This window comes from Misgurnus anguillicaudatus, unplaced genomic scaffold (assembly GCF_027580225.2).
Source record: "Misgurnus anguillicaudatus unplaced genomic scaffold, ASM2758022v2 HiC_scaffold_32, whole genome shotgun sequence".
Taxonomy (NCBI): Eukaryota; Metazoa; Chordata; class Actinopteri; order Cypriniformes; family Cobitidae; genus Misgurnus; species Misgurnus anguillicaudatus.
The window spans coordinates 4,021,014-4,131,397 of NW_027395282.1; the positions used below are offsets into that span (position 1 = coordinate 4,021,014).

A 110,384-nucleotide genomic window follows, 5' to 3' on the forward strand; every position below is an offset into this window, starting at 1 on the left:
GCCCTATTGGCCGCTGGGGACTGAGAAATACGGCGGCCATCTTAAACCGGTCGTACTCCTAGTTTCGTTGCATGGCAGCAGATAAGATGCCAGCTAGCACTGTGGAGCACTGTTCTAATCAGCAGACCATCGCAAATAGAGCCCGGAGGATTATTTTCACAAGTACTTTTTAACATTGCGGCACCATTGGTTGTATTTTGTGAATAGAATATTACCAGAAAATTGAGAAAGAGCCAGGATTATTGATTTTACTGTACTGAAATCGTAGCCATCATCTGCCAAGGGAAATTCCCTTCTCAATATTTAAAAACACATCATTAGTCATCATAGAAAAATATTAAAGGACTATAGGCTTCCTTGTCACTTATTATACCTGAAAATTTTGCCCAATCTTTACCTGAATAAATCTTCCTAACAAAATTTCAAAAATAATATTTCTATCAAAATCTAATCAGTTTCCCTTCAACTTCTGCTTTTCTCAATTAAAGCAACACCAAAGATTTTTTTACCTTAAAAAATAAATAAAATATTTACCAAAAAATACTGCCACTATTAGTCTTAGCTCTTTGTATTTAATGTTCCAAACATGTAGTCAGACTTTTATATGTATACATTAACTAACAATGTAAAAAATTCTTTGCTGCCTTAAATTTTAGATGAAATTGCAACAATACAAGACACTTTTCACAGTAAAAAGTGTTCACCCGTTGTTTATCTACAGCAAAAATACAGTCATTAACAATTTAAAAAATATATAATGTTTGGTCATATTATGTTCATTTGAAAATTTTATATTTTGACTATTGTGGGTGTTGCATTCATGCACAGAATAATAAATGAAAAAAGTCAAAAAGAAGGTTATTGCTGTCGTCTAAAGATCTCAATGCTTCAAATAGTATTAAAAAATCTAGAATTGTGTTGTAAACATTTTATGAGAGGTTTTAATTATACACGAAATTTTCTATGTGCCATATTTGGTGAAATTGGTTGCAGTGACTTTGTTTTGGAAGAATATGTTATTTCCAGATAATATCATTTTTGACAATAATAACAATCGCCAATGCAGCCTCCAAGCAACACGTGGTGTTATTGAATGAATCAGAATTCAAATGAATCGGGTGAATTGATCGAACTTCCTCGTTGAGACAGCGACTTACCGCCACCTTGTGGCTATTTTAGTTTGATATTAAACATATAATTTCAGTGATTCCATCATTTCTATTTTTTAAATGATATTATAATTAAAGCATTAATCTCATGTTTTTATATGCTATAATTGCACTCCCTGCTAAAAAAGCAACATACACCTTCACAGAAATTCTATTGGATTTATTGGTTTTAATGGAAATTTGATTGGTTGTATTGGAAACTATTAAAGTCTCTATGGGTCTCTGTTTGTCTGTACTGGTATGTGTTGGGTTCTATTGGTGGGGCCATTAAATCCTGGAATATGTCCCAAAACACACTACAAAAAGGAATTTCGTGATGGTTTTTATGGTAAAAGCTAATGGTGGGTATTTTAATGGAAACCATTAGGAATTTCTGTAATGGTTTTATTGCTTTTTTCAGCAGGGTTGAAGGGCAATTTCCTATGCAGTAGCCTTGTAAAAATAGGCTATGCATTATATTATATGCCACGAGACAGCTTTCTGTAGGCTTATGTCTTGACATAAGCTATATATTGTGATGCATATAAAGTTTATCTATTTATATGGAGAAATATAACCGCAATAGAAAGGTTTGTTTCTGTTGCTGTCAACGTTGTCTTTTGGACGTTTCATTAAAAAAAATCAGTAAACTCAAAATCTGACGAGGGTTTGAAAGAACATGATGCTTCTGCGCAGCAACAGTACCATGGGATCTTATAATAATCATTACTTCATTTTCAGTCTATCGTCTGCTTTTCTAAGCAGCTCAGTCACGCGTCACCTCGCCATGATTTGGATCACCTGCATGCCGTTATGCGTGTCTCGCTGTGTTTGCACGATCACCCTTTGTTAGATTTAATCCCGCTCAGCTGATTCCACTTGATGACTTGTGATTAAGAGGCACATTAAGCATTCAAATTGTCACATGTTGTGCATTGCTAAATTAGCAAACGCCAATGTAAAGTGTTTGCAGCCGCGTTTCAAACGAGGCATTGATCAATATTCTTGCGTGTGCTGGTTTCTCTCCGCGTTCTGTGCTGCTGGTGGGCGAGCCTCAAACTCTGATCAGCCCCCATCCAGGGCATTAAATGTTATTAATAGTGCATAATTTCACGCGTTTCCATATTAAAGTGTCCACTTCCAAGGGTCTGTCATCAGATCTGTTGATAACGTGCATTTTGATAATGATGTGTGCCAATACATTTTAGAAATCATGACCGGATGGCGATTTACTGGGTACAGTGCGTATGCTATGTATAGTGACCCTATATATACACTAGGTGTCACTGTGGCCTCAAAGCTTCAGCACTGGCACTCAGAGATCGATTGCTAAGTCTGAGGTAAAACACGCCCCCCTCATTAGCATACAGACGAATAAAAGAAGAAATAAATAAATGTATAAATAAACAAATGTGGAAATAAATATATATAGAAATATATAAATGTATAAATAAATACGTGTAGACATAAATACATTTATACATAAATAAATGTGAAAATAAATAAAAGTAAAAATAAATAAATGTATAAATAAATGAATAAATAAATAAATAATAGTGTGAAAAAATACAATTATACATAAATAAAGAAATACAGGTATAAATACAAATTTATTTTTGCTTTTTTACATTTCCATGTATATATATTTCTTTATTTATTTCTGTATTTTTGTTTTTTTACATTTCCTTGTATATTTATTTATGTATTTATTTATTTATGAATATGGCAGAATTGGCTCTCCATACTATGTGTGGTTACATCATTAAAAAAACCCTCATGTGTTCAACAGAATAAAAAACTCATACAGGTTTAGATCAACATAAGGGTGAAGGAATGATGACAGCACTTTTATGATTAAATAAACTATCCTGTTAAAATAGTAAATGACCAATCAAAATCAACTTTTATATTTACTTTTATTTCATCTTTATTTAACTAAGTCTCCCAACTCTTTTTGAGTGAAACCTTGCAGAGAAGACACATTATTACACAAAGATGAATTTAAAAACAATATAAATAGAGAACAAAGTTGAAATTCACATATATAAAGGACGTTTAATACTATTTGTAAATACTGAAATGTTATGTAAATGTATTTATACAAAATCCAGCCTGAGAATAGCAATAACACACTCTTATAACAGAAGAACGTCTTTATAAGCTTCAAACTTTTAATAAGCGCTTTAAACTTTCCCATGATAATAAAATGATCAAGCTGTTGTTATATTCTGAAGAAAAATTCATGACCAGAGTGCAGAATAAGCAAAAGATTTTCTACTGAGTCCTGAATGAAACCTAAATACACTGAAGAGTCGACATCTAGAAGAGACAAAATCATAGCAACTATTTGTAAGTGAAAGAAGATTACCCAAAAAAAGCCTTAATAACCTAAAAAAAAAAAACTTAAAAACAAATGCTTTCCTAACTGCAAGATTAAAGCCAGCCCTGTAATAAAATCTTAAACTAACTAAAAACAGCATTGAGTTTAATAAAAGACTGACTTATAGTGAAGATGAAAGTAGATCACATATCATCTACATAAAGATGCACTATAGCAAAGTTTTTACAGGATTTATGTATTGTGATGTTACAGTTGATCTGACACTGACACAAGACTGTTGAATGATAAACTCAATACTTCAATGAATAATTCATCTATTTGAACATTAGATTATTTACACTGAGCTGTCATTAATATGTCACTGTATATGACATCACTGCATCACTGATGTCACTGCTGAGAGACTGTTGCTAGGTGATGATGTCATAAAGAGAGTTGTGACATCACTCCAGTAGTTCTGATGGACAGACAGCTGATCTACTCACAGACCTGCAACATCTAACAATGACAAACACACAGAAAGAGATCATGTTATAAAATCTGACCATTAGTTTATTGTATTACAGAAAATTATAAAGTATTTCTCATCTCTTTTTGTTTTTTTTTTCATCAGTTTTGTTTTTAGATGAACTCAGTTTATTCATGCTGATGACAAAGTTGTGGTATCAAAATTCATACTCTTGAAATCTGAATTCATATCAGAATATTCACTGTATGTTATGCAGTTTTCAGTTTTACTTGATATTTTTCTTACCACATCCACAGAGCTTCAATGATGAGAAACTGAGGCAGAAACACCAACAGAGAGAGAAACACTGAGCTGTCCACTGCTTCATTTGTTTTGTCCATTGTATCTGAAAAAGACACAAACTCAGTTATATTCAGAAAAGGCAGAACATTCAGAATTTGACTTTTCTGTGATTCTCAGATTTCCATCATGACAGCTGTGTGCAAATTTTCAAAATAACACAAAAGTTCTTAGTGATGTGCTATGACGTTCAGTGCCACTGGCAGCGCTAAAACACTTTCACTTTTGGTTGTGTTAGCACATTTAAAGTACATCTAATAATAATTCCACCTTGATTGTGTTTCCTTATCTTCCCCAGTAATGATGATACACAAAACAACACGCACACCGGCACCTGACTTTGAAACCTGCAGAAGCTGCACCAGTGACTTATTGGACTTATTAGGCAATAACTAACCAAGATGTGTTCTTGTACTTGTAATTTTGACAGACCTGCTCGCTTGAACATTTCTGTAATTTTGTAGCATCTCGCTGCGTCTGTGGCCAGGGCTTTTTTACCTTCTCTCCTCATCCATGTGTTTGTGCTCCCTTTTTATTGCACAATTGTTAGATATAGCCAAAGAGGCAGTGCGTGGCTGACGTTGGCAAATGTAGCATTTTGAAGAAGACTCTGTCTGACTAAGCTTGCGCTATTTAACCTGCACATTCGGTGTGTAATACCTGCGAGTTGTCCTACACGGGTCGCAATGCATAAGAACATGTTAAACAATCATAACACAAGCGCACCGTATCTTTTTTATAACATTTATTTAACCACAACAATGAAGGGAAAACTGTATATTGATAAATAGATCGCAATTATACATGTTGCATGTTAAACACATGAAATTAAATGTCTTTTAAATGTTTTAATACAAAAAAGAACAATTTCAATACAAATAAAATCAACCCAATTTTTTTACATCAATGTTTAACTGGTGGTCTTTTTCTTTCTCGTAGTTTTTCAGTTTACAAATTCCATCATCAAATTAGGAAATCAGCATGTCGCCAGCGCAACTGGCTTTTAAAGGGGATGAGAGCTGAGACTCTCACTGGTTTATTGCACGTTACGCCTAAAACACACCCGTTACTCATTATGTGAAAAGGAACGACCCTTTTATACTGTGTGCTTGGCGCACAAACCACTTTTCCCATCGTTAAATTAGCAAAATTGGATTTGGAGTCGCCTTTTAAACTGTGTGCTTTAGGCAAGATATTTATAAAGGCTAGATGTGTTAACATCATCTAACATCATCACCTGGCGGCCATCTTACCACAGGCAGCTCGCTCATTTGTAGCATTGAGTTTTAATGGTGCATGTACTCAGGGCAGGACTTACCAGGGTGGAGGCTCCTGGGGTTGAATAAATGTTGGGCCCTACACTCTCAGAACAAAAGGTACAAAAGCTGTCACTAGGATGGTACCCTTTAAATGGGTCCTAATATTTACCATTTAGGTACAGATATAGGTACATTTGTACCCATTACATGCACTCTTTAGGTACAAAGGTGTACTATTTAAAAGGGTACCACCCCAGTGACAGTTTGTGTAAATTATCATCTGAGAGTGCACATACAGTAAACAACCTAAAATAAATAATATATCATAGAACTATATTTTAGGGAAGTTTCCCCACAGGGTTTAGATTAATCCAGCACTAGGCCTATTGCTAGGTTATATTAGGGCATTCAAGTAGTATACAAACAAACCTTACAAAAAACATTACTGGTGTGCGTCTTGAGACAATGTTAAGATATATCAGTGCAAGATGTGTTTAAATTAAGACAGATCAAACATGCATTTTAGTCTGGGACTAGGATAAAACCTGACTAGGAAACTGCCCCTATATCTCTAAAGCAGAACATAAGCCCAGTCTAAAATTAAATCATGTATTTTTAGGGCTGTCACACATTCAAATTAATCATGCACATTAAAAAATACCCCATAACAACATTTAAAATCATTGTGTTAGACTTAGCTTAAGAAAAGAAAAATTAGTCTTGATAAACATTCACCTTATTACACACCATTTAATGGTATAAACATAATCAACAAGTGTATTTTTTTGCAAATAGCGGACAAGGGGTGCAGTGTTTAAGAATGAAAAAGTAAAGATTTTAGGATGTTACTTAATAATTATGACAAGACCATCATGCAATATTAGACACCAAAAACCAAAGTGGAGAAGATGATCATTCATTAATTTTTGCGTCTGATATGAACGTAATACATTAAAACCAAGAAAGTAAATATAAAATGAACACTTTTCAGAAGTTTAAACTGTGATTCTGTTAAGCACAAGCAAACATGCTGAAAGAGAAACTACAGTGGATTATATCAAAAACCATCAGGACATCAACATGGCCATAATTTAGTGAATCCTCACCTCCAGATGAAGTAATAAACTGGAATGATGATTTAAATGTTGACATAGTCATATGTGCGTTGTTAACTCTCCGGATTTTGTTATGTTTCATAGCTCTGCTTCACTCGTTTATTTCTCCACAGAAACTGTTTGGATATAGTGTCGCGTGAAATGCAGACTGCGAGCAGATTGGATTTCATTTGGCGCTACAAAGACCGTTTGGTGATGTCAAAGTACCGCGAGAGCGATTAGAAAGCAGACTTCTCTGTGTGATTTCCCGAATCGCTCTTGCGGTACTCTGATGTCATTCTTTTGGCTGTTGTTGAACCACATGAATACACCCGTCTGCTTTACAATCACTTTTGCGCCGTGATAATTTGATTTCATATGATTATCGGATCGCGCAGTGCTGCATGAAGTCAAATGCACCAAATACCAAATAGCCGACTGTAAACCCGCCAAAGTAGCAAGTGGAGCATGCAAATGGTGAGTGATTCAGATGTCAATTTATGAATTAAAGTGTCAAAGGTTTGTCACACACTGTTAACTATCCTCACGCTTTTTTAAATGGGTATACGGAAATCCTTGACCATTACTAGTGGATATACTGCATATAGCCTACCGGCGTATCAGTTACAAGACCATAGCTTACTCTAGTAATCTTTTTCATACGGAGCGCTTCATTTTCGCATTGCTCTTTCTCGTTATCTGTAAAGCTCATTCATGACTCCCATTTCGCATTTTCACTATTGTACTAACATCTATGGGTTTCAAAAGCAGTAAACTGACATATATATTAACGAATTAAATGCAGCACCAAACAATTCTGCACCAACCAATAGGCTGTAAAATAAAAAATGAAAACGACTGAACAAATCAAACGAACGCAAGCATGGAGGCCCCTATTGGCCGGGGCCCCTGGGCTCAAGCCCAAAGGGCGATTTATAGTCGTGCTTAGGTTCTACGCCGTAGCTATCCGTAGCCTGTGCGTAGCTCTGCGTAGCCTGACGTGCACCTCGCAAAATTTTTAACAGCGCGTCAGTTCTACGCGGACCACAAGCGCTGTGATTGGTCCACCAGAACCCCTCCCGTCAGGTAAAAAAACTGCGTCATAGGTATTTCCGCTTGTGACGGTGAAAACAAAGATGAGCCAAGTTGAGGAGTGATTTAACTCAAACTGCATCAAAAGTCGCTGTTTATTTACTTCCATCTAGAGGTCTACACGGGTCCAAAAATTCCTACCCGAACCCGATCAGACCCGTAAATGTGCTACACTGAACCGACCCGGACCCGTCTGTTGTTTTGAAAGCTGGACCCGGAACCGACCCGGACCCGTCTATTATTTAAAAGCTGGACCCGGATCCGACGCGGACCCGTCTATTATTTAAAAGCTGGACCCGAACCCGTCCGGGAAGAAACAGACCCGACCGGCAAATATTCTTTAGCTAAATGTTATTAATAAGTCAATAAACAAGTAGCGAAAATTAAACTTTTTGTCTTACCCATAACGTTAGAAGTTAGTCTTCTCCCTCCTTGTACCTGACTGTGTGTGATGCACAATCCTTATTTCCAAGAAAGTTCCATCCATGTTATTCCTCTCTTGACGATTGAAATGTTTAATGCTTATTCCAGCTTTAAAAGTCCACTTTGTTGTGTATCGGGTCAACTTGCTTAATAATGTTTGCCCATTTGGATTATAATAACGATTGCTCGTTCGGTGTCATAGCTGCTTTCGTTAGCTTTACTTTGCTATCATCTCTGTGCTCTTTGAGCAGAGTCGCGAAAACTTTAGATATAACAGCAAGACGGTCAATTTATAATATTATTATAAAAATTATAGAAGTCACGTCAGTGCAAAATGCGCGGTATGGTGGAATAGGTCCCGCCTTCTAAATAAAATAGCCAATTGTCAAAGGTAAAGTCATTGCGTCTCACTGCAGAAGCTCCTGACTGGTAGCCAGAGAAACATTACAAGAGCGCATGCGCGTTAGCTGCCTGGTTGGAGCAACCAAATATAAACTTTTTAACGCAACTTTAGCGTCATAGAAAAAATGTATGCGACAGTTCATCTAAGTTTTTGTTGCTGGATAAATATTTTATTTAAATGTGAGTGTGTGTTCTCCGAGTCCGATCGACCTCGGGTATTACCCACAATGTTAAACAGACCCGGACCCGAAGTAATAGATTGAGACCCGACCCGGACCCGGCTGATCATTTAAAATATAGACCCGAACCCGTACGGGTCCCGGGTCGGGTCCCGGGTCTTCGGGTCTCGGGTCGGGTCCCGGGTCTTCGGGTCTCGGGTCTTCCGTGTAGACCTCTACTTCCATCATTACTTCCATCAGCCCTTAAGTAGGGTGACCACCCGTCCCACGTAGCGCGTGAACGCACAGCGTTTGAAGCCCAATTCATGTGTCACGCACAGCGTTTGAAGCCCAATTCATGTGTCACGCATAATCAATGATTGCTTAAAGAGTAACTAAACCCTAAACCAACTTTTTTTAGTTAATGATCTGTAAGAATGATGCTTTATTAGCGCTGTTCATTGATTTTAGTAAGTTTTTTGACATTTGGATATAAAGTGTTTCAATACTATAATATATGGTGTAAAAACGTCTGAGTGCTGCCCTCCTCAGGTTGAACGGTGGCTACTGCAGTTGAATTTTCCTATTGGATGTTGGGTCCAAAAAAGAACTCGTGACGTAAGCAGGTTCAGGCTCACCACGCCCTTGTTACGATCTCACCACACACTTGGTACGAGCTTAGTTCGTCCCCTCTATCTCCGTTGGGATCTGCCCACTTTTCTTGCATTTTTCAAATATTGCCAGTGGGTGGAGTCAGGCTCTGACCAGGGGTTTAGTTATGCTTTAAAAGAAAGTTGGTCGCTCTATATCCTTGAGCCCCAGGTAGCCAAACAAACAGTACTAGACAGTTCAGGCTCGCTCGCCACTCGCTACTCGCACGCTACTGTTGCCCCTCAGCTGAACTGCTGACTAGGTTGTTGTCAACTTTTCGTTGTTGTCATGACAGCGCAGTCCGCACGGAGCCACGCACGTGCATCCCTTTTAGATGTGCGCTTTCCAATTCGAAAAATGGAGAAGACTGAGTCTGACCCTGCACCGCCATCATCAATTAAAAAGAGAAGGTGTGGGTACAAGAAAGACTGGGAAAATAAATATTTGTGGCTGAAAGTCCTAAAGATGTTACCAGAACACTGAACAGTTTTTTTTCCTGCGCCTGCCTTTACTAACATGCAAGTTCACCATCCTTCCTCCCTCTTCTCGTTCCGTGAACCCCTGGAGTTGTGAGTTAAGACTTTTTTTTAACTGTTTCTGTGTTGTTGAGCAACTTCAATTCCTGTTAATTCTATGATTTTATATTATAATGTATTTAAAGTGAATAAATTATAATGAAAAATAAATTAAATAGCTAAAGTAAATCGTAAGTGAAAGTGCATCTGTCAATCATTGAAATGTTCAAAATATTATGAATCTTTATTTTAAAAAAAAATACACATTGGTTGGCCTATTCATGAGCATACATAATGTTTAGAGGAATAGGGCATTATTAATATGCCATGTACACTGCAAAAAAATGATTTTCAAGAAAAAATGGTATCTTGTTATTTTTGTCTTGTTTTCAGTAAAAATATCTAAAAATTCTTAAATTAAGATGATTTTTCTCAAAGAGCAAAACGACCCAAGAAAATAAGTCTAGTTTTTAAACCAAAAATATCAAATTTAAGTGATTTTGTGCATAAAACAAGGGAAAAATCTTGAATTTAGTGTTTTAGAAAAATGTTCAAGATTTTTTTTGCTTACCCCATTTGCAGATTTTTTTGTTTTGTGCACAAAATCAATTAAATCAGATTTTTTTTGTCTACAAACTAGACTTATTTTCTTGGGTCGTTTTGCTCATCAAGAAAAAGCATCTTCATTTAAGAACTTTTAGATATTTTTACTGAACACAAGACAAAAATACAAGATTTTTTTCTAGAAAATAAGTTTTTTGCAGTGTAAGGTGGTATGTGCTAGAAATGGGTAAACCACTATCAAAAGTCGGCCCGAGTGTCCCACATTGTCCCTCAGAAACACACCCTTGTCCCCCCTTGGGCTTATTAGCAGGTGGTCACCCTAATGGTAAGTCCGTCCATGCATGTACTTTTAAATGACCATTACTTGCTCAATTTTCTACCAATTTTCAAATGGTTTGGTTTCTTACAAACATTATTAACGTGGCTATAATTCTGGATTCTTTAACATGTTTCATGATTTTTTTTTTTTTTTTTTTTGCAGTGTCATAGGTACATCTTTGACGTTTATATAAACTAAGCAAATTAAGCAAGTTATGGCCATTTAAAGGGCGTGTTGCAGGTTAAATTCTTCAACGAATTTGTGCAATTTGCTTGTTGATAATAAACATTTAAACTGTTATCCATTGTATTTTATGTTGTTGGGTATCACAAAACCCGAAAAAGTATGAAAAAGTACAGCGGTTTGCAATGATTCTCCTTTCCCCCACAACGCACTGTATGACGTCACGCTGGGGAGAGAATTTACCAAAGCCGCCTTGAGAGCATTGAGAATGACTATAGAAAGATGAGTAAAGTACAGTTCTGATAGCCCAGATGATAGATAAATACATTAGATAGATAGATAGATAGATAGATGGATAGATAGATAGATAGATAGATAGATAGATAGATAGATAGATAGATAGATAGATAGATAGATAGATAGATAGACAGATAGACAGATAGACAGATAGGCTTGAATAGAGAGATAGGCAGACAGCCAGATAGCATAACGTTAGCATATCTTCGTGTAGAAAGTAAACAAACAATTAACATACTCGTGCATGCTGGCTTGAGGGGGTCCTGAAGTAGTTTGTTTTAATCCGAATATCAAATACTTTACCATTGTGTTTTTATGTTTTTCTACATGTTTATGTTTTTCTATATGGATATAACCAGTTATATGTATCACGTAGTGAACCATTGTGTTTGTAGGAAAAATACCAGCATGCATTGCAGTTTGTTCAAAAAGTACATGCTGAAGGTCGCTGCATGGCGTAGGTAGGAACAAAGGACCTACAGTCCCGGGAATGAGATCACCATGTTTTTCTATATGATATAAACCATATGTTGCTTCATGTTACAAACCCTTGTGTATAGAAGCATATGCTAAGGTCAATGTAAAGGTCATGGATTGCGTGCGAAGACAGCCTTAAATACTGTGGTACAGGGAAAAGTTTTTCAGTGAGTCTTGGCGTTTGTGCCGCGGACTGCTCGGCTTTTATTTAATCTCTTGAAATCAAAACCTAAGACTGAAGATGGTTTCATTTGAGGAAAAGGAAAACCACAACAGTCCATGATCCTGCCTGAAATGGGTGTAACTTTATGCGATCTTCAGCACAAACGGATTTAGGTAGCATGTCTCAAATCATGGAAGCTGAGTGAGGCACTTCACATCTGTTCGCGGCGTCGACCAGCCACCCAAACGCACTCACTTTCTTGCGGAGTGGCAATCGGGAGAGTCGGGACTTTCCCGGTGGGCCGCTCTGATAATAGTTATACATTTCGAGTTATATTAGCAACACCGTCTGGCGGCGTGATGTGCGGCCTGTTCCCGCAGCCCGCTGGTCAAACTGTGCAGCCTCTCTGATCAACAAAGTATATAAAAGTGCTCAACCTGTTCGGCAGGTCCAAACATGTACAGGATTTATAAAAATACGGTGATCAATGAGCGGTTCCTCCTCAAATGGCATAGTCTGTCGTGATGTAAAAAGCCGCCGAACGCCTGTTTATTATGTATGTATGCGGTCGGATCCGAGTGTGCCGTAGCTGCTGACTGCTGCTTCTGCGTATAAAATGATTGTGTGATTCGTTATAATCGCATAAACAATATAACAAACATCCTTTTATTTCACAAAACAATATATTGCCTGGTGGTCAGGACATGAATGGATCAAATCAGCAGATTTGCAAAGTTTTATTTATCTCCACATAAATAATAATTAGCAGTGTAACTTTGCAGTATAACACATTATATATTTCCTACGATGTATATATGATTTCCAAATTATATACGTAAGTATTAAACAGCAATAAATGTCTCATCTATCTCTATGGCTCTGGCTGAGTCTTTCTCCACTTCTCCCCAACGTGACGTCATTGCAGAATTGCGTTAAAAAAAAACGTTAATACCAAAAACATAAAAAAGTGGTCTTTAAGATCATTTTTGAGACATTTTATACACATATCTTGAGTGATTTATGTACCCATTAATCGACAGTGGTGGTTAACCTGCAACACGCCCTTTAAGTACATGCACAATAAAAACTCAATGCTACGAGTGAGCCAGCCTGTGGTAAGATGGCCGACCAATGGAAGACGTTCTACTCAATTGGCCAGCATCACGGGCAACATCTAGCCTTTATACACATCTATGAATTAGATCAGTGCTTCCCAATCCTGGTCCTCGAGGCCCCCCTGCCAGAAAGTTTTAGATGTCTCCTTATTTAAAACACCTGATTCAACTTATCAGACTCTTTCCAAAATGGCAAACATGTCTCCCTAACAAGCCGATGAGTTAAATCAGGTGTGTTAAATAAGGAGACATCTAAAACTTCCTGGGAGGGGGGCCTCGAGGACCAGGATTGGGAAGCACTGAATTAGATCATTAAAATATTTTTAGATTATTAAAACAGGGCCCTGGATATCATTATGACTATTGCAATATTAATCTCAGCAGTGCTCTCACATCAAGTTTACACAGTAAAACATATTTAACTTTAAGCTACATGCTGTGTTGATCAATACATTGTCATGGTCCTGTCGTCAGGTCATACCCTGTGTCTCAATCTGTTCCCTAGCTCCGGATGTCGTGAATCAGTATATCGTGTATGTCAGTTCGGGATCTGGTAAGGGCTCACTTGACATTGAGACACTGTTCACTTAATATCCTGTGATGTTGCTGTTTAAGCGCGTTGTGATCATTCGGAGCTATTACTCATCAACAACATGCAAAACCTCTCGGACTTAATGGGACACTCCACTTTAGAAATAAAAATTTGATTTGTACCTTTTTGGAATCCATTCAGCTAATCTCCGGGTTTGGCGGGACCACTTTTAGCATAACTTAGCCAAAAATAACCAAAGACTTTCAATATTTTTCCTATTTAAATCTTGACTCTTCTGTAGTTAAATTAAAAGTTGTGATTTTCTAGGCAGATATGGCTAGGACTATACTCTCATTCTGGAGTAATAATCAAGAACTTTGCTGCTGTAACATGGCTGCATCAGGCGTAGTGATATATTACACAGCAGCTGAAAATAGTCTCGTGCTATTGAAAGTTAATAAGGGGACTATGTTCTGGCACTGCGTAATATTATTGTGCCTCCTGCAGTCATGTTACATTAAAGTGTTTCCTATAACTTACACAATATTAATGATCAGCTATGAGTGCTGCACAATGAGACTGAAAGTAGCTCAGTGATGATGTCATAGCTGTAAATAAACCAATCAGCATCAAGAACTGAAACTATATCTTATATAATTTCATCAGATGTATGATGAGATGTTGTGTTACCTCTTACAGTACAGGAATACTCTTGTAGCTCCTCACTGTTGATTGAGTCCAGGTACAGCTTGTTTAATAATGTCAATCCATCTGTTACCTGTTGTCCATTCTTATACCAGATGTAAGTATGTTTGTTATCCAGAGTGCATCTTGTTGAACAGCTTAATATCACTTTTTCTCCATCTATCACAGGGTCTGGACTGCTTATCACTCGTGTACCTGAGATTTTATAAAACACAGTTCATGTCAACTACTTTTCAAAGCCTCATATTTTTGATATAGCTCAATTGGTAAAGTATTACCTAAACCTCTTATCGCAGTCGTATTGATATCAGACTCCTACTCGAGCTATAATGCTTCAGTATAATGAGTGCTGCACTACAGAGAGTTTATTATGAGCAGTTACCTGTAACAGTAAGATAGACTCCAGGATAACCAGAAACTACATCTGATGTGTTAGTGATGAACCTGAACTGATATGATCCAGTGTCACTCGTGTTGACGTCTTTGATTATCAGTGTGTTTCCCACAAACTCCACACGACCAGCAAACTGATGAACCTCACGCAGATCTCTGAATTCCCTCTCATAACGGTAATCCCAGGATGTTTTCTCTACTGTATCTTCAGTGGGATGTGAGTATGAAGAGTGAATATTTACTGTTGATCCCACTAAAGCACAAACTCTTCTAGAGGTGTAAGTCACACCCCAACAGCTACTGTTAGAAAGACCTGAAAGAGTCACAAAATACTGCTGTAACATTCACAATCAATTACAAACACACTCATACTGTATATGAATCAACAAGAAAACTGCAAAGTTTGATCTTCCATTTTAATTTAAATATTGTGTAAATATCAGACTCACACACAGATGAAGAGGGCTCTGAAACAAACTCAGAGCAGTAATAACTGTCAGTGTTTTCACTGGATGACACAAATATGCTTTGGTCAAATGATAAAAATTGTCCATTCTTGTACCAGCGGTAATTATATTTAGATGTTTTTGGGCAGGAGGAATCACAGCTCAGTTTTACTCGCTGTCCTGTAGATTCAGGAGTCATCTTTACCTGTACACCTAAATAATCAAAACCTTACATTAGATGAGAAATGAAAAGAGTTTAACTGGACTGATGAGAATGTAAATGTACCTGAAACTGTTAGATTGACTGTGACTGAGCTGAGATGTTTAACTCCATCCTTCATAATGATCATGAGCTGATATTCTCCACTGTCTCTCTTTCTCGGATCTCTTATTGTGAGTCGTGAGTTGTTTTTAGTGATCTCTTGATTCACTCGTCCTGAGTAATCTGAATCTAAAGTCAAATCTTCAGGTTCATCTTTGTTTCTCCAGTTTGTTCTCTGTTTCGGACTGAACCAGAACACAGTTTTGATGTTGATGTTTGAGTAATCGCACCTCACTCTCACCACTCCTCCCTTCACAGCACAAATATTCTGTTTATTACAGGTTACATTAAAGATATCCAATGTAAGGAACCCTGAAAAGAAACCATAACATTATTAATATTTGTAGTTTACTGTATGTAACGTCATTAAAATTACAGAGTGAGATGAGAGATTCAGACAGTCCTGTAAGGATATTAACTCAGATTCATCAGTTTTGTTCTCAAATACAAATCTCTAAGTTCAGTTTTAAATATACAAACTCACTTTAAACATTTTAGAGACTGATCCAAATGGAGAATCCAGCCTTTGGAGTACAGTGATGTAAATTAAATTAGACTAAGTCAGGGGCGGAGCCAGACATTGTAGACATTGGGGGCTTAGCCCAAATCTAGGGGTTTCAAAGCTTGGTCCCCTGTTGATATTTGTTCTCCATTTACGGCAGCTTTATAAACTATTTTTTAATCTAAGTGTTCTCTGTATTGTCCAGTGTTGGGTGTAACTAGTTACTAAGTAATTTGTTACTGTAATTTAATTACTTGAAAAAGTAATGTAAGGGATTACTCTTATTTTTCTTGTAATCGAATTACAGTTACTTCTGATGTAACTAAATACTGTCAATGGACTGTAGAACAATTATGTATACTATAATAAATAGTGGATTAAACATGGTTTTAGTTTACAATTCTCACTATTAACTGGTTGATTATTAGCATTAATATTACTGATATGCTGACTGTTTTTTAGTAGGCCTACTTAAATAACACATATTAATGCCTGATTCTGCAAAACCTTATTCTACATCCTTAACCCTCCCCATTTATACAAATACTTAAAATTAACAACTACTTTAGTATTAATAAGCAGTAGTTGGAGTATATTGAGACAAAAATAGTTAATAGTTAATTAATAGAGAGAAATGAACCCTAAAGTGGGACCAGAATAATTGATGTACTTTTATATATTGTTTCTTCAAGCCATTTCAAGCCTATCCTTGTATCATGTACTAAATAGGATTTAGAAAGTAATTAGTAATAATTACATACTTTTTGGAGAGAGTAATTTGTAAAGTAATTTAATTACATGATTGAAGATGTAATTAGTTACTAGTAATTAATTACTTTTTGAGTAACTTACCCAACACTGGTATTGTCATTTTGAAACTGCAACATAACAAATTTTGACAATGATACTTTAACTTCTCTTATCCAAAAATAGGCAAACATGTTTGCTGAAGGCTAATCCAGTAACTATAAAACTACATAATAATAAAAAAATTGACTTCATTGACAGAACAATTTCTCACCAGCTTATGAAAGCGTTTCTCTCTCTTTCTGTCTATCTGTCTGTCTGTGATCTCTCTCCATCCTCCTCTCTTCCTATTTGCACTGACAGTTATCACACATAAGGATATTTTAATGTAAGAGATTGGGGATTCACATTTTATAACGGTCTATCAATGTATTTCTGAGGTAAAATCATTGCGAATTTCAAATGCATATGGACAAAACATAAGCTACCTAACTAACTATATACGTTCTCACCTTCTTTTCTGACGTCTTTAAAAATATAAATCGTATATCCATCTATAATAAAGTATATATGCAACAATGTATATGTTTTAAAGTTATTAAATGTACTTTAAATACAACGTTACCAATGACCAATGAGGCAGACTAGACCAGAGCACCACAGTAAGTTAGACGTTAGCCTTGCAGATAATATATCAGTTGACGCTATTTAACAGTATTTACATCACATAACTATAAATATGCACTTACAGTAATAAAGAAGGCACTGTAATAATAAAGACACTTTGAAAATGCGTTAACTGTGGGGAGATTCAGCATATTATTTTGCCTTCAACACGCATCTTTTATTCATTTTCAGTTGAGTGGGGGACCGGAGAATTAAAGCTGAGTGCCGCCACCTAGCGTCCTGGATGAATTCATTTTACAGATCTGAAAAGATTCGAGGCTTTTGACAAAACATTCGGGGCTTGAGCCCCATAAACCACCCCCCCCCCCGCTCCGCCCCTGGGAACTAGCTTAAAATCTGACATGCTTTTAACAAATATATAATAAATTGAAGTATTTCAGTATAATAACAAAACTGTGTTTCATACCTTGAATGTGTAACAGCAGGATCAGTGATGAGAGTCTGAAGTTCATGATTTCTCTTTGTAGAAACTCACATATACCAGCTACAAAACATTAAACAAGAACTTTTCTTATTGATAAAAAACACAATGTTAGTTTGACTGTGACTTTCTCAATCGGATGCAAAAATACGTTGTGCACATGCGCAGAACATTTGCGCTCCAAGTTCATGTATTATATTTATGAATCTCGTCACAGAAACACGCAACAACAACAGCATTAATGGGGTCACACGCTGTACTAAATTCTGCAGCGTTTGTGTTTACTTTTAAAACATTAGGCTACTTAAAGCAATAAAATAGCGTTGTGACTTTTGAAAAGTGTGTTTTTATCACCTATATCGGAAAACTTCTTAAAAACAACTCCAACTCAGTTTTGACTTTTATACAGAGTAACCCCCCAGTCACATTAGTTACAAGCGACAGAGACAGAGCGACAGGCTACCATTCATTTTCAATGGAAGTGGCCGTTTGCCAGCGACAAGCGACGAGCTCGCCGCTGAGCGAGCAAGGTGGGGCCAAAATAGACAAGCAGGCTATTTTATGCAAATGCTGAGCGATGCGACAGATTTAGTCAGATTTACAAATTTTTGTGCATGTCAACATAGCCATTGTGAAAAAAAATATCTAGCACTAGCAACCTCCCCAAATATATCTAGTTATCAGTAAATGGTCAGTGAGCTAAACCTTTAGGAAAATTTTAATTGTCAACTTCAGCTTAATTGTCAAACTAAACATTATAAAAGCTGTTTTAATTTTACCTTAGTAACTCTTAACAAAAGTCTAGATGGTGGATGATCACGAGATGGTGCCTGCAGGGTCAGTGGAAAATCTGAGCTGGGTTCATCCCCGTTGCACAACGTTTATTAAACAGAAACAGATGATGTGTTGAACTGTGAACACCCTGTTGTGATGACGCAAGAGTTGCAACTACGGTAGCTGAGAGGCCATTCTTTGTCTTCTTTTTAAAATCTGAAGCCTGATGAAATCATTAAATGTGTGTTTAATACTGTAAAATACCCTCAATGTTACAGTCACTGACCTTACCGTCCAGAATGAAAGACAACATTCCAATTTGAACCCATTGAGCGATCTGTCTCTTTACTACGGCGTGGTTTTATACATCTTGTCACTGATTGGGCCGACATTAGTAATGATTTCACTCAGTCATTAATTAAGTCACATGACATCTCGCAGTGTGACTGGGTTGCCTGTCCCAAACAGAGAAAATGTCCTGTGGATATGCTGGGATGTACAGCGCGTTTCTCAGCATCGCTTTGACGCGTCGTCCCGTGTAGTCAATCAAATATACCTCCGCATCTCCTCTTTGCTTTGCGACCCCGTTACACCGAGTGCCGTCAGCCAATTCCAAGCAATGTGTGTTGGCCTGAAAACTGCTGTCAAACCTCTGAAACTTCTCGATGTCCGTGATGATGTGGGAAGTTGCACCTGCATCCACCATTAGGCCTTTCCTCTTGGTAGTTTGTACCCGCATCTCAGCGTCGCTTGCCCGAAAAGCATACTCCTTGTCACTTGGCTCTGCGGAAACTTTTTGTGGATTGTCCCGCTGCCTTCCCCGTCTGCACGTTGCGTCGCGGTGACTGTTACTTTTACACTGACTGCACCACTGTTTAAGCTGACATGTTCTTGCTTTGTGGCCTCTTGTACCACACTTGAAACAAACAATGTTTGTACCAGCACCACAAACAGCTGTACCCACAAAATCGTTTTTTCTTTCATAACATTGTCCTCGGATACGGTTGTCCGCATATTTTCCATGTCTTCATAACTTCGAAGCCTCGTCTTAAATTCTGCAAAACTCAATTTATCATCTCTCTGGCTAACATGAATGGCAAATGGCTTAAATGTCTCTGGAAGTCCTTTCAGAACCATTGCTATTAAAAGTCCATGACTCAGATTCTCACCTGCGTTCCTCAAAGCGGTGATTGAGGTCTCAGCCCTGATGACATAATCAGTAACACACTCACTGGGCGACTTTTGCAATGACGTTAGCTCTGTGTATAAGCTAATCACTCTGGGCTTTCCTTTGCCAGCATAATATTCCCGAAGAATCTTCAATGCTGCTCTTCCATCGTCTGCTGCTTCCCTCATAACCAGCGACAAACTTTTGTCATCCAGGAACTGTATTAGCTCTGCATAGGCTTCGGCGTTTTTCGCCGTATCTTCCTCGTCTTCCTCAAAAGACTCGCTTAAAATAGTCTCTTTCAGTCCTTGTAAATAAAGATGACCCAAAAACTTTGTCTCCCGTAGCTCGTAGTTTTTCTCATCTCCGTCAAAGACTAATCGAGACCAGCGGCTCGTCGCGTTTCTTTTTCTCTTCTTTTCATGTTAAAAGAATCAGGTACACGCTATCCGTCGCGACTTTTACCCGGCGTCTTAACACTCAAACGTTTCTACTTTAACTCCGCTCTGGGCCCATAACCTGTTAACAGATACGTTCAAATAAGACAAGAAGATACGTTTCACTATCAGCCATGCAGTCGTTCTGACTGGCGCATTTTTATTAAAACAAAAGAAACACCTGATTTCACTCAGTCATTAATTAGGTCACATGACATCTCGCAGTGTGACTGGGTTGCCTGTCCCAAACAGAGAAAATAAACAAAAATACAAATACATATACAAATACAAATGAGAGCATACAATTTATAGATCTCAACACTGACACACCCACCAAACAAGAGAAAACGCTTCTAAAACCTGTTGCACGCCGTTGCACGCCGTTGCACACCGTTTCTAGGAAACATGTTGTTCAACCCGGAAAACGCAGCAAAACGTTGCGCACCTGTGTGAGCTTGAACGTGCCCCTGGGTATCTCCCATCCATTCCATATCCGTTTTAAAATGAAAAAAACGGAAAACGATCAACCAGTTGTATTTTCATTTATCATTTCCATTTATAAAATGAAAAAAGAAAACCAGGAATTGGCTACATTTTTCTATTTTGTTTCTCAGTTCTTACTGAGAAAAGTCTTAGGCACGTTCACATTATAACTATATAGGCTACATTTACTATAACTGTATGCTAATTATCTCACGCGTGTATGTATTACATATTTCCTGTAATAAAAACTTTTGTTTAAATGTCATTGAATGTGTAAATATGCTGTTCTTGAGGCATTTACACAGCGGGTAACAGCAGATGTCCTCAATGCTGCACTTCACGTAACTCTAAACAGTGAATCTAGTAATTTGTGTATCTAATATCTTATCTTTTGGCGTAGTCAATGTAATAGAATAAAAAAACTGAAAGTTTTTAGCAGCTATAGTGTCATAGAAAGAGGAGCTGGAAGGCAGGTGAAGTTCTGCACACCCTTCAAACAGAAGGGGATAGAGTGACCTCTGCTGGTTGAGCTTCCACAAAGCAAGAAGGGCTATAAATAATGTTACAAAACTAAAATGTGAATTAAATAATAGAAACTTATAAATAAATTCTCTACCTGCTATCCTAAACTATATAAAATTAGTTCACTTGTCTTAATCTGAAGTTACAGGTCACCAATGCTCTTACAAATGTTTAATTTTTATTTCAGTTAACTAAAGTGTTTTTTTAACACCCGGTAATAACATATTTTAATATTGAAAATGAGTAGACTATTCCTTTAAACTTTCCCATGATAATAAAATGATCAAGCTTGTTATATTCTGAAGAGTAATTCATGATCAGAGTGCAGAATAAACAAAAGATTTTCTACTGAGTCCTGAATGAAACCTAAATACACTGAAGAGTCGACATCTAGAAGAGACAAAATCATAGCAACTATTTGTAAGTGAAAGAAGATTATCTAAAAAACCCTTAATAACCTAAAAAATACCCTTAAAAACAAATGCTTTTCTAACTGCAAGATTAAAGCACAGCCCTGTAATAAAATCCTAACTTAACTAAAAACAGCATTGAGTTTAATAACAGCCTGACTTATAGTGAAGATGAAAGTAGATCACAGTATCATCTACATAAAGATGCACTATAGCAAAGTTTTTACAGGATTTATGTATTGTGATGTTACAGTTGATCTGAAACTGACACAAGACTGTTTAATGATAAACTCAATACTTCAATGAATAATTCATCTATTTCAGCATTAGATTATTTACACTGAACTGTCATTAATATGTCACTGTATATGACATCACTGCATCACTGATGTCACTGCTGAGAGACTGTTGCTAGGTGATGATGTCATAAAGAGAGTTGTGACATCACTCCAGTAGTTCTGATGGCCAGACAGCTGATCTACTCACAGACCTGCAACATCTAACAATGACAAACACACAGAAAGAGATAATGTTATAAAATCTGACTATTAGTTTATTTAACATACAGATATACAGATATTTTCTCACCTCTATTTGTTTGTCATCAGTTTTGTTTTTAGGGTTCAATTTATTCATTCTGATGAAAAACCTGAAGAGTCAAAATTCACACTCTTACAATCTGAATTCATATCAGAATATTCACTGTATGTTATGCAGTTTTGAGTTTTACTTGATATTTTTACTTACCAGATCCATACAGCTCCTATAATGAGAAACTGAGCCAGAAACACCAACAGAGGAACAAACACTGAACGGTCAGTTGTTTCTGAAATAGAAAATAACTTTACTCTTTATCTTAAATAACAAAAGACTCGTGATGTTAAAATCAATACAGTAAATCTATCAGATAGATCACCTGAATTCAGGTATGAGGTGCTGTGCTACATTATGAATATCATCACAACTGAAGAGCAATGAGCTTTAACCCGTGACTTACAAACTAACACAGAGAAAAATGAGTGAAATATTTTAATAAATCGTTACTTTAACATGAAAATAATAATGACACAAATGTTTCTTTCATTATGAGATATACTGAAGTAGGGGTGTCACGATTCTCCAAATCCTCGATTCGATTACATTTTCGATTCTAAGGTCACGATTCGATCCAATTCTCGATTTTTACATATTTTTTATATGGCATATAATTTAGACAAAAATGATATGCCATTATTTATTATTATTATTATAATACTTTAACATTAACATGCACATTGCACAACTCGCATGGGGGTTTGTGGGCTTCACTTAACGCGAGAGCTTGTAGAGAGAGGATTCCTTCTTGCACGAACATGGACTATGCGCGGTTGGCTTAATGGATCGGGCGGACGACGTGAAGAAAAATAATATTTTAATTAAATTCGGGCGGGTGCCGGATCGACTGCTTGTTATTAGCTCTGTCCTTCTAAGCATGCGACATCTCTGTCTTTCATAGTAGCAGCCTCAGAAGTTCAAGAAAAGAACTGAAATGAGACGGTCTAGCCTTCTGAGGACCCAAAATTTGCGTCACCTGCTGCACACGCCCCCAGTAGCCCCCACCGCGCCTGTCTTCAGAAAACAGCGGAGACATTTCTGACTTATTAAAATAAATGTGTAAGCAGAAAAATATTAATTTATTTTAGAACATATGACACATTGATGTAGATTAATCTATTCAACAGCATATCAAATAATCAACCTAGAAATATACGCAACATAAACAGAATAATATTAACACAAAACATAACTTATAATACTAAAACAGTGACAAGAAAAAGTTTTCTAATAAATACACACTTTTATTTAATAAAGCTTTTAATTGTTTGGGATATCCTCGGCTGTTAAGGATCCATTCGTTCTATCATTAACAGCGCGGAGAAATGAGGACGCATTTTGACACAGCTCTTATCAACGCTGGCGAAGGAGGAACGTGGCAAACTCAAAAAATGAGAATTAAAAACAAAGGAAATAGAATGTCAGAAAGGGTTGCCTGGAATAAGTTTTACAACGTGGTAAATCAGGATGACACCAGTGCAGGCTATGTAATTCTGCGTTTAATTTAGGCTATTTATTTATTTATTTTTGTCCCTGTGCGCCGATCGGAGACGGAGTTCACTGCTGATATTCAAGAGGTTTCTAGTCTCGCGGCTGTCATCAGCAGAGCCTTGCATCGCCCAGTCAGCTGATGGCGGGCGGGTGCAGTTTTGAAAACTGGTCAGAAACGTTGGTGCGCATGGATGGTGGACGGATGATGAGTTTTTTATGCGGTTGCGGATGAAATAATAGTCCATCCGCGCATCTGAAGTCTGAACATAAACTAAAGTAGTGTATTTGTTCAGTTTTATTCGTTTCATGCAAGCTGAGGCAAACTATCCTTTTGTTTAAAATATAAGTTAACCCGCTGCATCTTTGCGCCTCCCTCACTATCGCGCACGTGCAGAGAGCTGCACTCTGTCCAAAGTCAGATCACTGGTAATCCTGTTTATGATATGCATTTCAAGAAGTTGTAGCATCCCTCGTGTTTAAAATATGATTGCGTTCCGCTGGACAGATGTTTTTAAAAGGCATCTCTGAGAGTTTTTTCCTCGCTTGGCAAGCCGACCGGACGTGAAATGGGGGAGTGGCAGCATCGACGATCCCATTTTTTAATTCGAAGTTCGAAGCTGTGAATTAATTTCGATCGATTTCGATTTAAAATCGAAATCGTGACACCCTTATACTGAAGTGTATGTCATATAAACTTTAACTACTACAATATTAATGATCAGCTACGAGTGCTACACAGTGAGACTAGGGCTTGGTACCGAAAGTCGATACTTTTATGGTATTGAACGAAAAACTCTGATACTTTGAGTATTGAAAAATGATATATCTTTCGGTGCCAAATTTAGATTCCAAAAGCCAAGCGGCTGTGTCTGTGTGAGCCTGTACTTGCGTGTAAGGACCTAAAGTGCCGGCGATTGGCTGTCCACCACCACGTGACAGAGAGGATTTCTGAAAATACTCGCAGTCACCCAACACAAGTGTAGAAAGGATGTAATATGAGAAATATACAGAAAGGCTTTGTGACAGTTGTCTAACCAATAGAGTTAGCGCAAGTATGGCCGTGTTGTCTCTGTGAAAGGCACAACAACCAAAATGGCGCTTCTTTAAAGCAACACTATGTAGTTTCCATGTAAAAATGACTTACAGCTCCCCCATGTGGTTGAAAAGCACAACAGTGCCTGGAGCTGTGTTTCCTACCCTCCACCGCCACTTTCAGAACGTGCTTGTAGCAGCTAGGAGGCTGCTCAGGTTGCAGCAACAGTACAATTTGTCCAGTTAAAAGTTGTTCTATCACTGAAATAATTTTAGAGACATTATTTAAAGGAAAAAACCTACATAGTGTTGCTTTAAAGTGACGAGGGGTTTCAATTTAAAGCACGCGCGCAGTCTGTGTCTCTGCTTGTTTAACTCACGCCTGGTTCCGCATTTTAAGACTTCGCGCGGCGTCTCCCACAACAAGACTCGACAAGGTGTTTAAACTTGACCCACGTGTGCAGCTTGTGTCTCTCAATGCTTATCAAATACTCGCGCCTGTCTCTCCGCATCGCAAAGCCTTCATGCCCTCATCTCCCAAAATGGACGATGCGGTTTATGGTTAAAACTTGACACTTTTACATTTCATAAAATAAAGCAGTGTTAATTATATTCTTCATTAGGGGTCAAGCCCCGAAGGGGCGTAGAACCCTATTGTATTTGTTAGTTTTCTTAATTTTATTATTAGGGGTCAAGCCCCGAAGGGGCGTAGAACCCTATTGTATTTGTTAGTTTTCTTAATTTTATTATTAGGGGTCAAGCCCCGAAGGGGCGTAGAACCCTATTGTATTTGTTAGTTTTCTTATTATTAGGGGTCAAGCCCCGAAGGGGCGTAGAACCCTATTGTATTTGTTAGTTTTCTTATTATTGTTATTCTGGTTCTTCTTCCGCCATTGCGGTCTATGGCAGCCCATAGAACCGTACGTAGGAAAGTTATGAAATTTGGCACACTTATAAAGGACACTACAATGTGTCCCCACAGCAAATTTGGAGTCTCTATGTCTAACCCGCTAGCGCCACCAACAGTCCAAATTTGCACTTATATTTTTACTTATAACTTCTGATCCGTAAGTCCTAGAAACAAAATTCTTGCTTCCTCTGATTCCTTGGCTCAAGGCGATTCGAAGTGACCCTATGACTTCATTTTCCGTCATGAAAAATTTCCCACCATTTTGAATTATTCGTAAAACCTACTTTTTCGAACTCGTTCTAGAGCTTTTGTCCGATTCCAACGAAAATCGGTATGTGTCATCTAGAGACGCTCAGGGCAAAAAGTTATCAAAAGAATTTTGATACATCAATCCGTTGTCGTATACCGCCTTAACGAACTTTACATAGAGCGCAAAAAAACTGATATTAGGCTGTATCTTTGACAGACTAAGGCCCATTGAAACGAAACTTAGTACTTGTGATGCCAGTCAGGAACTGAGGGTGCATGCACAGTTTTGTTGCAGCGCCACCTAGTGGCCAGACATATGTTTTATACGCCAATAACTTTGGCTGTGAGCAAAGTTTTTTCACGGGACTTATTTTCTTGGAGTTTTGAATAGTGTGAATATCTCCGCGAACGTTTTTCCGATCGACTCGAAAACATCATAGGAAGAAACTAACCTTACCTTCTGAACAAAAAGTTCTATTGGTGTTATATTAAAATTTTCATCAGAAATTGCCGAAAATTGCAAAAAACGAAAAAGTAACTTCAAATTTTGTGTTTTTTTACACATAAATGGTTGTAACTTCGTAACGAAAATATATTTTTTCACCAGATTTGATACACTGATGCATGAGCACATTCTCAGGCTACACAAAAAAAATTGTATGCTTGCACCACTAGATGGCCTTATAATTGAACAAAACCTTTGATAACAAGACAGCCCTATGGTCATACAACTGTTTCTTTACTAAACTAAAGTGTATAGTCATAAAACTAGCTAGATGTAACACAATCATGACCTGATGTTGCCCCACCTACTGGTTTTGAGATGGTATTTTTGCCTAAAACTACTGCAACAACACATCTAAAACCATGAGTCATCATGGATTATTCCTTTCATGGCTTTGACTATAATCACCGGTGGTTGCCAATTCACTCTCTAGCAACCATTGAGAATACCTTATTAACCGTTTTGCAAAAGCTATATCTCTGCATCAGAACATCGTAGAGACACGGGGATGGTCTCTTTTGACTAATTAAACATGTTGTAACCTGACGTAACCCATGTTTTGCCACTGCAAACACAACTCACATGTCCTTCAGTGCTCTAATGTTCCATGATTGTCAATAACAGAAAGACGATTGCAGTAGACAAGAACTTAGATTATTTTTGTTGATAACTTTTTTGTTTTTTCATCTAAAATTATTAGGTTTACCTAGGTTCTTCAATCTGCTTATCCAATCTCAATTTTACATCCTTTTGTGCCCTTTTCGGCTTGACCCCGGCATTGCTGCTTGCAGCTATATTTATTATTAGGGGTCAAGCCCCGAAGGGGCGTAGAACCCTATTGTATTTGTTAGTTTTCTTTTTATAATAATTATTAGGGGTCAAGCCCCGAAGGGGCGTAGAACCCTATTGTATTTGTTAGTTTTCTTATTATTAGGGGTCAAGCCCCGAAGGGGCGTAGAACCCTATTGTTATTGTTAGTTTTCTTATTAGGGGTCAAGCCCCGAAGGGGCGTAGAACCCTATTGTTATTGTTAGTTTTCTTATTATTATTATTATTTATCTTCCTCGTTCTTCCGCCGAAAGTCAATGGCAGCCAATAGAACCGTACATAGGAAAGTTATGAAATTTGGCACACATGTAGAGGACAGTCTCAGAAGTTACTAAAGCAACATTGGCGTGTCTGACTCAAACCCTCTAGCGCCACCAACAGTCCAAAAATCCACTTATGTTCATGCTCACAACTTCTGACCCGTGAGTCCTAGAAACTAAATTCTTGTTTCCTCTGAATCCTTGGCTCATGATGATTCAATTGCACACATTGATGTCATTTGTGTCATGCACATCTTTCCGCCATTTTGAATTTTTCGTAAAACCTACTTTTTGAACTCCTCCTAGACCGTTTGTCCGATTTGCATGTCCTTTGGTATGTAGCATCTAGAGACACCCAAGACAAAAAGTTATCAAAAGCTTTTCGGTAGACCTATCCGTTCTCGTATAAATTGACAACATATATGGCGGCGAGCGCGCCAAAACGGACGTGAGGCCGTATCTTCGCAAAACTTTATTGTATCGACACGAAACTTGGTATATGTCATAACAGTCATGACCTGAGGGTGCCTGCAACGTTTCCTCACAGCACCACCTAGTGGTCACGAGATTCGAAAAATGCCTATTTTCGCTTATAACTACTTCAAACTTGAGTCTAAAATCATGAAGGTGGTCTTGTTAGATTCCTTGAGGCATGCCGAGTCAAACGATACCAAACGGTTTTCGGTCGGCCATTTTGGGTGTCGGCCATTTTGAATTTTCTCATTAAGTTCAGTATTTCACAAACAGAATGGCGTATCGCTACGAAATTTGGCATGGTTCATCAGTGACATGTTCTGAGCGCACCAATAAATCTTTAGGATGGCGCCACCTAGTGGTCAGGATATGTAAATTTTTTTAAAAAATCTTTATATCATTTGATTAAATTGCCACTATGACATAAGACGTCACTCTATTGATTCCTTGGCTCATGCTGAGTCCGACTGTACCAAATATGCCTGAGTCAAACCTACTTCCTGTTGGCCATTTTGAATTATATTGAACACCTACTTTTTCGAACTCCTCCTAGAGCGCTCGAGTGATTGGCTTGATTTTTGGTACGCATCATCTAGAGACACTCCAGACAAAAAGTTATCAAAAGCTTTTCGGTAGACCTATCCGTTGTCGTATAACGCATCAAAGAATGCGAGGGCGAGCACGCCAAAATGTGTTTGAGCCTGTATCTTCGCAAAACTTTTGCGTATTAATATGAGACTTGGTATATGTCATAACAGTGATGACCTGAGGGTGCATGCACTGTTTCGTCACACTGCCCCCTACTGGTCACGAGATATAAAAAATGTCTATTTTTGCTTATAACTACTGCAAACTTGAATGTAAAATTATGAGACTGGTCTTGTTAGATTTCGGAAGGCATGCCGAGTCAAACGATACCAAATGGTTTTTGGTCGGCCATTTTGTGTGTCGGCCATTTTGAATTTTTTCTTTAAGTTCAAGTATTTCAGAAACGCAATTGCGTATTGTTATGAAACTTGGTATGGTTCATCAGCAACATGTTCTGGGAGGACTTGTAAACTTTTCGGCGCCCCCTAGTGGTCAAGAGATTTGAAGCTATATCTCTGCATCTCTTTATCGTATTTACACCAAATTTGGTGGGTGTCATCACAATCAAGACCTGAGTCACAATTTATTGTTTGGTCAGTGCCCCCTAGTGGTCAAGTCATTAAAGGCTATATCTCTGTATTGCTTTATTGTATTTACACTAAATTTGGTATGTGTCATTACAGTCATGACCTGAGGCACCATCTATTGTTTCGGCAAAGCGCCACCTAGTGGTCTCAAGATACAAAAAAAATTGCTATTTTTTTCATAAAACTAATGCAAACTTAGATCTTAAATCATGACAGTCATCACGTATGAATCATTTTTTGCCATGTTTGGCTTGACCCCGGTATCGCTGCTTGCAGCTATATTTAGGGGTCAAGCCACGAAGTGGCGTAGACACCTATTGTATCTGTTAGTTTTCTTATTATTATTCTTCTTCCTTCTTCCTCCATTGAAGTCAATGGCAGCCCATAGAACCGTACGTAGGAAAGTTATGTAATTTGGCACACATGTAGAGGACAGTCTAAGAAGTTACTATAGCAACATTGGTGTGTCTGACTCAAACCCTCTAGCGCCACCAACAGTCCAAAAATCCACTTATGTTCATGCTTATAACTTCTGGCCCGTGAGTCCTAGAAACTAAATTCTTGTTTCCTCTGAATCCTTGGCTCATGATGATTCAATTGCACACATTGATGTCATTTGTGTCATGCACATCTTTCCGCCATTTTAAATTTTTCGTAAAACCTACTTTTTCGAACTCCTCATAGACCGTTTGTCCGATTTGCATGTCCTTTGGTATGTAGCATCTAGAGACACCCAAGACAAAAAGTTATCAAAAGCTTTTTGATAGACCAATGCAGTCTCATATAAATTGACAACATATATGGCGGCGAGCACGCCAAAACGGACGTGAGGCCGTATCTTCGCAAAACTTTATTGTATCGACACGAAACTTGGTATATGTCATAACAGTCATGACCTGAGGGTGCCTGCAACGTTTCGTCACAGCGCCACCTAGTGGTCACGAGATTCGAAAAATGCCTATTTTCGCTTATAACTACTTCAAACTTGAGTCTAAAATCATGAAGGAGGTCTTGTTAGATTCCTTGAGGCATGCCGAGTCAAACGATACCAAACCGTTTTCGGTCGGCCATTTTGGGTGTCGGCCATTTTGAATTTTCTCATTAAGTTCAGTATTTCACAAACCGAATGGCGTATCGCTACGAAATTTGGCATGGTTCATCGGTGACATGTTCTGAGCGCACCTATAAATCTTTAGGACGGCGCCACCTAGTGGTCAGGATATGTAAATAAATTGTTTAAAATCTTTATATAATTTGATTAAATTGCCACTATGACATAAGACTTCACTCAATTGATTCCTTGGCTCATGCTGAGTCCGACGGTATAAAATATGTCTGAGTCAAACCTACTTCCTGTCGGCCATTTTGAATTATATTGAACACCTACTTTTTCGAACTCCTCCTAGAGCGCTCGTGTGATTGGCTTGATTTTTGGTATGCATCATCTAGAGACACTCTAGACAAAAAGTTATCAAAAGATTTTCGGTATACCTATCCGTTGTCGTATAACGCATCAAAGAATGCGAGGGCGAGCACGCCAAAATGTGTTTGAGCCTGTATCTTCGCAAAACTTTTGCGTATTAATATGAGACTTGGTATATGTCATAACAGTGATGACCTGAGGGTGCATGCACCATTTCGTCACACTGCCCCCTACTGGTCACGAGATATAAAAAATGTCTATTTTTGCTTATAACTACTGCAAATTTGAATGTAAAATTATGAGACTGGTCTTGTTAGATTTCGTGAGGCATGCAGAGTCAAACGATACCACATGGTTTTTGGTCGGCCATTTTGTGTGTCGGCCATTTTGAATTTTTCTTTAAGTTCAAGTATTTCAGAAACGCAACTGTGTATTGTTATGAAACTTGGTATGGTTCATTACCTACATGTTCTGGGAGGACTTGTAAACTTTTCGGTGCCCCCTAGTGGTCAAGAGATTTGAAGCTATATCTCTGCATCTCTTTATCGTATTTACACCAAATTTGGTGGGTGTCATCACAATCAAGACCTGAGTCACAATTTATTTTTTGGTCAGTGCCCCCTAGTGGTCAAGTCATTTAAGGCTATATTTCTGCATCTCTTTATTGTATTTACACCAAATTTGGTGGGTGTCATCACAATCAAGACCTGAGTCACAATTTATTGTTTGGTTAGTGCCCCCTAGTGGTCAAGTCATTTAAGGCTATATCTCTGCATCTCTTTATTGTATTTACACCAAATTTGGTGGGTGTCATCACAATCAAGACCTGAGTCACAATTTATTGTTTGGTTAGTGCCCCCTAGTGGTCAAGTCATTTAAGGCTATATCTCTGTATTGCTTTATCGTATTTACACTAAATTTGGTATGTGTCATCACAGTCATGACCTGAGGCACCATCTATTGTTTCTGCACCGTGCCACCTAGTGGTCTCAAGATACAAAAAATTGCTATTTTTTCATAAAACTAATGCAAACTTAGATCTTAAATCATGACAGTCATCACGTATGAATAATTTTTTGCCATGTTTGGCTTGACCCCGGTATCGCTGCTTGCAGCTATATTTATATATTATTCTTCTTCTTGTTCTTCCGCCATTGAAGTCAATGGCAGCCCATAGAACCGTACATAGGAAAGTTATGAAATTTGGCACACATGTAGAGGACGGTCTCAGAAGTTTCTGTAGCAACATTGGTGTGTCTGACTCAAACCCTCTAGCGCCACCAACAGTCCAAAATCCACTTATGTTCATGCTCATAACTTCTGACCCGTGAGTCCTAGAAACTAAATTCTTGTTTCCTCTGAATCCTTTGCTCATGATGATTCAATTGCACACATTGATGTCATTTGTGTCATGCAAATCTTTCCGCCATTTTGAATTTTCCGTAAAACCTACTTTTTCGAACTCCTCCTAGAGCGTTCGTCCGATTTGCATGTCCTTTGGTATGTAGCATCTAGAGACACCCCAGACAAAAAGTTATCAAAAGCTTTTTGATATACCAATGCGTTCTTGTATAAATTGACAACATATATGGGGGCGAGCACGCCAAAACGGACGTGAGGCCCTATCTTCGCAAAACTTTATTGTATCGACAAGAAACTTGGTATATGTCATTACAGTCATGACCTGAGGGTGCCTGCAACGTTTCGTCACAGCGCCACCTAGTGGTCACGAGATTCGAAAAATGCCTATTTTCGCTTATAACTACTTCAAAGTTGAGTCTAAAATCATGAAGATGGTCTTGTTAGATTCCTTGAGGCATGCCGAGTCAAACGATACCAAACGGTTTTCGGTCGGCCATTTTGGATGTCGGCCATTTTGAATTTTCTCATTAAGTTCAGTATTTCACAAACCGAATGACGTATGGCTACGAAATTTGGCATGGTTCATCAGTGACATGTTCTGAGCGCACCTATAAATCTTTAGGACGGAGCCACCTAGTGGTCAGGATATCTAAATAAATTGTTTAAAATCTTTATATCATTTGATTAAATTGCCACACTGACATAAGACTTCACTCTATTGATTCCTTGGCTCATGCCGAGTCTGACTGTACCAAATATGTCTGAGTCAAACGTACTTCCTGTCGGCCATTTTGAATTATATTGAACACCTACTTTTTCGAACTCCTCCTAGAGCGCTCGTGTGATTGGCTTGATTTTTGGTATGCATCATCTAGAGACACTCCAGACAAAAAGTTATCAAAAGCTTTTCGGTAGACCTATCCGTTGTCGTATAACGCATCAAAGAATGCGAGGGCGAGCACGCCAAAATGTGTTTGAGCCTGTATCTTCGCAAAACTTTTGCGTATTGATATGAGACTTGGTATATGTCATAACAGTGATGACGTAAGGGTGCATGCAACGTTTCGTCACAGCACCCCCTAGTGGTCACGAGATATGAAAATCGACTATTTTTGCTTTTAACCACTGCAAGCATGTATGTAAAATTATGAGAGTGGTTTTGTTAGATTTCCTGAAGCATGTCGAGTCAAACGATACCAAATGGTTTTCGGTCGGCCATTTTGGGTGTCTGCCATTTTGATTTTTTTCTTTAAGTCAAGTATTTCATAAACGCAACTGCGTAATGATATGAAACTTGGTATGGTTAATCAGCAACATGTTCTGAAAGCACTTGTTAAGTTTATGGTACCCCCTAGTGGTCAAAAAGATATGAGGCTATATCTCTGCATCTCTTCATCTTATTTACACCAAATTTGGTGGGTGTTATTACAGTAATGTTCCGAGTCACCATCTATTGTTTTAGCCAGCGCCCCCTAGTGGTCAAGACATTTGAGGCTATAACTCCGTATTGCTTTATTGTATTTACACCAAATTTGGTGGGTGTCATCAGTTCATGGCAGTCATCACGTATGATTCATTTTTTGCCATGTTCGGCTTGACCCCGGTATCGCTGCTTGCAGCTATATTTATTATTATTATTAGGGGTCAAGCCCCGAAGGGGCGTAGAACCCTATTGTTATTGTTAGTTTTCTTATTATTATTATTATTTATCTTCCTCGTTCTTCCGCCGAAAGTCAATGGCAGCCCATAGAACCGTACATAGGAAAGTTATGAAATTTGGCACACATGTAGAGGACAGTCTCAGAAGTTACTATAGCAACATTGGCATCTCTGACTCAAACCCTCTAGCGCCACCAACAGTCCAAAAATCCACTTTTGTTCATGCTCACAACTTCTGACCCGTGAGTCCTAGAAACTAAATTCTTGTTTCCTCTGAATCCTTGGCTCATGATGATTCAATTGCACACATTGATGTCATTTGTGTCATGCACATCTTTCCGCCATTTTGAATTTTTCGTAAAACCTACTTTTTCGAACTCCTCCTAGACCGTTTGTCCGATTTGCATGTCCTTTGGTATGTAGCATCTAGAGACACCCAAGACAAAAAGTTATCAAAAGCTTTTCGGTAGACCTATCCGTTCTCGTATAAATTGACAACATATATGGCGGCGAGCACGCCAAAACGGACGTGAGGCCGTATCTTCGCAAAACTTTATTGTATCGACACGAAACTTGGTATATGTCATAACAGTCATGACCTGAGGGTGCCTGCAACGTTTCGTCACAGCGCCACCTAGTGGTAACGAGATTCGAAAAATGCCTATTTTCGCTTATAACTACTTCAAACTTGAGTCTAAAATCATGAAGGTGGTCTTGTTAGATTCCTTGAGGCATGCCGAGTCAAACGATACCAAACGGTTTTCGGTCGGCCATTTTGGGTGTCGGCCATTTTGAATTTTCTCATTAAGTTCAGTATTTCACAAACAGATTGGCGTATCGCTACGAAATTTGGCATGGTTCATCAGTGACATGTTCTGAGCGCACCTTTAAATCTTTAGGACGGCGCCACCTAGTGGTCAGGATATGTAAACATTTTTTTTAAAATCTTTATGTCATTTGATTAAATTGCCACTATGACATAAGACTTCACTCTATTGATTCCTTGGCTCATGCTGAGTCCGACTGTATAAAATATGTCTGAGTCAAACCTACTTCCTGTCGGCCATTTTGAATTATATTGAACACCTACTTTTTCGAACTCCTCCTAGAGCGCTTGTGTGATTGGCTTGATTTTTGGTATGCATCATCTAGAGACACTCTAGACAAAAAGTTATCAAAAGCTTTTCGTTAGACCTATCCGTTGTTGTATAACTTATCAAAGAATGCGAGGGCGAGCACGCCAAAATGTGTTTGAGCCTGTATCTTCGCAAAACTTTTGCATATTAATATGAGACTTGGTGTATGTCATAACAGTGATGACCTGAGGGTGCATGCACCATTTCGTCACACTGCCCCCTACTGGTCACGAGATATAAAAAATTTCTATTTTTGCTTATAACTACTGCAAATTTGAATGTAAAATTATGAGACTGGTCTTGTTAGATTTCGTGAGGCATGCCGAGTCAAACGATACCAAATGGTTTTTGGTCGGCCATTTTGTGTGTCGGCCATTTTGAATTTTTCTTTAAGTTCAAGTATTTCAGAAACGCAATTGCGTATTATTATGAAACTTGGTATGGTTCATCAGCAACATGTTCTGGGAGGACTTGTAAACTTTCCGGTGCCCCCTAGTGGTCAAGAGATTTGAAGCTATATCTCTGCATCTCTTTATCGTATTTACACCAAATTTGGTGGGTGTCATCACAATCAAGACCTGAGTCACAATTTATTTTTTGGTCAGTGCCCCCTAGTGGTCAAGTCATTTAGGGCTATATCTCCGTATCGCTTTATTGTATTTACACTAAATTTGGTATGTGTCATCACAGTCATGACCTGAGGCACCATCTATTCTTTCGGCACAGTGCCACCTAGTGGTCTCAAGATACGAAAAAAAAAATTTTTTTCATAAAACTAATGCAAACTTAGATCTTAAATCATGACAGTCATCACGTATTAATCATTTTTTGCCATGTTTGGCTTGACCCCGGTATCGCTGCTTGCAGCTATATTTATATATTATTCTTCTTCTTGTTCTTCCGCCATTGAAGTCAATGGCAGCCCATAGAACCGTACGTAGGAAAGTTATGAAATTTGGCACACATGTAGAGGACGGTCTTAGAAGTTACTATAGCAACATTGGTGTGTCTGACTCAAACCCTCTAGCGCCACCAACAGTCCAATAATCCACTTATGTTCATGCTCATAACTTCTGACCCGTGAGTCCTAGAAACTAAATTCTTGTTTCCTCTGAATCCTTTGCTCATGATGATTCAATTGCACACATTGATGTCATTTGTGTCATGCACATCTTTCCGCCATTTTGAATTTTCGGCAAAACCTACTTTTTCGAACTCCTCCTAGACCGTTTGTCCGATTTTCATGTCCTTTGGTATGTAGCATCTAGAGGCACCCCAGACAAAAAGTTATCAAAAGCTTTTCGGTAGACCTATCCGTTCTCTTATAAATTGACAACATATATGGCGGCGAGCACGCCAAAACTGACGTGAGGCCGTATCTTCGCAAAACTTTATTGTATCGACACGAAACTTGGTATATGTCATAACAGTCATGACCTGAGGGTGCCTGCAACGTTTCGTCACAGCGCCACCTAGTGGTAACGAGATTCGAAAAATGCCTATTTTCGCTTATAACTACTTCAAACTTGAGTCTAAAATCATGAAGGTGGTCTTGTTAGATTTCTTGAGGCATGCCGAGTCAAACGATACCAAACGGTTTTCGGTCGGCCATTTTGGGTGTCGGCCATTTTGAATTTTCTCATTAAGTTCAGTATTTCACAAACAGAATGGCGTATCGCTACGAAATTTGGCATGGTTCATCAGTGACATGTTCTGAGCGCACCAATAAATCTTTAGGACGGCGCCACCTAGTGGTCAGGATATGTAAAAAAAATTTTAAAATCTTTATATCATTTGATTAAATTGCCACACTGACATAAGACTTCACTCTATTGATTCCTTGGCTCATGCTGAGTCCGACTGTACCAAATATGTCTGAGTCAAACCTACTTCCTGTCGGCCATTTTGAATTATATTGAACACCTACTTTTTCGAACTCCTCCTAGAGCGCTCGAGTGATTGGCTTGATTTTTGGTACGCATCATCTAGAGACACTCCAGACAAAAAGTTATCAAAAGCTTTTTGGTAGACCTATCCGTTGTCATATAACGCATCAAAGAATGCGAGGGCGAGCACGCCAAAATGTGTTTGAGCCTGTATCTTCGCAAAACTTTTGCGTATTAATATGAGACTTGGTATATGTCATAACAGTGATGACCTGAGGGTGCATGCACTGTTTTGTCACACTGCCCCCTACTGGTCACGAGATATAAAAAATGTCTATTTTTGCTTATAACTACTGCAAACTTGAATGTAAAATTATGAGACTGGTCTTGTTAGATTTCGGAAGGCATGCCGAGTCAAACGATACCAAATGCTTTTTGGTCGGCCATTTTGTGTGTCGGCCATTTTGAATTTTTTCTTTAAGTTCAAGTATTTCAGAAACGCAATTGCGTATTGTTATGAAACTTGGTATGGTTCATCAGCAACATGTTCTGGGAGGACTTGTAAACTTTTCGGTGCCCCCTAGTGGTCAAGAGATTTGAAGCTATATCTCTGCATCTCTTTATCGTATTTACACCAAATTTGGTGGGTGTCATCACAATCAAGACCTGAGTCACAATTAATTTTTTGGTCAGTGCCCCCTAGTGGTCAAGTCATTTAAGGCTATATCTCTGCATCTCTTTATTGTATTTACACCAAATTTGGTGGGTGTCATCACAATCAAGACCTGAGTCACAACTTATTTTTTGGTCAGTGCCCCCTAGTGGTCAAGTCATTTAAGGCTATATCTCTGCATCTCTTTATTGTATTTACACCAAATTTGGTGGGTGTCATCACAATCAAGACCTGAGTCACAATTTATTTTTTGGTCAGTGCCCCCTAGTGGTCAAGTCATTTAAGGCTATATCTCCGTATCGCTTAATTGTATTTACACTAAATTTGGTATGTGTCATCACAGTCATGACCTGAGGCACCATCTATTCTTTCGGCACAGCACCACCTAGTGGTCTCAAGATACGAAAAAATTTCCTTTTTTTCATAAAACTAATGCAAACTTAGATCTTAAATCATGACAGTCATCACGTATGAATCATTTTTTGCCATGTTTGGCTTGACCCCGGTATCGCTGCTTGCAGCTATATTTATTATTAGTTATTCTTCTTCTTCTTCTTCCGCCATTGCGGTCTATGGCAGCCCATAGAACCGTACGTAGGAAAGTTATGAAATTTGGCACACTGATAGAGGACAGTCCAATGTGTCCCCACAGCAAATTTGGAGTCTCTATGTCTAACCCGCTAGCGCCACCAACAGTCCAAAGTTGCACTTATGTTTTTGCTTATAACTTCTGATCCGTAAGCCCTAGAAACAAAATTATTGCTTTCTCTTATTCATTGGCTCAAGACGATTCGATTGGACCCTATGGCGTCTTTTTTCGACATGAAAATTTTCCGCCATTTTGAATTATTCGTAAAACCTACTTTTTCGAACTCGTCCTAGAGCTTTTGTCCAATTGCCACGAAAATTGGTATGTATCATCTTGAGACACTTAAGGCAAAAAGTTATCAAAAGAATTTCGATACACCAATCCGTTGTCTTATACCGCCTTAACGAATTTTACGTAGAGCGCAAAAAAACAGATTTTAGGCTGTATCGTCGTCAAACTTAGGCCTATTGACACGACACTTGGTACTTGAGATGCCAGTCAGGAACTAAGGGTGCATGCAGAGTTTCGTCACAGCGCCACCTAGTGGTCAGACATATGCTTTACATGCCTATAACTTTGGCTCCGATTGACGTATTTTCACGGGACTTGTTTCTTTAAAGTTCTGAATAGTTGCCGAGTCCAACGATACCAAACATGGCAGAATTCGCCTTACGGTTAACCCTGCACAGTAAAATAGCGCTTAAAAAACACGCGTGAATATCTCTGCGAGCGTTTATCCGATCGACTCGAAAACACCATAGGAAGAAACTAACCTTACCTTCTGAACAAAAAGTTCTATTGGCGTTATATTAAAATTTTCATCAGAAATGGCCGAAAAATGCAAAAAACGAAAAATTACCTTTACATTTGGTGTTTTTTACACATAAATGACTGCAACTTCGTAACGAAAAGAGATTTTTTCACCAGATTTGATACGCTGATGCATGAGCCCATTCTGAGGCTACACAAAAAAAATTGTGTGCTTGCACCACTAGATGGCCTTATAATTGAACAAAACCTTTGATAACAAGCCAGCCTTATGGTCATACAACTGTTTCTTAACTAAACTAAAGTGTATTGTCATAAAACTAGCTAGATGTAACACAATCATGACCTGATGTTGCATGCACAATTTTTTCATTGCGCCACCTACTGGTTTTGACATAGAATATGGTATTTTTGCCTAAAACTACTGCAACAACACATCTAAAACCATGAGTCTTCATGGATTATTCCTTTCAAGGATTGAACTATAATCACTGGTGAATGTCCATTTACTCTCTAGCAACCAATGAGAATACCTTATTAACCATTTTTGCAAAAGCTTTTTCTCTGCATCAGAACATCAGAGAGACATGGCGATGGTCTCTTTTCACTCATTTAAGTTGTTGTAACATGTTGTGACACGTTTTGTCACTGCAAACACCACTCACATGTTTTTCAGTGATCTAATGTTCCATGATTGTCAATAACAGAAGGACAATTGCAGTAGACAAGAACATAGATTATTTTTGTTGATTACTTTTGCGTTTTTTCATCTGAAATCATTAGGTTTACATAGGTTCTTTAGTCTGCTTATCCAAACTCAACTTTACTTCATTCTGTGCCCTTTTTGGCTTGACCCCGGTAATTGCTGCTTGCAGCTATATTTAGGGGTCAAGCCCCGAAGGGGCGTAGAACCCTATTGTTATTGTTATTAGTTTTCTTATTATTATTATTATTCATCTTCTTGTTCTTCCGCCATTGAAGTCAATGGCAGCCCATAGAACCGTACATAGGAAAGTTATGAAATTTGGCACACATGTAGAGGACAGTCTCAGAAGTTACTATAGCAACATTGGTTTGTCTGACTCAAACCCTCTAGCGCCACCAACAGTCCAAAAATCCACTTATGTTCATGCTCATAACTTCTGACCCGTGAGTCCTAGAAACTAAATTCTTGTTTCCTCTGAATCCTTTGCTTATGATGATTCAATTGCACACATTGATGTCATTTCTGTCATGCACATCTTTCCGCCATTTTGAATTTTCCTTAAAACCTACTTTTTCGAACTCCTCCTAGAGCGTTCGTCCGATTTGCATGTCCTTTGGTATGTAGCATCTAGAGACACCCCAGACAAAAAGTTATCAAAAGCTTTTTGATAGACCAATGCGTTCTCATATAAATTGACAACATATACGGCGGCGAGCACGCCAAAACGGACGTGAGGCTGTATCTTCGCAAAACATTATTGTATCGACACGAAACTTGGTATATGTCATTACAGTCATGACTTGAGGTTGCCTGCAACGTTTCGTCACAGCGCCACCTAGTGGTCACGAAATTCGAAAAATGCATATTTTTGCTTATAACTACTTCACACTTGAGTCTAAAATCATGAAGGAGGTCTTGTTAGATTCCTTGAGGCATGCCGAGTCAAACGATACCAAACCGTTTTTGGTCGGCCATTTTGGTTGTCGGCCATTTTGAATTTTCTCATTAAGTTCAGTATTTCACAAACCGAATGGCGTATCGCTACGAAATTTGGCATGGTTCATCGGTGACATGTTCTGAGCGCACCTATAAATCTTTAGGACGGCGCCACCTAGTGGTCAGTATATGTAAATAAATTGTTTAAAATCTTTATATCATTTGATTAAATTGCCACTATGACATAAGACTTCACTCTATTGATTCCTTGGCTCATGCTGAGTCCGACTGTACCAAATATGTCTGAGTCAAACCTACTTCCTGTCGGCCATTTTGAATTATATTGAACACCTACTTTTTCGAACTCCTCCTAGAGCGCTCGTGTGATTGGCTTGATTTTTGGTATGCATCATCTAGAGACACTCTAGACAAAAAGTTATCAAAAGATTTTCGGTAGACCTATCCGTTGTCGTATAACGCATCAAAGAATGCGAGGGCGAGCACGCCAAAATGTGTTTGAGCCCGTATCTTCGCAAAACTTTTGCGTATTAATATGAGACTTGGTATATGTCATAACAGTGATGTCCTGAGGGTGCATGCACCATTTCGTCACACTGCCCCCTACTGGTCACGAGATATAAAAAATGTCTATTTTTGCTTATAACTACTGCAAATTTGAATGTAAAATTATGAGACTGGTCTTGTTAGATTTCGTGAGGCATGGCGAGTCAAACGATACCAAATGGTTTTTGGTCGGCCATTTTGTGTGTCGGCCATTGTGAATTTTTCTTTAAGTTCAAGTATTTCAGAAACGCAACTGTGTATTGTTATGAAACTTGGTATGGTTCATCAGCAACATGTTCTGGGAGGACTTGTAAACTTTTCGGTGCCCCCTAGTGGTTAAGAGATTTGAAGCTATATCTCTGCATCTCTTTATCGTATTTACACCAAATTTGGTGGGTGTCATCACAATCAAGACCTGAGTCACAATTTATTTTTTGGTCAGTGCCCCCTAGTGGTCAAGTCATTTAAGGCTATATCTCTGCATCTCTTTATTGTATTTACACCAAATTTGGTGAGTGTCATCACAATCAAGACCTGAGTCACAATTTATTGTTTGGTTAGTGCCCCCTAGTGGTCAAGTCATTTAAGGCTATATCTCTGCATCTCTTTATTGTATTTACACCAAATTTGGTGGGTGTCATCACAATCAAGACCTGAGTCACAATTTATTGTTTGGTTAGTGCCCCCTAGTGGTCAAGTCATTTAAGGCTATATCTCTGTATTGCTTTATCATATTTACACTAAATTTGGTATGTGTCATCACAGTCATGACCTGAGGCACCATCTATTGTTTCTGCACCACGCCACCTAGTGGTCTCAAGATACAAAAAAATTGCTATTTTTTTCATAAAACTAATGCAAACTTAGATCTTAAATCATGACAGTCATCACGTATGAATCATTTTTTGCCATGTTTGGCTTGACCCCGGTATCGCTGCTTGCAGCTATATTTATTATTAGTTATTCTTCTTCCGCCATTGCGGTCTATGGCAGCCCATAGAACCGTACGTAGGAAAGTTATGAAATTTGGCACACTGATAAAGGACAGTCCAATGTGTCCCCACAGCAAATTTGGAGTCTCTATGTCTAACCCACTAGCGCCACCAACAGTCCAAAGTTGCACTTATGTTTTTGCTTATAACTTCTGATCCGTAAGCCCTAGAAACAAAATTCTTACTTCCTCTGATTCCTTGGCTCAAGACGATTCGATTGGACCCTATGTCGTTATTTTCCGTCATAAAAATTGTTCCGCCATTTTGAATTATTCGTAAAACCTACTTTTTCGAACTCGTCCTAGGGCTTTTCTCCGATTGCCACGAAAATTGGTATGTATCATCTTGAGACACTCATGGCAAAAAGTTATCAAAAGAATTTCGATACAGCAATCCGTTGTCGTATACCGCCTTAACAAATTTTACGTAGAGCGCAAAAAAACTGATTTTAGGCTGTATCTTCGTCAAACTTAGGCCTATTGACACGACACTTGGTACTTCTGATGCCAGTCAGGAACCGAGGGTGCATGCACAGTTTCGTTGCAGCGCCACCTAGTGGCCAGAGAAATGTTTTATACACCTATAACTTTGGCTCCGATTGACGTATTTTCACAGGACTTGTTTCTTTGGAGTTCTGAATAGTTGCCGAGTCCAACGATACCAAACATGCCAGATTTCGCCTTACGGTTAACCCTGGGCAGCAAAATAGCGCTTAAAAAACACGCGTGAATATCTCCGCGAGCGTTATTCCGATCGTCTCGAAAACACCATAGGAAGAAACTAACCTTACCTTCTGAACAAAAAGTTCTATTGGCGTTATATTAAAATTTTCATCAGAAATTGCCGAAAATTGCAAAAAAACGAAAAATTACATTCAAATTTTGTGTTTTTTACACATAAATGGTTGTAACTTCGTAACGAAAATATATTTTTTCACCAGATTTGCTACGCTGATGCATGAGCACATTCTGAGGCAACACAAAAAAAATTGTGTGCTTGCACCACTAGATGGCCTTATAATTGAACAAAACCTTTGATAACAAGCCAGCCTTATGGTCATACAACTGTTTCTTAACTAAACTAAAGTGTATTGTCATAAAACTAGCTAGATGTAACACAATCATGACCTCATGTTGCATGCACAATTTTTTCATTGCGCCACCTACTGGTTTTGAGATAGAATATAGTATTTTTGCCTAAAACTACTGCAACAACACATCTAAAACCATGAGTCATCATGGATTATTCCTTTCATGGCTTTGACTATAATCACTGGTGGTTGCCAAGTTACTCCCTAGCAACCATTGAGAATACCTTATCGACCGTTTTTGCAAAAGCTATATCTCAGCATCAAAACATCGTAGAGACACGGGGATGGTCTCTTTTGAGTTATTAAACTTGTTGTAACATGATGTGACCCATGTTTTGCCACTGCAAACACCACTCACATGTCCTTCAGTGCTCTAATGTTCCATGATTGTCAATAACAGAAGAACGATTGCAGTAGACAAGAACTTAAATTATTTTTGTTTATAACTTTTTTGTTTTTTTTATCTAAAATTATTAGGTTTATCTAGGTTCTTTAATCTGCTTATCCAATTCAACTTTACTTTCTTCTGTGCCCTTTTTGGCTTGACCCCGGCATTGCTGCTTGCAGCTATATTTAGGGGTCAAGCCCCGAAGGGGCGTAGAACCCTATTGTATTTGTTAGTTTTCTTAATTTTATTATTATTATTAGTTATTCTTCTTCCGCCATTGCGGTCTATGGCAGCCCATAGAACCGTACGTAGGAAAGTTATGAAATTTGGCACACTGATAATTGACAGTCCAATGTGTCCCCACAGCAAATTTGGAGTCTCTATATCTAACCCACTAGCGCCACCAACAGTCCAAAATTGCACTTATGTTTTTGCCTATAACTTCTGACCCGTACGTCCTAGAAATTAAATTCTTGTTTCCTCTGATTCCTTGGCTCAAGACGATTCGATTGGACCCTATGACGTCATTTTCCGTCATGAAAATTTTCCCGCCATTTTTAAATATTCATAAAACCTACTTTTGCGAACTCGTCCTAGAGCTTTTGCCGGATTGCCTTGAAAATCGGTATGCACCATCTAGAGACACTCAAGGCAAAAAGTTATTAAAAGAATTTTGATAAACCAATCCGTTGTCGTATAGCGCGTCAACAAATTTTACGTAGAGCTCAAAAAAACGGATTTGAGGCTGTATCTTCGCCAAACTTAAGCCTATTGACACGATACTTTGTATTTGTGATGCCAGTCAGGAACTAAGGGTGCATGCAGAGTTTCGTCACAGCGCCACCTAGTGGTCAGACTTATGTTTTACATGCCTATAACTTTGGCTCCGATTGACATATTTTCACAGGACTTGTTTCCTTTGAGTTCTAAATAGTTGCCGAGTCCAACGATACCAAACATACCCGAATTCGCCTTACGGTTAACCCTGCGCAGCAAAATAGCACTTAAGAAACACGCGTAAATATCTCCGCGAACGTTTTTCCGATCGACTCGAAAACACCATAGGAAGAAACTAACCTTACCTTCTGAACAAAAAGTTCTATTGGCGTTATATTAAAATTTTCATCAGAAATGGCCGAAAATTGCAAAAAACGAAAAATTACCTTCAAATTTTGTGTTTTTTACACATAAATGGTTGTAACTTTGTAACGAAAAGAGATTTTTTCACCAGATTTGATACGATGATGCATGAGCACATTCTGAGGCCACACAAAAAAAATTGTATGCTTGCACCACTAGATGGCCTTATAATTGAACAAAACCTTTGATAACAAGCCAGCCCTATGGTCATACAACTGTTTCTTAACTAAACTAAAGTGTATAGTCATAAAACTAGCTAGATGTAACACAATCATGACCTGATGTTGCATGCACAATTTTTTCATTGCGCCACCTACTGGTTTTGAGATGGAATATGGTATTTTTGCCTAAAACTACTGCAACAACACATCTAAAACCATGAGTCATCATGGATTATTCCTTTCATGGCTTTGACTATAATCACTGGTGGTTGCCAATTTACTCCCTAGCAACCATTGAGAATACCTTATCAACCGTTTTTGCAAAAGCTATATCTCTGCATCAGAACATCGTAGAGACATGGGGATGGTCTCTTTTGACTAATTAAACTTGTTGTAACATGATGTGACCACTGCAAACACCACTCACATGTCCTTCAGTGTTCTAATGTTCCATGATTGTCAATAACAGAAGGACGATTGCAGTAGACAAGAACTTAGATTAATTTTGTTGATAACTTTTTTGTTTTTTCATCTAAAATTATTAGATTTACCTAGGTTCTTCAATCTGCTTATCCAATCTCAATTTTACATCCTTTTGTGCCCTTTTCGGCTTGACCCCGGCATTGCTGCTTGCAGCTATATTTATTATTAGTTAGGGGTCAAGCCCCGAAGGGGCGTAGAACCCTATTGTATTTGTTAGTTTTCTTTTTAGGGGTCAAGCCCCGAAGGGGCGTAGAACCCTATTGTATTTGTTAGTTTTCTTATTAGGGGTCAAGCCCCGAAGGGGCGTAGAACCCTATTGTATTTGTTAGTTTTCTTTTTATAATAATTATTATTATTAGTTATTCTTCTTCCGCCATTGCGGTCTATGGCAGCCCATAGAACCGTACGTAGGAAAGTTATGAAATTTGGCACACTGATAAAGGACAGTCCAATGTGTCCCCACAGCAAATTTGGAGTCTCTATGTCTAACCCACTAGCGCCACCAACAGTCCAAAGTTGCACTTATGTTTTTGCTTATAACTTCTGATCCGTAAGCCCTAGAAACAAAATTCTTACTTCCTCTGATTCCTTGGCTCAAGACGATTCGATTGGACCCTATGTCGTTATTTTCCGTCATAAAAATTGTTCCGCCATTTTGAATTATTCGTAAAACCTACTTTTTCGAACTCGTCCTAGGGCTTTTCTCCGATTGCCACGAAAATTGGTATGTATCATCTTGAGACACTCATGGCAAAAAGTTATCAAAAGAATTTCGATACAGCAATCCGTTGTCGTATACCGCCTTAACAAATTTTACGTAGAGCGCAAAAAAACAGATTTTAGGCTGTATCTTCGTCAAACTTAGGCCTATTGACACGACACTTGGTACTTCTGATGCCAGTCAGGAATTGAGGGTGCATGCACAGTTTCGTTGCAGCGCCACCTAGTGGCCAGAGAAATGTTTTATACACCTATAACTTTGGCTCCGATTGACGTATTTTTACAGGACTTGTTTCTTTGGAGTTCTGAATAGTTGCCAAGTCCAACGATACCAAACATGCCAGATTTCGCCTTACGGTTAACCCTGGGCAGCAAAATAGCGCTTAAAAAACACGCGTGAATATCTCCGCGAGCGTTATTCCGATCGTCTCGAAAACACCATAGGAAGAAACTAACCTTACCTTCTGAACAAAAAGTTCTATTGGCGTTATATTAAAATTTTCATCAGAAATTGCCGAAAATTGCAAAAAACGAAAAATTACATTCAAATTTTGTGTTTTTTACACATAAATGGTTGTAACTTCGTAACGAAAATATATTTTTTCACCAGATTTGCTACGCTGATGCATGAGCACATTCTGAGGCAACACAAAAAAAATTGTGTGCTTGCACCACTAGATGGCCTTATAATTGAACAAAACCTTTGATAACAAGCCAGCCTTATGGTCATACAACTGTTTCTTAACTAAACTAAAGTGTATTGTCATAAAACTAGCTAGAGGTAACACAATCATGACCTGATGTTGCATGCACAATTTTTTCATTGCGCCACCTACTGGTTTTGAGATAGAATATAGTATTTTTGCCTAAAACTACTGCAACAACACATCTAAAACCATGAGTCATCATGGATTATTCCTTTCATGGCTTTGACTATAATCACTGGTGGTTGCCAATTTACTCCCTAGCAACCATTGAGAATACCTTATCGACCGTTTTTGCAAAAGCTATATCTCAGCATCAAAACATCGTAGAGACACGGGGATGGTCTCTTTTGAGTTATTAAACTTGTTGTAACATGATGTGACCCATGTTTTGCCACTGCAAACACCACTCACATGTCCTTCAGTGCTCTAATGTTTCATGACTGTCAATAACAGAAGGACGATTGTAGTAGACAAGAACTTAGATTATTTTTGTTGATAACTTTTTTGTGTTTTCATCTAAAATTATTAGGTTTACTTAGGTTCTTCAATCTGCTTATCCAATCTCAATTTTACATCCTTTTGTACCCTTTTCGGCTTGACCCCGGCATTGCTGCTTGCAGCTATATTTATTATTATTAGTTATTCTTCTTCTTCTTCCGCCATTGCGGTCTATGGCAGCCCATAGAACCGTACGTAGGAAAGTTATGAAATTTGGCACACTGATAGAGGACAGTCCAATGTGTCCCCACAGCAAATTTGGAGTCTCTATGTCTAACCCGCTAGCGCCACCAACAGTCCAAAGTTGCACTTATGTTTTTGCTTATAACTTCTGATCCGTAAGCCCTAGAAACAAAATTATTGCTTTCTCTTATTCATTGGCTCAAGACGATTCGATTGGACCCTATGGCGTCTTTTTTCGACATGAAAATTTTCCGCCATTTTGAATTATTCGTAAAACCTACTTTTTCGAACTCGTCCTAGAGCTTTTGTCCAATTGCCAAGAAAATTGGTATGTATCATCTTGAGACACTTAAGGCAAAAAGTTATCAAAAGAATTTCGATACACCAATCCGTTGTCGTATACCGCCTTAACGAATTTTACGTAGAGCGCAAAAAAACAGATTTTAGGCTGTATCTTCGTCAAACTTAAGCCTATTGACACGACACTTGGTACTTGAGATGCCAGTCAGGAACCGAGGGTGCATGCATAGTTTCGTTGCAGCGCCACCTAGTGGCCAGAGAAATGTTTTATACACCTATAACTTTGGCTTCGATTGACGTATTTTCATGGGACTTGCTTCTTTGGAGTTCTGAATAGTTGCCGAGTCAAACGATACCAAACATGCCAGAATTCGCCTTACGATTAACCCTGCGCAGCAAAATAGCGCTTAAAAAACACGCGTGAATATCTCCGCGAACGTTTTTCCGATCGACTCGAAAACACCATAGGAAGAAACTAACCTTACCTTCTGAACAAAAAGTTCTATTGGTGTTATATTAAAATTTTCATCAGAAATGGCCGAAAATTGCAAAAAACGAAAAATTACCTTCAAATTTTGTGTTTTTTACACATAAATGGTTGTAACTTCGTAACGAAAAGAGATTTTTTCACCAGATTTGATACGCTGATGCATGAGCACATTCTGAGGCTACACAAAAAAAATTGTATGCTTGCACCACTAGATGGCCTTATAATTGAACAAAACCTTTGATAACAAGCCAGCCCTATGGTCATACAACTGTTTCTTCACTAAACTAAAGTGTATAGACATAAAACTAGCTAGATGTAAAACAATCATGACCTGATGTTGCATGCACAATTTTGTCATTGCGCGACCTACTGGTTTTGAGATAGAATATGGTATTTTTGCCTAAAACTATTGCAACAACACATCTAAAACCACGAGTCATCATGGATTATTCCTTTCATGGCTTTGACTATAATCACTGGTGTTTGCCAATTCACTCCCCAGCAACCATTGAGAATACCTTATCAACCGTTTTTGCAAAAGCTATATCTCTGCATCAGAACATCGTAGAGACACGGGGATGGTCTCGTTTGATTAATTAAACTTGTTGTAACATGATGTGACCCATGTTTTGCAACTGCAAACACCACGCACATGCCCTTCAGTGCTCTAATGTTCCATGATTGTCAATAACAGAAGGACGATTGCAGTAGTCAAGAACTTAAATTATTTTTGTTGATTACTTTTTTGTTTTTTCATCTAAAATTATTAGGTTTACCTAGGTTCTTCAATCTGCTTATCCGATCTCAATTTTACATCCTTTTGTGCCCTTTTCGGCTTGACCCCGGCATTGCTGCTTGCAGCTATATTTAGGGGTCAAGCCCCGAAGGGGCGTAGAACCCTATTGTATTTGTTAGTTTTCTTATTATTATTATTAGTTATTCTTCTTCTTCTTCCGCCATTGCGGTCTATGGCAGCCCATAGAACCGTACGTAGGAAAGTTATGAAATTTGGCACACTGATAGAGGACAGTCCAATGTGTCCCCACAGCAAATTTGGAGTCTCTATGTCTAACCCGCTAACGCCACCAACAGTCCAAAGTTGCACTTATGTTTTTGCTTATAACTTCTGATCCGTAAGCCCTAGAAACAAAATTATTGCTTTCTCTTATTCATTGGCTCAAGACGATTCGATTGGACCCTATGGCGTCTTTTTTCGACATGAAAATTTTCCGCCATTTTGAATTATTCGTAAAACCTACTTTTTCGAACTCGTCCTAGAGCTTTTGTCCAATTGCCACGAAAATTGGTATGTATCATCTTGAGACACTTAAGGCAAAAAGTTATCAAAAGAATTTCGATACACCAATCCGTTGTCGTATACCGCCTTAACGAATTTTACGTAGAGCGCAAAAAAACAGATTTTAGGCTGTATCTTCGTCAAACTTAGGCCTATTGACATGACACTTGGTACTTGAGATGCCAGTCAGGAACCGAGGGTGCATGCATAGTTTCGTTGCAGCGCCACCTAGTGGCCAGAGAAATGTTTTATACACCTATAACTTTGGCTCCGATTGACGTATTTTCATGGGACTTGCTTCTTTGGAGTTCTGAATAGTTGCCGAGTCAAACGATACCAAACATGCCAGAATTCGCCTTACGATTAACCCTGCGCAGCAAAATAGCGCTTAAAAAACACGCGTGAATATCTCTGCGAACGTTTTTCCGATCGACTCGAAAACACCATAGGAAGAAACTAACCTTACCTTCTGAACAAAAAGTTCTATTGGTGTTATATTAAAATTTTCATCAGAAATGGCCGAAAATTGCAAAAAACGAAAAATTACCTTCAAATTTTGTATTTTTTACACATAAATGGTTGTAACTTCGTAACGAAAAGAGATTTTTTCACCAGATTTGATACGCTGATGCATGAGCACATTCTGAGGCTACACAAAAAAAATTGTATGCTTGCACCACTAGATGGCCTTATAATTGAACAAAACCTTTGATAACAAGCCAGCCCTATGGTCATACAACTGTTTCTTCACTAAACTAAAGTGTATAGACATAAAACTAGCTAGATGTAAAACAATCATGACCTGATGTTGCATGCACAATTTTGTCATTGCGCGACCTACTGGTTTTGAGATAGAATATGGTATTTTTGCCTAAAACTATTGCAACAACACATCTAAAACCACGAGTCATCATGGATTATTCCTTTCATGGCTTTGACTATAATCACTGGTGTTTGCCAATTCACTCCCCAGCAACCATTGAGAATACCTTATCAACCGTTTTTGCAAAAGCTATATCTCTGCATCAGAACATCGTAGAGACACGGGGATGGTCTCGTTTGATTAATTAAACTTGTTGTAACATGATGTGACCCATGTTTTGCAACTGCAAACACCACGCACATGCCCTTCAGTGCTCTAATGTTCCATGATTGTCAATAACAGAAGGACGATTGCAGTAGTCAAGAACTTAAATTATTTTTGTTGATTACTTTTTTGTTTTTTCATCTAAAATTATTAGGTTTACCTAGGTTCTTCAATCTGCTTATCCAATCTCAATTTTACATCCTTTTGTGCCCTTTTCGGCTTGACCCCGGCATTGCTGCTTGCAGCTATATTTATAATAATTATTATTATTATTAGTTATTCTTCTTCCGCCATTGCGGTCTATGGCAGCCCATAGAACCGTACGTAGGAAAGTTATGAAATTTGGCACACTGATAAAGGACAGTCCAATGTGTCCCCACAGCAAATTTGGAGTCTCTATGTCTAACCCACTAGCGCCACCAACAGTCCAAAGTTGCACTTATGTTTTTGCTTATAACTTCTGATCCGTAAGCCCTAGAAACAAAATTCTTACTTTCTCTGATTCCTTGGCTCAAGACGATTCGATTGGACCCTATGTCGTTATTTTCCGTCATAAAAATTGTTCCGCCATTTTGAATTATTCGTAAAACCTACTTTTTCGAACTCGTCCTAGGGCTTTTCTCCGATTGCCACGAAAATTGGTATGTATCATCTTGAGACACTCATGGCAAAAAGTTATCAAAAGAATTTCGATACAGCAATCCGTTGTCGTATACCGCCTTAACAAATTTTACGTAGAGCGCAAAAAAACTGATTTTAGGCTGTATCTTCGTCAAACTTAGGCCTATTGACACGACACTTGGTACTTCTGATGCCAGTCAGGAACCGAGGGTGCATGCACAGTTTCGTTGCAGCGCCACCTAGTGGCCAGAGAAATGTTTTATACACCTATAACTTTGGCTCCGATTGACGTATTTTCACAGGACTTGTTTCTTTGGAGTTCTGAATAGTTGCCGAGTCCAACGATACCAAACATGCCAGATTTCGCCTTACGGTTAACCCTGGGCAGCAAAATAGCGCTTAAAAAACACGCGTGAATATCTCCCCGAGCGTTATTCCGATCGTCTCGAAAACACCATAGGAAGAAACTATCCTTACCTTCTGAACAAAAAGTTCTATTGGCGTTATATTAAAATTTTCATCAGAAATTGCCGAAAATTGCAAAAAACGAAAAATTACATTCAAATTTTGTGTTTTTTACACATAAATGGTTGTAACTTCGTAACGAAAATATATTTTTTCACCAGATTTGCTACGCTGATGCATGAGCACATTCTGAGGCAACACAAAAAAAATTGTGTGCTTGCACCACTAGATGGCCTTATAATTGAACAAAACCTTTGATAACAAGCCAGCCTTATGGTCATACAACTGTTTCTTAACTAAACTAAAGTGTATTGTCATAAAACTAGCTAGATGTAACACAATCATGACCTGATGTTGCATGCACAATTTTTTCATTGCGCCACCTACTGGTTTTGAGATAGAATATAGTATTTTTGCCTAAAACTACTGCAACAACACATCTAAAACCATGAGTCATCATGGATTATTCCTTTCATGGCTTTGACTATAATCACTGGTGGTTGCCAAGTTACTCCCTAGCAACCATTGAGAATACCTTATCGACCGTTTTTGCAAAAGCTATATCTCAGCATCAAAACATCGTAGAGACACGGGGATGGTCTCTTTTGAGTTATTAAACTTGTTGTAACATGATGTGACCCATGTTTTGCCACTGCAAACACCACTCACATGTCCTTCAGTGCTCTAATGTTCCATGATTGTCAATAACAGAAGAACGATTGCAGTAGACAAGAACTTAAATTATTTTTGTTTATAACTTTTTTGTTTTTTTATCTAAAATTATTAGGTTTATCTAGGTTCTTCAATCTGCTTATCCAATTCAACTTTACTTTCTTCTGTGCCCTTTTTGGCTTGACCCCGGCATTGCTGCTTGCAGCTATATTTATTCTTCTTCTTCTTCTTCCGCCATTGCGGTCTATGGCAGCCTATAGAACCGTACGTAGGAAAGTTATGAAATTTGGCACACTGATAGAGGACAGTCCAATGTGTCCCCACAGCAAATTTGGAGTCTCTATGTCTAACCCACTAGCGCCACCAACAGTCCAAAGTTGCACTTACGTTTTTGCTTATAACTTCTGACCCGTACGTCCTAGAAGTGAAATTCTTGTTTCCTCTCATTCCTTGCCTCAAGACAATTCGATTGGACCATTGATAATATTTTCCATCATGAAAATATTTCCGCCATTTTGAATTATTCGTAAAACCTACTTTTTCGAACTCGTCCTAGAGCTTTTGTCCGATTGCCACGAAAATGGGTATGTATCATCTTGAGACACTCATGGCAAAAAGTTATCAAAAGAATGTCGATACAGCAATCCTTTGTCGTATACCGCCTTAACGAATTTTACATAGAGCGCAAAAAAACAGATTTTAGGCGGTATCTTCGTCAAACTTAGGCCTATTGACACGACACTTGGTACTTGTGATGCCAGTCAGGAACTGAGGGTGCATGCACAGTTTCGTCGCAGCGCCACCTAGTGGCCAGATAAATGTTTTATACACCTATAACTTTGGCTCCGATCGACATATTTTTACGGGACTTGTTTCCTTGAAGTCCTGAATAGTCGCCGAGTCCAACGATACCAAACATGCCAGAATTCGCCTTACGGTTAGCCCTGTGCAGCAAAACAGCACTTAAAAAACATGCGCGAATATCTCTGCGAGTGTTATTCCGATCGACTCAAAAACACCATAGGAAGAAACTAACCTTACCTTCTGAACAAAAAGTTCTATTGGCGTTATATTAAAATTTTCATCAGAAATTGCCGAAAATTGCAAAAAAAGAAAAATTACCTTCAAATTTTGTGTTTTTTACACATAAATGGTTGTAACTTCGTAACGAAAAGAGATTTTTTCACCAGATTTGACACGCTGATGTATGAGCACATTCCGAGGCCACACACAAAAAAATTTATGCTTGCACCTCTAGATGGCCTTATAATTGAACAAAAACTTTGATATCAAGCCAGCTTTATGGTCATACAACTATTTCTTCACTAAACTAAAGTGTATAGTCATAAAACTAGCTAGATGTAACACAATCATGACCTGATGTTGCATGCACAATTTTGTCATTGCCCCACCTACTGGTTTTGATATAGAATATGGTATTTTTGCCTAAAACTACTGCAACAACACATCTAAAACCATGAGTCATCATGGATTATTCCTTTCATGGCTTTGACTATAATCACTGGTGGTTGCCAATTCACTCCCCAGCAACCATTGAGAATACCTTATCATCCGTTTTTGCAAAAGCTATATCTCTGCATCAGAACATCGTAGATACACGGGGATGGTCTCTTTTGACTAATTAAACTTGTTGTAACATGATGTGACCCATGTTTTACCACTGCAAACACGACTCACATGTCCTTCAGTGCTCTAATGTTCCATGATTGTCAATAACAGAAGGACGATTGCAGTAGACAATAACTTATATTGTTTTTGTTGATAACTTTTTTGTTTTTTCATCTAAAATTATTAGGTTTACCTAGGTTCTTCAATCTGCTATTCCAATCTCAATTTGACATCCTTTTGTGCCCTTTTCGGCTTGACCCCGGCATTGCTGCTTGCAGCTATATTTATTAGGGGTCAAGCCCCGAAGGGGCGAAGACCCCTATTGTATTTGTTAGTTTTCTTTTTATAATAATTATTATTAGGGGTCAAGCCCCGAAGGGGCGTAGAACCCTATTGTATTTGTTAGTTTTCTTTTTATAATAATTATTATTATTAGTTATTCTTCTTCCGCCATTGCGGTCTATGGCAGCCCATAGAACCGTACGTAGGAAAGTTATGAAATTTGGCACACTGATAGAGGACAGTCCAATGTGTCCCCACAGCAATTTTGGAGTCTCTATCTCTAACCCGCTAGCGCCACCAACAGTCCAAAGTTGCACTTATGTTTTTGCTTATAACTTCTGATCCGTAAGTCCTAGAAATAAAATTCTTGTTTCCTCTGATTCCCTGGCTCAAGACGATTCGACTGGACCCTATGACGTCATTTTCCGTCATGAAAATTTTTCCGCCATTTTGAATTATTCGTAAAACCTACTTTTGCGAACTCGTCCTAGAGCTTTAGCCCGATTTCCACGAAAATTGGTATGCAGCATCTAGAGACACTCATGGCAAAAAGTTATTAAAAGAATTTCGATAAACCAATCCGTTGTCGTATAGCGCGTCAACGAATTTTACATAGAGCGCAAAAAAACAGATTTTAGGCTGTATCTTCTACAAACTTAGGCCTATTGACACAAATCTTGGTAATTGAGATGCCAGTCAGGAACTGAGGGAGCATGCACAGTTTCGTTGCAGCGCCACCTAGTGGCCAGACGACTGTTTTATAGGCCTATAACTTTGGCTATGATCATCGTATTTACAAGGGACTTGTTTCCTTGGAGTTTTGAATAGTTGCCGAGTCCAACGATACCAAACATGCCAGGATTCGCCTTACGGTTAACCCTGTGTGGCAAAATAACGCTTAAAAAACATGCGCGAATATCTCCGTGAGCGTAATTCTGATCGACTCAAAAACACCATAGGAAGAAACTAACCTTACCTTCTGAACAAAAAGTTCTATTGACGTTATATTAAAATTTTCATCAGAAATGGCCGAAAAATGCAAAAAACGAAAAATTACCTTTAAATTTTGTATTTTTTACACATAAATGGTTATAACTTCGCAACGAAAAGAGATTTTTTCACCAGATTTGATACGCTGATGTATGACCACAGTCTGAGGCTACACAAAAAAAATTGCTTGCTTGCACCATTAGTTGGCGTTATAATTGAACAAAACCTGTGATATCAAGCCAGCCCTATGGTCATACAACTGTTTCTTCACTAAACTAAAGTGTATAGTCATAAAACTAGCTCGATGTAACGTAATCATGACCTGAAGTTGCATGCACAATTTTGTCACAGCGCCACCTAGTGGTTTTGAGATAGAAAATGGTAATTTTTGCCTAAAACTACTGCAACAAACACATCTAAAACCATAAGTCATCATGGATTATTCATTTCATGGCTTGGATTATAATCACTGGTGGATGTCAATTTACTGTCTAGCAAACCAATGAGAATACCTTATCAACTGTTTTTGCAAGAGCTATATCTCTTCATCAGAACAGCGTAGAGACATGGGGGTGGGCTCTTTCGACTCATTAACACCACAGTAACATTTTGTGAGCTGAGTATTACCACTGCAAGCACCACTCACATTTCCTTCAGTGTTCTAATTGTCAATGCTCCTCAAGACGTGAGGGAGAGATTTCACTGAATAAGAACACAGCTGTTTTGCTGATTACTGTTATATTAATTTGTCTGAAATTAGGAGGTTTTGCTAGGTTTTTTAAACTGCTCATCCGGACTCAAGTTTACCTTCTTCTGTGCCCTTTTTGGCTTGACCCCGGTATCGCTGCTTGCAGCTATATTTAGGGGTCAAGCCCCGAAGGGGCGTAGAACCCTATTGTTATTGTTAGTTTTCTTATTATTATTATTATTATTATTATTATTATTATTATGTTTCCTCTTCCGCCATTGAAGTCAATGGCAGCCCATAGAACCGTACGTAGGAAAGTTATGAAATTTGGCACACATGTAGAGGACAGTCTCAGAAGTTACTATAGCAACATTGGTGTGTCTGACTCAAACCCTCTAGCGCCACCAACAGTCCAAAAATCCACTTATGTTCATGCTCACAACTTCTGACCCGTGAGTCCTAGAAAATAAATTCTTGTTTCCTCTGAATCCTTGGCTCATGATGATTCAATTGCACATGTTGATGTCATTTGTGTCATGCACATCTTTCCGCCATTTTGAATTTTCCGTAAAACCTACTTTTTCGAACTCCTCCTAGACCGTCCGTCCGATTTGCATGTCCTTTGGTATGTAGCATCTAGAGACACCACAGACAAAAAGTTATCAAAAGCTTTTTGATAGACCAATGCGTTCTCGTATAAATTGACAACATATATGGCGGCGAGCACGCCAAAATGGACGTGAGGCAGTATCTTCGCAAAACTTTATTGTATCGACACGAAACTTGGTATATGTCATTACAGTCATGACCTGAGGGTGCCTGCAACGTTTCGTCACAGCGCCACCTAGTGGTCACGAGATTCGAAAAATGCCTATTCTCGTTTATAACTACTTCAAACTTGAGCCTAAAATCACGAAGGTGGTCTTGTTAGATTCCTTGAGGCATGCCGAGTCAAACGATACCAAATGGTTTTTGGTCGGCCATTTTGTGTGTCAGCCATTTTGAATTTTTCTTTAAGTTCAAGTATTTCAGAAACGCAATTGCGTATTGTTATGAAACTTGGTATGGTTCATCAGCAACATGTTCTGGGAGGACTTGTAAACTTTCCGGTGCCACCTAGTGGTCAAGAGATTTGAAGCTATATCTCTGCATCTCTTTATCGTATTTACACCAAATTTGGTGGGTGTCATCACAATCAAGACCTGAGTCACAATTTATTTTTTGGTCAGTGCCCCCTAGTGGTCAAGTCATTTAAGGCTATATCTCCGTATTGCTTTATTGTATTTACACTAAATTTGGTATGTGTCATCACAGTCATGACCTGAGGCACCATCTATTCTTTCGGCACAGTGCCACCTAGTGGTCTCAAGATACAAAAAAATTGCTTTTTGTACATAAAACTAATGCAAACTTGGATCTTAAATCATGACAGTCATCACGTATGAATCATTTTTTGCCATGTTTGGCTTGACCCCGGTATCGCTGCTTGCAGCTATATTTGTTAGTTTTCTTATTATTATTATTAGGGGTCAAGCCACGAAGTGGCGTAGACACCTATTGTATCTGTTAGTTTTCTTATTATTATTCTTCTTCCTTCTTCCTCCATTGAAGTCAATGGCAGCCCATAGAACCGTATGTAGGAAAGTTATGAAATTTGGCACACATGTAGAGGACGGTCTCAGAAGTTACTATAGCAACATTGGTGTGTCTGACTCAAACCCTCTAGCGCCACCAACAGTCCAAAAATCCACTTATGTTCATGCTCATAACTTCTGACCCGTGAGTCCTAGAAACTAAATTAGTGTTTCCCCTGAATCCTTTGCTCATGATGATTCAATTGCACACATTGATGTCATTTGTGTCATGCACATCTTTCCGCCATTTTGAATTTTCCGTAAAACATACTTTTTCGAACTCCTCCTAGAGCGTCCGTCCGATTTGCATGTCCTTTGGTATGTAGCATCTAGAGACACCCCAGACAAAAAGTTATCAAAAGCTTTTTGATAGACCAATGCGTTCTCGTATAAATTGACAACATATATGGCGGCGAGCACGCCAAAACGGACGTGAGGCCTTATCTTCGCAAAACTTTATTGTATCGACACGAAACTTGGTATATGTCATTACAGTCATGTCCTGAGGGTGCCTGCAACGTTTCGTCACAGCGCCACCTAGTGGTCACGAGATTCGAAAAATGCCTATTTTCGCTTATAACTACTTCAAACTTGAGTCTAAAATCATGAAGGAGGTCTTGTTAGATTCCTTGAGGCATGCCGAGTCAAACGATACCAAACCGTTTTCGGTCGGCCATTTTGGGTGTCGGCCATTTTGAATTTTCTCATTAAGTTCAGTATTTCACAAACCGAATGGCGTATCGCTACGAAATTTGGCATGGTTCCTCGGTGACATGTTCTGAGCGCACCTATAAATCTTTAGGACGGCGCCACCTAGTGGTCAGGATATGTAAATAAATTGTTTAAAATCTTTATATCATTTGATTAAATTGCCGCTATGACATAAGACTTCACTCTATTGATTCCTTGGCTCATGCTGAGTCTGACGGTATCAAATATGGCTGAGTCAAACCTACTTCCTGTCGGTCATTTTGAATTATATTGAACACCTACTTTTTCGAACTCCTCCTAGAGCGCTCGTGTGATTGGCTTGATTTTTGGTATGCATCATCTAGAGACACTCTAGACAAAAAGTTATCAAAAGATTTTCGGTAGACCTATCCGTTGTCGTATAACGCATCAAAGAATGCGAGGGCGAGCACGCCAAAATGTGTTTGAGCCTGTATCTTCGCAAAACTTTTGCGTATTAATATGAGACTTGGTATATGTCATAACAGTGATGACCTGAGGGTGCATGCACCATTTCGTCACACTGCCCCCTACTGGTCACGAGATATAAAAAATGTCTATTTTTGCTTATAACTACTGCAAACTTGAATGTAAAATTATGAGACTGGTCTTGTTAGAGTTCGTGAGGCATGCCGAGTCAAACGATACCAAATGGTTTTTGGTCGGCCATTTTGTGTGTCGGCCATTTCTATTTTTTCTTTAAGTTCAAGTATTTCAGAAACGCAATTGCGTATTGTTATGAAACTTGGTATGGGTCATCAGCAACATGTTCTGGGAGGACTTGTAAACTTTCCGATGCCCCCTAGTGGTCAAGAGATTTGAAGCTATATCTCTTCATCTCTTTATCGTATTTACACCAAATTTGGTGGGTGTCATCACAATCAAGACCTGAGTCACAATTTATTTTTTGGTCAGTGCCCCGTAGTGGTCAAGTCATTTAAGGCTATATCTCTGCATCTCTTTATTGTATTTACACCAAATTTGGTGGGTGTCATCAAAATCAAGACCTAAGTCACAATTTATTTTTTGGTCAGTGCCCCCTAGTGGTCAAGTCATTTAAGGCTATATCTCCATATTGCTTTATTGTATTTACACTAAATTTGGTATGTGTCATCACAGTCATGACCTGAGGCACCATCTATACTTTCGGCACAGTGCCACCTAGTGGTCTCAAGATACGAAAAAATTGCTTTTTTCATAAAACTAATGCAAACTTAGATCTTAAATCATGACAGTCATCACGTATGAATCATTTTTTGCCATGTTTGGCTTGACCCCGGTATCGCTGCTTGCAGCTATATTTATTATTATTATTATTCTTCTTCCTCGTTCTTCCACCCAAAAGTCAATGGCAGCCCATAGAACCGTACATAGGAAAGTTATGAAATTTGGCACACATGTAAAGGACAGTCTCAGAAGTTACTATAGCAACATTGGTGTGTCTGACTCAAACCCTCTAGCGCCACCAACAGTCCAAAAATCCACTTATGTTCATGCTCATAACTTCTGACCCGTGAGTCCTAGAAACTAAATTCTTGTTTCCTCTGAATCCTTTGCTCATGATGATTCAATTGCACACATTGATGTCATTTGTGTCATGCACATCTTTCCGCCATTTTGAATTTTCCGTAAAACCTACTTTTTCGAACTCCTCCTAGACCGTTTGTCCGATTTTCATGTCCTTTGGTATGTAGCATCTAGAGGCACCCCAGACAAAAAGTTATCAAAAGCTTTTTGATAGACCAATGCATTCTCGTACAAATTTCCAACATATATGGCGGCGAGCACGCCAAAACGGACGTGAGGCCGTATCTTCGCAAAACTTTATTGTATCGACACGAAACTTGGTATATGTCATTACAGTCATGACCTGAGGGTGCCTGCAACGTTTCGTCACAGCGCCACCTAGTGGTCACGAGATTCGAAAAATGCCTATTTTCGCCTATAACTACTTCAAAGTTGAGTCTAAAATCATGAAGTTGGTCTTGTTAGATTCCTTGAGGCATGCCGAGTCAAACGATACCAAACGGTTTTCGGTCGGCCATTTTGGGTGTCGGCCATTTTGAATTTTCTCATTAAGTTCAGTATTTCACAAACAGAATGGCGTATCGCTACGAAATTTGGCATGGTTCATCAGTGACATGTTCTGAGCGCACCTATAAATCTTTAGGACGGCGCCACCTAGTGGTCAGGATATGTAAATAAATTGTTTAAAATCTTTATATCATTTGATTAAATTGCCACTATGACATAAGACTTCACTCTATTGATTCCTTGGCTCATGCTGAGTCCGACTGTACCAAATATGTCTGAGTCAAACCTACTTCCTGTCGGCCATTTTGAATTATATTGAACACCTACTTTTTCGAACTCCTCCTAGAGCGCTCGTGTGATTGGCTAGATTTTTGGTATGCATCATCTAGAGACACTCTAGACAAAAAGTTATCAAAAGCTTTTCGGTAGACCTATTTGTTGTCTTATAACGCATCAAAGAATGCGAGGGCGAGCACGCCAAAATGTGTTTGAGCCTGTATCTTCGCAAAACTTTTGTGTATTAATATGAGACTTGGTAAATGTCATAACAGTGATGACCTGAGGGTGCATGCACCATTTCGTCACACTGCCCCCTACTGGTCACGAGATATAAAAAATGTCTATTTTTGCTTATAACTACTGCAAACTTGAATGTAAAATTATGATAGTGGTCTTGTTAGATTTCGTGAGGCATGCCGAGTCAAACGATACCAAATGGTTTTTGGTCGGCCATTTTGTGTGTCGGCCATTTTGAATTTTTCTTTAAGTTCAAGTATTTCAGAAACGCAATTACGTATTGTTATGAAACTTGGTATGGTTCATCAGCAACATGTTCTGGGAGGACTTGTAAACTTTCCGGTGCCCCCTAGTGGTCAAGAGATTTGAAGCTATATCTCTGCATCTCTTTATCGTATTTACACCAAATTTGGTGGGTGTCATCACAATCAAGACCTGAGTCACAATTTATTTTTTGGTCAGTGCCCCCTAGTGGTCAAGTTATTTAAGGCTATATCTCTGCATCTCTTTATTGTATTTACACCAAATTTGGTGGGTGTCATCACAATCAAGACCTGAGTCACAATTTATTTTTTGGTCAGTGCCCCCTAGTGGTCAAGTCATTTAAGGCTATATCTCTGCATCTCTTTATTGTATTTACACCAAATTTGGTGGGTGTCATCACAATCAAGACCTGAGTCACAATTTATTATTTGGTCAGTGCCCCCTAGTGGTCAAGTCATTTAAGGCTATATCTCCGTATCGCTTTATTGTATTTACACCATATTTGGTGGGTGTCATTACAATCAAGACCCGAGTCACAATTTATTGTTTGGTCAGTGCCCCCTAGTGGTCAAGTCATTTAAGGCTATATCTCCGTATCGCTTTATTGTATTTACACTAAATTTGGTATGTGTCATCACAGTCATGACCTGAGGCACCATCTATTGTTTCGGCAAAGCGCCACCTAGTGGTCTCAAGATACAAAAAAATTGCTATTTTTTCATAAAACTAATGCAAACTTAGATCTTAAATTATGACAGTCATCACGTATGAATCGATTTTGGCCATGTTTGGCTTGACCCCGGTATCGCTGCTTGCAGCTATATTTATTATTAGTTATTCTTCTTCCGCCATTGCGGTCTATGGCAGCCCATAGAACCGTACGTAGGAAAGTTATGAAATTTGGCACACTGATAAAGGACAGTCCAATGTGTCCCCACAGCAAATTTGGAGTCCCTATGTCTAACCCGCTAGCGCCACCAACAGTCCAAAGTTGCACTTATGTTTTTGTTTATAACTTCTGAACCGTAAGCCCTAGAAACAAAAATCTTGCTTCATCTGATTCCTTGGCTCAAGACGATTCGATTGGACCCTATGACGTCATTTTCCGTTATGATAATTTTCCGCCATTTTGAATTATTAAGAAAACCTACTTTTTCGAACTCGTTCTAGAGCTTTTGTCCGATTGCTAAGAAAATTGGTATGCATCATCTTGAGACACTCATGGCAAAAAGTTATCAAAAGAATTTCGATACAGCAATCCGTTGTCGTATACCGCCTTAACGAATTTTACGTAGAGCGAAAAAAAACAGATTTTAGGCTGTATCTTCGTCAAACTTAGGCCTATTAACACGACACATGGTACTTGTGATGCCAGTCTGGAACTATGGATGCATGCAGAGTTTCGTCACAGCGCCACCTAGTGGTCAGACTTATGCTTTACACGCCTATAACTTTGGCTCCGATTGACGTATTTTCACGGGACTTGTTTCTTTGGAGTTCTGAATAGTTGCCGAGTCCAACGATACCAAACATGCCAGAATTCGCCTTACTGTTAACCCTGCGCAGCAAAATAGCGCTTAAAAAACACGCGTGAATATCTCCGCGAGGGTTTTTCCGATCGACTCGAAAACACCATAGAAAGAAACTAACCTTACCTTCTGAACAAAAAGTTCTATTGGCATTATATTAAAATTTTCATCAGAAATGGCCGAAAATTGCAAAAAACGAAAAATTACCCTCAAATTTTGTGTTTTTTGCACATAAATGGTTGTAACTTCGTAACGAAAATATATTTTTTCACCAGAATTGAAACGCTGATGCATGAGCACATTCTGAGGCTACACAAAAAAAATTGTATTCTTGCACCACTAGATGGCCTTATAATTGAACAAAACCTTTGATAACAAGCCAGCCCTATGGTCATACAACTGTTTCTTCACTAAACTAAAGTGTATAGACATAAAACTAGCTAGATGTAACACAATCATGACCTGATGTTGCATGCACAATTTTGTCATTGAGCCACCTAATGGTTCTGAGATGGAAATATGGCATTTTTGCCTAAAACTACTGCAACAACACATCTAAAACCATGAGTCATCATGGATTATTCCTTTCATGGCTTTGACTATGATCACTGGTGGTTGCCAATTCACTCCCTAGCAACCATTGAGAATACCTTATTAACCGTTTTTGCAAAAGCTATATCTCTGCATCAGAACATTGTAAAGACACGGGGATGGTCTCTTTTGACTAATTAAACTTGTTATAACATGATGTGACCCATGTTTTGCCACTGCAAACACCACTCACATGTCCTTCAGTGCACTAATGTTCCATGATTGTCAATAACAGAAGGACGATTGCAGTAGACAAGAACTTAGATTATTTTTGTGGATAACTTTTTTGTTTTTTCATCTAAAATTATTAGGTTTACTTAGGTTCTTCAATCTGCTTATCCAATCTCAATTTTACATCCTTTTGTGCCCTTTTCGGCTTGACCCCGGCATTGCTGCTTGCAGCTATATTTATTAGTTATTCTTCTTCCGCCATTGCGGTCTATGGCAGCCCATAGAACCGTACGTAGGAAAGTTATGAAATTTGGCACACTGATAAACGACAGTCCAATGTGTCCCCACAGCAAATTTGGAGTCTCTATATCTAACCCACTAGCGCCACCAACAGTCCAAAATTGCACTTATGTTTTTGCCTATAACTTCTGACCCGTACGTCCTAGAAATTAAATTCTTGTTTCCTCTGATTCCTTGGCTCAAGACGATTCGATTGGACCCTATGACGTCATTTTCCGTCATGAAAATTTTCCCGCCATTTTTAAATATTCATAAAACCTACTTTTGCGAACTCGTCCTAGAGCTTTTGCCGGATTGCCTTGAAAATCGGTATGCACCATCTAGAGACACTCAAGGCAAAAAGTTATTAAAAGAATTTTGATAAACCAATCCGTTGTCGTATAGCGCGTCAACAAATTTTACGTAGAGCTCAAAAAAACGGATTTGAGGCTGTATCTTCGCCAAACTTAAGCCTATTGACACGATACTTTGTATTTGTGATGCCAGTCAGGAACTAAGGGTGCATGCAGAGTTTCGTCACAGCGCCACCTAGTGGTCAGACTTATGTTTTACATGCCTATAACTTTGGCTCCGATTGACATATTTTCACAGGACTTGTTTCCTTTGAGTTCTAAATAGTTGCCGAGTCCAACGATACCAAACATACCCGAATTCGCCTTACGGTTAACCCTGCGCAGCAAAATAGCACTTAAGAAACACGCGTAAATATCTCCGCGAACGTTTTTCCGATCGACTCGAAAACACCATAGGAAGAAACTAACCTTACCTTCTGAACAAAAAGTTCTATTGGCGTTATATTAAAATTTTCATCAGAAATGGCCGAAAATTGCAAAAAACGAAAAATTACCTTCAAATTTTGTGTTTTTTACACATAAATGGTTGTAACTTTGTAACGAAAAGAGATTTTTTCACCAGATTTGATACGATGATGCATGAGCACATTCTGAGGCCACACAAAAAAAATTGTATGCTTGCACCACTAGATGGCCTTATAATTGAACAAAACCTTTGATAACAAGCCAGCCCTATGGTCATACAACTGTTTCTTAACTAAACTAAAGTGTATAGTCATAAAACTAGCTAGATGTAACACAATCATGACCTGATGTTGCATGCACAATTTTTTCATTGCGCCACCTACTGGTTTTGAGATGGAATATGGTATTTTTGCCTAAAACTACTGCAACAACACATCTAAAACCATGAGTCATCATGGATTATTCCTTTCATGGCTTTGACTATAATCACTGGTGGTTGCCAATTTACTCCCTAGCAACCATTGAGAACACCTTATCAACCGTTTTTGCAAAAGCTATATCTCTGCATCAGAACATCGTAGAGACATGGGGATGGTCTCTTTTGACTAATTAAACTTGTTGTAACATGATGTGACCACTGCAAACACCACTCACATGTCCTTCAGTGTTCTAATGTTCCATGATTGTCAATAACAGAAGGACGATTGCAGTAGACAAGAACTTAGATTAATTTTGTTGATAACTTTTTTGTTTTTTCATCTAAAATTATTAGATTTACCTAGGTTCTTCAATCTGCTTATCCAATCTCAATTTTACATCCTTTTGTGCCCTTTTCGGCTTGACCCCGGCATTGCTGCTTGCAGCTATATTTATTATTAGTTATTCTTCTTCCGCCATTGCGGTCTATGGCAGCCCATAGAACCGTACGTAGGAAAGTTATGAAATTTGGCACACTGATAAACGACAGTCCAATGTGTCCCCACAGCAAATTTGGAGTCTCTATATCTAACCCACTAGCGCCACCAACAGTCCAAAATTGCACTTATGTTTTTGCCTATAACTTCTGACCCGTACGTCCTAGAAATTAAATTCTTGTTTCCTCTGATTCCTTGGCTCAAGACGATTCGATTGGACCCTATGACGTCATTTTCCGTCATGAAAATTTTCCCGCCATTTTTAAATATTCATAAAACCTACTTTTGCGAACTCGTCCTAGAGCTTTTGCCGGATTGCCTTGAAAATCGGTATGCACCATCTAGAGACACTCAAGGCAAAAAGTTATTAAAAGAATTTTGATAAACCAATCCGTTGTCGTATAGCGCGTCAACAAATTTTACGTAGAGCTCAAAAAAACGGATTTGAGGCTGTATCTTCGCCAAACTTAAGCCTATTGACACGATACTTTGTATTTGTGATGCCAGTCAGGAACTAAGGGTGCATGCAGAGTTTCGTCACAGCGCCACCTAGTGGTCAGACTTATGTTTTACATGCCTATAACTTTGGCTCCGATTGACATATTTTCACAGGACTTGTTTCCTTTGAGTTCTAAATAGTTGCCGAGTCCAACGATACCAAACATACCCGAATTCGCCTTACGGTTAACCCTGCGCAGCAAAATAGCACTTAAGAAACACGCGTAAATATCTCCGCGAACGTTTTTCCGATCGACTCGAAAACACCATAGGAAGAAACTAACCTTACCTTCTGAACAAAAAGTTCTATTGGCGTTATATTAAAATTTTCATCAGAAATGGCCGAAAATTGCAAAAAACGAAAAATTACCTTCAAATTTTGTGTTTTTTACACATAAATGGTTGTAACTTTGTAACGAAAAGAGATTTTTTCACCAGATTTGATACGATGATGCATGAGCACATTCTGAGGCCACACAAAAAAAATTGTATGCTTGCACCACTAGATGGCCTTATAATTGAACAAAACCTTTGATAACAAGCCAGCCCTATGGTCATACAACTGTTTCTTAACTAAACTAAAGTGTATAGTCATAAAACTAGCTAGATGTAACACAATCATGACCTGATGTTGCATGCACAATTTTTTCATTGCGCCACCTACTGGTTTTGAGATGGAATATGGTATTTTTGCCTAAAACTACTGCAACAACACATCTAAAACCATGAGTCATCATGGATTATTCCTTTCATGGCTTTGACTATAATCACTGGTGGTTGCCAATTTACTCCCTAGCAACCATTGAGAATACCTTATCAACCGTTTTTGCAAAAGCTATATCTCTGCATCAGAACATCGTAGAGACATGGGGATGGTCTCTTTTGACTAATTAAACTTGTTGTAACATGATGTGACCACTGCAAACACCACTCACATGTCCTTCAGTGTTCTAATGTTCCATGATTGTCAATAACAGAAGGACGATTGCAGTAGACAAGAACTTAGATAAATTTTGTTGATAACTTTTTTGTTTTTTCATCTAAAATTATTAGATTTACCTAGGTTCTTCAATCTGCTTATCCAATCTCAATTTTACATCCTTTTGTGCCCTTTTCGGCTTGACCCCGGCATTGCTGCTTGCAGCTATATTTTCTTTATTTTTGTTTCCTTATTTTCATAAAAAAAACTGATAAGTGTGTCTGCTGGTGCACCCCTATCCAAAAAGCACAACCAGTTTTAATAATAATGTTACCCTGAGTGAGAAGTGTTACCAGAATTTGTTTTAATTAAGGTGAAAAAAAGTTGTGAGTTTAATGTATTTTTGTTAATGTTTCAATGGATTTTAAAACATATGGTGTCGGAAAAAAGTATCGTTAGGAACCGGTATCGAAAATGAGGTATTAAAATTGGCACCGGATCGAAAGATTTTAAACAATAACAATACTTAGGGAAGTGAGACTAAAAGTGATGATGTCAGCTGAGAACAAACCAATCAGCATCAAGGACTGAAACTCTCTCTTATATAATTTCATCAGATGTATGATGAGATGTTGTGTTACCTCTTACAGTACAGGAATACTCTTGTAGCTCCTCACTGTTGATTGAGTCCAGGTACAGCTTGTTTAATAATCTCAATCCATCTGTTACCTGTTGTCCATTCTTATACCAGATGTAAGTATATTTGTTATCCAGAGTGCATTCAGTTGAACAACTTAATATCACTTTTTCTCCATCTATCACAGGGTTTGGGCTGCTTATCACCTGTGTAGCTGAGATTTCAGTTAACAGAGTTAACATAAACTATTTTTTAAAGTTAGGCCTGAAATGTTTGATTCAGCTCAATTCAGTATGATGTGAACAAAGTCATGCAGTCAAACACACACATACAGATAAAATATATAATGTGAACGCAGCTTAATTGTTTTAAATAAAGCATGTCAAATGCACGAGTGCAACATAAATATACAGTCAACATTTCAAAACCTTTCATAAAAGTTATTTTTGTGTTTTGAACAATACAAAAGTTTTTGTCTAAGAGCAATTTTGATTAATTTTTGATCAATGTCAAATGTTGATTAGTGTATTTGTCTTAATTCTGAAGACTTCTGTGATGAGTGTCCTCAACATCAACATAAAGTCTTGAGCGACTTTGCAATTTTGTCACAAACCACCCACTTAAACAGGAAGAGACCGTGTGAAAAGTCATAAAACCAGTTTATACCAGCTTCAGTTTTATTACTGGATTAGACTGGTAAGTGCTGGTTTGCTGCCGGCCTGGCAGTTTCACCAACATATTTACACTATTTAACAGCAAAATTTGGTCAACCATGCTAGCAAGCTGGTAAACTGCATAGTTCAACTGGTAATGCTGGTTAAAGGTATAGCGGAAGATTTTCACAAATTTTTGAAAAGAACCGCCCCTCCACTTTTTAAAAAAATGCACACGCGCAACATTCTACCTTCTCCCGAGAGGGAACGCCTGTTAAACGCATGCACGAGAGAGAGAGAGAGAGAGAGAGAGAGAGAGAGAGAGAGAGAGAGAGAGAGAGAGAGAGTGGACTAGTTCTTCTCTACACTCTGTTTACAAGTTGCTGTCGGCATGTTTACCGTGTCTGTGCGGTTCGTGACTTGTGCCAGGGCTAGTGTCACAGAGTGACTTTATACCGGCGGAACCAAAATGACGGAAATAGTTCCGCCCGGACCAACTTCACTGTAACACCCGGCCGGTTCCGGCCAACGCCAGGCAAACATATCAGGGATTATTGGGATCAGGTGTGCCAAGTGAGTGTGGCGATCAGCGATTGGACACTGTAGGGAAGGGGAGGCCCATATATAAGGCGTCCAGAAAACCGGAAGAGGAGAAGTTTATTCCGGTGATTGCTGTGAGTGAGGCAGAGGTTAACAGTGTGTTTTGAGAGACGTCTTTGTGTTGATTTGCAGGCTGGGCGAAGTAAGGACGGAGGATTGGACTGAACCGAGAAGGCAGTGAGAAGTGTTGAAATCATTCATACTGCAGTGATGTGTTGTTGATTCTACCGTGTATCTTGAAGAGATCTTATATGTCAGAAGAAATGGAGGAATCTGTATAAACAAGGCTCGGGATGCTTAGGACATCTGCAAGGAAGAGGGAAGTAATAAGAAGTTAAAGGAACAGTGTGCTCGTTTGGAATTCATCTTGCTATTGCAGTTCGTCTTTGTCTCCCGATTGAGTGTGTTAGCAACCCAGCTCGTTGTGAGGATCTGTTGGCGTACTGGAGCTGGCCGAGAAGAGGAAGGAGGAGCTCAAGAAGTTTGCACGTGGTTGTCTTCTGCCCCAGTCGTCCGATGATTCAGGACTCTGAATCCGGCCCAACATGGTGACCCTGACCCTACTTCACTGTGAGTGTGTGGAGTGCGGTGGGTGATTATTTTTGAGAGTGTACACTTGGACAATTGGAGTGCTGTGCATTGTCTGTGTTGTCAGTGATCACTTCCTAGGTCGAAGAAAGAGCCCCGTTTTCGAAGAGCAGAGTGGTTGCACTGGGCAGCTGTCTCTTATACCTACACGACTGAGATTGGTAAAACTCCCTTCCCACCTGTGGTGGCACCTCGACTGTAGCAAGTAAGGATTGGCTGCGAATATTGTGTTTAACATCTGCAGAGGGAGAGCCTGTAATTACCTGCGGTGTGGGAGAAGTGTACTCGCTGTTGTTGTGTATAACATGGGTCTTCAACCGGGGGTCCGCGGCCCCCAGGGGGTCCGTGACGGAACTGCAGGGGGTCCGCCAAATGATGCTTAGCGACAAGCTATTTTTGCTTAAAACGTATAGGTACAAAACGTTACATGTCCCCTTTAAGTTGTGCACGTGCGTGACCGCATAGGTTTGAAGGCGCGCGTTCAGTTTAGCCAGCGGACATAAAATAAAATATCTAAAGATTATAAATGTCCACCCAGGAAGCAGCTGTAGCAACAGAAAAGTCATCATAAAACAGGTAAATCTTATGTGTGTCTTTCTTTCAGAATGTCATTTTAGAATCAGTGCGACATGTTGTCTCATCTATATTTCTGAACTTGGACCGCTGTTTCACGCGGTCCAGATTTAAAGCGCTAATTCAACAGGCAAATGACACTACACCGCGTCTGCATTTTAAACTGTGACAAAACTATCGCTCGCATTTAAAAATTATTGAAACGCGCGCCGTGATGGTGCTTTGTGTAAGATTCATAGTCAGGTTGAAATCCGCCTCTCAAAAAGTTTCACCAAAGAGATGCGCTCGCACTCATTGCATGTTGTTCTCCTGAGTCTGATATGAAGCTACAGTACACAGAAAATAAACCTGCGTTACTTAAACTGGTGACAAAGATGATACACGAGAAAGGCAACAGACCTCAGAATTATAAAGTAGCACAACCTCTATCCTCACCAGAATAGACAGTCTTTGTGTCATTCACCATGATCAGTCTTCTTTATAAACTGAAAGCCCTTGTACAATTCACATTAAAATGAAAATATATTACACTGCAAATACCTTAAAATAATATTATATTATTATTATTATATTAATATAAAAACTAAATCTACTTTAACAAAAAAATTATGCATGTTAATATAGTATGGCTGTGTGACAATATGGTTTGTTTCTATTTATAAAACAGTTCCAGTCCTTGATTCTGATTGGTCATCAGTTGTACTTTACTCCACTTTGCGTTGTGCCTTATACGAAAAGGCAGCCTCTCGTACCCTGCTGCTTACTTAAATATCTCTGTTTTACACATTTAGTATTAGGGGGTCCCTGCTCCATGCCTCTCTCATCTAAGGGGTCCCCGACCCAAAAAATGTTGAAGACCCCTGGTGTATAACCATACACTTGTTGAGTGTTTCCAGAGGTCAGTCCAAGTCCAAATCTGTTGCCCCACAGTCTGAAGGAAAGCAGATTCGAAGTGGCTGGCTCCGCTCTGGCAGTACGCTGTATTGTACAACCCCCTACCTCCATCTATCTACCTCTGTGATCCCATCCAGTGGGTGTGTTCGTCTAAATATTGAAGCAGCCTCACCCTGTGCCTCCATCCGTCCCTTCCTACCTGGAGCTTAGAGTTGCTGTAATCCCCCTTGCATGCTCACTGAAGTATTGTTATTGCTGAAGAGATTTGTGTGTTCCCTGCTGCCAGTCTGCAGGTCTGAGCCAAGTGGGATTGCTCTACCCTATGCTGTGAAGTCAGCGCCTAAGTGGTCGTCGTAAGTCTGTCCGAGAGAGGAAGACCAGAAGTTGTTGTGTGCCTATACGTCTGCTCCAACCACCTAAGTATTGAAGGGATAAAAGCCCTGTACATCCACCCATTCACTTGCCTGTAAGTTCAATCCACCTCAGCTAAAAGCCCAGTGTACTCACCTGTATACATCCCTGTACGCCCAACGCTAAAAGCCCAGTGTACTCACTTGTATACCTCCCTGTATGCCCATGCTAAAAGCCAGTGTACTCAGCTGTATACCTCCCTTTACGCCCAAAGCTACAAGCCCAGGATACTTACCTGTCTACTTACCAGTGTACTTACCTGTGTTCCCCCTTTGAGTCCAGGAAAAGAGGCTGGAAATACTTACCTGCAGTTCACTTGTGAGATACGATGAAAAGGAGCTGGGAATACTTACCTGTAGTTCGCTTGCGAATCACGAAGAGAGGAAGCCAGGAATATCACCTATAGTTCACATGCGAGACGAAGAGGGAGAGGGAGTCAGAATGACTTACCTGCAGCCACGTGAGAGTCAGAAGCGACTCAGATCATATGCCCCAAGTTCCAGAAAACCTGTTTATTTTTACAACCCTTCCCCTTTCCCCTCTTTTAATTTAATAAACAGTGTTAAATTTTATTCTCTCTTGTCTGTGTGGTCATTGGGGTGTTTCGGGACCTCCTCGGGGTGGAAACTGAGGGAGGAGCATGACGCACGATAGGGGTGGTCCCCTCTGACCTGTGACACTAGCATCGCTAATTATAGCTTACATCAAATTTTACTAGCAGTGATTTTAAATGGATTTCTCCAAATAGCATGACAAACTTTACCTGTCGAGTAGAAACTTTGCATGGGAAGCCCAACCTGTCGTATTAGCTCACGTCAGCGTGTGAATAGTCTCACATAAACACTTTGGTCTTGTTTCTTTCTTCATAGTCTTTTCTCTTCTTGTCATACAATTCGTAGAGACTTTTTTTCTTGCGACTCTCAGACATTTTGAAAAAAAAAACAGTGAGAATGCGAGCTTCAATGAATGGTTGAAACCATAGCCCACCACACATATACACATGAAAGTGTGCATGTGCAGAAAGTGAACCTAGGGACAAGCACGTACGATGGTTATACGTTAACATATCATCATAATGATTGACATCGGGGATGACCAATAATCTCGATGATCCACCCGGAAAAAGAAAATCTTTCGCTATACCTTTAAGTGATTTAAGATCCACAGCAATGAAGCCATTGAGATACAGCAGCATCATATATGCAGTAACCAAAACACATCATATTATTTTCAACATAAACCACCAAAAAAACAAGTGTAATATTCATAATATAAACATCATACAGTGTTCAGACTCGATGAAATTCCAGATGAATATTTCAAATGTAATCTAATCATCGTTTAACAAAAGATAAAAAATTGTAAGGACCCTAAAACAGCATAAATATATTCATTACAAATCTGATCAGTGAAAGCAGCTTTACAGAGAGTTAATTATGAGCAGTTACCTGTAACAGTAAGATAGACTCCAGGTAAACCAGCAAATTCATCGAATGTATCGTTGAGGATCCTAAATCGGATTTAATCCAGTGTCACTCGTGTTGACGTCTTTAATTTTCAGTGCGTTTCCCACAAACTCCACACGACCAGCAAACTGATGATCCTCACGCAGATCTCGTAAATACAAATATATACCAGATGATGATCTACGTTGAAGAATGTGATATCTCCTAGAAAAGATTTTCTCAGACTGAATGTAATGCCAGGATGTTTCCTCTACTGTATCTCCAGTGGGATGTGAGTATGAAGAGTGAATATCTACTGTTGATCCCACTAAAGCACAAACTTCTGTAGAGGTGTAAGTCACACCCCAACAGCTACTGTTAGAAAGACCTGAAAGAGTCACAAAATACTGCTGTAACATTCACAATCAATTACAAACACACTCATACTGTATATGAATCAACAAGAAAACTGCAAAGTTTGCTTTTCAATTTTAATTGAAATATTTTATAAATGTCAGACTCACAAACAGATGAAGAGGGCTCTGAATCTGATTTGGTGCAGTAATAACTGTTAGTGTTTTCACTGGATGACACAAATATGTTTTGGTTATATGTTAAACATTGTCCATTCTTGAACCAGTAGTAATGATTTTCAGATGTTAAAGGACAGGAGGAATCACAGCTCAGTTTTACTCGCTGTCCTGTAGATTCAGGATTCATCTTCACCTGTAAACCTAAATAATGAAAATCTTACATTAGATGAGAAATGAAAAGAGTTTAACTGGACTGATGAGAATGTAAATGTACCTGAAACTGTTAGATTGACTGTGACTGAGCTGAGATGTTTAACTCCATCCTTCATAATGAGCATGAGCTGATATTCTCCACTGTCTCTCTCTCTCAGATCTTTTATTGTGAGTTCTGAGTAATCTTTAGTGATCCTCTGACTCACTCGTCTTGAGTAATCTGAATCTAAAGTCAAATCTTCAGGTTCATCTTTGTTTCTCCAGTTTGTTCTCTGTTTCTGACTGAACCAGAACACAGTTTTGATGTTGATGTTTGAGTAATCGCACCTCACACTCATCTGTGCCCCCCTCACAGCACAAATATTCTGTTTTTTACATGTTACAGTAAAGTTATCCAATGTTAGAAACCCTGAAAATAAATATGAAATATTATTGACATTCGTAACCCAGTATAATGTAAATGTAAGCATATTTTAGAGATCAAAATGTAAAATCCTGCACTGAAGTACAATGATGTAAATTAAATAAAGCTTTGAATAAAGTTTTTCTTTTCAATCTGACTTGATCTCAAGTTAGCTGATCTATTAATAATAGGGCTGTCAATAGATTAAAATATTTAATGATTTAACATTTTTATCTGTTCTAAATTTACCTAAATGTAACACTTTTCAAGTTTTTAATGCTCTAATCAGCATGGATTTGGATAATATATATGCTATATGCAAATGTATGTCTACAACAGCCTGTTTACATTTTCAACAGAACCATCAGCCATAGTTTTAGAAATGATTTTCCCTTTAGAAGACCTTGTTCTTTCTCCATTTCTGTTTGCTGCTGCATCATTTGTGACCTGTGCTGGCAAATTGAGTTGGGATGAGCAAATTTTCAAAAATTTGTCATTTATATTTTAACATTCTTTATTAAAAAACTTAAAAACAATTGGAACAATTGTTGGAATCTGACAAAGCATGACAGAACTATACCTGTTAACGCAGAGCAAAAACAATATCAATATATGTTACATATATGTTTTTCTTTTATTGTTTAATTTTGACATTGAGACAGACCACTTTAAGATACTGTATGCAAGGGTTTAATATAATGACACAACAGATACTTCTCCTTAAAGGCGCTCTAAGCGAATTGACGCGTTTTACACCATAAAACATTTTTTGTTACATACAGCAAACATCTCCTCACTATCTGCTTGCTGCCTGTCCGCTGATCAAACTGTAAAAAAACACGATCTCTGTAGACAGCCCAGGCTCGACAAACGGCAACATCAACATAGTGGCCAAACCTAGCACAACAAAACATAACAAAGTGTTCCAGCCAATAAACGACAAGAAGAATTTGGGGGTGGGGGTTGGGCGCGTTCGTGAAAGCACGGATGGGAGAGGGAGGGGGAGGCATTAGCTACGCCCCGTTTGTTTGAAAACAGTTCAAACATCAACAGGAAGTGACGTCGCACATTATTCGCTTAGAGAGCCTTTAACAGTTAACCAAACATTCACTTCAGATATAACAGATTATAGGTCATACCTGCGTGAATTCTTGTCAAAACAGATATTTTTAAACAGTGTTCGAATTATGTCAAAGCTTATGGGGGTCCTCTAGCTAAGCCACACCCACTGGCCAAGCCCCACCCCCTCATAATAGGGTCGCTGTGATTTGACAAAGATGTGATCATTGATCAACAATCATCTGATCCTGGTTTTAATCAAAGAAACCCCAAATTACCCTTAACTCAAACTTTACCCCTCAAATTAATTAGTGTGAAACACTGGCCAGAAATTTTACACAGAATAGGGGTGAAATAGGGTGGACCTCATTCTTAAATTACATAATTTTACTATATAGTAGTGGTTAAATGGATTACATTGCGTTTTTTGAGTCATAGATCGAATACTTTTCAGATCAGCAGAACTGGGGCTGGGAAAATAACATAAGAACAAATTGAGAAATTATGAGCATTAAAAATAGAAAAGAAAAAAGTTACAAATAAAGTAAGATATATTTAGGTACATAAATAGAATCAGATGAATAATTCATCGTATAAATGAAATATAATTAATCTTTTTTAGATAAAGAAGTGATTTTCCTTTGTTTTCTGTTGTTTAATTAATATAAATGACACAAAATAAGCAGATAAGAATTTCTACTTTCAGACCAACACAAACATCTGATTTCTTTCTGAACTGTTTGCACTCACTTTAAACATAACTGGATGTTTTTATGAGAATAGGTGCCAAGACTGTGGTATTTCCAAATAATTTTGTGTTTGCATGCTTTAGGAAACGCGCGACTCCATGTGTCCGCTTATGAGTGTACGTCCATTTAAGTATGTGTGTGCTCATTGTCTTTGCGCCCATAAAACAGCTCACTTTAACATCTTGCGCTCAAATTGTTTAAAATCGCTTGCATGTTAACATTTGCAAGGTTTAAAAACACATGCAAAAGATACCTTCTATAAATATAGTTATTTTATTTCTGAATGATGCGTATTTGAGCAATAAACAGGGCCAGACGAAATCTGCGGGCTTTTTTTGCTTTATCCCTGAAAATGTTTTGGAAAAATCTGCAGAATTCTGAGGAAGGATTTTAAATGTTTTAAAAATTATATTAGATAATTTAAGCTATAAATATTACAAAATTGCATCTAAAATAATTACTGTTTAAACGCTTACAAGGCTTACAATGAAAATGAATACACCAAAGCAATGAGTCCTCTAAATTAAACCGGACCAACATGAAGCAGATAATGTGCATGTCAAGATAGAATAATAGTTTGCATATAAAATGACATATATTATTGTTTATTTTGTTTTATATTATAGCAGAATAAAAAAGCTTGTATTAATACGTTCTCATTATGAATTAAGCACGTATGAAGATAATTTAATAATTTTTACAACATAATGTAAACTTTATATTTAACATAACAAGAGCAGTCGTCTTGTAAACGAATTTGAAATTATGATACTGCTGAGTGCAGAGACTGTCGCGTCACATAGATGACAATTACAAGTAAGATCTTCTTAACTCAGCGATAAGTTTTATTTCATCTCTCTCTATCATTACCTATCTTAATAAACCACACTGATGCTTTTTCCCAGTAAAGGTTTTAAAAATGTATAACAACCACAAAACTGTCATCTACTTAATAGTGTTCATACCTTGAATGTGTAACAGCAGGATCAATGATGAGAGTCTGAAGTTCATGATGTAGTTTTGTAGAAAGTCACATAAGACCCAAAACTCTTTTCTTATTCCTGAGAGAAAACAAAACATCATTGTGACGCTCAACGATGTATTTAAAACAATGTAATTTATACACTACTGCAACTTCAGTCTGTGATCTTACTAAAGAAACTAAATTAAAAAAGGTAAAGCATTAAATTACGATTCAGACTGATCTAACAAACTGAACTAACAAACACCAGCAATAGACGTTGTAAGTTGGTTATTGTCTGGATTTGTAATGGGAATCACATAACTCTCATTTTCATATTGCAAAAACAAACTTACTGTGAGATACAACACGCATATAGATGCCACTGCCTCTAAAAGATGTCACTTATCTTTACTTCATCTTTTATGTCTCCAGCAGAAAAAAATCTAATCATTAATCTTTATCTTTTTACTGCTAGTGCTCTTATTTTTGAGCAACAGTCTCAACTCGATTCACAGGACAGATTATGTTTTATATTTTTATAAACCTGTTCCTTTCATTACTAATAAACTGAGACAGAAATAATCTGCACATTTTTATATTTTCATTACACTTTTGGGGAAACTGAATGTAATTGTTTTTTTGAAATTGTAAAACCTGTAAAAAGTGTTAAATGGAGCTGACAGTAACATATTTAGTAAATTGTACATGCTCGCTTAGTCTATAAGTCTGTAGGGTGTCACATCTGTCAAGTGTGCTCATCAGCGCCCCCTTTGCCCCCTCGACTGCAGCAGGCTTTGTGCACTTTACCAACCCAGAAGCCCTTGCGAAAGAGCAGTCAGACCAATCAGACGACAGATGGGAGGAGCTCACACAGACGGGCAACTTCTCTTCCTATTTCCGACGTGACGCTCGAGTCTGTCCCAAAATATGTCATCAAGTGTGAACTCTAAGGAGGACCACAAGTCCGGTGTGTGCCATTTGGGACAGGGCCAATGTATTCCAAAAACAGTATGTGAAAATAACCGGATGACTTACTACTTCCAGTTAGATTTTGAGATGTGCATACGACGGACACTTCACTATCCCATGATGCCCCGGGAGCGGAGTTATCCAACGAAGAAGAAGGAAATGCCGGAAAGCGGTGATGCTGCTGAATTCACGCTGGTAAGACATGACGTGATGATGGCGTATGTCATGTGAGGTATCAGCATGGGGGATGTAGTACGTCTGGGATATAGTATCTACTGTTTTAATGGTCAGTAAGTAGGTACTTCATCTCATTCAGTACTGTACAGTATGTGGTTTTGGACGCAGCCCAAGTCCCATGTAAACGCAATTGTCTGCATAGCCGGTTTATTGATTTTCATTAAAACAATTTTCTATAATAAGCTGATATTTGATAGTTATCCGCTTATTGTGTGCATGTAAATGTCACGGGGTGATTCAAGAGCGGAACTAAAAGTGGCAACTAATAGTTCCGCCCGGACGAGAATCCGTGATGCACCGCTACTTCCTGGTTACTCTGGGCAACCGAATTTGGGCTTCATTGCATGCAGGTGTGAAAATGAACGTGGCGAGTGTCAATTGGATGAATTAAGGAAGAGGTAGAGTATAAAAAGAGCATTGAAGGAACAGGAAGGGGAGTTGTTGTTTGTTCCGGTCGAGACGGGTGGTGAGACAGAGCAACGAACTGGCTGAGAGAGAGAGAGAGAGAGAGAGAGAGAAAGAGAGAGAGAGAGAGAGAGAGATATACTGAATATATTGTGGATTTGGTAGCACACACGAAGAGGAATTAACAGAGTAGTGAGTTTAATACATTTAAGAAGTCTTCGTTGCAACCTCGTGTTTACATGCACTGCCCGCTTTTCAGTCTCCTGTGTTTGATTGACGGCGTCATTAAGGGACGCGTGGGAGAGGATAAGGAGAAGGAAGTTGTCGTGTGCCGATGAACTTGTGAGTACGCATTGCTACAGCTCTTTGAATGTTTGTATGAACAGTGTGTGCCAGCACGACCCGACAAGGAACAGCACTCGCCCCTTAGGCCGAAGAGGAAGTCTTGGATGAAGGAGAGTGAGCTGGTGTCGCTGGATGACCTATATCTTTATACATACCCAGACAGCGATCTGTAACCCATTCTTACATCTGTGGTGCTGTGAACTCTATACGGAGAGGAGGTTTACCGTGAGTACTGTGTGAAGCACTGAAGGCATAGAAATCAGATTAACAACTGTGTGGAGAAGTGGATGTGCTGCATTGTGTGTGATTACAAGCTGTGAGTGTTTCAGATGCCTGCCCCTGTCTAGATCTCTAGTCACATTGTGGAAGAGAGGAGAGGGAAGCGATAGGCCGACTTACACTGTCCACCCGTGGTGTAGTGCTCCATTCTGGTACATTCATATGAGGGATCTTACCTGAGGCCGGGGTAGGCCCTACGTGCAGCAGCCTGCCTTATACTTCCACTTACCCCCTTGTGCAGCCCAGTGGTGATGTATTAACATTTAATTGCTCACTGAAGTATACCATTGCCTATAAAGCTCTGTGTGTGTGTTGCCGCCAATCCTTTAGCATCGAGCCAAGGGCTCTGTATCGACAAGGGACTGTCATGACGTGTTGGGATCCCCCGTTTAAGTGTGTCCACCAGGAGTACGTCCCAGTAAGGAGGATCCGCTGTGTGTGTGTGAACCTACGCTCTCTCTCGCTGTTGAAGGTCTGGAACTTAAAGTTGTACCCCTGTTGCCTCTGGGTTGGTGAGTCACCTCTATAAGGTTGAAGTTGCTTCTCCTTGATATTTCCCCGAGCTTTCAACGTCACGAGCCAGTGTGTTTGCCCAATACATCTCCCCCCTTTACATTAAAAGCCACAAGTTCAGTGTAACTGCCCTGTTGACCCCTACCTGTATACTGAAGCTCTGAGCCCAGTGTATTTGCCCCTTGACACCTATCTGTACATCCAAGCCACGAGCCCAGTGCATTGCCCCTCTACACGTACTTGTACTTCCAAGCTACGAGCCCAGTGCATTGCCCTTTACATTTACTTGTGTATCCAAGTTACAAGCCCAGTGCATTTATTCCTTGACACCTGCCTGTACGTTCAAGCCACGAGCCCAGTGTATTGCCCCTTTACACTTACCTGTACTTCCAAGCTACAAGCCCAGTGCATTGCCCCTTTACACTTACCTGTACCTCCAAGCTACGAGCCCAGTGTATTTGCCCCTTGACACCTACCCGAGCCTCCACACGGCGAGTTCAGTGTACTTGCCTGGTTCCCGTGCTTTATTGGTTGAAGCTGTGTACTCAGTGGATGACTTTCTATACTTTTCTATACTTCTGGAGACGGAACGCTGGACCCCTTGCACTCTTCTTAACAGCCGAATACTCACCTGTGTGTTTTTGGGCTGTTCCAGGCTGACCCCCTGAGACCCTGCAGATTCATTGGACGCCTCAGTGTATGACCGCAGGATATGCATCTGCTGGATGAGATAAACCCAGGTACTATTATTATTATTATTTATTATTAGTTACATTTATATAGCGCTTTTCTCAGTACTCAAAGCGCTTTACATATGAATGGGGGAATCTCCTCAACAACCACCAATGTGCAGCATCCACCTGGATAATGCGATGGCAGCCATATTGCGCCAGAACGCCCACCACACACCAGCTTATTAGTGGAGAGGAGACAGAGTGATATAGCCAATTAGTATGAGGGATGATTAGTAGGCCAATGGGCAAGTTTGGCCAGGATGCCGGGGCACACCCCTACTCTTTTTTGAAGGACATCCTGGGATTTTTAATGACCACAGAGAGTCAGGACCTCGGTTTAACGTCTCATCCGAAGGACGGTGCTTTTTTTGACAGTATAGTGTCCCCGTCACCATACTGGGGTGTTAGGACCCACACAGACCACAGGGTGAGCACCCCCTGCTGGTCTCACTAACACCTCTACCAGCAGCAACCTGGTTTTCCCAGGTGGTCTCGCATCCAAGTACTGACCAGGCTCAGCCCTGCTTAGCTTCAGTGTTCAAGCTGTCTTGGGCTACAGGGTGATATGGCTGCTCCTCGCTCTCTCTCCCATACTTACCTTCACATTTACCTGTGTGCGTCCCTTCTGTCCAGGAACCAGGAGTGGAGGAATTGGACTGCAACGGCTGTGGACAAAAAGAGGAGCTCAATTAGGTATACCCACTGCAAGTCACGGACGGACACGAACTGGAAAAGAAACAGAGCAACTGACCCTCCCTGTCCCCGTGAGAGTCTAGGCGACTCTGGGAATCCCGCTCTCCCTGGGCCGGAGAGTTATAGTTTTAGTGTCCCCTTTCCCCTGCCCTTTCTTCATTTTTAATAATTTAATAAAGTTTGTTTTAAATTGATACTTACTCTCTTGTGTGTCTGGTCATTGGGGTGCTTTTGGGACCTCCTCGAGGTGGAAACTAGGGAGGGGCGAGACTCACGACCTCTGTGGTCCGCTCTGACCTGTGACATAAATGTATGGGGGCTTTTAACTTTGGACAGAAGGTAGGTATGTATACAGGGCCTTTAACTTCGGGCAGCAGGTAGGTATATGGGGTCTTTAACTTGGGGCAGCAACTTCAAGTGCAAACAGTGCATACACTGGACTATAGCTTTAGCAGACTAGGAGGTTATACAGGTGGATCCTTGGTCAGCTTAACTTACGGCGGCCGGTGAACACACTGAGCTGTCGCTACAACAGGCACTAAGGCTTACACTTCTCGAAGAACACCAGATGGAGGAGGCGGGTGTGAGTTTCTTCCTGCTTTCTACTTGCGGGCCAACTTCCCAACGCTTCCACTTTGTAATAATCGATGAGAACAGTCCCACATCGACATGAGCCCTTGGCTCCGGACCTGTAGGTGAATAGCAGAAAGCACACACTTCACTCACATTTGTCAACTCCTCTAGATTTTCGGTGAGCATACACCACCTTTCTATACAGGCATGAGGGATGCAACCAGTCTCTGGATCGTGTGCAGATATGAAAACGGCCGTCCAATCCCACCACTATACAGGACTCTGGACTCAGCCTAGGATGTGATTACTGGCAACAATTAGAACAGCACAGCACTCTTCTACGTGTACTCACTTCAAATAAAGCACCTACTGCAATTTTCACACTTAACGTGACTAAGGTCAGTACTACAACTGCGGCCCGGTTTCAAAGACCATGATACACAGGCGACAAGGGCTGGAGAACAGTGCATGAAAGCGTAGATGACTTCCACCGCTTTTCCCACGCTCCACAGCAACTAAAACAGACTGGGTGGTACATAAGAATCCATGGTTACTGTACACAGACGGAACTCAGAGAATGACGGGGCAGAGACAAGGACAGCAGTAGATCACAGAAGGGGTTTTGGTATACCACACTGTTATATCCAATTCACAGTACCTCTCAACAGATGTATTATTCCTCCACCTCTGCTTATTCCCTTCAGATTTTCTCATTACATCCGTTCGGCATCTCTAGTTCCTCCGAGACACATAGTGAAATCATATCAACACTGCACATTCATGATCTTTCACTTATCTCAAATTAGAGTCAGCTGGTGTCTGTAATTTCCTCGCCGAGGCTGTAATCCCCGTCAGTCTTCTCCTTGTGTAGACTCAACCCGCTTTGCCCACAAAAAACTCCACATGGATATGCTTCACCCGCAGCACAACTTCAACCAGCACAGACTTCACAGCAGAATCAAACTTCCTTTCTGGTCGTATCATTGCCCTATTTATGGGCCTCCTCTTCTTGCGAAAGCCAATCGCCGATCACCCCATTCGTTTCGCTCACCTGTTAGATATAGGGTGGTCAATCATGCTAGTTCCGCCGGACACATCCCGAACATGTTTTCGGGTTTGTTCTCTGGAAGTCGCATCACTCGACCGCATACGTCATCGAGGTTCTCACATTTCAGTTAAAATAAATTATATACATTATATCTTTTAAGACATGCAATCATTGTAGTTTCATTCTTACCTTGAAATGTAACGGTTGCTTTTCTGAAATTAAACCCAAAATATTAAACCTTGATGATGTATGCGGTTGACCAACGCGACTTCTGGAGAACGAACCCGAAAACATGTTTGGGACTTGTCCGGGCGGAACTGGCACGAATGGCCACCCTAGTTAGATATTAACCTTGATTTTCCTTGCCCTGAGTCAGCCGGAACCGACATGGTGTTTGTGAAAATCGGTCCGGGCGGAACAATTCCCGCCAATTTTCGTTCCGCCTGCCTTTGTCACTTCGTGACATATGCACACATTCTCTCCCTTCAGATTGTAATCTCATTTAAGATGGTGGAATATCGTGTTAAGTTCACTTACTGTCGAATGTAACGCACCCATACTGATAAATTGTATACTGTGAACACAAAAGGTGTCATCATTTACTCACTATCATGTTGTTAAAAAACTGTATTAATTTCTTTTTTTTGATGAACACGAAGGAAGATAGTTTGAGTAATGTTTGAAACCAAACCTATCAGAGGCCCCATTGACTTCCAAAATCAGAAAAAAAATAATACTATGGGGTCTCTGATCGATTTAGTTTAAATTAAAGCAATTTACATGAAAGCATCTTTCAAACGTATAACATAACAGAAATATGTTTGTTTAATTCTGAAGACACAGATTAAAGATTAGGAAACACCGCTGCAAAAATGAGTGTCCTGATCTTGAATCAGCATAAAAACTTGATCAGCTTTGCCACAAACCACCCACTTAAACAGGATGAGACTGTGTGATAGACATCTCTGCCCAGAAAACCAGTTTATACCAGCTTCAGTTTAATACTAGATTAGACTGGTAAGCAAAACACATCATATCAGAGACAACCTCAAAAACAAGTGTAAAATTCACAACATCAACATCACTTCATGACACGGCTTTTTACTTTCAAAATGTTATCAAATTATTATTTAACAAAAGATAAAGAAAACACAAATGGTAAAAGCTCTTATGATCAATAGCATCACTTTAGTCCTTATAAATGTGTTTAGTAAATACAGCATTATTATGAGCAGTTGAAGTTGTAGTAGATCATTTAATGATCTTATCTCATTTTCTCGTCCTCAAGCGGATGTTAAAGAAACTCTTTTTGACACTTTTCATAGCATAAGAAGAAGGAAAGCATTTCATAACATGAATATATTTTGACAACTATTACATACTATTATATTAAAAGTTAATTTATAGCTGTTAATTATTGCTGAGTCCTGTAAAAGATGTCTCTTATCTTTACTTCATCTTTTATGTTTTCAGCAGAAAAAAATCTAATCATTAATCTTCATCTTTTTACTGCTAGTGCTCTTATTCTTGAGCAACAGTCTCAACTCGATTCACAGGACAGATTATGTTTTATATTTTTATAAACCTGTTTCTTTCATTACTAATAAACTGAGCAAATAATCTGCATATGTTTTATACTCCACACGACCAGCGAACTGATGAACCTTACGCAGATCCTTTAGTTTCTAAGCATCAATGTTTGACAAATGCCAGTATGTTTTCTCTACTGTATATCCAGTGGGATGTTAGTATGAAGAGTGAATATCTACTGTTGATCCCACTAAAGATCAAACTCTTCTAGAGGTGTAAGTCACACCCCAACAGCTACAAGACATAAAACTTCAATATTACTCCACTAAGGTCCTGTCCCAAATAGTGCACTTCATGTGGACTTTCGGTCTAGTTGCCTTAAATTGTGCATGCTCCCTTATAGTCTACGAGTCATTTTTATGCTCTGAAGTCCACACTGCTGCAGGCTTCATCACTTTACACAGAAGTCCTTGTGAAAGAGCAATCAGATCAAACGCCGGATGTGAGGAGTTCTCACTGATGGGCAACTTCTCTTCTTATTTTCGGCGGGACACTCGAGTCTGTCCCAAAATATGACTCTGGTGCACCGTTGTGGACAAGGGTCCTTAAAGTCTGCACTACATGATGTCATCAAAGTGTGGACTCTGAGGAAGTCCACAAGTGCAGGGTGTGTCATTTGGGACAGGGCCTCAGTCGAGCCGTCATCCTCCATTGTGCTGCAATTGTCACCGGTCAGGGAAGGACCACTAGTGTCTCTCCCCTGAATTCCACCTCGAGGAGGTCCCCAAATGCACCCCAATGATCGACACATGAGAAAGGATAAGTAATTTTAAAACAAACTTTATTTAATTTAATTAAAATGTTCTTGGGAAGGGAAATCTAAAATGACGTTGTCTTAGTGTTTTTGGCAGACAGGAAAGGCCCGGGCGCCAAGGGCCACGTGCCCACAGGGGAAAGGGACTCAGGGCTCCTATGTTCCCATGGCTGGTGAGTATTATTCTCCTGGGGCCTGTTGGCCTCCTCCAAGTGAGGTTGTTGACGCGTGGCGCCCTCCTCTTCTCCTGGAGGCAAAGACACAAACACACAATGAGTGTATGGAAACGAGTATAAGCTGCTACCTTCAACCAGGCAGGAGCGAGATTCCAGAAGTCAAGGCTGAGGAATAATTTTGTCCCTCTTCTCCTCTCCACAGGGTCTCGGGGCGGCGTCTCTCTCTCCAGAGACAGAGGATGGCCACACACACCACGACCGAACTCCTGCAATTGTAAGCAAAGGTAGGGTAGATATTGACACCAGCTTCACTTGATTTAACTGACTTTTCCTCTCTCCTCTTTTCACAGGTGACTTAGTCGGCTCTCCTCCTTCCAGGGCTTCGAGGCCCTTGCAGCTCGTGGTGCGGCGCTCCTACAGTCACAGCAGGAAAACAAGGTAAGTATCACCCATAACTCTATTCGATACCTCTCTGTGTTCCACTAGGCGTGCCATTTTGGGCTTTACAGGGCTTTCGAGGTAAGTATAGCGTTGGCTCAATACAATTACTCTGGGGCTTCACTGGACGTGCTGCTCAGGGCTTTACAGGTAGGTATAGCGTTAGCTCAATACAATGGCTCTGGGGTTTCACTGGATGTGCTGTTCTGGGCTTTACAGGGCTTTCGAGGTAGGTATAGCATAAGCTCGATACAATGACTCTGGGGTCTCACTGGGCATGCTGTTCTGGGCTTTACAGGGCTTTTGAGGTAGGTATAGCGTTAGCTCGATACAATTACTCTGGGGTTTCACTGGATGTGCTGTTCTGGGCTTTACAGGGTTTTTGAGGTAGGTATAGCATAAGCTCGATACAATTACTCTGGGGTTTCACTGGATTTCGGGACTACACAGGTGGGTATTTTACAAGGAAAACCATACATCACCTTGGCTTCGTTCAAGGGCTAAGGAGGGCAGGCGATTACCAGCTTCACCACTACTCGTTGGAACGGACACCACTAGGGTCGTCCCGGGAGAGGAAGATGAATGGACCCGCAATGTGGTACTCGTGCCGTCAGACTGGTGCACCACTTCCTGACTCCTTCCACGGGCCGGCTGGATACCTAATTCAGAGCGACAGGCAGCTGGACTTTCCACAACACAAGATATACACACAGGTGAGTAGACTCGTTTGAAAGCATTCACCACTCCCCGTCGAACAGTATGGTTTTTCCCACACAATACCTCACTCTTGCCCTCACTCAGCTTCCTCCTTGCCTGGACACACGGGCTGGAATTTTAGGTGGATGGTTACAAGGAGATGGTTGCTGCCACCGCAGTCCACGTAGCGCACACACAAGTTGGCTTGACCTAGGTGTAGGTACAGACAGCAAGAGACACGGCACAACACTGCAAGACTTCAGGTGCACACTTGTCAAAAAGCACACTCACCCACTGCAATATACACACACTTTAGTGATCAGAAAGGCCGGTACTCCACACCACATTAAGACGTCTCGTGAGAACCACTGAAGCCGTGTTCTCAGGTAGCGCAGTTGTTATATCAAGTAATCCACTCAGTGGTATATGTTGCCCCATTTGGTCCCTGGCTCGCCCACCGGCTTCGTTCTCCACGGTGGGGCCACTAAAACAATACACAGTCTCCACACACAGAATGAATTTCCACTTGCTGATGTTCAATGCAATAACAATACACTGTACTCACGATTCCTGTACGGCGGTCCTTCTCTCACTCGTTTCCTTCTTCCAACAGACTTCCGAACGGCCAGAAATGCTGTCTAATGTCCGCCGTGAGATCGGCTGTATACTCCCACTTCAATGCAACACACATGCAGGTGGGCACATACCCCTTTAACTTTTGGATTCTTCAAATCCGATCCGTTATGTCTCTCACAACCGTCTCGTTCTGCCCACAGATCCTTCTTTAATGCTTCTGCCTGTTCACCCCGTGTCTACAACAGCTTCGGTGCCCTTCGCCCACAATAGCTCGTTTCCAACACACAACAGCAACAACGTCAACAAACGCACCGTGTCTCAACTGCTTCCTTTATACTCACTTCAAGCTGCGAGTTGCCCAGTCAACAATCGCCACGTCATCGCTTGCACCTGTTTCCCATTTGCACTGATTCGGTTGCCCGGGGTTATCCGGAAGTGACGGGTATTTGCATACTTCGGTCCGGGCGGAACTCTCATCTTCAGTTCCGCCCAAAAGTCACTCGTGACACAATCATGTGACCACGTGTGGTGTCCATTTTTGATGATTCACATCAAAAACTGTCCACTTACATTGCAGGCGTGTGCAAGCTGTTTTCTGTTACGACACCTCAAACAGGCATCTTAATGTTGATATAGACTTCAGCTCTGTCTGGCTTTAACATAGCAACTTTTTCAACCCTGTTAACACATGTCCAAAATTGCCCCCATACCCTTAAATAATGTAAACAATGAAGGGAACAGTCATTATGTAGTGATAAATTATCAAGTGCATCTCATTCTTATAGTGAACCACAACAACGATTTCACATTTATGCACATTTACCTTTAATATTTACCTTAGTAAAGGTTAAAGCCAGCCTATAAAGTTGGTTAGTATCGAACAAGGAATGAAGAGCACGATTCATCTTCTGCTGAGGAAGCGGCTCGTCTTGCAGATGTCTTTGTGGCAGCTAGACGGAGGACAGAGTCCTGGAGTTTTATGATTGCCGTTTTGCTGGATTTACTGCTTTCTAGTAACATCTGTAATGTGGTGTTAACATGCGCTGAAACCAAAATGGGTCATGAAGTGAACAAAGAGAACCCTTTGACCGTGCTTTCATTTTATCATTGTGATTTGCCAACCCCTTCTGTGAAACCACTTCTATTAAATCCATAATAGAAAGAAGATTAAACAAGTTTCAGGGAACTCAGAAATCTCTCAAATATATCCTAGAGTTACAAAAGAAGCAGAGGAGGAGAGACGGTCTGTTTTATAGTCTTTTATTTTATATACTTTTTGTCATAATAATCTTCTGTTTCGAAAAATTTTAAATGGTTCTTTCTTTTAGTGTATGGAGGACAAGTTTAAAAATGGGACAATCTAAACTTTGGGCAGGTCATCTGGGACGACTCAAAATGTGCCACAGAATTAGTAAGCATTTTTTCTGGCCAGGTTTGACTAAAGATATAGTTGAGTTTACAAGACATCGCCAGTACACTGCTCATCGATGCTCTACAAAAGCTCCACTAAAGCCTTTGCCAGTATTATGATGATTGGGTATAAATATTGACCCACTATAGAGGAGTAAGGCTGGTAACAAACATATGTTGGACATTTCTGACACATTTTCCTTTTAAAGAACATTAAAGCCCAATCTGTAGCTTTCTGTTTGTTTCAGTTATTTGTATGTAAAGCATTGTGGATGTTTATGAGAAGACTTATGGTTTATTTACTGCTTTAGGTCAAGTGACAATTATACAACGCAAATATATAAAATTTAAATACATGACAACATGTACTTATAATACAAGATAACAATGTGGAGTTCCTCATCTGTCATAAATCATCATACTCATAAATGGTACAACCACAAATAATGTATTGTAACTGTTGTAATGATTGTTTATTAGAGAATACAACATATAGTATAATAATGTTTATTATAGGGGAATATGCCTGCAATAATGCATAATAAACACAGACTTCATAAAAAGTGTTACCACATACTGCAGTCAAAACAGAAAACAGAGAAATATATTCAAAAGATAACATTTATCTGACGACTGTGAATGTCTTAATACAAATATAATATGTGGATAAATATCTCAGAAAGGCAGGTACCAAAAAGCTTTATTAACCCTCTGGGGTCTAAGGGGTTTTTAGGGCCCTGGAGAAGTTTTGACATGCACTGACATTTGTCAAAGCTTATTCTAAACATGTTTTCCCAAGACTTTTCAAAACAGGATCTAGTAGTCTAGGGTTTTTTCTTCAAAATGATGTAAAAAAATCAGTCGGCCTACTCATTCACATAAAACAATATATTGATTTACAAATTCTAAGACACTTTTGCTTGAGAAAGGCGGTATGTGTGGAGGCGGGAAAGCTCCTGAATAATCAGTGATTGACAACTGAGGAACAAAAGAGTTGCATAATGAGCCACATAATGAGCCTTGTGGGGATGTTCAATAGGAATGTAACTTTCTCTATAGTAAAACCATGAAAAAGTTTACTAATGTAAATACACACACACACACACACACACACACACACACACACACACACACACACACACACACACACACAAAACACACACACACACACACACACACACACACACACACACACACACACACACACACACACATTATATATAGTATGTATATATTTCTATTGAAATATTTTCTATTAATTTCACAAGTATAAGTTACCTTTTAAAAACCATAGTAGCCTAATCATGGTAAAGGTACTGTTTGGCCATCGTAAAATGAACACAGGGTTAGTGTTTGGTTGGCCAGCGAGAGGTTTACTTTTGTGCAGTAAAAAGCTCAAAAGAAGAACTGCCTATCGTTGTATGGACTCTTATTTGTGTTTTTGTAATCATTATAGTGAATAAATTTAACAATAAATCCTCTATGGATTATTTGGACATAAATATGAGATTAATAAAAGTAATAATCAATAATATTGTAAAACCCTTAACACATATATGTAATGTCTCATTCCAAACTGGAATTTTTCCAGAAAAAATGAAAATAGCAAAAGTGTTACCACTATTTAAAGATGGAAGTAAACATATATTCACAAATTATAGGCCTGTCTCTCTGCTGCCACAATTTTCAAAAATATTAGAGAAAATGTTCTACAATAGATTGGATACATTTATTGAGAAACATGAGTTAATTAATGAAGGGCAATACGGATTTAGATCCAAAAGATCGACAACTATGGCTATTATTGATGCTGTGGAAGAAATCACTAGTGCTGTTGACAATAAAAAATATGCTGTGGGAATCTTTATAGACCTAAGAAAAGCATTCGATACCATCAATCATTCTATTCTTGCTCAAAAAGCAGAAAAATATGGTATTCGGGGAATAGCGGGGAACTGGATTAAAAGTAATTTAAATGAGAGACAACAATTTGTTAAAATGGGGGACGATGAATCAGAATGTATGAGCATTGTTTGTGGGCTGCCTCAAGGGTCTATATTGGCTCCCTTGCTATTTAATTTATATATTAACGACATATTTAAAGTATCAGATCTATTAAAAATGGTGCTATTTGCTGATGATACCAACTTATTCTATTCTAATGATAATTATAATAAACTTATAAAGGATGTAAATCAGGAATTAGCTAAGCTTAAAACATGGCTGGACTGGAATAAATTGTCACTCAATTTAGATAAAACAAAGATGATTATGTTTGGCCAATACAAGAAAAATCCTGAATTACTGATAAGCATAACTGGTATTAGAATAGAAAAAGTAACAGAAATAAAATTTTTGGGAATCACGATAGATAGTAAATTGAGCTGGAAATCACACATTGGACACATACAAAGAAAAATATCAAAAAATATTGCAATTATAAATAAAGTAAAGTATTATTTAAATTATAAGGCGCTATATATATTGTATTCCAGTCTTATTTTGTCATATTTAACTTATGGAATTGAGGTTTGGGGAATTAATTATAAGAGTTCCCTACATTCCCTGGTAATACTCCAGAAACGTGCAGTCAGAGTTATTCATAAGGCAGGTTATCAAGAACATACAAATATTTTGTTTTTACAAAGTAACATGCTTAAATTTATGGACTTAATTGATTTTTATATTGTGCAATTAGGATATAAAGCAAATCGGGTTCTTTTACCAGCAAATATTCAAAAATTATTCACAGAAAGGGATAGCTGTTACAATCTGAGAGGTTATGCCCATTTTAAAGTACCTTCTTTTAGAACGACAAGAAAAAGTATGTGTGTGTCTGTGTGTGGTGCCAGACTCTGGAATACCCTGAGCTCCCACCTTAAGCAGTGCCCATCCATTCATCAATTTAAAGCAAAGTATAAACAAATAATATTGTCTAAGTATAGGACGGAAGAATGGTCTTAGGGTGGAAGTGGAATACGTTATAGAGCTAGATTAGTGACTATTTGTTACAGGCAATGTTTTCTTTCTCTATCTTTTTTGTACTTATTGAAGAGTTTTTTTTCTTTTCTTTCATGTCTTAATAGAAGTATTGTGAGCAATTATTGTTGATTGTACAGTCACTGGAACAGGATAGCATAAACATGTGACGACTGTCTTATTGGTTAATAAATGTAATTGCGGCTTAATGGTATAAAAGGGGGTAGGTGTTAATAAGCTTAAGCTTCTACCTACCCCTTTTGAGCATCATTTCTATTTTTTCTTTATTTCTTTCTATTTTTTTCTTTATTTCTCTCTTTTTTTGTCTTTCTTTTTTTTATTTGTATTGTAATGAAATTTGTTATTTTGTTGATTTTATGTATTAGATGCTCAAATAAAACTAAATGATGATGATGATGATGATGATAGTAGAAACACAACAAGGGACAAGCGTGATAAACGTATCAATGTTTGTTTACAGCCGCCGCCATTACCTCACATGTTGATCATGAATGCAGTGAACGTGAGCACATGAGAGTGATCCTGTGTTTAATAAACTTGCTGTGCGGAGATATATGCTCAGACGCAACTAAATAAGAATTGTACTGTTTGCAATCGCGGATTTTATAAGAATACCAAAAAGCGCGTTGAGTTTCCTGACTCGTGTGTTTGTGTATGTGCGTTCCCATCGCGTGAAATGTTTGGCGGAATAACAAAGAAAACAGTCGCGTCTGGAGATACTGACACACATACGCAAGTAAATAAGGATTTACAGTAGATGTCATGTTTGGTGCACTCGGATAAAACAACAAGGAGTGGAGAGACTGGATTGTGGATTGCGTATCTATTGACTGCAGGAGGCACGAGTTATGCATATGGATGTTTCTACTCGTTCACTTCAATGGCGCGGGGTGTGGCGATCTCATCTCATTACAGATAAACAGGTAACATGAGAAAGACGGTATCTCTCCTCCTTCTCATACAGTTTACACCGAATGACAATATGTTTTCGATCTCACTTGCATCATTCAAAAGCTGACATTCCAAGCATTATGTAGACATTTATCTTTTGTTTCTATGACAAGTATTCGTTAAGTTACAGTTTATTTTTCTGACGCGTTTCTGAAAGGACTTCACTGAGGGAGAGAGAACAAAACGCGCATCATGTTTATTTTCTTAATTTTGCGAAAAGCACAACATTCTGTTCTTATTGGGAGTGGACAGAAAAAAAATAGACACTTTAACGTTTTAAATGATGTATAAATCATATCTGTATGTCAAAAATCAGCAGAGTAATTTAAGTCTCTTTGCAGAGTGATTGAAAAATAAAGAGTTTGCGTCGACCCCAGAGTGTTAAAACATTTATAGTAGCAAACCTTCAGAAAGCCAAGCCTTGTTTTAATCAGTATCCTACAGTTTTATGTATTTAAGCATTTATTTTGTCCATCGTATCTGAAAAAAAGACACAAACTCAGTTATATTCAGAAAAGGCAGAAAATTCAGAATTTGACTTTTCTGTGATTCTCAGATTTCAGTCTCACTGCAGCCGTTATCACAGCGCTACTCAGCAAATAACCATCATGACAGCTGTGTGCATATTTTCAAAATAACACAAAAGTTCTGAGTGATGTGCTATGCCATTCAGTGCCACTGGCAGCGCTAAAACACTTTCACTTTTGGTTGTGTTAGTACATTTAAAGTACAACTTGCGTTAGAAAATAATAATTCCACCTTGATTGTGTTTCCTCATCTTCTTTTTTTAGGGGTTTCCCCAGTAATGATGGTACACAAAACAATGCGGCACACTGACACCTGACTTTGAAACCTGCAGAAGCTGCGCCAGTGACTTATTTGACTTATTAGGCAATAACTAACCAAGATGTGTTCTTGTACTTGAACATTTCTGTAATTTTGTAGCATCTCACTTCAATATTAATGATCAGCTATGAGTGCTGCACAGTGAGACTGAAAGTAGCTCAGCGATGATGTCATAGCTGAGAATAAAACAATCCGCATCAAGGACTGAAACTATCTATTTTATCATTTACACTGTAACAAGTGAAAAGTTAGATCAACTTAAAGGAATAGTCAATTTTCTTAAAAGAAAAATGCAGATAATTTACTCACCACCATGTCATCCAAAATGTTGATGTCTTTCTTTGTTCAGTCGAGAAGAAATTATGTTTTTTGAGTAAAACATTGCAGGATTTTTCTCATTTAAATGGAGTTTAATAGAGCCCAACATTTAATACTTATCTCAACACTTAACAACAGTTTTTTTCAACGGAGTTTCAAAGGACTATAAATGATCCCAAACGAGGCATAAGGGCCTTATCTAACGAAATGATTGTCATTTTTGACAAGAAAAATATGCTCTTTTAAACCACAACTTTTCGTCTAGATCCGGTTGTGATGTGTCAGCGTGACCCCACGCAATACGTCATGACGTCAAGAAGTCACAGAGGACGAACGCGAAACTCTGCCCCAGTGTTTACAAGTATGTTGAAAGAGGACTGTTCCTACGTTGTTGTATGTCAACTGATACTAATTAATGTCTTTGTATCAGTTTATTGTTTACAATGGTCCGCAAATGTGCGTTTTATATATGTAACACGTGACCTCCCTACGTCACTACGCATTTACGTTAGGTCACGCTGGACCGGACCTAGACGAAAAGTTGTGGTTTAAAAGAGCATATTTTTTATTTTTCTTGTCAAAAATGACAATCGTTTTGCTAGATAAGACCCTTATGCCTCGTTTGGCATCATTTATAGTCCTTTGAAACTCTGTTGAAAAAAACTGTTAAGTGTTGAGTTAAGTGTTAAGTGTTGGGCTCTATTAAACTCCATTAAAATGAGAAAAATCCTGCAATGTTTTCTTCAAAAAAAAAAAAAAAAAAACATAATTTCTTCTCGACTGAACAAAGAAAGACATCAACATTTTGGATGACATGGTGGTGAGTAAATTATCTGGATTTTTCTTTTAAGAAAATGGAATATTCCATTAAAGCTGCAGTCGGCAAGATTTTTTGATCATATTCACTGAAACCGACACTATGCTCCAAAAGAACAACATAAATTAGACAGTTTAAGAAAAAAAGGCTTCTACCTCCACCTAGAGCCTGTTATTTGGTTGGCAAAAATCCAGCGCTCTCAGTTCATCTGGTCCAATCAGCACAGGGCTGTGTAAAATCTGCCTGTCAATCACAGTTCCTGCACACGCCACAGATTCCCCCCCTTGCTTGTGTTACATTAGGCTTGTTTGACTTCATGAAGCACCACAAGAACCGACAGCCGAATGACGTGAAAGTACAGCGAAAATGATTAGAGAAATCATACAAAGTCTAATTTCATCTGGCTCTCGCGGTACTTTGACGTCACCCGGCTGTCGGTTCTTGTGGCGCTGCATGAAGTCGAACAAGCCTAATATCACATGCCTCCACCTTGGATTGAACGCAGCGTGATGGCGGAGAGAACATTCACTAACAAACTTCCGATTCCTTGGCTAACAACCAGAGCTAGGTAGCCTGATGTTGCCATACTCAATTCTAGTCAGAATTTGAGTCTGATACCGCTCCATTGAGCTATAATTATGAGGCGTGTCTCAACCGAAAAATGCCTCTGCACTCAATTGGATAGACCTACGACCAATCAGAGCAACGGAGTGTGTGACGAATGTTGAAATTACGTCTTTGCAGCCTGACCGAACTGATAGTTATTTCGCTACAATGACACTAACATTGTGATTATACTGAGTTAGCGAATGTACATCAACACCTATTATGTTTACAACATTTCGTTTATATCACAACATGAAGTATTTACTAAGTCATAGAGTAAGACTATCTCTTACCATTTGTACGTTAGGTGAACTTCATCCACGGCGATAGCCATTACGTTTGCTTGAAAATATTGGAGCCTAGCATGTCCCTCACTTATTTAGCAACCACGATTCCGGGCTTCCGAAAAGAAGCTGGCAACGACCGCTAATTATATCCATCTCGTTGTGCACGCTGAGTTGCATCGCCGTGATAACGTTAGCCATTTCAGTTGCGACCAACTTTTGCCGAATAGGACATCAACAAATGCCCTGCTCGCGTTTCTCTGTTCCTCTTTTAAAATCAATGCTCTGTCGATATCTTTTAGTACAGACTCAATGTCAGAATCCACACATCTGAACTCTACAGCGGCAGCCATTCAACACACGCGCTCTTTGGTGACGTGGTTCATTACGTTACTGTTGATTATCTGTCCATCATCGTATAAAGCCCGCCCTGACAATTTGATTGGTTCGACCAGCATTTGTCCTAAAATAGTAGCTCCTCAACGCAGAAACCCCAGACCCATCTTCCCGTTTACAAAATCTTGTGGGCGGGGCTAAGATGGGCTGGCACCCAGGCTAAGAGCTAGGAGAACAACCAATAAAAAGAAAACAACCTAGGAAAAAAAGGAAACGAATATAGAAAGCGACCGTGCCTGTAATAAAACTAGGATCAATATCAGGCCAGCATTTGAAAGGTGGAGGGATCTATGAGCTTTTAAAGGGTTCTAGCTGGATGCAGAGCTTGCCATATTTCTTCTTGACAGGTAATTGTGCTTTATCAACCATTTACTGTACTTTGGAGTGTTATGTAAGTAATCTAAGTATGCTCAGGGTTTCCCGCAGCACTTTATAGTTAAGGCGGCCCGCCTAAGCTTGGAAACCCTACTGCCTTAACAAGGTCGTTCAAAAATAGCTAAATAAATAAATAAACAAATAAATAAAATTTGCCGTCAAGTGCATCTCGGAGAATAGCGCGGACGCGCTTGACACAGTGAGCGGGCACGCGTGTCACACGGCCGAAATGAGGAAAAGACGTGTCAGTCACTGGAGGATAACTAGCCAGTTCGTGTGTCCATGAGAACTGTAAGTAGACTTATGTTTTGGGTTTATTTAAGCCTGTTATTGTATTAGTTTATAGTTCTTGCACATTTAAAGTAAGTTATCTGGTGATATTGTTGTTTGAGTTCTTCACCTGCTAGCTAGATTGCACGTGCCTGTTGATTCTATATAATTGTAGAGCGCTCTTGCTCACATTATTTATTTGCATTATTTACATGCGACAGTAGTTACACTCCATTAAGAATTGTAATTAATAGTGTGAAATAATCAGTTTTTACAATCTTTGCGCTATCAGTCATCGTTCACCGGACGTTCTACAACATTCTTTATTCTGGGAAAAAGAAAACCTTTTGGAATATGGATACCCAGATAGCATGCAACCATTGAAACAATGTTAAAAATCGTTGATTTGTCAATGTTAATACCATTGAATCAATATCACGTTTGCATCCTCCATAAATATTGAAAAAATATTGAAATTTCAACAAATCACCATTATCGTGATCAGTGTTTGCTTTAGCTGGGCCCTTGACTCTTGTGTTTTAATGGTAAGTTTTCTTTGGCTGTTAAAGCAGTGTTTTAAAATACATCTGCTATTGCAAAGAAAACAAAGATCTAATGTTATCAAGTAGTTTATTCTTGTAGATATACCTAAGCGATATTAATGAAATACTGTTAAAGTTATGCAAAAAAATTATTTTATAGTAGTAGTTGGAAACAGTGTCAGGTCTGTTATTTTGAGGATTATATAAACACATTTAAAGTCAAACTACTGAATCTATCTCTGACATCATGAATCGATCTATGAATCTCATCAATGGTGACCATCAACAAAAGAAAGCTTCATGCTGCAATGCATGCTGGGTATCATCGTAGTACTAAACTAATTTATAACTCCCAGCATGCATTGCAGTTGATTGTTTTATATGAATTTGTTTGATGATTGTCACCATTGTTGAGATTTGTTGGACGAGTAATGATGTCTGAATGTGTCAGCAATTTTTCTGTTTGTCTTGTCACAGTGTATTTACAAACCAAAACAATTATAAATTTCAAAAATGGATCAACATAATCATGTAAAGCAGCTTAATTTTATATCATTTTGACATCTTCACAAAAAGCAACCAGGTTCAACTTAACTTTGAAACACATCTTTCTTTTCCAATGCACATGTGTTTCTACATATACACATACAAACACTAAAAAAAAAGAAAGATTTAACTTAGTGAATAATAAGAGTCAAGGACCAAACTAAAGCAAACACTGATCACGATAATGGTGGTTTGTTGAAATCTAAATATTTTTTCAATATTAATGGAGGGTGCAAACATGATATTGATTCAATGCAGTAGTTTTTAATATTGTTTAAATGGTTTGCATGCTATCTGGGTAGCCATCGAGGTAAGATAATTATTCTAAATGATCTTTAAATACTATAATAATTTGTAAACTGTTCGCTCGAAGCATCTGCAATTATTATGATAGGTGTAATGTTTTCTTATTAAGGCTAGTTGCGTTCATAGGTCTTATATGTTTGATGATTGCACATGTTTTCTGTCACATTGTACACAGCCAAATGGACCGAAAAACACAACCTAAAATTGCTGCATTCTTCATATGACGTACGATGAGTTATTGCATTGTTCCTAGGGATGTTTTGCAGACTGTGCAGGATGCACCGTCAAAGGGCATTACGTGGCCCCTCTCAAAGGCCTTTCATAGAGGCACTAACTACAGGCGTGATGACTTGGACTCACACTTGAGCTCAACCAATCACATTTCATGTGTTGGAATTGCAGCCCAATCAAGCCGAAGTAAGTGTTTGAGTTGTTTAGGAATAACAAGCTAGGGTGATTTAATTATTAAATTTAAACTAACAGTGACAGCTTACTGAATGTTTGTTTATAAGGTCTGCCCATCAGTGTGGCATTTCAGCCCATTTTAAATGTGGAGCATGAGGCCATAATTGGCGGCTTTAAATGTCTTTACTGGCTGGTAAAGCATGAAATCGCGCACCATACAAATTACCGGGCATTGCTGGATCTTGCAGACCTCCTTAGGCTGTGAATATTTTGCCAAATTGAAGGTAAGAATTTTTATTTCATTAGTGTACTTTTGCTGTCATGGATTACAAATAATTACAAATAATTTTTTTTTTTAGATTGATCAAAGGACCAACTACAGGTCCCACAGGATTGTGGACAAAATGTTACAGATTCTGAGTGAAGTGGTTGAGGAGCCCATTTTAGAAGCCATCAGAACATCAAAGGTTATTGGCTTGGAAATTGATGAGTCCACAGACATCTCTGTGACAAAACAATTAGATATCCATGTCAGGTACAGTAGCAGTCACCTTCTTATACCTCATTTTTAAAAGGGTCATGATGGCGTCCTGTGTGTGTGTAACAAAACCAGGATTAGACCAATTGTTTTTCGTAAATATTTCAGATATACAGACAAGGAAGGACAGCTGTTCTGTCAATTTTTGGATCTTGTATCCATTCCAGATGGCACGGCCACAACTATTGCAGATGCTGTGAAGCAGGTGGTAATGACAAAAAAATACCTGAGGAACGCATCTTTGGCCTTGGCACAGATGGAGCAGCAGTGATGACTGGTAAAGTGAATGAATGAAGGAAAAGGACAGTTAAAGGCGGAGTCCATGATGTTTAAAAGCCAATGTTGATATTTGAAATCACCTAAACAAACACGCCCAATAGAATCTGGACCTTCTATTCAATTCAATTCAATTCAATTCAATTTTATTTATATAGCGCTTTTCACAAGTGTTAATTGTTGCAAAGCAGCTTTACATGAGAAGATGTAGAGGAGAACACAGAAAATCAATAGATAATATAAGAAGTAGAGAAAGCGGTTAAACCGTACAAGCGAGCATATTAATAAAGTAACGTATACTGTAAAGTGCTAAATTAAGCCAAAGTTGGCTGACTCTCCCTGGGATTAAAAACCCTCTAGGAAAAAAAACCCAATGGGAAAAAGTCCTAGAAGGACAAAAACCCTTGGGAGGAATTAATATATATTTATATATATATATATATATAGAAACGGTAGGGATAGGAGGCGGGTAAGCGAATTAAACTGGTTTAGCCGGTGGTCGTTGGTCGGGCATCGGCTGGTCATCACGTTGAAGGACAGCCAGTGGATCAGTGATGCAATGATCTTCACAGCAACCGGAACTGGGTCTGTTTGTCTCATGGTCCTCGTGGTTGAGGACGAGACAGGGAGAGAAAAACAGAATTCTATTAGCGTAGGGGCCGTTCGCATGCAATGCAGGTGTCAAACATTATAGTGGTTCAAGTCGGCTCGGTTCCAGACAGGCTAACTATTGCGGCATAAGTATATTACCCATATGAGGTATGTGAGTGCTTTGTTCTGGACAAACTAACTACTGCGGGAAATGTACATTTACTGGACATTTTATGTGAATGCTTTGTTAAAGAAGAATGTCTTAAGTTTAGATTTAAATTGATCGACTGTGTCTGATACTCGAACATTGTTTGGTAAATCATTCCAGAGCTTAGGGGCTAAGTAGGAAAAGGATCTACCACCTTTAGACACTTTTGATATTCTAGGGATAATTAAGTGACCAGAATTTTGTGAGCGCAGTTTACGTGATGGATTGTATTCTGATAGTAGTTCTTTAATATACGAAGGCGCTAGGCCATTTAAGGCTTTGTAGGTGATTAGTAATATTTTAAATTGTATACGATATTTAACTGGTAGCCAGTGTAAAGATGCCAGAATTGGACTGATGTGGTCATACTTTTTAGATCGGGTAAGCACTCTTGCGGCGGCGTTTTGAACCAGCTGTAGCTTGTTTACCTGATTTGCATGGCATCCCCCGAGTAACGAGTTACAATAGTCTATTCTAGAGGTCATAAAAGCATGTATAAGCTTTTCTGCGTCTGATGCAGACAGCATATGGCGTATTTTTGAGATATTTCTAAGATGGAAGAATGCTGTGCGGCAGATGTTGGCGATATGACTATCAAAAGATAGATTGCTGTCGAACATTACGCCTAAATTCTTAACCGTGGAAGATGGCACCACCGTGCAGCCATCTATGGGCAACTTGTAATCTGACATATTATGTTTGTAGCGATTCGGTTCAATAATAAGTATCTCTGTTTTATTGGAGTTTAGCATAAGAAAGTTTTGTGCCATCCAGTCCCTAATATCACTAATGCAGTCTGTTAGCTTAGAAAACTGGTGGGTTTCGCTAGGATGCGACGAGATGTAAAGCTGGGTATCATCCGCATAGCAGTGAAAACTTATGTTATGTTTCCTGATAATGTCTCCTAGAGGTAACATATATAACGAGAATAGGATAGGGCCTAGAACTGATCCCTGAGGTATGCCGTATTTAACGGGGGAGTGATATGACTCTTCCTCATTTACATAAACAAAGTGATATCGATTGGTTAGATACGATCTGAACCAGGCTAACGCCTGACCACTGATGCCAACATAGTTTTCTAGTCTATTGAGTAAGATTGTGTGATCTATTGTGTCAAAGGCTGCACTAAGGTCTAGTAATATAAGGATTGAGATTTCACCACGATCGGATGTTAATAGGAGGTCATTTGTAACTCTAAGCAGCGCTGTCTCTGTGCTATGGTGGGGCCTGAATCCTGATTGGAACTTTTCATATGTATTATTATTTTCTACGAATGTGCGTAGCTGGCTTGCCACTACTTTTTCTAATATTTTAGAAAGAAAAGGTAGATTTGAGATTGGTCTAAAGTTATTAAGATCTCCCTGGTCAAGGTTTTGCTTTTTAATGAGCGGTCTAATAACTGCTAGTTTGAAAGCTGTTGGAACGTATCCTAATTCTAGAGATGAGTTAAAGATATTAAGTACAGTGTCTGACACTACATGAAATACCTCTTTTAGTAATTTTGTGGGAACGGGGTCTAGTATACAGGACGATGATTTGGATGACGTTACTAGTTTAGAGAGCTCTTCTATTGTAGTAGGATTAAATGACTCAAGATGTTCGTTTGGTAATCTAGTGGAAAATGTACTATTGGGTAGAGTGATGGCTGCTTGCATAGTTTCTATGTTTTCCCTAATAAACATAATTTTGTTAGTAAAGAAGTTCATGAAGTCGTCACTATTGTGTTGGAGTTTACTATTGGTTTCTGTTTGTTCTTTGTTTCTAGTCAGTTTCGCAACTGTGCTAAATAGAAAACGAGGGTTGTTATGATTTTCTTTAATAAGCGTACTGAGATAGGTAGATCTGGCAGTTTTAATGGCCTGTCTGTAGTGTTGAACACTCTCTTTCCATGCTGAACGCCATACCTCTAACTTTGTGCTTCGGTAATTTCTTTCCATTTTTCTAGCTACTTTTTTAAGGGCTGCAGTATGATGGTCATACCATGGAGCTGGCGGTTTTTCTTTGATTCTCTTTTTTCGAATGGGAGCAACGGCATCCAACGTGCTAGAGCAGACGTTGTTCAGGTTTTCTATTATAATATCTAGATCTTCACGATTATCTGCTACATGTTTCATTTGGGACAGGTCTGGAAGAGTGCTAATAAAGCTATCTTTAGTGGTGGAAATTATTGTTCTGGCTAATCTGTAGCATGTTGTAGACTGAGCGGTCCTATCTAGAAGTATTGTACATGACACAAGGCAATGGTCTGAAACGGCATCGCTCTGGGGTGATATTTCGATGTCATTAATATTGAGTCCGAGTGACAGAATTAAGTCTAGTGTGTGATTACGAGTATGCGTGGGCCCTGAAACGTTTTGTTTAATGCCGAGAGAATTTAGAACATCCATAAACGCACGTCCTAATGCATCTTTTGGATTATCCACATGGATATTAAAATCACCAACGATAAGAGCTTTATCTACAGTGACTGTAAGCTCAGATAGGAAGTCTGCTATTTCTTTAAGAAAATCTGTGTGGTGGCCTGGAGGCCTATATATTGTAGCTAAAATGAACGAAAGTCGTTTGTTGTTGCGATCAGTTATTTCCATATTTAACAGTATTATTTCAAACGAATTAAATTTTAGGTTGGATTTATGGTTTACTTTGAATATTTTATTGTATATTGTAGCTACACCACCCCCTCTCCCTATTAGACGAGGAACATGTTTATAATAATAGTCTTGTGGGGTGGATTCGTTTAAACTGGTGTAATCGTCTGCTTTAAGCCAGGTTTCTGTTAAACAGAGTGCATCTAAGTTTTGGTCAGTAATTATTTCATTGATAATTGGTTCTTTGTTGGTAAGTGATCTAATGTTAAGAAGGCCGAATTTTAACATTTGAGTTTCATCTGTTAATGTATTATGTTCTAGTTTTATGTTAATAAGATTTGTGCGAGACGAGGTAAACGGTGCTCTGTATTTATTTGTTCGAGGAACAGACACAGTCGAGATGTGTTGGTACTCTGTTAAAAAAGGCTCTATGTGCTGGGATATATGTGATCTTGACATGTCAAGGCAGCTAACAGACTGATGGGTAAGCCGATCTGTCTGTTTCCTGACCTGGGCCCTGGATAGTCAGACAATATCAAAAGTAAGACTATTGGTCAGATTTCTAGAGAGTATAGCACTTCCTTCCGGAGACGGATGGAGGCCATCTCTCTTTAGCAGGTCAGGTCTTCCCCGGAAATGCTTCCAATTGTCTATAAACCCTACGTTATGCTGAGGGCACCACTTTGACATCCAGCCATGAAGAGACACTAATCTACTGTAAGTTTCATCCCCCCGGTAGGCGGGGAGGGGACCAGAGCAAATTACATTGTCTGACATTGTTTTTGCAATTTCACACACCTCTTTAATAGTATCTTTGGTGATCTCCGACTGGCGGAGTCTGGTGTCATTCGTGCCGGCGTGAATAACAATCTTAGAAAACTTACGTTTAGCATTAGCCAGCACTTTAAGTTTGGATCTAATGTCAGACGCTCTGGCTCCCGGTATACAATCGACTATGGTGGCTGGTGCCTCAATGCCAACGTTCCTGAGTATAGAATCTCCAATAACCAGGGCACCTTTAACAGATGTCTCAGCCGGTGTATTGCTGAGTGGAGAAAATCTGTTTGATATTAAAACAGGAACGTGATTTGGATGCCGAATGCGACTAGGCCGCCTGACAGTCACCCAGTTAGTCAGCCGCCTTGACTCTGAAGTCGGAACCGAGCCATGTGTATTACGTTTAACACTAGGCGCACCCGAAACAGTGTTTGTAACATTAACATTAGCGGTCTTACTGTCCTCAACTAGCGTTCGGATGCGCGCTTCTAGTTCTGCAACCTTCTCCGTCAGCCTTACTACTTCAATACACTTAGCACATGTAAACCCCTCTATGCTGACGGAAGAAGCTAAACTGTACATGTGGCAAGTAGTGCAGGTTACAATGACAAGCGGAGTCTTACCGTTTTCATGCTGGGCGATGGCGTCTCCGTTCGCCAGACAGCAGTCCGTGAAGCTGCATCGAGATGGGTGCTCGCTCGTTGCGTGCCTCGGTCGTCTCCGGGTGCCTGGAGCCAGGGTGATGTGAGGCATGCTGTACCGCCTGGTGCTAATGCCGGGACACAACTCCTCCACAGCTTCCCGCTCTGGTGAGGAAAGGTCTGAAAAACATACATCGGATGAGTCCGCCATTAGATCGAAAAAGGCAGATTTACAGTAAACAGACAGTGAGCAAGTGCTAACTTCAACCGGCACGTTTGTTTATGCTAGTGGGCTATATGCTAGCACTAGGTGTTTACTAGTGATAGATCGTTTTACTTATTAATACTGTTCAAAAATCGTCACGGTAAAGTATTCCTAAGATAAACTAGTACGTTATATTATATAGATAGGAACGAGATAGTAAGAAAATAGGATTTAGATTATGAACTCGACGGAGCTCCAATGCACGGAGCAGCGTTTCCTTGTTTGCTAATGCTACCGGGCTATATGCTAATACTGGGTGTTTAAATCGTTTCACTTATTGAAACTGTTGAATAATCGTCACGGTAAGGTATTCCTAAGATGAACTAGTAAGTTATATTATATAGATAGGAACAAGATAGTAAGAAAGTAAGATTTAGATGATGAACTCGGCGGAGCTCCGATAGCAGTGTTGCCACTCTTGCGTCTCTCTCTTGCGTCTCTCTCTCTCTCTCTCTGATGTCACAATGAATACAGTTTAGCATTAACACGAACTCCCCCAAAACTGATAGGTCCACTGGACCCAAAAATTCATCAGATGTTCCTTCCAAACCTATCAAACACCACTTGGGCAGAACTTGAAGTTAAGTGTCAAGCTCATGGACAAACACCTTGAAAAAGAAGTCACTTTAGATGATGCTGAATGCCCAGAAAAGAAAGCCGCCACGCTCTGGACATGCTTAGATTTGTCTCGTGGGTTACAGGAATTCAATCCTACACAATTTACTTACATCTTCTGTTGATAGACCCGCCCCACACATACGCAACCCGGCATTTGATTTGATTTGATTGGCTATACGTGTGTTTTGGTAGTCGGCCCGTCTCCTTTTCCAAAGCGTTTTTCCCAGGAGGTTAAGGACACTGGGTGGCTATCACAAGAGAAGTCCATTTCAAATCTTCAGAGAAATCTGCCTGCAGTGCTTGCTACACTTGCTGAGGAGGCGAATATAAAGAAGGATGCAGTGGCATGAGGGTTGTACACATACTGTGCAACTTACAGATTCATGGCAGCTGTTTACATACAGGCAGACATCCTGCCCTACCTGACAGCTTTCCAAATTGTTCCAGAAGGAAGATATTAATTTCATGGCAATGAAAAACCATGTAAAGTGTGATGTCACAATGATTTTTTTTATATAACTAAATGGCAGTTTTCCTCTGTAAATATAAAATCATGTTTAATTTGCATGTCTATTTAGGTTCCTGTTACCATTGAGACATTAAGGAAAATTAAAGCAGCATGTGAACAGCAACTTGAGGGCTCCTTTCTAGCTCAGGTTAAAGAGAAGGTAACCCATCTTAATATCGACGCTGAAGAAGAGAGGGGGAGACGTGTGGCGCCTCTTTCCAATCTCACCTTATGGGCACATTTTCAGGCAAGTAAGCAAGCTCAAGAATGAATAAACATTCTCTTAAATATTATTAATTTTCTCTCACATGTAATGTTAATAGATCATGGAGCCATACATTGACAGCCTCACTCAGAACCTGAAACCCACCCAACTTTACGACCTTAACTAACAAATTTTCTGCAGGAAACCCTGTATGCTTGAACACGCACTGATGAGGACGAGCTCGATATGAGGGTGCTTGGTGGTAGTGTGGGAGGGGCATAAAAATTGAAAACATTCAAAATCATCTCAATCCTCCAGAGTTGCCGACTGTAGCTTTAAAGAGTTACTTCAGTTGGTAACTAAAACTAGTTTTGTTCAACTTAAAATTTCACTTGAATTTCACAATAAGAAACAACATTTTTTAGGTATTACCAACTGAAGTTATTTTTTAAGTTGATCCAACTGTTTACTTTTTACAGTGTAACAGTAAAGTCAGATGTATGATGAGATGTTGTGTTACCTCTTACAGTACAGGAATACTCTTGTAGCTCCTCACTGTTGATTGAGTCCAGGTACAGCTTGTTTAATAATGTCAATCCATCTGTTACCTGTTGTCCATTCTTATACCAGATGTAAGTATGTTTGTTATCCAGAGTGCATCTTGTTGAACAGCTTAATATCACTTTTTCTCCATCTATCACAGGGTCTGGACTGCTTATCACTCGTGTATCTGAAATTTCATATAACAGAGTTCACATAAACTAATTTTCCAAGTTGGGCCTCATATTTTTGATTTAGCTCGATTGATAAAGCTCGATAGACTAAACCTCTTATCACAGTCATGCTGATATCAGACTCCTACTCGAGCTATAATGCTTCAGTATAATGAGTGTTGCACTACAGAGAGTTTATTATGAGCAGTTACCTGTAACAGTAAGATAGACTCCAGGATAACCAGAAACTACATCAGAGGGGTATTGCACAAAAGTAGAATTAAGAAAGCCAGGATAACAGAAAAGGCCCAGCTTGACCTAGTTTAATCAGCCCATCCTGGCTAAGTCTGTTGCACGATTGCTAAGCCAGGATGAGAACGTGCAGCTATGTCAAGCCAGGTGTAGCTAGCTAGGATAAGTGCACGTTCACGGAATGCTTAAACAGACCTCGGAATCGATCACAGAATCACTGATGCAAAAATTGATAAAACTCATAAAAATTCATCATGAAACTGCAAACACTTAACTACTACTATGTGTATCTACAGTATTTGATGCAAAAAAGTGTGCATTTTCTTAAAAAAGCTATTTATTTTCTATAACAATTTATATTTGGTGGAACTAAACAGAAATCATTGAATTATTATAAGATTTATGTACAGGATTTGACCATATGAAGAATTTTTTAAGGAAAATATTAGGAAAAGGCAACAATAAAAATGTCACTGCTAAAAAGCAAACATGCTGATGTCTCTGTAATACCAAGAAGCCCTCAATATGGGATCCCTCAGTGCATACAAGTGGATTTCAACCCCACCCCCAAACTAAAGCTTCCAAAAATACTACATTTACTGTGAGCTTCATAAAGTTTTCAAACAGTTGTATTCATTGACATGCTATAAAACACTGAATAGTATATTCTGGATTGTTGGTGAATAGCCACCATGTTCAAACAAGGCTGGTTTGGACTGGAATATTGGGAAGTAAGATAGTAGGTCCCTTGAGGGGGCCAAAAGGACATCTGGAAGATATGTAGAGTACCTTAAAGATAGGCATAGGAAAAAATGAATCATGTCTTCTGAAATTAATTTACTTTCATGCAGAATATAGCATGCTGCAAAAAAGCAACACTGACTATTTTAATATGGCCATGAAATAAAAAAAATTAAGGTACAGTATGAATACTATCCGCTGACCTCTTTAAGGAGTATCATTATATGAAAGATCTGTGAGGTGGACAGCACTATAATTCATATTCAAACATCAACTCTGGGATACAATACTAGCATCTTCAAGTGAAATAAAGACAAAAACTATAGTCTTACAAGTTTAATAAATGGGACAGTAAAAGTCATGTCAAAAACATGCTCATATATTATTATGTAACCTGTCTTAAATACATTATTTGATTTATAATGTTTTTTTATTATCTGTCTATGCAGCACATTTGACACATATCTGTTTTGTGGATTATTTTAACACACTGAATTTTGATAAAGTGCATTTTGCATAATAATTTGGAAAAGCATAATTTGCATATTTTTTTAAGTAATAAAGTATCTTTTGAGATTTTAAATACGTCAAATTATGTATTTAAATAGAATAACATGCACAATGTCATATAACTATTGAGATTAAAATACAATTTGTAAACTTACTGACTTTATTTTAAAAAACAAACAAAAATAGCATGTGCATAATAATTTGGACCATCCATCACTTTCAGAAAATCAAGATCAAGAACATTCTGCATGCTGATGACTTGATTGCAGAAATAAATCTACACATAAGGTAGTGTCTGCTGACATATTTTATTGTCTGTACTAAGTTTAACATTAAAAAAGTCTTATATATCTGTCATAGGGGTGGGTGCCATCCACTGCATCCAAAGACAATAGGGAAAGCTGTTACACAAAATAATGTGTGACTGCCCTTATGTAACACTTTATGGAGTAATCTGTTCCTGTTACTTGCAATCTTGTAAAAGTGATTTCAGTGCTAGACTGACATTTCTTACATCACATGAGAATCCGTACCTCTCAATCAGGTATTTCTCATATCTTAATGCTAGTCTACATATGTACTTAATTGAAACCGCATTTCAACTTCATCAGCCATTTCTTACAACTGCATTAATAAATTTATTCATCAAACCCCTGACAGAAGTCTTAATAATAACACTAAATAAATTACAGTATATCTAGTATTTTTATGCAAGACCATGAAGTGACTAAAACACATGAATATCTAGTAGGATTCAGAGAAACTAGCCGATTAATCTGAAATGGTATAGTCTGCTATACCATGCTGTGGATGTTTTATGAGTCTGTGGTGTCTAGCATCAATTTTTATGCAGTGGTCTGTTGGGGAATTAGTATGAAGGTGGCGGACAGAAATAAACTGGACAAATTCATTAGAGGCGCTGGCTCTGTACTTGGTATGGAGCTGGACTCTGTTCTGTTGTGGCTGAGAAAAGAATACTGTCAAAACTATATTCAATTCTGGACATCCCTTTCACCTACTACATAGGGTGCTGGCCGAACAGAGAAGTACATTTAGTCAGAGACTGATCACTGCTAAGTGTTCTACTGAGCGTTTTAGCAGATCCTTTATACCTGTGATCATTAGGCTGTTTAACTCCACTTTGTAAGTGCTGGGACAATTCACTATTGAAGTAAATTACCTTTTTTTATATGGGAAAAGTTATAGTTTTTTTTATTTCTTATCTATTAATTTTTAAAACATTGATGGGCAATTATGTTTTTATTTCTTTTTTCTTTAATTTCTTTCTTTTTTATAATTGTAACATTAAAGCACCTTCCCCCTGGGATTAATAAAGTTAATAAAATTAAATTAATCACTAGGATTAATCTTAGCCTGGTTGTTAGCCTGCTCTGGAGCAGGCTAGCTGCAAAGAGTAAATCTCCATAGTAACTTCATCTAGATTAATTTAGCCTCCCTTCATGCAACCGAGTCAGGGCTAAATTCAGCCAGGATAACTGGAAAATCCCAGCTTAATCCCTTATCTTGCTTTTGTGCAATACCCCTCTGATGTGTTAGTGATGATCCTGAACTGATAATGTCCAGTGTCACTCGTGTTGACGTCTTTGATTCTCAGTGTGTTTCCCACAAACTCCACACGACCAGAAAACTGACGATCCTCAAGCAGATCTCTGAATGCCCCATAACGACGGTTATCCCAGTATGTTTTATTTACTGTATATCCAGTGGGATGTGAGTATGAAGAGTGAATATCTACTGTTGATCCCACTAAAGCACAAACACTTCTAGAGGTGTAAGTCACACCCCAACAGCTACTGTTAGAAAGACCTGAAAGAGTCACAAAATACTGCTGTAACATTCACAATCAATTACAAACACACTCATACTGTATATGAATCAACAAGAAAACTGCTAATTTAATAAATAATTAATCTAAATATTGTGTAAATGTCAGACTCACACACAGATGAAGAGGGAACTGAATCAAACTCAGAGCAGGAATAACTGTCAGTGTTTTCACTGGATGACACAAATATGCTTTGGTCAAATGTTAAATATTTTCCATTCTTGTACCAGCGGTAATTATATTCAGATGTTAAAGGGCAGGAGGAATCACAGCTCAGTTTTACTCGCTGTCCTGTAGATTCAGGATTCATCTTCACCTGTAAACCTAAATAATGAAAACCTTACATTAGATGAGAAATGAAAAGAGTTTAACTGGACTGATGAGAATGTAAATGTACCTGAAACTGTTAGATTGACTGTGACTGAGCTGAGATGTTTAACTCCATCCTTCATAATGATCATGAGCTGATATTCTCCACTGTCTCTCTCTCTTGGATCTCTTATTGTGAGTCGTGAGTAATCTTTAGTGATCATCTGATCCACTCGTCCTGAGTAATCTGAATCTAAAGTCAAATCTTCAGGTTCATCTTTGTTTCTCCAGTTTGTTCTCTGTTTCTCACTGAACCAGAACCCAGTTTTGATGTTGATGTTTGAGTAATCGCACCTCACTGTCACCAGTTCTCCCCTCGCACCACAAATATTCAGTTTATCACAGGTTACATTAAAGTTATCCAATGTTAGGAACCCTGAAGAAGAAACCATAACCGTAATATTAATAATATTTGTAGATTATCTGTATTTAACTTCATTAAAATTACAGAGCAAGATGAGAGATTCAGACAGTCCTGTAAGGATATGAACCCTGATTCATCAATTTTGTTCTCAAATACAAATCTCTAAGTTCAGTTTACTCACTTTAAACATTTTAGAGACTGATCCAAATGGAGAATCCAGCCTTTGGAGTTCAGCAATGTAAATTTAATTAGACTAAACTAGTTTAAAATCTGACATACTTTTAACAAATATATAATGAATTGAAGTATTTCAGTACAACAACAAAACTGTGTTTCATACCTTGAATGTGTAACAGCAGGATCAGTGATGAGAGTCTGAAGTTCATGATTTCTCTTTGTAGAAACTCACATATACCAGCTACAAAACATTAAACAATAATTTTTCTTATTGCTGATAAAAACACAATGTTAGTTTGACTGTGACTTTCTCAATCGGATGCAAAAATACGTCGTGCACATGCGCAAAACATTTGCGCTCCAAGTTCATGTATTATATTTATGAATCTCGTCACAGAAACACGCAACAACAACAGCATTAATGGGGTCACGCGCTGTACTAAATTCTGCAGCGTTTGTTTATACTCTTAAAACATTAGGCTGCTTAAAGCAATAAAATAGCGTTGTGACTTTTGAAAAGTGTGTTTTCATTACCTATATCGGAAAACTTCAATTCCAACTCAGTTTTGACTTTTATACAGAGTAAAGCGTGAACTCCAACGAGAGATGCTGTCGCAAGCGTAGCGTTGCCAAGTCCTCTGCTTTTTTTCGAGTTTAGATTTGGGACACTGTTTAAACTGTTTCCACCAGTTGTTATTTTCTGCGGGTTAAAGATTAAATGATTTCGTTGATAAGTTATTGGTATTTGGGCTGTGAATAGTCATTGTGATGCTTTTGGGCTAGTTTTGAACGTCCAGTCGGATGGGTTTGAAACGTGGGTCTGGCAACCCTGGCTGTGCGCTTGCGCAGACTTTCG

General features: G+C 38.9%; 1 protein-coding gene across 1 annotated transcript; it reads right to left on the minus strand.

Moving 5' to 3' along the window:
- Positions 1 to 2,879: 2,879 nt before the first annotated feature.
- On the minus strand, positions 2,880 to 110,184 carry LOC129453075 (uncharacterized). Its single transcript, XM_073865603.1, has 8 exons — positions 110,063 to 110,184; positions 109,692 to 109,769; positions 109,016 to 109,363; positions 108,733 to 108,942; positions 14,629 to 14,952; positions 14,232 to 14,441; positions 4,244 to 4,343; positions 2,880 to 3,987 (listed from the first exon to the last, which is right to left on the minus strand). Coding segments are annotated over exons 2-8 (1,239 nt in total). The 5' UTR covers positions 109,738 to 109,769; positions 110,063 to 110,184; the 3' UTR covers positions 2,880 to 3,986.
- Positions 110,185 to 110,384: the final 200 nt, after the last annotated feature.

Excerpts from the sequence above, each read along its gene's own strand:
- LOC129453075 (XM_073865603.1), bottom strand. The coding sequence starts at position 109,737 with ATGAACTTCAGACTCTCATCACTGATCCTGCTGTTACACATTCAAG. Across the intron at positions 108,943-109,015 it reads AGTCAATCTAACAGTTTCAG|GTTTACAGGTGAAGATGAAT; the intron begins GTACATTTACAT and ends TTCATTATTTAG. Across the intron at positions 4,344-14,231 it reads GTATTCCTGTACTGTAAGAG|ATACAATGGACAAAACAAAT; the intron begins GTAACACAACAT and ends TGTCTTTTTCAG.